A 105,428-nucleotide genomic window follows, 5' to 3' on the forward strand; every position below is an offset into this window, starting at 1 on the left:
TAAAGAGGGTTCCAACTACTGTGATAACACAGGGGAGTCTTTGCCCAGGTTTGGCACTCATCAGACTCGGTCCATGAAACAACACTTGGAACGCAACAAGCTGGAGCTGAGCTACCAAGAAACCAGTAAAGTCAGGCTGAAGACAACGTACCAACCAGCTATTTCAAGGAAAGAAGTGTTAAAATCAAAAGACACTTCAAAGGAAGTAGCACCAAGACGGTGTAACCCCCTTCCTAAGGAGGGTTCCGACTACTGTGATAACACAGGGGAGTCTTTGCCCAGATTCAGCACTACTCAGACTCGGTCGGTGAAGCAACACTTGGATTGCAACAAACTGGACTTGAGCTACCATGAAGCCAGGGAAGTCAAGCTGAAGACAACCTGCCAACCAGCTATTTCCAAGAAGGAAGTGTTCAAATCAAAAGACACTTCAAAGGAAGTAGCACAAAGACGGCGTAATCCCCTTCCTAAAGAGGGTTCCGACTACTGTGATAACACAGGGGAGTCTTTGCCGAGGTTTGGCACTGATCAGACTCGGTCCATGAAACAACATTTGGAACGCAACAAGTTGGAGCTGAGCTACCAAGAAACCAGTAAAGTCAGGCTGAAGACAACGTACCAACCAGCTATTTCAAGGAAAGAAGTGTTAAAATCAAAAGACACTTCAAAGGAAGTAGCACCAAGACGGCGTAACCCCCTTCCTAAAGAGGGTTCCGACTACTGTGATAACACAGGGGAGTCTTTGCCCAGATTCAGCACTACTCAGACTCGGTCGGTGAAGCAACACTTGGATTGCAACAAACTGGACCTGAGCTACCATGAAGCCAGGGAAGTCAAGCTGAAGACAACCTGCCAACCAGCTATTTCCAAGAAGGAAGTGTTAAAATCAAAAGACACTTCAAAGAAAGTAGTACAAAGACGGCGTAACCCCCTTCCTAAGGAGGGTTCCGACTACTGTGATAACACAGGGGAGTCTTTGCCCAGGTTCAGCACAACTCAGACTCGCTCCATGAAACAACACTTGGATTGCAACAAACTGGAGCTGAGCTACAAGGAAACCAGCAAGGTCAAGCTGGAACCAACCTTCCTCCCAGCTATTACCAAGAAGTGTTAAAATCAAAAGACACTTCAAAGGAAGTAGCACCAAGACGACGTAACCCCAAAAGAGGGTTCCAACTTCTGTGCAACACAGGGGAGTCTATGCCCAGGTTTGGCACTGATCAGATTCGGTCCATGAAACAATACTTGGATCACAACAAGTTTGAGCTAATTCCTTACCGTCTACTTTCCCTACATCTTTTCTATACCTCCTCCTTTCCCCATATCTTCTCCCATCTTCCTCATTTCCCCACATCCTTTCCCGACCTTAGCCCTTCAAAGGAAGTAGCAGCAGGACGGTGTAACCCCCTTCCTAAAGAGGGTTCCAAATACTGTGGTAACACAGGGGAGTCTTTGCCCAGGTTTGGCACTCATCAGACTCGGTCCATGAAACAACACTTGGAACGCAACAAGCTGAAGCTGAGCTACCAAGAAACCAGTAAAGTCAGGCTGAAGACAACGTACCAACCAGCTATTTCAAGGAAAGAAGTGTTAAAATCAAAAGACACTTCAAAGGAAGTAGCACCAAGACCGTGTAACCCCCTTCCTAAAGAGGGTTCCGACTACTGTGATAACACAGGGGAGTCTTTGCCCAGATTCAGCACTACTCAGACTCGGTCGGTGAAGCAACACTTGGATTGCAACAAACTGGACTTGAGCTACCATGAAGCCAGGGAAGTCAAGCTGAAGACAACCTGCCAACCAGCTATTTCCAAGAAGGAAGTGTTCAAATCAAAAGACACTTCAAAGGAAGTAGCACAAAGACGGCGTAATCCCCTTCCTAAAGAGGGTTCCGACTACTGTGATAACACAGGGGAGTCTTTGCCGAGGTTTGGCACTGATCAGACTCGGTCCATGAAAAGATACTTGGATCACAACAAGTTTGAGCTAATTCCTTACCGTCTACTTTCCCTACATCTTTTCTATACCTCCTCCTTTCCCCATATCTTCTCCCATTTTCCTCATTTCCCCACATCCTTTCCCGATCTTAGCCTTTCCCTACATTTTTTCCTTACATCCCATTTCCCCATATATTTTCCTATTTCCTCCTTTCCCCACGGCTTCCCTACATCTTTTTCTTGCACCTCTTCTTCTCTCCCTTTGTTTCAATCTCCTGTTAATCATCTTTTATACCCTTTTTTGACAACACCATGGGGGCATTAGTGGTTAGCACTGGTGCCTCATAGTCAGGTTCTAGTTCAGGCCAGACCTTTCTGTGTGGAGTTTAAATATTCTCCCCATGTCCGTGTGGGTTTACTCCGGGTGCTCCGGTTTCCTCCCACTGTCCAAATATATGTTATAGGCTAAAAAATTAGGAGTGAAAGTAATTCTCACTATATCCCCTTTTCCCACATCTTTTCCTTATCATCTACTTTCCCCAACCAATTCTCATTCCCAACTCGTTTGTCTCTTTTTCTTTGGCATCCCATACAGCCGCTAATGAGTACCATATGCGGCTGTATGGGATGCACTGGGCTTTCTATTGACTCTAATGTAAACACATCCGTGGCACTTATAGACACTTACAGAAACTTCCATCATACCCATCAGCGGGCTTTCTATTGACTTTAAAGTAAACCTATCTGCGTTATAAATGATGAATTCAGTATTTATTCATGCTTAACTAATGCTTAATAGTGTGTACTCATTATAAAGTGTTACCAATTCCTGCATTAATAACTGTTCATAGGACATCCATTGGAAATTAATTTGTGAGTTTTTTATGGAACATCTGCTAACAGTCACTAATCATTAATAGCTACATGTCTGAATAGTGGATGTGCAAGTGCATGCAGAAATATACACCTAAATAGATTTAGAAATGCTGAATCCATTATCTATATAAAATATGAAAATGCAATCATTAGCACGTTATAGATGAGCTTATTAATGAAGAGTAAACCATTTATAACTGTAATTATAAACCACATAGTAATGAGTATTTATGGCAGAAACATGCTTTATAAATGATCAATTCAGTATTTACTAATCCATAACTAATGTGCTTATCAATGATGAATAAATTTTTTTTAACTGTGTTCATATATACTGATGTGTATTCATGTCAGAAAAATGTGTTTAAAATGATGAATTCAGTATTTATTAATGCCTAACTAATGCTTAATAATGTGTACTCATTATAAAGTGTTACCAAATATGGCACAACAATAATAATTGTGATAATGATAATGATAATTTCATTTAATTTGGGGGGGTAACTCCAGGTTGTGCTGTTTTGTTTTGGCTGAAATTAGATATATTACAGATAATTTACCCCCCCCATGCTTGCAGATTCATGATCTCACACACACACATACACACACTTGTTTATGTTCATGCTGTTAGTTTGTGGATTTCAGGTCAGTACATTTTATCTCCATCACACTTAATTCCATGTTTTCTCTCATATTTTGCTCTTTCTCTATCTTTCTCTCTCTATTTCTCTCTCACTGTCTCTGTCTTTCTGTGTCTGTTTCCGTTTTCCAACTTTTGCTTTGATGGCCTACACAGCAAAGTGCAAACCCACTACTTCCACAAGCCCCAGGGTGTTGTTAAAACAACATGTTTTTGTACAAGTGCAAGAACAATGTTTTTAATGAAGTAATATTGTAAAACACATACTGATAAATGTGTAAATCATTGAAAAGAATTTATATTGTAGAGGTAAATGTAGTAGCAGTACTGTGAATGCTAAAAGTATTGTAAATGAAGATACAATATTATGGACAGGTACTGTAAATTCATATACAGTAGTAAATAAATACTGTAAATGGTTATACAGTAATAGGATAACTACTGTAAATTAATATACAGTAATGGTACTGTAAGTACTTTTACAGTAACTTACTGGCATCGTGCTGCCAGTAAGTTACTGTAAACTCTACAATAGTCTTTTTACAGTGTTCGGTCTAGACCTGCTCTATTTGAAAAGTGTCCTCAGAAAACTTCTGTTATGAATTGCCGCTATACAAATCAAATTGAATTGAACTAGTATTATTAAGTCCGATGTCGAACTTTATGTTGTAATATGGAGGGAGAATAACTGTCCCTTTTTACTGATTTGCTAACGTGAGCTCATGAAACATTAGCTTTGTTGTTATACTGAAGGCCCCCTAGTGTATGTGTGTTGTTGCTGTTCACATGGCAGACGTGAACCGGAGGCAACGATAGAGCTAGTTATAGTTATATATAGTTAATAATAATAATGATGATGATGATGATAGTGTTATAATTATAATATTAACAATAATAATATAATATTAATATAATAATAGCAATAGCAATAATAATAATAATAATAATAATATAATGATAATAGCAATAATAATGTAGAAATAATAATAATAATAGCAACAATAATAATAATCTTGGAACAGGGCCACTCGCTCCTACAGTGCATCCGTCTATGATTACATCTATGGAGGAATGGTGTTTCTACACAATAAAAGTGATAATAAATTGCTCAGTTGTCAAGCTATTTTCACAAGGTTTGTTTGTTAAACGTCAGACATGACAGACAGACAGACAGACAGACAGAGACAGAACGAAAAGAACCCAGAAAACATTCAGGTGTGTTCAGGTCTTTATTTAAAGTATTGCTTGAAGGGTATATACATTGCATTTGAGTATAATAATAACATATATATAATAATTATAACATAATAATAATTATTATTATTATATTGGTACTGTTATTACTATTCTTATCATTATATTATAATTATAATTATTCTTATCATTATATTATATATAATAACATTATATTATTAATGTTATTATTATACTTATATCACTATCATCATCATTATTATTATTATTATTGTTGTAGACATAGGATCCGCTGTCTCCCACGAGATCTGGTTTGTATGCTCCGCTCAATAGAGCATCCATACGCGGCACAGAAGTCCGACATCTTTTCATTCACAAATCTTCTGTCAGAACCTCAGCTGCTGATAACATTAAGTAGAATTTGTATTTGGGTAGTAAAACCAGCATTTTTTAAAATATCCAAGCACCCTGTATCATAGCTACATGTGTGACGTTTTTAACAAATCAATATGTTTGGAAATCGGTCCAAAATTCAGCGAATAATTCTACTTTGAGATTGAGGAGTTCCTCTTTCCTTCGTAGGTTGATGCACCGCTGCCTCTGCTAGCCCTGTTCCAAGATGGCACGCCGCTCCACAGTCGATGCCCAGGTGGTGATAATGTTGATCGGTGTATATCCAACAATAAAAACATTTATCTTCAACTGGCCCTTTATGCAACCCCCATCATTTCATACTACAATTTCTCCTGTACAATAGTGCGTCTATCAAATAGACATGTAATTATAAAGAGTGTATAGCAATATAAAATGTGAGGAGGAATTTACTTTTTTTAATTGCAAAGATTTGAAATTTTTTTTCCTGAACTGCCGAACATTTTTCTACAGTTGAGTCGCCGGCGTTTCAAAAACTTGTCAGCAAAATCCCTGTTCAATCAAGTGACAAGGTAAAAACAAATCTCTAATGATATAGTCCTATTGTTAAGGTATAAACACAGATAGTTCATTTAAGATGAGACACTACAGGTGGTGTGAGAGGTGATTCAATGATACATTTTTTTATTTTATTTGTTAAGTCAGTTGTGTTTTCAGAGGGATTTCATGGTTGTTATTGTCACATCATCTCAGAATACTTGAACAGTTAAGTAAATACAATACTCATAAATGAGACTGCGGGTGGTAATGAACAAAGCCCTCACTAAGAAAAAATATGGATAGAAATATATAAAGTTATGAGTCACTAGAGTTTTGTGTGTCAGAGTCTGAGGAAAAATCATTCACGGAAGACAACCTTTAAAACTATGCAATGTAAATTGAAATTCATATAGGTTAAAAGAATACAAATGAAAATATTGTGCGCCTTCATTTTGTAATGCCTTGTCCTAAATGTTTATTTTGGTGAAAATAACTAAAAAGTAATGAGTAACTTATTACTCTACACAGATGGTAATATTGTAAAGAAATGTATCACTTTCAAATGCAAGTAACTAGTAATATGAAATATATTACATTTTGGAAGTAACTTGCCTATCACTGGTTATTGCAGTGTGATATAAGTGCACGTCTGGTGTAACATCTCCTAGTCATATCATCTCCTATTGTATATGTATATGTGTATGAAGAACACAGAGGCTCACTGCTAAATGTCTGTTTTTGTACTATTTCTTCCTTTCCCTACAATGTTTTCCTGCACCTCTTCTTCTCATCCTTTGTTTCAATTTCTTGTTCATCTTCTATACCCCATAACCCTAACCCATTTTGATGGCACATTCTTATTGATCATACCTGCTACAGTTATGTTTAATATGTTGCTGGATTCAGCACAATCAGACCTTTTTAACAAACCCTGGTTGGTGTGTCTGGGAGTCTCCCAGCAAAAGCTACTTTGAAGTAATTGAATATCTTCATACATAAAAACATTGTTGTGCTTTGTTCTACAACAATCAGCCATGACATTATGACCAGCTGGGCACCCTGGGAGCACTTTTGATAGGTACTGATCAAGGCAGACTGGGAACACCCCACAAGAGCAGCAGTTTTGGAGATGCTCTGACCAAGTCGTCTAGCAATCACAATTTGGCCCTAGTCAAAGACACTCAAATCCTCACCCTGCCCATTTTCTGCTTCTAACACATCAACTTTGTGGACAAAACGTTCATTTGCTGCCTAATGATATCCCAGTCATTGACAGGAGCCATGATAACCAGATAATCAGTGTCATTTCCTTCACCAATCAGTGGTCATAATGTTATCGCTGATTGGTGTATATCCGTGCATTTCTCACATATACAAAATTCACATTCTGTGCAGTTGAAATCATCAACATATTCATTTAGACAGCATATTTAGTAATTAGTATTAATAATAGGTAATATGGAATTTGAAAAACACCCTCATTTTGGAATCATAACAAGCATCATGAACATAGCAACAGTAACCAAGGGGGCGGGGCCTACAAAAGAGATTCATTCTTTACAATGTTCATAGAATCAAAGACATCAAAGGAATGTCATGATGTCATCACCAACACAAGACTCTACAACAAGGACAAAGAGGAGCAAGAGAGTGAGAGACAGCAACAGAACGCTGAGGAGGAAAGAAGAAAACGTGAAGTACTATTGTAACAGTACTGGGGAACCATTGCCTAGTTTTGCCACTGACCAGACACGTTTTATAAAAAATAATATGGAAAGCAAGATGCTTCAACTCAGCATGACTGAAGTGAACAGTGCCCCTCTACCACCACTTTCTAGTGCAGCCAAGCTATCCAAAGATGCTTTAGCTGCAAAGGCCGTATTTTCAACAAAGTGTAGTTCCACTGCTAGGGCAAAGGGGTCCAACTACCGTTCACAAGATACAGGTGAATCATTGCCCAGATTTGGAACTACTCAGACTCGGTCGATGAAGCAACACATGGATCGCAACAAACTGGAGCTGAGCTACCATGAAGCCAGTGAAGACAAGCTGAAGACAACCTGCCAACCAGCCGTTTCTAAGAAAGAAGTGTTGAAATCGAAAGACCCTTCAAAGGAAGTAGCAGCAGGACGGCGTAAACTCCTTCCTAAAGAGGGTTCCAACTACTGTGGTAACACAGGGGAGTCTTTGCCCAGATTCGGCACTACTCAGACTCGGTCGATGAAGCAACACATGGATCGCAACAAACTGGAGCTGAGCTACCATGAAGCCAGTGAAGACAAGCTGAAAACAACCTGCCAACCAGCCGTTTCTAAGAAAGAAGTGTTGAAATCGAAAGACCCTTCAAAGGAAGTAGCAGCAGGACGGCGTAAACTCCTTCCTAAAGAGGGTTCCAACTACTGTGGTAACACAGGGGAGTCTTTGCCCAGATTCGGCACTACTCAGACTCGGTCGATGAAGCAACACATGGATCGCAACAAACTGGAGCTGAGCTACCATGAAGCCAGTGAAGACAAGCTGAAGACAACCTGCCAACCAGCCGTTTCTAAGAAAGAAGTGTTGAAATCTAAAGACCCTTCAAAGGAAGTAGCAGCAGGACGGCGTAAACTCCTTCCTAAAGAGGGTTCCAACTACTGTGGTAACACAGGGGAGTCTTTGCCCAGGTTTGGCACTCATCAGACTCGGTCCATGAAACATCACTTGGATCGCAACAAGCTGGAGCTGAGCTACGAGGAAACCAGTAAGGTCAAGCTGGAGCCAACCTGCCTCCCAGCTATTTCCAAGAAAGAAATGTTAAAATCGACGATCCTTTCAAAGGATGTAGCAGCAGGACGGCGTAACCCCCTTCCTAAAGAGGGTTCCAACTACTGTGGTAACACAGGGGAGTCTTTGCCAAGATTCGGCACTACTCAGACTCGGTCAGTGAAGCAACACTTGGATCGCAACAAACTGGACCTGAGCTACCGTGAAGCCAGGGAAGTCAAGCTGAAGACAACCTGCCAACCAGCTGTTTCCAAGAAAGAAGTGTTGAAATCGAAAGACCCTTCAAAGGAAGTAGCAGCAGGACGGCGTAGCCTCCTTCCTAAAGAGGGTTCCAACTACTGTGGTAACACAGGGGAGTCTTTGCCCAGATTCGGCACTACTCAGACGCGGTCAGTGAAGCAACACTTGGATCGCAACAAACTGGACCTGAGCTACCGTGAAGCCAGGGAAGTCAAGCTGAAGACAACCTGCCAACCAGCTGTTTCCAAGAAAGAAGTGTTGAAATCCAAAGACCCTTCAAAGGAAGTAGCAGCAGGACGGCGTAAACTCCTTCCTAAAGAGGGTTCCAACTACTGTGGTAACACAGGGGAGTCTTTGCCCAGATTCGGCACTACTCAGACTCGGTCAGTGAAGCAACACTTGGATCGCAACAAACTGGACCTGAGCTACCATGAAGCCAGGGAAGTCAAGCTGAAGACAACCTACCAACCAGCTATTTCCAAGAAGGAAGTGTTGAAATCGAAAGACCCTTCAAAGGAAGTAGCAGCAGGACGGCGTAACCTCCTTCCTAAAGAGAGTTCCAACTACTGTGGTAACACAGGGGAGTCTTTGCCCAGATTCGGCACTACTCAGACTCGGTCAGTGAAGCAACACTTGAATCGCAACAAACTGGACCTGAGCTACCATGAAGCCAGTGAAGTCAAGCGGAAGACAACCTGCCAACCAGCTATTTTCAAGAAAGGAGAGTAATTCCTTACCGTCTACTTTCCCTACATCTTTTCTATTCCTCCTCCTTTCCCCATATGTTCTCCCATCTTCCTCATTTCCCCACATCCTTTCCCGACCTTAGCCTTTCCCTACATTTTTTCCTTACATCCCATTTCCCCGTATATTTTCCTTGTTCCTCCTTTCCCCACGGCTTCCCTACATCTTTTTCTTGCACCTCTTCTTCTCTCCCTTTGTTTCAATCTCCTGTTAATCATCTTTTATACCCTCTTTTGACGACACCATGGGGGCATTAGTGGTTAGCACTGGTGGCTCACAGTCAGGTTCTAGTTCAAGCCAGACCTTTCTGTGTGGAGTTTAAATATTCTCCCCATGTCCGTCTGGGTTTACTCCGGGTGCTCCGGTTTCCTCCCACTGCATATGTTATAGGCAAAAAACTTAGAGTAAAAGTAATTCTCACTAAATCCCCTTTTCCCACATCTTTTCCTTACCATCTACTTTCCCCAACCCGTTCTCATTCCCTCCTTTTTTGTTTTATTTTTCTTTGGCATCCCATACAGCCGCTGATGGGTACCATATGCGGCTGTATGGGACGCACCAGGCTTTCTTTTGACTCTAATGTAAACACATCCGTGGCACTTATAGACGCTTACAGAAACTTCCATCATACCCATCAGCAGCTGTATGGGACGCACCAGGCTTTCTATTGACTCTAATATAAACCCATCTGCGGCACTTATAGACACTTACAGAAACGTCCATCACTACAATATTAACCTGGTCGCGGAATCATGTTGCAACATTAATTAGGATGAAAAAGTATAAAGTGAAGTTAGTTATGTTAGCTGCACAATTAGACATCGGCACTGTCAAATTAGCAACAACACATAAAGCTCCTCCAGTGACAGGCATGAGGCAAGAGGTCTTGATTAAAATACAGGGCTTTATTGCTGGTCAACCCGTGAGAACAGGTTAAAGAAAGAAAAGAAACAAAAATAATGCTGTATGCATGTCTCATACATCTTGTGCTATAAACAAGCATACAGTATATACAGCTAGACACTACAGTTTGATTGAATAAACCGAAAATGACACGTGAACACAATAATCAATTACACCTTCACAGCAGATGAACAGCCAACAAACCTCATTATATATCACGAAGAGTATATAAGTTAACTTATGTAATTATGACAACAACTGTGGAATCGGCATTCTCTTTCGCGTGCAAGTTTTTAAAGTTTCATCTGAGCGCTAAAAGGTGCTCGGACAAAACACTCGGGCGGAACAAATAATACATTTCCATCTAGCTGTATGTTTACAGCTAGACAAATAATTAGTTCCGTATAGCTGTACAGCTAGCTGTAGACAGATCTGCTAGACGGAATGAATTAGATGGAAATGTATTATTTGTTCTGCCTGAGTGTTTCGCCGAGCGCCTTTTAGTGGGTGAAACTTTGAAAACTCGCCCACGAAAGAGAATGCCGATTCCACAGTTGTTGTCATAATTACATAAGTTAACTTATGTACTCTTCGTGATATATAATGAGGTTTGTTGGCCGTTTATCTGCTGTGAAGGTGAAATTGATTATTGTGTTTACATGTGTCATTTTCGGTTTATCAATCAAATTGTAAAGTGTCTAGCTGTATATATGCTTTGTTATAACACGATGTATGAGACATGCATACAGCATTATTTTTGGTAATTAATTTTTTCTTTCTTTAACCCGTTCTCACTTGTTGACCAGCAATAAAGCCCTGTATTTTAATCAAGACCTCTTGCCTCATGCCTGTCACTGGAGCTTTATGTGTTGTTGCTAATTTGATAGTGCCGATGTCTAATTGTGCAGCTAACAGAACTAACTAACTTCACTTTATACTTTTTTGTCCTAATAATGTTGCAACATGATTCTGCGATCAGATTAATATTGTAGTGATGGACGTTTATGTAAGCGTTTATAAGCGCCACGGATGGGTTTACATTAGAGTCAATAGAAAGTCCAGTGCGTACCATACAGCCGCTGATGGGTATGATGGAAGTTTTTGTAAGCTTCTATAAGTGCCGCGGATGGGTTTACATTAGAGTCAATAGAAAGTCAGGTGCTCCTTCTTTCCTCATTTCCCCTACATCTTAGCCTTTCCCTACATTTTTTCCTTACATCCCATTTCCCCATATATTTTCCTATTTCCTCCTTTCCCCACGGCTTCCCTACATCTTTTTCCTGCACCTCTTCTTCTCTCCCTTTGTTTCAATCTCCTGTTAATCATCTTTTATACCCTATTTTGACGACACCATGGGGGCATTAGTGGTTAGCACTGGTGCCTCACAGTCAGGTTCTAGTTCAGGCCAGACCTTTCTGTGTGGAGTTTAAATATTCTCCCCAAGTCCGTCTGGGTTTACTCCGGGTGCTCCGGTTTCCTCCCACTGTCCAAATATATGTTATAGGCAAAAAACTTAGAGTAAAAGTAATTCTTACTATGTCCCCTTTTCCCACATCTTTTCCTTACAATCTACTTTCCCCAGCCCGTTCTCATTCCCAACTCGTTTGTCTCTTTTTCTTTGGCATCCCATACAGCTGCTGATGGGTACCATCTGCAGCTGTATGGGACGCACTGCGCTTTCTATTGACTCTAATGTAAACACATCCGTGGCACTTATAGACGCTTACAGAAACTTCCATCATACCCATCAGCAGCTGTATGGGACGCACCAGGCTTTCTATTGACTCTAATATAAACCCATCTGCGGCACTTATAGACACTTACAGAAACGTCCATCACTACAATATTGACCTGGTCGCGGAATCATGTTGCAGCATTAATTAGGATAAAAAAGTATAAAGTGAAGTTAGTTATGTTAGCTGCACAATTAGACATCGGCACTGTCATATTAGCAACAACACATAAAGCTCCTCCGGTGACAGGCATGAGGCAAGAGGTCTTGATTAAAATACAGGGCTTTATTGCTGGTCAACCCATGAGAACAGGTTAAAGAAAGAAAAGAAACAAAAATAATGCTGTATGCATGTCTCATACATCTTGTGCTATAAACAAGCATACAGTATATACAGCTAGACACTACAGTTTGATTGAATAAACCGAAAATGACACGTGAACACAATAATCAATTACACCTTCACAGCAGATGAACAGCCAACAAACCTCATTATATATCACGAAGAGTATATAAGTTAACTTATGTAATTATGACAACAACTGTGGAATCGGCATTCTCTTTCGCGTGCAAGTTTTTAAAGTTTCATCTGAGCGCTAAAAGGTGCTCGGACAAAACACTCGGGCGGAACAAATAATACATTTCCATCTAGCTGTATGTTTACAGCTAGACAAATAATTAGTTCCGTATAGTTTTACAGCTAGCTGTAGACAGATCTGCTAGACGGAATGAATTAGATGGAAATGTATTATTTGTTCTGCCTGAGTGTTTCGCCGAGCGCCTTTTAGTGGGTGAAACTTTGAAAACTCACCCACGAAAGAGAATGCCGATTCCACTGTTGTTGTCATAATTACATAAGTTAACTTATGTACTCTTCGTGATATATAATGAGGTTTGTTGGCCGTTTATCTGCTGTGAAGGTGTAATTGATTATTGTGTTTACATGTGTCATTTTCGGTTTATCAATCAAATTGTAAAGTGTCTAGCTGTATATATGCTTTGTTATAACACGATGTATGAGACATGCATACAGCATTGTTTTTGTTAATTTATTTTTTCTTTCTTTAACCCGTTATCACTTGTTGACCAGCAATAAAGCCCTGTATTTTAATCAAGACCTCTTTCCTTATGCCTGTCACTGAAGGAGTGTTGTTTCTAATGTGACAGTGCCGATGTCTAATTGTGCAGCTAACATAACTAACTAACTTCACTTTATACTTTTTTGTCCCAATAATGTTGCAACATGATTCTGCGATCAGATTAATATTGTAGTGATGGACGTTTATGTAAGCGTCTATAAGCGCCACAGATGGGTTTACATTAGAGTCAATAGAAAGCCCAATGCGTCCCATACAGCCGCTGATGGGTATGATGGAAGTTTCTGTAAGCTTCTATAAGTGCCACGGATGGGTTTACATTAGAGTCAATAGAAAGCCTGGTGCTCCTTCTTTCCTCATTTCCCCACATCTTTTCCCGACCTTAGCCTTTACCTACATTTTTTCCTTACATCCCATTTCCCCATATATTTTCCTATTTCCTCCTTTCCCCACGGCTTCCCTACATCTTTTTCCTGCACCTCTTCTTCTCTCCCTTTGTTTCAATCTCCTGTTAATCATCTTTTATACCCTCTTTTGACGACACCATGGGGGCATTAGTGGTTAGCACTGGTGCCTCACAGTCAGGTTCTAGTTCAGGCCAGACCTTTCTGTGTGGAGTTTAAATATTCTCCCCATGTCCGTCTGGGTTTACTCCGGGTGCTCCGGTTTCCTCCCACTGTCCAAATATATGTTATAGGCAAAAAAATTAGAGTAAAAGTAATTCTTACTATATCCCCTTTTCCCACATCTTTTCCTTACAATCTACTTTCCCCAAGCCGTTCTCATTCCCAACTCGTTTGTCTCTTTTTCTTTGGCATCCCATACAGCCGCTGATGGGTACCATTTGCGGCTGTATGGGACGCACTGGGCTTTCTATTGACTCTAATGTAAACCCATCTGCGGCACTTAGAGGCGCTTACAGAAACGTCCATCACTACAATATTAACCTGATCGTGGAATCATGTTGCTGGTCAACCTGTAAGAACAGGTTAAAGAAAGAAAAAATAAATTAACAAAAATAATGCTGTGTGCATGTCTCATACATCTTGTGCTATAAACAAGCATACAGTATATACAGCTACACACTACAGTTTGATTGAATAAACCAAAAATGACACATGTAAACACAATAATCAATTACACCTTCACAGCAGATAAACAGCCAACAAACCTCATTATAAATCACGAAGATTATATAAGTTAACTTATGTACTCATAGACATATATACATAGATGCCGCATCGACTGCTGCCGCCCACTAGAGCAGCGTGCCTACAGGGCGGCCATCTTGGAACAGGGCTAGCAGAGGCAGCGGTGCATCAACCTACGAAGGAAAGAGGAACTCCTCAATCTCAAAGTAGAATTATTCGCTGAATTTTGGACCGATTTCCAAACGTATTGATTTGTTAAAAACGTCACACATGTAGCTATGATACAGGGTGCTTGGATATTTTAAAAATGCTGGTTTTACTACCCAAATACAAATTCTACTTAATGTTATCAGCAGATGAGCTTCTGACAGAAGATTTGTGAATGAAAAGATGCCGGACTTCTGTGCCGTGTATGGATGCTCTATTGAGCGGAGCATACAAACCAGATCTCGTGGGAGACAGCAGATTCTGACATGGGCATTGATTTGAACTGATTTGTCAGTAGAACACTTTCTGCCCTGTAGTTCAGAGAAAAGATCTTTCTCCCTAAGGTACCTTTTCATTATTTGGACAGGGACATGAGTTGTGCCATTGAAATATGTCAACAGGGTGCCATTAAAAGATTCAAAGGAAAATGTGGATGTGGCCCCCAGTGGTCCCCAGTTCCTCACACTCGCAGCCAAGTGTGTCATGAGGTGCACATTAAATGACACATTAGCTGTGCCATATAACCCCTGAAACTCCCTGACAAATTTTTTCAATGCCTACTCGGCTATCACCACCTCGGCCTCTCTGATCCTTTTTTGCAGGAGATGATAGACTGCAAAAACCAAAAGGAAAAGATGATTCCAGTATTTTCTGGGGAGGATGCCATTTAAAACAGGCAAAGCATTAAACAAAAGAAACGACCTCCACTCAGACGCCTTCCAGAACTTTCTCTCTCGCATAGATTGTGGTACTCTTCATCGATCTGCTCAGTTTGGGTGCCTATGTACCAACCATGCTGATGGTTTGTGGAATCTAACCACAGAGAAGTCAGCTGTCTTGTAACTCCAAGGCATACACTATGCTGATATTCTGGAACAAAGCCTCGCACCATTTGAAATTTGTCAAATTTCATTAGTTGACTTGGGCCTTTCACTCCCATGATAGGCTGCAGTGTTGCATTCATAGCATTGTCAAAATGCTCAACATCTGTATGCAGACGGGGTTCAGGACTTACATAGGGATATGAGCCTCCACCTCTATGGTAACAGAAGTCACATCCATAAATACCATTGAACTGCTTCTTATTTTGCAGAAGTGGCCTTGCAACTGAATCTGCACTACAAACAAGTGCATGCACCTTTGAAGTGCAACCATCTCCCCAGGTGATCCCATGACTTTCAAGTTCCTGCAGCTGTTTTACAAATGGAATTAAGAGAGAGAGTATTAGGCTTGCTCTCTCCAAACCAAAGACAAGGAACACATATGTTGTTCTTCCTGTCTGTAGGATGTAGTTCTATGATTTGGCACTGAATAGGCCATATTTGGCATCTAGAGCTTTAAAAAACAGGGATCCCTCAGTGTTCCAGATCAGACTGATATCATCATCACCTATTTCTCCACTGTCTTTTAGCCTCCTATACTCCCCTCCACATTGCACATCACAAATTAAACCTGGAGTTGATGTATGTGTTTGGATTTTGATGTTGGGATTTTCCAGAATCTCTTTAATTTGCAAAGATAAACTGATCACCAAAAAATATGAACCCTTTTCTAGACTCGCATCCACATCAAATTCTGCCTCACACAGAACTCACACACTGTGTCAAACCACAATCTTTTGTTCCAATATAATTTGAACACTGATGGCAGTAGAAATGGGGCACATACTCACCATATTGGCCATAGGATTTATGGAAGAGAAAAGAGGTTGCTGGTATCAGTGCAGGGAAAAGTTCATGGAAAATCCGTAAAAGATGGTCCAGAGCGATCCCGGTCAGGTTATGCCTCAGGACGAAGGCCATTAGAAGGAGCAAACTGTACCATCCTACAAAATTACACATTGAAATTAATAAAACATTCAGTACAAGGGACAAAACATTCTCAACAGTACATATTCAAGTTTGTCATATCTTGTCAAGTTTCGAATCATTTAAAAATGCCCTATATGAATGACACAGTACACATTAACTTTACTCTACTACCTGAGCAAAATCTAAGACATGATTAAATATTATAATTATTTGTAATATGTTATTTGCTAAATATGATAAAACATGAAATGTCCTTGTATGCATTAGTTTGGGAACCCTTGGAATCGAGCACCATCTTTCCTGGGTTGAGTATTAGTCTCTGTGCTCTGATGGGTTTTGATAAGTTGTCATCACTGAATCACTTAACTTCAATTTACAGATATTTTAGGGATTCCTTGCGTGTACAGTTAGTTTTGGGGCGTCCAACACAGTATTTCAATGTTTTTTTAGGTTCAAACATCAGACCATATAGTAAAATGCTACGTCTAGTTATCACTATGATCAAGATGCTTGCTAGAATCTTGTGCCTTGATGCACTCTTTGGGCATGGTTTTATGTCACCCAGAGATCTCAATTCAGCTTTCTTAAAAGCGACATATTATGCAAAACCAACTTTTTAATCATTTGATTATGTACATTTGGGACTCTGGAGGGCCTATCAGCAGGCAAAGTGTGAAAAAAAATGACTCAGTCATGTTTTTGTGGGCTGCCTCAGTCAGAATATAGGAGATAAATCACGCAGGTTCAGAGGTCCAGAGTTTTTGACGTCATTTGCTCAGCCTGTTGCCACCCACCTCACTTTACTTCCTGTTGACTATCGGAGCTCCGCCTTGTTACTATAAAAAGCAAGCTAGGAGAACCAGCAAGCCCAGCCTGCAGCCTGCAGCCTGCAGCCTGATGTCTGGGCAAAGGCCTCAGCAGACAAACTGTTCAGTCATTGGCTGCACAGCCCAACACACATTTACATATGTACATTTATGTAAATTATTTTTTACAATGTCCGGCTAGAGTCAGAAAAACCGGAAGGTGTGTGACCCACTTTGTGTCGGACTGCTTTCACAACCTCGGTCAGTACAACAGTGGACTGGCTGAAAGACTGTTCCTGAAAGAGGGATTGTACCAACTGTCTGTGGAGAGACGGCAGAGGAAGTAACTGGAAGTATTTTTAAGAATTGATGCTGTTTTTCATTGTTCGTGTAATGCTAGCACATGCTAACAGTTGTTAGCTACAGGAGCCTCAGTGAGCTAACAGAATAAGTAAGTTATGGTGATTATTTTTATGCGACTTTGTACTGACGTGCTAACGTTATGTCAGCTAGCGTTAGCTTTGTTGCTTCGTTCAGGTGTGTGTGTGTGTGTGTGTGTGTGTGTGTGTGTGTGTGTGTGTGTGTTACGGTGTGTAAATTAACTTGATCAACGTGCACCAGAGTTAACAATAGAGCTACAGTGAGAGAGAAATAGTCAAACTGCAGGGATTCATTAGTTTAGTATTACTGTGTAACTTTGATTAGCACCCAGCAGCTGGGGTTGCTCTCTAGGTTGTTTAGTGGAGTCAAACCGCGATGAATAAAGTTTTCTGATCCATTTATTTAGCATTACTGAAGTACTGCTATTACTGACGATATAAGTGTAGGTCCAGTGTAACATCCTATACTCATATCATCTCCTATTGTATTATAAACACTGAGGCTCACTGCTAAATGTCTGTTATTGCACCGGGAACTTGTTCCAACAACATCAGTTACAGTCAGTAAATGTCCTTTTTTGTGTGTGTATCTGCTGCCATTAGATAGACATTGTGTTGGTAACCTCAGACTGTTTCAACAACACATCACTACAGTTAGCTGCAACAAGGAACCCACCAGAGACACTGCTTTATTATTTTATTTTATAACTTAGGACTACTGTGAGCCACAATGAGCTGTTATACGTGTATTATATTATACTGTATTATATTATACTGTATTATATTACACTGTATATTATATTATACTGTATTATATTATACTGTATTATATTACACTGTATATTATATTACACTGTATATTATATTATACTGTATATTATGTGCTGCCTTACAAGTAACACTGAATCTGCCTTGTTTTACAGGTGACCTGATGAAGCTCAGGTGTTCCTGGACCGATCAGAGGACAGAGACAGCTGCAGCATCAGGACAGTCTGGGTATCCAAAGGAAGACTCAACAAGATGAACACTGACTGCAGAGCTCCATTACCAGCTCACACTTCAATATACTAGAAACCATAAACCTTGATGTAGGACATAGTCTGCACAGTTTACATAAAAGTTATAGCTTTGTTACTTACAACATGTGTAACTGGAATATGAATATAAATAAAGTGTTTTACTTTTAAGAAGAGTTTTGGTCATTTTTAAATTCAGTAATAAGTGTGGTTTTATATAAATAACATGTTATTTCACAAAGGTTTTATGAAGATTTTGAAAGAGTTGAAAATCTGGTCATCTATCAATATGAAAATGTGAAATTTAAACCTGTATTAATGACTGTAAGCAACACAATACATTACTGTCTCACATTCAAACTTTATATCATTGGAAGATAAATTACATCATAATACAGTATATAATATAAATGATAGAATATTCAGTATACAGTATTTTTAATGGGGTTCAAACATAATTGCAGCTTTTACACATATCTGAAGGTTAACTTTGGTAATAATACTTTTAAGTTAAAATATCAGACTATTAAATATGGATACCGTACTGTTTACAGTTGGTTACTTGGCAGTTTTTAAACCACATAAACAATTTACTTTATTAAATGAGTGATTCCTTCAGTTATGTTGACATGTTGTACAGGATAAAGTATTCCAGGTTTCTGTTTCCATGGTCTCAGTAAACTAATGTGTATAAAGAATATAACAGATGGGAGGTTACAGTAATCATTATACTATTACTCTGATTACTTTGGTACATTTACTGGGTGTTTCTTCACTAGAAACAACTGCTTGACTAATGTTGTTAATATTATGTAATATATAATATGTTTAACTTCACTGGGCTGTGTAGACTGTAGGTCACTGCTCACTGCTGTACCTGGAAAGACAAGCATAAAACACTGTTGGTTCTCATAGTTAAGGTCTAAACACTAACATTATGTGATAGATAGAGGTTAATATATATATATATTATTAATATAGCAGTATTTACCTGAGGAAAACGTCACTGTTCATTTCTCTGTGATTTCAGGTCAGACTCCCGCTCTAACATGTCCGCTGGTGAAGTTTTTGGTTTAGAAGCAGTTATTGAATTAATATTGACGGTAGAAATGAAGCTAAAGCCAGTAGCAGTAAGGAGCTAACTGCCGGCAACGAAGGGGAGGGGCCGGAGGCGAGTTTACGAATCCTACTATGGCCACGCCAAGTCCCGCCCTATGCACCTTCAGCACCGCCGACGTTCACCGCGCAGTTTGAAGCAGAAAAAGAAAGAGGAAGACGAAGAAAAAGGAAGAGGAGAAAAAAATACGTTAGCCTCTAATAGCAAATTTGCTAGCTAACATTAGTTCAAAACGTCTAACTACTTATGGGTCGGTTAGATAGCTTACTATTCAAGCTAACGTTGTTGTGTTTGTGTCATACTTTGAATAAGTTGATTCTCAGTGTATATATATTATTCTGGGTCGCTTTTGGGCATCAAAACGTTTTTGATAACAACGTTTGATAGCAAATGTTTAATGACTAACGTTAATAACAAACGCAGTGACGTTTGCTAGCAATATGGTTTTGCATTAATGAATTCATTTAGTTAACTTATAGTTTGAGGTATGTTGTTTGCAATTGTTTGCTGCAGAGCACAGTAATTTATGTGAGTAAATAAACATATTCCTTTTACATCAACTCCCTATTATGCTCATACGTTATATGAAACTTCCCCAGGAGCACTGTTAAAGTATTTAGGAGGAGGCACTGACTCAGCCCAGGGGCAATCCACCTCCTCAGGAGCAGCCAAGGCTGATGAATCAGGTGATCAAACACTGTCACCATATATATTTCATTTCTAGTCAAATTATCTCATTAAGATATACTAATATAAAATATAATCATATGACAAGGGACATGTTTTTCATCTCAGGTCCATCTCTATCCTCTGCTCCATCCACTGTGCCCACTGGCCCACAGGACCTTTTCTCTCTACGCAAGAGAATGCTGCTCTCCCCTCTGAGGAGATAGAATGTTGACATTTCGCGGGCATAGGCTACTACAATTCCCTTAATGGCAAGGCTATGTAGAACAACATGTATCAGCCTTGGCTTACCAATATAATAGTCATATTTGATGCAACAAAGTATGGAGGAAAGTGGGAAATGTCAAAACTTGTTTGATATCAATATAGGCTAGTTTAGGTATCAATATGTAGTTTAGAGTTTAGGTTGTTTCATTAGTGTATGTATATTACAATTTACTCTATACCTTCCTGTCCCATAGAGACTGACAGAGTAGCCTATCTGCAAACTGCACTTGGATAGGTAGCCTAAGATATAAAAAATCTTTGTTCGATGTTGGAGTGTATTTTTTACAGTCACAATATCACAGTATGACTAACCCACAACCTGCTCCACAGTATTTTTTCATTAGAAAGACCAACATCTATCGTCAGTATGACAGGTAAATGGTGCCATATTTGCCAGACACATGGCAATGCGGAGCAGTTGGCAGTGCTTGAGGTTAGGAATAAGTGAATGGTTGAGAGTAATTATTTGCAATACTTTTTAATAACATTGAAGAACAACACTGACTTTGTCCTTGTCCTTACACAGACATTATGAATAACAGAAAGTTTTGCCATTGAGCTACACCCCCTCTATTTGTGTGATGGAGCCGAGCGGGGATGCAAACAGTTACAGAGCAGAGGTCAAAGTTAGGATGGAGACCAGAGAGGAGGTGGACAAATGGCTGGCGCATTTCCAGACTTCCTCCACCCTAACGTGGAGGAAAGCAAGAACCTATCCTGAGTCAGGGAGGTATAACGCTTACAGAGTAAGTGCAGCATGGAAGGGTAGCATACAGGGACATACAGGGAGACAATGTGAGGTTCTACATTATGTTTGATTGCAGTACAGGGGGAATACACATGAGTCATGAACAACAGAACCACAAGCAGACTTATTGATTGCTGCATGTATCATACAGGCTGACTTCCGTTGCCAGCACAAGACTTATGGAACTGGGAAACCACCAGGCGCTTTCTTTGGTCACGAGGGTGACGGCCCCTAGACAATCATGACCGATGACTGTGCTGCCCTTCGCCAGGCTCTACATGACGTTTACCCCGGCGTAAGTCTTTTGCTCTGCACATTCCATCTTCTGCAGGCAATGTGGCAGTGGCTATGGAGTAGTCACAGCAGAATCACCAAGGAGATCAGACCACAGCTGCTCAATGGCTTCAGGCAGCTTGTCTATGCAACAACAGAACCCGAGCTACACACAGCCTATGCCCAGCTGTCCGGCAGTGCTTTAACCAGAAAATACCCAAACTTCGCAAAACATCTGGCAGAGGTGTTTGGGAGACGGAATGAGCGGGCGCTGTGCTTGCAGTCACACCTGCTAACACATGGCCACAATACAAACAACTATGTTGAAAGCGCCATGAGAATCGTCAAGGACAAAGTACTGCACAGGCTGAAGGCCTGTAACCTCACCCAGCTGGTGGACTTCATGGTGACACGGTTAGAGGCCTACTACATCAGGTGCCTCACCGTTTTCACCAACAACCGCATGGGAAGTCTACAGTCAAGGCCTCCCAAGTGCGGTGACGTGGACTGCCATACGAGTAATGTTATGTGTATGTATGTCTGCGGCCCAGTGAGCAATGCACTTTAACTCATGCAGAGAGGATGCACAAGGCTCATGCACACCTATTTACTATTGTTTATTATTTTAGTTATTTTAACCATCAATATGTATAGTATCTATACCAGTAAGTATGCTGTACTCTACTCTATTTATACCAGTATGTGTGCTGTACCTAAAAATAGGAGGATGAGAGCAACTTCATGGTGCCCAGTGCATCAAGCAACAGCTGGTACCATGTAAACACCTTAGCAAGTTGCTGCACTTGTCCAGTTGGTGTGACCGGTGCTCCATGCAAGCACCAAAGCGCAGTTATGCAGACATTTAACGTCACAGAGGCAGTCCCTGTAACCACCACATCTCTTCTGAGGCGGCTTTTCCATGGAATCGCCTCTGGTAAGTGACAAGCTGTGTATGCCTCATTCTCACACTAATTCCACTTAATTCCCACAAAAAATGTCTCGAGGTAGATTGACACTGGTGGTACAAGTAGTAGCCAGGTCAACTTTATTGGGACGAGTGCATTCTCACACATGGCTATCCCAGTAAATTTGTTGTGTGCAATAATGAGGTAATCACATTTTGGATTGTGTGTCATTAGATGTAGTCTACACTGACACATGCACCAACAACCACAAATGTGTGCTTTCCACTCAGGGGGTAGCACTCCAGAGGACTGGTTTGAGACACTGGCTTATGAAAAGGCTGTGGTGGGTGAGTACAAACATTTAATTCAACACTGCAAAAACTGATATCTAGCCAAGTGTTATAATCTTATATTGACATAAAAAGATCTAGTTGGTATTGTTTTTAGAGTAAATATACCTACTTTGAGCTTTCTCATACAATTATTTGACTTAAAATAAGTATCTTTATACTAAAAACAATACCAACTAGATCTTTTTATGTCAATATAAGATTATAACACTTGGTTAGATATCAGTTTTTGCAGTGAAGCTGTAGTGGCATTTAAGGCTATGGCTGTGATAGTCATTGCAGCTCAAATACTCAACTTCCATTTCTTTTTCTCAAATAAGAAGAAGATGGGTGCTGTGGGTGCGATGATGGAGATTCAGCTGGACCAGCTCCAAAGACCATCTCAGGTAATAACGGTGTTGCAGTAAGATAATGATGTGTGTTAAACTGGAGAAATGCTAGATATGTGCAGCATGTAAGTCAGGTCGAAAGATTTAGAATTATTTATGTATTTACATACAGACGACCCCCAGTCCCATCTAGCTGAGGAAGCAGGAGCAAGTAAGTTCACCCTCCAAAACCTCATAATAAACCACTTGTCTTCACACTGACACAGGCAGCATTTAATTTGATTGTTAATTTAAGTTAAAGTGTACTAGCTTTTAGTACACTTTAATCTCCCCCATGGTTTCATTTCTTAAGTCCATTCTTATTTTCATCTAAATATTCTTTGCTACTTATTTTATTTCATTAGTAACAGTATAATCGCAACCACCTTTTATTTCCCCCTTCACTTTTGAGTTCATTTGACTGTTTATCTTCCAACATGATCTTTATTTTTTTGTTAATATATAATGTGTGTGTGTGTGTGTGTGTGTGTGTTTTTATTATTATCACCACTGCTTTATTATTATTCTACGTACTCTTTATTTTATTTCTTATGCAGGCATTTTGTATTCTGTATTGTCTTATTTGGTATTTTGCTATTTTCATATGTAATCATTTGTAAAGCACTTTGGGTCAACTGTTGCGTAAAATGTGCTATATAAATAAATTGACTTGACTTGATTGCTATTCGATTTGTCTAGGCACATCAGAGGAAGTTGAGGAGACAGCATTCCTGGAGAAGCAGCTTGAAGACATTGTTGGGCTCCTGAAGCGCAAGCTGCGTGAGGATACAACCTTCACTGCTCCAGTGAAATCCTTTGTGGACACATTTGGGAAGCTCCACACTGACAGTGCTGTACAGTCAGCATTGTTTTCCTTCGGGAAAAACGATCGAGGGCAGTCTAGTGTTCGTGCAAGGCCGAGGGGCTTCCTTCAAACGAGTGCCACTATAGGTGTCCAACCGACAGCGGTGTCCCGGAGAAAGGCAGCTTTGGGTGGTAGGAGAACCCTTGGAGCTGGCAGACCCCCAAAGAGCTCCAGAAAGGAACATGGGTACTCCAGACAAGGCAGACCAAAGGGTGTACCACACAACCACTGAGCGCCCCTCACACCACACTCCTTTCCCCAGTATACATAAAAGTTCTCTTAATCAGTTATTGATCAATTCTTTCTCAATCAGTTCGGTTTGTTTCATTTCGATCAGCTCAATCAGTTCATGGTTCTATTGTTCATTTTTACAAATCTATACAAAACCTATTGTATGTAGTTCTCTGCAAACCTATGTAGGGGGTTAAAGGTTAAGGCTGCCAGTCTTCCGGTCGTTGTGTTCCTTAAACGTCTGTATATAAATTCATACAATCACAACAAATACTAAAAACATACTAAGGCTAACCGCTTAGAGTCAGCGGGGCCTAAGCATTTGTAATAATTGTATTATTATTATTATTATTATTTTCTTTTCTATTATTGTGTTAAATGTTCCAAATGTAAAGCACTTTGAGCTGCATTCTGTGTATGAAAGGTGCTATACAAATAAAGCTTATTATTACTAAGAATTCAACTGTAGTCAATCAACACTAATGGCAGGCGTATGTGTCAAAGACGACATTTTCACTCCTGTTTCATTTAATGTATGCATGTATTCAACATAACTTAACCCAATAGCTACAATACAGGCTATGTATAGGACATGTATACTGTAGGAATTCTGTCATCAAGATTATGGTCATTCTGAGAGTGGTTATTAGGCTACTGATAGTCTGTTCACGCAGTATGGCATAGATTATGATATTACATTTAGTGCTAAAAGCATGATTGTCAGAAGTGAAAAGAATAAGAAACGTATATTCCTTGGTTTTATTTATGCAAGTTCTCACTCAAAGTAAAATGTAGCCTATTTGTAAAATTTCTAATGATGAAATGAGTGATGACCGATAAGCCTGCCTTTGATTTGTGTGTTTCCTAACCCTAGGAATAAAGATTGAATTGAATCCAAGAGATGTTAGGCCTTACTATCCAAAGAAAGGCGTGCACATGACTGTGATGCTCCCATAAAAGTTTATTGTGGAGTTGTGTCACAATTTCCCTACAAATTCAGTCGCATTTTAACGATAACAACAACGAACAGTCAATATAACAACAACAAACAGTCAATATAACAACAACGATAGCGATGAGCGGAACGGCAGCGTACGAGTACACAAATAATTTGTTTCGCCGTACCAGCACACGCGAGAGCGTAGCGTACATCCTCATTGAGCTCAGCCAATCAGAGGTAGCCAGAGGGGCGGGACTTGGCGTGGCCATAGTAGGATTCGTAAATTCGCGGCCAGAGCATCATCCGCATGAGCCGCGTCATAATGCCGACCAATCGAGCAGACTGGGCTTTTCGGGAGGGGGGTCTTAAGGAGACAGGAGCTACAACCGAGCGATTCAGACAGAGGCTGAAAAGAGGTGCTCAGCTGTAGGCAGTATGAGAAAAATAATGTGTTTTTTGAACATTAAAACATCTAAACCTATTGTAGGAGAGCCACAAAATACAATTATGAACCTGAAAAGGGGCATAATATGACTCCTTTAAAGGGACACTTCACCCATTTGCATTAAGCTGTGTATCATTAGAACCCCAGTCATATTTTTGAATGGTCGTGCATCATTCCCTCCCTTCCCCTGAGAGGGGAGAAATAAGGATTTTAGTGTTGCACTTCCTGCTTCCAATGATGTAAAAATCATCATTTTGCGTCATTGGAAGAAGGAAATTTTCTCTCAGAGGGGGTGAGACTACAAACACTACTTCCTCATTTTTTTTACTCACGCTACAGACCTATTACAGATCAGTGGGTGGGACTTCACCTGCAAAAACAAAAAAAAAACGCCATCTTGTTTGGAAGCTAAGCGGAGGCGCTGACGAGCCAGACGTTACGACTATGGTAATCAATCTAATATGGAAGAAATTTTGAAAGTAGTTGGTTGAATCAGATGTTCATGGCTACCTTTATGAGCCACAATATAGCAAAGAGCAGCTGAGGCTGAACAGGAGGCGGCTGAGGCTTCTGCAGCCGAGGCAGAGGACCTGCCCGTCGCGGACGAAGAGCCCGGACTGGCTCGAGCTGGGGCGGACTGCTGGTGCCTGTGCTCTCGCTGTGCGCCTACGGACACACGGACGTCTGACTGTAAAGTGAGTGTTTCTATTTTCTGTCTTATAACAACGTGGCACGTATGTACACAATTTGTTCAAGTATTATCACGAAGTTATTCCCGGTTAATACGTAACGTCAGCCAACTGAACTAACGTTAGCTTCTTTACTGCACAAACAGCTTGCAGTTGCATTGCTAACTACTGTGGCACGCTAAACACAAAGACCATGCATCGCTAACTGTGTGCTCAATGTCTTGTAGACAATATCGCCTAACAGCCTTTCTGGAATGGGTCCTGCAAGGCGAGAGATTGGGTCGAGGCCATCGTGTCGTTTTCCCCGCTGATGTGGTGCAGGCTATCCGACAGAAATATCCAGCTCCAGATGGCCAGTACTGCGGCACCGAGGAGTTGAGGACGCTCAGGAGGAACTATAACTGTCATTGTTAACATATTTATTTTTGTTGTTGTTGATATATTTCTATACATAAATGGTTTACATTCATGTTGTTGTAGTCCTTGATAGTGTTAGTGGGAGTGGCTTGCGGAGCTGTGCATTGTGGGAGTTGTTGTCTTTAATACAAATGCGCCCTAAAGTCACTTTCTGTCTTTTCTCGGTCAAATAGGCACCAAATTCAAAATGTATGTTAAATTTCGACTACATATATAACCCACTTTCAATAAATATTAATGTTTCCACGGGTGAAATGCTCCTTTAAAGCACTAGAAGTAAAGCAACCTGTAATGCAAATGCTGGCCTGTGAGTAATTGTTATCTTACCTGTGATGGATTTGGGTTGGGTCTCTCAGCCCCTGGTCCTTGCATGGTCTGGTGCTCTCCTATATTAACCACATCGTCCTCAGCAGCTGATCCATTCTGAAGTTGGTAAGTGTGTGGGAAGTTAGTCACTGAATCTAGTGTTATTTTGATATTGAGTGTGATCTTAAAGCACTAGAAGTAAAGCAACCTGCTCCAACTATTACACTCTGAAATTTGAACAATGTGTGTAGCTAGTTTGTTACGTTGTAGGAGTCAGTTCCTCTAAATACGAAATACCAATAAACTAACATAGTGAACAAATGTGTATTACCTGTGTCCTGACCTGCATGTTTTTCAATTCTGCACACTATTGTCACTAACCTATAGGTTACTACTACTAGATATGTTGTTGTACTACACTCCACCCCATATTGTATTACACACACACATACATCCTGAACATTTTGGTGTATGATTTATGTGAATATCATACATTGTTCCAAGACTGAATGTTTTGTTATTACTGGACATAAGTTTCCACAGACATACACAAAGAAGAAATGGGTAGTTACAGTTCATTACATTAGTCTATACACTGGCCCACAGGCCTACTGCTGTCTACACGAAACCATCCAAATTTAAGCATTGCAACAATGGTTGCTCACATTGTTCCAGTCAAAAACTAAAGAGTAGACAATAGGCTATAATGAATGAATTATGCATTGTCAGTGTCCTGACCTTACTGTCAGCACTCTTCCATTTTCCTGCTGTTAACTGCAGTGGTGCATCATGGTGAGCTGGAGGCTGTAAGCAAAACAATTATCACCATCCATGTCAGTGTACTGCAGAAAATAAAATCTAACCAAGTGTTATTAAGATAAAAACATCTATTTGGTATTGATTTTAGTATGAAGAGACTTACCAGGCTCTCTTGAAAGATCATTTTGGCTAACTTTAAGAGGACTTATTTGAAGGAGTCTTATCAAGACCAATTTGCTCAACGCACTACGAGACAAAATTACTGGTTTTTAGGACAAATTTGCTTAACGCACTGGCAGACAAATTCACTTGTTTTCAGGATGAGACGTCTTAAGTCAAACTGTAGATTATGTCAAATGATTTTACGAGAAAGGGTTAGGTAAGTCTCTTTATACTGAAAACAATACCAACTACTTTTTTGATCTTGATATAAGATTAATAAGGCTTTTTTATGTTTATTTGATAAGCAGTTTTTGCAGTGTGTCAAAGCAATTTGGCTGAAATGTTCATCACACCTTGTGATCCATGCAATAGACAATATCATAAGCATAAAAAAAATACTTATCATCATCATAGGCTAGCTTACTTCTCTGTCATGACGTTCTAAAATTCTGTCAGGGACTTCAACGCCAGTGCTGTAAAGGTACTGCTTGTACCGTCTTCTGCCTTTTCCCTGAAACAAAAGACAATTTCAAGACAGTATAGATAGCCTGTAAGATGGTGAAGCTAGCCTATACTTGCCTACTAGTTATCATGAATATCTGGTAGCTTTCTCCATTTCTCAGCCTGCTACTTGTTATTATCCTATATCATGCCTAATATTTATTATTAATAACATTACTACTACTTCTGTTCTTCTTCTTCTTATTATTATTATTATGGTAGATGTAGTAGGACAACTACTAGGCTACCATAATAATAATAATATTAATAGGCCTGATAATAATAATAATAACAAAAACATATCAATAATTCAAAACAATTATACCACTTATAATTACCTTCATGTGTCTGTATTCTGTTGTCCTTGGTATTTTCTTGTTATTAACCAATAAGTAGGACTTGTACTTGGATTGTACAGGTGGCGTATTTGAAAAATTATTGTTGAGCAGTGCAACAGATCAAGATTCAAGACTAAGCAGTAGATGGCTATGAATGGACCCAGGAATTGGACCTACCCACCGGTCGGTTCCCACATCCAATCAGTGTGCGCAGCATCATCGACATCCAATCACTATGTAGAAGTTTGGGCGGCAATTAGTTACACTGCCACACAAGGATGAAATTTTGATTTCAGAGGTGGGGGGGACACAAGTATTTTTAATAAAACATTAACTCTTTGAGTTCACTGTGTTTTCTAGTAGTTCTTCTAGTTTTCTATTGCTACTTTTAAGTTTACTGTTCCCTTTTTTGGTTTGACTGGTTGTAAAGCATGTAGCAAAACATTATCACCCAATTCTGTGTTTCACCTTGTTAGTCAACTTCACTCCAACTCAGTACCACCAATTTTACACTTCTTTTTGGAATATATGGTAAACAGACCTCATTTACATAGCGGATATGCTGCTTTATTGGGAGCCAGTGAAGGTGTTGCAGGATGGGTGTAACGCATTTCTTTGAGTAACTTACACTTTGACTTCTAAGGAAGTCTCTTATGTCCACTTTTCTTTTTTTAGACATCCTGGCTGCGCCTAATTACCAAACACACATACACACATACACACATACACATACACACACACGGACACACACACATAAACACACATACACACACACACACACACACACACACACACACACACACACACACACACACACACACACACACACACACACACACACACACACACACACACACACACACACACACACACACACACACACACACACACACACACACACACACACACACGCACACACACACATACACACACACACACCACACATATACACACACACACACACACACATACACACACACACACACACACACACACACACACACACACACACACACACACACACACACACACACACACACACACACACACACACACACACACACACACACACACACACACACACACACACACACATGGACACCGATTCAAACGTGAATGTAAATGAAACCTCTGATGTTACCTGGGCAACTCCAGCAGACCGGTGTGCAAGCAAGATGGAGTGACAGCGGGGACGGCCAATCACACAACAAACGGCAGAGCCAATCGAGGAGCTTGTGGGCGGGTCTAAACTCAGGGAAACAGGCTTCAGCTGAGCGGCCGTTTTCCGCTTGGTCCTTGTGCTTGACGAGTCTCTGTTTACTATAACGTAACATTGTTTTTGGACGGTACAAACTGCAGGGGACCGAAACCATAGACCTATATATATATGAATATATATACATCCTTGGTATATCCATATATATATATATGGATATATGTCTATGACCAAAACGGCCTTTTGAAAAAGTGCAGGGGACATGTCCCCTGTGTCCCCCCCCAAATTACGTCCGTGCTGCCACAACGTATCCAAATACATTGACAGTTATTATTTGAAATTCATCACTGATACTCGGTACGCGGTAACAGGGTAACTTAACTTTAGCACAATGTACGGGTTGTTTTACTTCGTAGATGGGTCCGTTATTACAGATAGTACATCTATTATACAGGATGCATATAGAAATGTAACGTTAGGTATTAGTCACCTGCAAGGAAGACCTCCAGTCCAAGCATGGCTGGATAGAGGCGATATTACGGAAGCCGGTCGCAGCCAAACTCCTGTTCTTGGTGGGTAAGTTCTAAAACAATGGAAATATTCTGAAATACTCTTTGTAACTTAACAGAAATGCAACACGGCTTTCCAAATGTAAACACTGTCTGTGCAAAATAAGAGAACAACTTCAACTTTCATTGTATTAATACTGAAAAGAGCGCGAACGCTAATCGCTAGCTAAGCCTAGCTTTGGTTAATGTGTTTAATTGTATTATGCACCTGAAGGAGTGCTAATGTACATTGTGAGCCAAATGTTAGTTTGGTTAAGGAACAAGACTGATGAAAGTAATAAAATACAAATAAATGAAATGACAGTGACATTCCTGTCTTGAAATGAATAAAAGGTCACATGGAATTTGTATTTTATTTGTTTCCTGTTAAGTTAATTGTGAACAGTAATGTTTGAAAAAAGTAATTGAAAGTTGTTGCATTTAGAATGAACTCTGTCTATGAAGTCATTCAAAGCAAATATTGGGTCTTCACAGAAAACTACAAAGAAGTGGTCGAGAAGCGTGTTGCTTTCCTCCAGGGGGAGGATGTATGGTCTTCCTTTGGAGAAGGGGATGATGAAGGAAGGAATGAGCGTAAGCTTGATTTATGACTTAAGAGTAATGGAGCATTGTGATTCCACTTTACAAATAATAATGCTGTGGCATCGTAGAATGTGTTTGCCATGGGAGTTACATTTTTGCAGACTTTTCCAAGCTGGGTGCACAAGCATTTAGCAGCTTTAGTCAGCAAATCTAAATTTCAAATGATAAATATTACTTAAAAGACTGTGAAACAAATCAAGTTAGCTTTTTTGTAATGCCATGCATGTTAAGTCAAGATTAAGTCTCCTGTTACAAATACTATCAGAGTGATGGATGGAGGTGGATTCTTGGAAAGTGTGGTGTAGTTGCTATATGAAGAAATGCACTATTAAAGCTATTAAAAAAGGAGTCTCTACAGTTACTTAAAGGAGAAATCCGGCGAGTTTTCACATACATCTCTGCCTGGCTGCGTTAGCTGCTGGTTGTAGCAACTCGAGCTAGGTAAAACTGATTGTTTTCATTTTGTTTTGTACCGACAGAACTCGGTGACCTCGAGAAACGGAGATCTTTGTGAAAACTCGCTGGATTTCCCCTTTAAAGTCTGCTGGTTTGTGTGGGAATGTTCAAAATCATTCTCTTAAACAAGATGTACATTGTCAGTCTGGTACACAGATGGCCAAGATGGATGAGGTGCTGAAGAGGGACCTCAAACGGCAACGTACAGCACAAGTCGAGTCTGATTCCGACGATACGTGTTGCGACATGTTTGATCAACCCAAAAAACGTAAACCGGTAACCACCTTCATCAAATAATGAGTAGTGTTCCCCAGAGAATTGTCAGAGTTTACACTGGTGGATGATAGCCTATTGGTGCTGACATGCATATAATAGTGCTCCTTGCGCTTGCATTGAATTATGTCCCAATATCAAAGTCCAAACCCAACCTACAAACCTATGCCCTTTGTGCTCAGGGTAAAGCTTTAGGTGATATAGCAAAACTGCATTTTTGTGAAAATGAGTTACTATTCAAGACTGTATGAACTCTGTTGATTTATACGCATACACTCACACCATGGAAATTGTGTTTTGGCGTGTGTATGATTAGGAGTCTATAGCTGCCCTTTTTGTTTAAGGTAATTAGGTTGATGTTTTCTGCATAGGTGGTTGTGACCAGTGACGAGGAGGACGCCATCCCTCAGGTGGAGTCTCAGCGGCCTGCTGTTTTTGTTGAGATGGACGAGGACACATTAAGGGCTCTGAAAGGTGGGTGGGTGCATAGGTATGCTAGTGATGCCAGGGTTATCTCTGCCACCACCTGAACCCTCCCATACACCTGCAGCCATTGTCAATGAGGTCATGAAGTGAATTCAAGACATGCACCCCTCTGTTAATTTGAAGAACATACATGTTACGTGTTATGTCTTAGAATACAGACCCGACTTCCCACATATTACATATTGGAAAATAATCCACAGCCATTTTTGCCATCATTGTCTACCGTTAATGCTCCTTGTTTGAGTTTCACTGATTGAACAATATGGCACAAGTGACAGTGGGGTTGGTACAGATATAACCACGAGGCCTCTGGCAGACTGGCGCAGGTAACCACAGCCGTGGGTATCTGTACCAATACCATGACCACAAGTGCCATATTGCTTTTTACATCAGTTCCACTTCCATCACGTTTAAGATATCAAATTGTGTTTTCATATTTATGTAGATTTATTTATTTTTTATTTCATCCACTCCAAAATAGTTGCTAATCTTCCATCTCTGTTGCCAAGCACGCAATATATCAATCAAGAGAAGGGTCCAGTGAGACAGGCTATATGGTCTTATTCACACAAGAATGTGTAGCAGTTGCTTGTAGGGTTCCCACAGGTCATGGAATATTTGGAATATCATGGATTTTCAGGAAAGGTCAGGGAATGATCATTTTTGGGGCAAAGTCATGGAATGCTGGGGAATTTTGTTTTAGCAGTTTAAAATGTATTATTAATACAAATATACTGTATTTCCACACAAAATCAATGTATATCTGGCTATTAGCTTTACTGCTTGCTTGAGTAGTTGTGGTTAACCCAACTTCAATTCAAATTCAATGCCCATTTATTCATCTCCCACTCTAAAAAGTAAAAGATGCTTGAACGCTATGAGGCTACTCTGAAATCATTGGTCAGTTTATTGTACCATTCATAGTAGGTCATGGAAGTTCATTTTTTTGTCTGGGGAACTCAAGTCATGGAATTTTACATTTGACTTAACATGGGAACCCTGTGCTTCTCTATACTTCACATGCTATACTAAACATTTGCCCTACTCCATCTTCTCACTCAATAATGGCTTTGAGTGAGTGGAACATTCATGTCAGACATGCATGCTAGCGGTGAAAAGTATGAGTAATGATCCTCATCCAATCAGATAAAATGACAGTTAAATCAGATCTAGCGCTTGTGAAATGACATTCATATATGTGCTATTTTCTGTCACAATGTGATACTTATTCTTTGTGTCATAATGTGATACTGTGTCCTTGTTTTAGGGCTGCCAGGACTGGTGTCTTCACTCAAAACCGTCCTAAACAAATGGCAGATTCACCTTCTTCCATGAATTCCAGCCAAAGCGACTCACCATGCACTGGCAGTGACACTGGCAGTGAAGACATGGTATGACTGAAGGATCTTGCATGTTCACCAATTCATGCAAATTCAGGGATTTTGCTGCATTTGCGGGTTGTAATATTCAATAAATGCGAAATCATACACTGCAGAAACTACTGCTATATTTGCAAAATCTTTGTTATGATTGAGTGCAATAAGCATAAACAAAAAAATCTTACAAGATCCTGGAATTACTAACTAAAACACTTGAAGCCAAGACACGTGCCATCCTGCCCTTTAGGGAAGTGTTTGTAATGTACCTTTTGTCTTAATCTGCTTGTGTGTTTTCACAGATGTCATTGAGCAACTCATCAGTGCAAGTCCCAAAACGTCTCTATCAGAGGCTGAGTGGGAGGAGGATGTCCCTCTTTACACAGGAACTGGCCACATTGGTGTTTGGAAGGGAAACTTTGGCCAAGGCAATCCTCACAGGGAAAGGGAAAAAAGGCGAGCTGAAGGAGCAGCTTGAGCCAGAAAAAACCAACGCAATTATAGGTACAGTAGTGTCATAATTATGAATACACAATCATTGTGATGATTAATTGACAAATCCATTATCATCAATGATTGTATTTCAATGTTATACATTGTCTATCTTGTATTAATTCATGCCCATGTTTCTTTCCTGTTTTCACAGATGCAGTGAGGGAGCGATTCCCCAACACAGAGGTGACCGAGATCCGGGCCCTTCTACGGAGGAAGTGCAACAATGAGAGCTACAAGGCCTTATCTCATAATCAGAGTTAGATGTTGTTCGTTGAAGTTAAAGGCTGTTTGCTGGTGCTGTGCAATATCTGCTTTTGCATTAGTGTATCATCTTTCTTGTGAGTGTGTTTGTGTTGTTTTCTCCTCTGTGTCAGTTCTAGTTCTTCTTCAGATCGATGGCACAGAATGGTGATGTGTAATTATGTTCCTGTTATTGTGTTATTACCATTATATGTCCTTTGCTTGAATTATGTATTTTAGTTTGAAGTGTAATAAAGTTCCTTTTCTGAAATGCAATCTGTAATCTGTTGATGTAATGCACTTGAAATGTATTGAAATATAATACACTTGTAGTATAATAGCAACATTTATTCTTAAGTTTAACAAATACAATTGTTTTCAAGAAAACACTATAATAACGTCACACTTAAAGTATGTGTCTATGATGTTTAGGTTGTTATTGAACTTCACTTTAAACACATTATCATTGTCATAGTGGGACACTTTAAAAGCACTAAATATAGTAAGGAAGTGTATTTGTAGATCACTTGAAATATTAAAGAGGCATACTAAATTAACATAGTTTATAGTAATAATAATTATGATAACAGTATGTACAAAATGTACTTAAACACAACTGTAAGTTGAGCTGCAATGCCTTTTTAAAGTCGCCAAGTTGGCAACACTGCACGGTGGAACAGTAAAGTTGCAATGATGCAGTCAGTCAGCAAACAGTACCGTGAAATCCAACAAGCCATGGAAGAGAAAGATCAGCTTGACAGACTGGATGGCATTCAGCTGGACGTGTTGAACACGATCACTGAGTTCTTGTTGCTTTTTAAAATTGAAGAGCTGGAAGGTGACAAGTATCCAGCTATTCAACTAGTGGTGCTTTGGTTTTATAAACTGAAGAAACACTGCAACCTGGCCAATGCAGTTCTTAAACGAGAAATTGTCCATCGGCGTCACCCACAAGCTTGGGGCGCTTTGTCCACGTTTCAAGTCCCTCAAGATGTTTCCAGCTGAGGAGAGAAACGCTGTTCACGACCAGGCCAGACGACTTGTCAGGGAATAATAGGCCTAATAATAATAATAGGCCTGATAATAAATACTCTATAGGCCCAATCTTATAACAGCGTATTAATACAATGGTTTATTTATCAACAATTTCCTACAGTGTAAATGTAAATCAAAATAGTAAAACTATATTATTCCATTTTATTTTTTAGTTGAGAAACCTGAGAGAGCCAAAAGAAAAAGGGATGAGTTCAGCGAGTGGGAGGATTATGGTGAAGAAGATGGCGAGAAAGACGAGGTTCAGGGCTACATTGACAGCCAGTTCTTGTGGGATGGGAATGATCTTCTACGTTTCTGGGAGTCGCAGTCAAAGGCCTTCCCTCTGCTTGCCAAGGTGGCAAGGATGATTCTCTGCATCCCAGAACAAGGCAGGTTCAGTCAGCCGGCCGGGTGCTCGAGTCCAGGCGAAACAGACTCAACCCCGGCACAGTTGATACCATTCTTTTTTTGCAAAGTGCCGCATGTTAAATGCCAATGCCTTCATGAAAATAGCCATATGTGGTACAGTTTATAATTCTATTATGTGCTATAAGAAACCTTTAGAAAACAGGTGTAGCCTGTAGGTAGACACTCTGTTTTAGCCTATGTAGTGTTCATTTATTATTTTTATTGCAAATAATACCTACACAAATGCAAGCCTAAATTTAGTTTAATTTATGATTTATTTATTGTTTATTTTGATACGTTAATATATTTATTATTATTAAGATTTGAATTTGTTGTTGCCAGTTCCCAGTGCCCCTCGAAGGGCTGTTTTCAAGCACATTTGTCAGACCAAATGAAAGTCTTATTCAATGACATATTTAACGTGTCTTTAACCCTCTGTCGCATAGCGGTCACTACAGTGGACAGCTGTTTAAAAGTCATCTTCTCCAAAATGCAATAGTTTCTATGGTGGAATTGCATATCAGCCGTTAGAATGCTCTCTGCTGCCCCCCTCCATTGCGGTTTATTCAGTGGTTAGTTGTTGTAACTACAAGTGAACCTCCTCTGAATCCAAGATGGCCGACAGACAGCCACACCTGTTGACCACTGCTGGAATATCCTGTCAATCCTTTTATACCAGGAGAACCCTAGAGGTAAAAAAAAATACAATGGTATGCAGGAATATCTAAGGAACAATATTATTCTTTTAGTTTTGAACATTTTATTTCAAATAAGTAGTAAATTGTGATTAACCATGTGTCCAATGAAGTGGACATCATGCACAAAAGTATATTTCCAACACAAGTCATGTGGTTGATTCATCTTTTATTATGACTATCTTGGTTGTAATTCAGTGCATTTTGGGTATATTTATGTTAGTTTTTAAAAAATTATACATTTTTGTGCAGATTAGTTGTAGTTTGTGTTTGTAAAAATGATCATTTTGTCATATTTTTAGACCACAAGTGCAGCAAAGAATAGGGAAGACTATAGAATAGTCCAGGAAATCAACACATGGGTGGGGTGGATCTTGTTGACCAGTGTGTGGCAATGTATCCCCACAGACGTAGAAACAAGCGGTGGTATATCCAAGTGTTTTTTCATTTTTTGGATGTGACCGTTGTTAATGCCTGGTGCCTCTACCTGATGTCTGGATTGGAAAAGATGAATCTCCTCATCTTCAAAGCTTCTGTAGCCCATGCACTGATAAATGCTGGCTCCCTCCAGCAAAGCAGAAGAGGAAGACCCAGTGGGACCCCACCTCCAGCAAAGCACAGAACAGTGACCAAAGTACCCAGTGAGGTTCAGCACAGGAAATCACTGGCCCAAGCTCACCCAGGTCAAAAATGCAAACAGATGCCACGTTGCTGCATGTACACGGGAGACCAAATACATCTGCATGCAGTGCTGTGTGGCACTGTGCCCTGGACGCTTTGCCAACTTTCATATAGCCTAGGATTGATGAACTGAGCATATACTGAGGTTTATTTGAAAAAAAAAAAAATTCAGCCCACTATATAAGTGTTAATGTGCAATAACGTTGCGTTGAGTGAACGTGTTTAAAAAATAAGTTGAAAAACAAAAATATGTTTAAATGCATTCAAAATATGTTTAAAAACACACAAAGGTGTAAAATGTGTTTTAAAAATGTTTAATAGCGGCGGGGCGGGTTTTGAAAATAGATGCAGTTGTGCGGGCGGGATGGAGCGGGTCAAATTAGTTCCAACTAGTGTGCGGACACAGGGGAGTCTTTGTCCCGATTTGCGGGACCCGCAGGTTGGAAAAGACCCCAAACCGCGCATCACAAGTTCCAACTAGTGTGCGAACACAGGGGAGTATTTGCCTCGATTGGGGACTACACAGACTCGTGCCATTAAAAAACACTTGGAACGCAACAAGCTCGAGCTGAGCTATAAGGAAACCACTAAGGTTGAGCAGAAGCTAACCTGCCTAATAGCTAGGGTTAAAGAATTCCTTACCGTCTACCTTCCCTACATCTTTTCTATACCTCCTCCTTTCCCCATATCTTCTCTCATTTTCCTCCTTTCCCAACATCTTTTCCCGACCTTCTCCTTTCCTCCTTTTCCTGCACCTCTTCTTTTCTCCCTTTTTTTCAATCTCGTTAATCGTCTTCTATAACCTTTTTTGAGGACACCAAAAAAGGGTAGGTTTGCACTGGTGCCTCACAGTCAGGTTCTGATTCAGGCCAGACCTTTCTGTTTGGAGTTCAAATATTCTCCCCATGTTTGTGTGGGTTTACTCCGGGTGCTCCGGTTTCCTCCCACTGTCAAAATATATGTAAAATTTGGAGTAAAAGTAATTCTCGCTATATCCCCTTTCCGGTTCCGGTTTATCTTTTCCTTACCCCACATCTTGTCCCTACATCATCTTTCCCCAAATCTTTTCCCTACCTTCTCCTTTCCCCAAATCTTTGCCTAACCTTCTCCTTTCCCCACGTTTTTTCTTTACATCCTATTTCCCCACATCTTGTCCCAACATACTCTTTTACCTACATCTTTTTCCTGCACCTTTTCGTCTGATGTTAAACTCAGAAAACTTGTACTTGGCCCCAAAAACCTTGGAGACTCACTGTCTAAAGATGTAGTTAGTCTTGATCAGCGGGGGGCGCCAGAGGACTTCAGGGGAGGCGTGTGGCGTGAGAAAAAAATACACCGGGGAAAAAAGGGTATCATAATGGATTAGTACCTCAGGTGAAAATGAGAGTGGACACGGAGGCGAGCAGAAAATGGAGGAAGTATGACCCTGATTATTTAAAGTTTGGTTTTTCATTCATTGGTCCTGATGATGCTCCGCTGCCACAGGGTGTCATTTGCAACGAGGTGCTAGCTAACGACAGTATGTGACCATGTAAACTCCGACGCCGGATTTGCAATCGGTTTATTATTATATTAAGGATTTACGCACGAGGGGAGATCAGCAGTGTTTCAGCCCACTATGTAAGTGTTAATGTGGAATAATGTCGGATGAGTGCACGTGTTTAAAAAATCAGTTGAAAAGTTAAATTGTGTGGTTTTTTTTTAACGAAAATATGTTTAAATGCATTCAACTGAACCATCTGCAGCTCAATGTGACAAAGACAAAGGAGCTCATAGTGGATCTGAGGAGGGCGAAATCACCTGTGACCCCTGTTTCCATCCAGGGGGTCCCTGTGGACACTGTGGAGGAATATAAGTACCTGGGGGTGTACTTAAATAATAAGTTGGACTGGACCACACAGCAAATTCAGAAGTGTTCAATTTTCGGTGTTAGTGAAATTTGAGCAAAAGTAGAGTTAATTCTACTCTGATAGAGTTCAATCCACTATATTTGACTTCAGTTGATAAGTAGTTGGTGTCAAAACCAAGTGTAAAAACAAAGTGTCACTAAATTAAACCTGTAAGTGTAATTTTATAAAATATTGACTCTGAACTTCTCACTCTAAACTCCGATCCTGGGTTTTACACTTGAAGTGTTCATGTGACCCTGCCCCCACTGCATACACACACGCCATTGGCTGAAGCCAGAAGATCTGTGAGCGCTCCACCGACTGCTGCACGAGGGATTTTGCGAATGACCTGCGTTTGGTAAGTAAATTAAGTATTATCGGTTAATGTTATATTTTATATTTATTTGCCTTCTGGTACCCGTTTTGCAATGGTAAACCAGTGTAATTTTAATTCATGTCGACCCACTCTTACTAGAGACCCTATCACTCGTGGTTAGCTAATCTCGCTTTCAATTTTTTACAGTATTTACTGTCAAAAAACAGTCTCGTAGTTTTTTTCTGAGAAAAATTGATACCAGTAAATACTAACTTAGTAGTCAAAAGGTGGTCAAAATAACTTTTAATGATGCACTTAGCTCTAGCTGTTAGGAGTTGTTAGCTAGCGTGCTACAGAGGAGCTACAGTTTGATTGCTGCTGGCCAGCTGGATGTTAGCTAAAAGTCAGTGTTTAAAAATTGCTGACAATTAAGTTACTGGCTTATTGTTAACAATATCTGAGCTAAACCTTTCTTTAATGAATTGATTTCGTGGGACCTGATTTTGGGAGAGTTCAAGTCAGTAAATGCATGAATTAATACAGAACTAAGTTGGTCATCAAATCGTAAGTACATAAATAAACGTCTTGAATGGACTCTAATCCCACAGACAAACAGAACATGGTGTAACAACGTCTTTAAAAGGTCCATTTGCAGGTGAAGCTCTCGCTTACGGCCATACCACCCTGAACGCGCCCGATCTCATCCGAATTCTCGGAAGCTAAGCAAAGGTGGAATATGGAGGAGTCACAAAGTATATCAAAGTTCCACAAACAGATGAAAACTATGATTTCAGCCAGTTTCTTCAAGAAGGCTTGTCTCCACATATTATATTATTATTATTATATTAATTTTTGCTGTGTGTACACTATGTCTCTTGTGTTTTTCAGGTGTTATGCTGCACCAGATTTGGGGGGTTTGACAAAATGACATGGTTGATTATATAGCTTAATCTAATTTCTTTATTTCTCCCAGTAAGTGAAAAATTTAGTCTGCAGGATCAACTTGTGACTGTCCTTAGCTTGACTGACACATCAGATACTGAGGTTGATGCAGACATATTTGATGAGCTTATCAAATCAGGGGTGCGAAACTTCAAAGTTGGATACCGCAAGCACCCAGTAACAGGTAAGGTTATATTGTAATGATATTTTTCCACTAATCAATAATATATATTTTTTTAATTTATTCCTCTGTGGCCCAATTTTAGATATTGCTGTTCTTTTGGTTGAATCCGAGTCAGAATCATCTGTACAGCCAGACCCATCGGCATCTCCAGCATCAATTCCTGTCCCCCCAGTATCGCCAGCTTCACTGCAAGACTTTTCAACAGCATCACCATCTTCTTCCTGTTCATCAGAGTCTACTATTATCCTCTCAACCACTAAGAACAGGAAGAGGGCCATGACAGAGCTGGATCGCAATGAAGCAAAACAGGTAAACCTTGAAACCATCTTCTATTAGATAAGCAGCACTTGAACTATTATAATGGAACTCATACCAGTTTGATGTAATGAGTCAAACTAAACTAAATTTAACAAAAATGGCTGTCAATACAACATTAATTTTAAAGCATGAAGCTGATAGTTTTAAAAATAAATGTTGTCTTTGCCGAAGGTTCAAAGTGTTCTGAGCACAAATCCAAAGGGTGAAGAAATCTTCAGAGAGTATGACAAAACTAAAACGCTGTCAGATGCAACACGCAAACAAATGGTCAACATTCTGGTCGCAGAAATGATAGAATCATATGGGTAAGAAATCATTTAATGAAATGACAAAAGAAAATCCAACTGGACACAAATGTAATAAATATGTTGTTTCAAAAGGAGGATTCCACCAAGAAGTGTGTGGTCCAGCTTTGCATTGGGAATTGTGACCCTTTTTCCATATCTCCAAGATCCTTACTCAAAACATGGATATGTAAGTTTTAATGTGTCTTTGTAGCCCGAAAATATGTTGTAGTGTTTGTATTAGACTATATTTCTGCTTTATATTAGGAATGCACAATATTATTAGCACAACCTTAATATCAGCTAATAATAGCGTTAAAATTGAATTTTTTGTCGATGTGACAAGCTGATTAAATGATGCTTCAATTATGCCCTAATACTCAACTAAGTGCTCGATGCAATGGTGATGCTATGTCCGTAACCTAAGTTGAAGTATTGTGCATCCCTACTTTATGCTAATTATGTGTGTGCATGTGTTACCAGGAACACTTCTATGATCCTGAGGCCAATTCTGGCTATCTTGCCTGGAGACTCAAGACAGTCCAACGCAACACCTATGATGGCGTCCGTGGGCATTCAAGGCCTAATTTCCAGGACAGCCCAACAATCGGGTGAGAATCTCTGGTAATTGGTGAACAGCTCTTTGGTGAGGAATGCAAGGGGGGTCTCTCAATAATGAGACACTCAACAGATACAGCCCTGGTTGAAGAGAAGATGAGAGCCACCTTTGCATACAGACAGAAGCTAGTTCGTGACCAGGATGCAACAGCTTCAGTGTTGGATGTCTTTCCTCGCTTTCTTGACATACCTGGACTGGTAAGGATATGTAGAGATTATTACTAGTATTAGAAACTATTTGAAAACGGAGTCCTTCAAAATTCTAAATGTACTTAAATAACCTTTATATGGTGTTGTGCCTCTGTTTAAAGATTGAACAGGATTTTTCCATGATGTTTGGGAACCATGTATCTGCAAAGTTTCTGGAAAAATGGCCTTCATTCAAGCAGAAAATCATTGCAGAATGCCAGAGTCTTCCCTCAAGTCCTCATGTTGAGGAGCTGCGCGCAGCTTTTGACCTTGAAGCGGAGAACGACTATGGTAAATATGAAGTTTTTCTGTATCCAAAATACAATCCATTGTCATTGTCAAGTCCAACAGGCAACAGTAGACCAATGATAATAGATAGTAGATAAATGAAATAAATTAATTAAGCTCTTTAGTCATTTTAATAATAAAATACTAAGTAGAATTTTGTTAGTAAACATTAACATCATCTTTGCTTTCTTGAAGGGAGTAGTCATCACAGGGCTGTTTTAGCTAAATGGCAGCTGCAATAGCGATGAGGAATATTTTTTTCTAATGATTTTGTTGATGTTCCTGGTCAAATAGTTGTCTCCTAGGCTGGGATAGTGATATGTCTGCTATCCTGTTGCTGCTGCATCTCCTGCCCCCTACATCAAGAGGCCAGAAAAAAACACCCAAGATAAGCTCAGCACAGGCAGCCAACCATTTTCTTAGATTTCTTAAGGTAAGTACCATTAGCTTTTTGTCCTACCACCAGGGTTCCCACAGTCAAGAAATTCCCGTAAGAGTTTGAAATTAGAAAAATAGTTTTCCAGGCATGGTAATGGTTTGGAATTAACAGAATGTTTTGGAAAAACTTTGAATGTGTGCCAAAGAAACAAACAAAAATAGGAATTTGAGAGAACATCTAACTAATTTCAAAAATAAAACTTTTAACTTGCAATCAAATAATTTGTCAAATAGTGTAAAATATTGACATTATTGTGTTTATGGTTCCCTCTGCTTCTCTCTCTAAGCTCAGACTTTTGCGCTGACTCTCGGCTTTGCGGTCTCTCTGCTGCGCCTCTCGTTTGCGCTCTCTGATTTTTTGTTTGCAGTTTTGGCACAAACCTCTCGGGTGGGCGAGGCTTTATCAGCAGAGCTTCCCCATTGGCTAATCAGTTTTTGACTGACAGCTCAGTAGGGTCAGTGCCCCGGAAGTTACGTGTTGGTAGCAAACGGCGCGAAAACGGAGAGAAGAAGAAGAAGAAGAAGAATCCACAACAAGAAAAACTAATTACATGTAAGTATTTATTACATACATTACATATATTGTCTGTGAGTAACATTTTGTTGATTTGTTGTGTTATAAGTTATAAGTAAAGTAAAGCAAGGTTTTGGAGAGGAAAGAGGAAAGAGGGATTTAATTTAGCTTTCCTGTCAGAAAGGCTGTATAACAGCAAGGTAAAGCACTGAGTGAGTGACATTAGTTGAGATACTGTATATAAACGTTATAGTGCTTTTTATTTTTATTTTATTTATGATGTATGTCATATTGTTAAAAATCACATCATTTGCCCTGTGAATCAGGGGAGACTGGTGGAGCTGCCTTGTTAATACCTTAACTGTCACCTTCTCTCTGTTGAACAGTGTTACACTGTGGGACCTGAGCAGGACCTAAACAGGAATACATGCAGTCCCAGGTAATTAACGTTACCTACCTATCTATTACAACATGTTATGATCCAGCTAATATCACAGTAATATGTAACGTTATGTAGTATAATTTTTTAGCTATCTTCTGAATCAACAACATTCTAAAATATTAAGTTAATGGGACAATTTATGTTTTTATTTTTAACCTAAATCCTAATACATGAACCATTATATTATTAATCATATAGGATGTAGGCTCGTGGCCCATTTCAATTATAGTGCAGTCTGTGAGAAAGTGCTTTTGTATAATGTAATGACATTTGTGGACATCTTGGACATTATGTACTTCTGACATCTGGCAATGTCTGTGCTTGCAGGAGCAAGTACGAAATGAACTGTTGCAGAGGATTCAAACAAGATTCAGCTTGATCCTCAGAAATGAGACGTTAGATATGGAGTACCTCCTGGATGTGGCTCAACAAGAGCTTTCCTTGGCAACAATGGCAACAGATCACTTAAACATCCCACCAGAACTCATTCACTGTCTACAGGAGTTGATCAACATCCTTAGTTTGCCCATTCAATCTGTTTCAGAAACATCAGTTAATGTGTCAGATGTTGTAACTGCCACTGTGGGAGAGGTGGGACGGCCACGCCTGGAAATTCATGCAGATGATCTTAAAAGTTTCCTTTCCACTTCACTTCCTTTAGAACAGTTAGCCAGGTTGTATGGTGTTTCAAGAACAAAACTCAATAGGCGGATGAAAGAACATGGTCTTTCTGTTCGTGGATGCTATTCCAAAATATCTGATGATGAACTTGCTCATGCTGTGAGGTCCATAAAATCAAGAATGCCCTATGCTGGGTATAGACTGGTGAAAGGTGAGCTGTTAGCGAGAGGCTACCGTGTGCCGTGGCATAAGGTGAAGGCTACTATGCAACGGGTGGATGGAGCTGGAATTTTGGCCAGGATGATACAGGTTGGATTTGTCGCTCGCAGAACCTACTGTGTCCCTGCACCACTGTCTTTGGTTCATATAGACACCAACCATAAATTAATTCGGTGAGTGTTTCTCTCTTGTGCCCTCTCACTCCGTCTCTCACTGTAAATCTTTTTGCTTTCACTAAACACACATATGCATGTACCCACAATAAAAACAATATAATGTAATGTACTTTTTTTCTCAGATTTAATGTTGTGATATTTGGTGGGATTGATGGCTTCTCAAGAAGGGTATGTCAATGTTCTGCCTGACAAAAGAAACTAATAACTAATATATCACAGTGATGAGACCTTATGATAAAGAATTCTGTCCCCCCAATCCTCTATGCATAGATCCTGTATCTTGATGCTGCTGCCAACAACAAAGCCTCAACTGCATTCTCCTTCTTCTTGGATGGTGTCTGGAAACATGGATGGCCCTCAAGGTAGGTAGTACATCTAATTCAAAGTACTGCTAAAAACTCATTGGCTGCAAATAGTAAAAATAATCTTCCTTCCTAATTACTTTTCCCTGATCTGATAGACAATGCCATAAGGTCAAAGTTGTAAATGAGAATACATGACATGGATGATAAATACAGAGACAAACTACAAAGTGCAGACGTATAATTCAAGAATGGAGTGAAAGGTTTACATTGTTTAATAATATAGAATAATTAGATGTTTTAAGGAAGGGACAGTGTATTCTCTGCTGAAAGAGAGTTAGGAAGCTCCTTTCATCAGCTTTTAGAGAATTTGAACATGGCTGACAATGAGTTATTTCCACATCATTTCACTGAATTTGGGAAACTTCCTAACCAAAAAGCCATTGTTCTTTTCTGTAAATTGTGGGGGTTGCACCCTCTAATGGGCTTCACTATTGGCTAATCCCTGGGCCCCACCCCAGCATGTTGAATGATGACTGCTTACATTCTTTTAGAGTACGTGGTGACCAGGGGGTGGAAAATGTGGACATTGCCCGATGCATGTTCTCTGTGCGAGAACAGGACGTGGTAGCTTCATTGCTGGAAAAAGTGTCCACAATCAAAGGTAAAAGCCACTACTATCAGAGCAGAGCCCAACATGTGTACTGTCCTTGAATTGTTGTAGGCATGCTTGTGCAGCAAGTGTTAATTATATACATTTTAAATTCTCCTCAGAATAGAGAGGCTGTGGCGTGACGTGTGCTCAGCGGTCACCTGCAAATACAATGATATACTTCATACAATGGAAGAAGAGCAACTGATTGACCTGTCAGATGAGATGCACCTCTTTTGTGTGCTTTCTGGGTAGCTGGAACAATCATCCTATCAGAACTGAAGGAAACCTCTCCCCAGAGCAGCTTTGGCACATTGGGATGCTCCAAACACCTGTGACTGAGCCAGATGTTGAGGTACACTTGAATTAATTTGCAAAGCACTGTGCTCTCTTTAAAGTTCTGTCTCAAGGAAGTTTAATCTAAAATCGTCACCAGGAATTTGGCAGGAATTATTTCAAAGGGAAATGTAGGAAATAGGATTCTGGAGCTTGCAGCCATGTCTTTAAAATATTATCCCCAAGATCCTGTAAGAAATTATTTCTAGCACTTTATGATGGGGAATAGTTACTCATTTCAATTTCCCAAGGCTTTAATTTGAGCCAAAGTTGACTGTTGCAGCAGGTTAAAATTTGAATTTCCATTATTTCATCAGCAATGGGTGTCTGCTCCCCCAAGAGCAAACATTCCCTAAGGTGGGGTTACTGGCCTAGGTTTGTCTCTCTGAGCAGTATTGGTCTAACTTGCTATAACTTACTGTCTTTAAGCCAATGGAGGATCTTTTCAGGGATCAATGTGTTGATGCTGACCCAGATGATGGAGTGGTAGTGTCAGAGATCGCTTGCCCCCTGTCAGACCTGAACCTTGCTGTCCTTCAGGGATTAATAAATCCCATGACATCAACATTGAGTCATCGGGAGCTTTATATTCAGACACTTGATCTTGTGCAAAGACTATGTTCCTGCAGTTGAACTCCCCAAAACATGTATTTTTTGTATTTTGATTTTATTTTTTGCCTTTTGTACAATGTAAGTTTGTGGCTATGCAAAGTTGTTGCAAAAGTTAATAACTAGATATATCAAAAACAAATCTTAGAAGTTTGGAAAAACACATTAAAATCAAACAGAGTAAACATACCCTTCAGTTTTAACACTGAACAAAAAAGGTAACATACTTTAGATTCTATGAAAGCCTGCACCACATTTGATAGCAGTTTCCATATTTGCCTTGAAATCACAGTAATCAAGACAATGTGCAGTGGGAAATGTGATTGTCTGTGTGCATGCGCTAACAACTGGGTAACAAATTGTGTGGTTTGGCATCCGTTCCACACATGTGTGGTCAAAGTGGACAGTGACAGTAAGTGTCTCTCTCTCTGAGAGAAGTAGATGTCTGTGTGACTGTCCTGTCAACCACTGCATCACGTCCGGGACAGTGAGTGCATCCTCATCCTCTGCAGTTCCAACTGAGGACATTCAAAATGAGACAATGTCAAAATAGCTGAAGACAATCGAACAAAACCAGACAGACATGATATTACTTTGCAGCATCTATTTTGGGTCTCCAAAATTAGGAGATCCTGTTTACAAACTGGGAAAAGATACATTTTCTCAGCAGCGATCCAGTGGGTGTCAAGAGTTTTATTAAATAAGTTATGTGCACGCTACAGTATTAAAGATTCATTTATTTAACTGGCTTTATCATTTGAAGCTTCAACAATTTTGAAGTGGTTGACAATAGTAATGGCAGTAATGGTCAATAATAGTAGTATTACTGGCAGCAGCAGACCAAATACTGTAATGGCACAGTGGCTGTAAAAAATATGTTGGATGTAGTTAGGCAAATTGAGAAGCACTGGTTAAACCAAAGTGGGGTCTAGGAACCCCCAGGTGCAGCTATACAAAATTTAAGTGGAAGGTGGCACAACAATAAAAAAGTAAATTACAGTGTAAAAGTGCTTTGCTAAGCGCACTCACACCCCCTCCTCAATTCTAAGAATTGCCTGTCCTATGCTGTATATTCTACAAATGACTGTATAAGTCTCAAACATTTATTTCCCAGTTTTTCCTTATGGTGTAAACACTTGCCTTCGAGCTCCTGCAGGAAATCCTGGAAGTTATTTAGGATCTGTGCCTCTCTTGCATTCTTCAGGGTACTACTTTCACTCATTGTTGGGGCAAAGTGCGACACAATGTAGTACGAGTCCACCTGAAAAACACATTCAGGAAGAAGAAAAATATTGAGGAATAATGAAAAATTTTGTGTATTAGCTTCATTTTATTGATCTAAAATATAAGATCATTTCAATCAAGCCTGCTATACTTAGAACCACAGGGGCACCAGCATGCCTTTTATTCAAGAGATTATAATAACTTACCTTTTCATCATCACCAGCTACAAAAGAGATTCTAAAACTTATGTAATTATTACAATGACGCAATATAATTTTTAAGTATAGAGGGACAGGAAAGGATGCAGGACATCATAAATAAGACATTAATAAGATTCGGATTATATACATACATATATATGTATGTGTATATTTATAAATATACAGTGGGTATGGAAAGTATTCAGACCCCTTTAAAATTTTCACTCTTTGTTTCATTGCAGCCATTTGCTGTGATATTTCAGTTTTTCTTTTTTAATAAATTTGCAAAAATTTCTACATTTCTGTTTTTTTCTGTCAAGATGGGGTGCTGAGTGTACATTAATGAGAAATAAAATGAACTTTTTTGATTTTAGCAAATGGCTGCAATGAAACAAAGAGTGAAAAATTTAAAGGGGTCTGAATACTTTCCGTACCCACTGTATATATATTTATATATTTTTTTTTTGTAACCCAAAGTAAATATCAAATAGAATTTTTATATAAAGTAAAACAGTATATGAAAATAAAATATAAACCTTATTATTTTGTCTTTGTTCTCCTCGTTAATAGGTCCCATATAGCCGCAGTTGAGAATTTGTTCAGTACAAGATGGCAAGTCTGAGGTTTCTTCAACCTGTGGAAATTAAGACGAACATTTGAGACCAAGTTCCACCACATTAAAATTACATCTTAAAGAGAGTATCTGAACTTTATGCTGTCAATGAATATCAGTATCCTCCAGCCTTTTCCTCTACAGTTTTCCCATTATTATTCTTTTAGTTGTTGTTTTAATATTTTATTTTATCATCATTATCTCATTATGGACCTGGTAGTGCAATGAAGTGTCTCTGAGTTCCTTGAAGAGTATAATACAAATAAAAGACATTCCTTAAGACATTCCTCTTTGATAAAGCTTATAGTTAGGGCTGGATCAGGTGAGTCCTGAACCATCCCTTAGTTATGCTGCTATAGGCCTAGACTATTGGGGGATTTCCCATGGTGCACTGAGCTCCTCTCTTCCTCTCTCTTTCTGCACTCATTCATGTCCCATTAATGCATGTTACTAACTTCACTTCTTCCTAGGAGTTCTTGTGCTTTCTCGTCTTGCAGGTTCTTATCGATCCTGGTGGAGCCTCCTGCCATGGTCCTGCTAGATTGCCATTGCCAATACTGTTGTTGCTGTGCACCTGTCTGTCTTTCTGTCTGTCTCTCGCTTTCTCTCTCTCTGTCTCTCTCTCTCTCACCCCAACCGGTTGAGACAGACGACCACCCACCTAGAGCCGGAGGATCTGTCCTACGTTTCTGCCTTTCAACAGACAGTTTTTCCTTGCCCTTGTCGCCAAGTGCTTGCTCATGGTGGTACTGTTGGGTCTCTGTAATTAATGTTAAAGAGTTCGGTCTAGACCTGCTCTATTTGAAAAGTGTCCTGAGATAACTTCTGTTATGAATTGGCGCTATACAAATAAAATTGAATTGAATTGAATTGAACTGAATTGAAAAGATTGAGCCCTCTCCATTTCCCCACTATACACCTCTGGATCTAAAATTGGATTATTAACAGTCCCTAAAATAAAGAGTTTAATGAGTTCCACAAAGTCAATAGGATTTTTCCTCTGTATCATTAATGTGTACAATAACATTTGAGGATATAATAATTTGTCATGCAACATACCATCTTGATCAATGAAGAAAACTCCAGATCATGTACATCATCTCTGGTAATGTTTTCTAGGTTTCCAGTCAAAAGGAAATTATAGCACCATTCTTGTAAAAACTTTGGTGCTGGGCCACCTTGCGCAAGGCTTACAGCAAATATTTCACCAGCAATTCTGAAATGATAGCAAATAAAGAAAATGCAAAAACAGTAAAGACTTATGACTACAGTATAATTATATGTGGATGCAACTGAAAGATACTGTTGATGGGATAAAAACGTTTATAAATCTATATCGTCCTCAATGGAAATTCATTTTTCTCAGGTCAGAGTCACACATTCACATAGCCTACAAATAAACAAGACAATAGATGGCTAGATAAAATAAACATTGAGACACACAATTCTAAAAAGAAGAGATGAAGCAGCTACCTTTTTTTCCATCGCGGTTTGCCTGCAGAGCAGCGCACCTGCATTAAATATATATGTGAATTGTCAATTACTCAGAATCAAAGGTGAAAATAGAAACGGGTGGCCAAAAGCTGTCATATTGTTAGTTTTTTTGTTTTTGTGTTAAAAAATGTTGAAACAAATGAGAAAAATAAACAATAAATTATCTGTACAGAGCCCCTTAAGGGACATTAGGGAGAACACTCCTGGACAGAACATTAGTTTGAAAGTCGTGCTTAGTGACACGAAAAATACTTCCAATTGAAATACATGAGTTTGAATATCATGCTTGGTGACACGAAAAAAGTGGAGATTTCGTGTCCCAGATCACGAATGAATAGATTAAATGACGTGACAGCGTCACGTATTTCCGTGAGACTGGGTTGCACCGTTTGGTGTTACAGTCTAATAATAAAAGAAATGATTCCAAGAATAAAATTAAATAATAAAATGGAAAAACCTAAGAGATGCATTACTTTCACTGTACTGTACATGAATGATATACAGTGCAATTTTGTCTGATATGCAAATGAGATTAGATTTAATCTTATTGTCAATACAGTGAAATGCTGATTAGCAGAGTGCAAAGAAGCAGTAAACTGCAGTATAATATAACAGATGGGAATGTATTAACATTATTGATGTGCACTTTAACATGGATGTAAAGTTTAACACTATGAACAGACTTTAGACCATACTGAACTGTAACACAACAAACAACAAGGCTTACAACTCTAATATATAAGAGAAAAGAGATATTAAAGAGTATCTTAAAGGCAGCGCTGGATGGTGATTTTGGGCTGGGCCTTTTTTTTTTTTTTTTTTACCAATGGTACTAGTATCAGTAATGGTATTAGTCATGATACCTATTGGTACACAAAACTGGGAGATCGGCCCATTAGTCATGATTGATTCTGGGCTGGACCAATTACCCTCCCTCTTGGGCCTCGGCTGTCAATCAATCAATCATACAGAGAGAGAGGAGATCACGAAAAATTAGAGCTAAAAAGAGAGAAGCCCTTCAGGCAGATGTTGCCAACCGTGTTAAAATAACACAGATGTTTGCTGGTGGCTATGGCGGAGCTTCATCTTCAGCAGCAGCAGCATCCGAAGCAGCTGCAGGTAATGATGGCAGAGGTGGCTGTCAGGTGGATGAGGGGAAGGGGAGGCAGGAGGAGGAGAGACCTGCGGCCGCCGCCGGTGCGAGTGGAGGGGACAGTTATAAATGTTTTACTCTTCATTAATAAGCTCATCTATACTTTCCGCCTGACTCGTCGATTTAGGCCAAACTTCTCCATGCTTCTCTTGGCTGCACTCTCAGAAACTCATGAATTCCTGCATTAATTCATAGGACATCCATTGGAAATTAATTTGTGAGTTTTTTATGGAACATCTGCTAACACAGTCACTAATCATTAATAGCTACATGTCTGAATAGTGGATGTGCAAGTGCATGCAGAAATATACATCTAAATAGATTTAGAAATGCTGAATCCATTATCTATATAAAATATGAAAATGCAATCATGAGCACGTTATAGATGAGCTTATTAATGAAGAGTAAACCATTTATAACTGTGATTATAAACCACATAGTAATGAGTATTTATGGCAGAAACATGCTTTATAAATGATGAATTCAGTATTTACTAATCCATAACTAATGTGCTTATCAATGATGAATAAAATTTTTTTAACTGTTTATATATACTCATGTGTATTCATGTCAGGAAAATGTGTTATAAATGATGAATTCAGTATTTATTAATGCCTAACTAATGCTTAATAATGTGTACTCATTATAAAGTGTTACCAAATATGGCACAACAATAATAATTGTGATAATAATAATGATAATTTCATTTAATTTGGGGGGGGGTAACTCCAGGTTGAGCTGTTTTGTTTTGGCTGAAATTAGATATATTACAGATAATTTACCCCCCCATGCTTGCAGATTCATTCTCAGGATCAATCCCAAAGGCTCGAAATGCCAATCAAGAACACAGATTAGCAGACGAACAGGAAAGAGGGTGCAGAGAAAGAATGCCAACCTCAACCCTGTTGTGGTTGCACTTATAAGAGAGCTGGTGGATTTTGAGTTGCAAAATTACTAATAAGTGATGCTAAGATTCTCTCTCTCACACACACACATACACACACTTGTTTATGTTCATGCTGTTAGTTTGTGGATTTCAGGTCAGTACATTTTATCTCCATCACACTTAATTCCATGTTTTCTCTCATATTTTGCTCTTTCTCTATCTTTCTCTCTCTATTTCTCTATCACTGTCTCTGTCTTTCTGTGTCTGTTTCTGTTTTCCAACTTTTGATTTTGATGGCCTACACAGCAAAGTGCAAACCCACTACTTCCACAAGCCCCAGGGTGTTGTTAAAACGACATGTTTTTGTACAAGTGCAAGTACAATGTTTTATTGTAAAACACATACTGATAAATGTGTAAATCATTGAAAAGAATTTATATTGTAGAGGTAAATGTAGTAGCAGTACTGTGAATGCTAAAATAATATAAGTATTGTAAATGAAGATACAATATTATGGACAGGTACTGTAAATACATATACAGTAATAGGATAACTACTGTAAATTCATATACAGTAGTAAATAAATACTGTAAATGGTTATACAGTAATAGGATAACTACTGTAAATTAATATACAGTAATGGTACTGTAAGTACTTTTACAGTAACTTACTGGCATCGTGCTGCCAGTAAGTTACTGTAAACTCTACAATAGTCTTTTTACAGTGTTCGGTCTAGACCTGCTCTATTTGAAAAGTGTCCTCAGAAAACTTCTGTTATGAATTGCCGCTATACAAATCAAATTGAATTGAACTAGTATTATTAAGTCCGATGTCGAACTTTATGTTGTAATATGGAGGGAGAATAACTGTCCCTTTTTACTGACTTGCTAACGTGAGCTCATGAAACATTAGCTTTGTTGTTATACTGAAGCCCCCCTAGTGTATGTGTGTTGTTGCTGTTCACATGTTAGACGTGAACCGGAGGTAACGATAGAGCTAGTTATATTAAAGCAGGGAACGAGAGAACACACTAAGCTTTGTGTAAGAAAGCAGTGGTCAAACTGGAGAAATTAATTTGTATAGTAAGGCTGTGTACCTTTGATTAGCACCGTACAGCTGTACTGGCTGTGTTTGTGAAACCACAACTGATTAAACTTTGATCCATACCGTTAGCATAAATGCAGTAATAGCACTGACAAGGAGTTCGGTCTAGACCTGCTCTATTTGAAAAGTGTCCTGAGTAAACGTCTGTTATGAATAACCGCTATACAAATAAAATGGAATTGAACTAGTATTATTAAGTCTGATGTCGAACTTTATGTTGTAATATGGAGGGAGAATAACTGTCCCTTTTTACTGAAGAGCTAACGTGAGCTCACGAAACGTTAGCTTTGTTGTTATACTGAAGCCCCCCTAGTGTATGTGTGTTGTTGCTGTTCACATGGTAGACGTGAACAGGAGGCAACGATAGAACACTAGTTAATAATAATAATAATAATAATAATAATAATGATGATGATATAATATTAATATAATAATAGCAATAGTAATAACAACAACAATAATAATAATAATAATAATATAATGACAATAGCAATAATAATAATAATCTTGGAACAGGGCCACTCGCTCCTACAGTGCATCCGTCTATGATTACATCTATGGAGGAATGGTGTTTCTACACAATAAAAGTGATAATAAATCGCTCAGTTGTCAAGCTATTTTCACAAGGTTTGTTTGTTAAATGTCAGAATTGACAGACAGAGATAGAACGAAAAGAACCCAGAAAACGTTCAAGTGTGTTTAGGTCTTTATTTAAAGTATTGCTTGAAGGGTATATACATTGCATTTGAGTATAATAATAATAATATATATATATATATATATAATAATTATAATATAATAATAATAATTATTATATTATAATTATTGTTATCATTATATTATATTAATATTATATTATTTTTGTTATTATTATAATAATTATATCACTATCATCATCATCATTATTATTGTTATTATTATTATTATTATTGTAGACATAGGATCCGCTGTCTCCCACGAGATCTGGTTTGTATGCTACGCTCAATAGAGCATCCATACACGGCACAGAAGTCCGACATCTTTTCATTCACAAATCTTCTGTCAGAACCTCAGCTGCTGATAACATTAAGTAGAATTTGTATTTGGGTAGTAAAACCAGCATTTTTAAAATATCCAAGCACCCTGTATCATAGCTACATGTGTGACGTTTTTAACAAATCAGTATGTTTGGAAATCGGTCCAAAATTCAGCGAATAATTCTACTTTGAGATTGAGGAGTACCTCTTTCCTTCGTAGGTTGCCTCTGCTAGCCCTGTTCCAAGATGGCACGCCGCTCCACAGTCGATGCGGCGTCTATGTATATATGTCTATGACACTGCCAACTACTTTGATAAAAATACAGGGGAGTCTTTGCCTAGATTTGGCACACCACGGACAAACCAGGTCCATTAAACCCCTGAAAACAAAAAAGCATCTTTTCCCTACATCCTCCTTTCGCCACACCTTTTCCTGATCTCTTTGTTTACTCACTTTCCTTATACCCCCTCCCTTTGTTTCAGTATCTTATTAATCTTCTATATCCCTTTTTGTGGACACCATGGGGACATTAGTGGTCAAATGATTCAGACCAGACCCCACACAGACAGTGTGTGGTGATATAAGCAAAAAAATAAAACAACCAAAAGATAAACAAACTAATTTAAGAGAAATTGGAAATTTCATAAATCAGCCATAACATTATGTCCACCAGAATGCCCAGGTGGTGATAATGTTGATCGGTGTATATCTAACAATAAAAACATTTATCTTCAACTGGCCCTTTATGCAACCCCCATCATTTCATACTACAATTTCTCCTGTACAATAGTGCGTCTTTCAAATAGACATGTAATTATAAAGAGTCTATAGCAGTATAAAATGTGAGGAGGAATTTACTTTTTTTTATTGCAAAGATTTGAAATTTTTTTTCCTGAACTGCCGAACATTTTTCTACAATTGAGTCGCCGGCGTTTCAAAAACTTGTCAGCAAAATCCCTGTTCAATCAAGTGACAAGGTAAAAACAAATCTCTAATGATATAGTCCTATTGTTAAGGTATAAACACAGATAGTTCATTTAAGATGAGACACTACAGGTGGTGTGAGAGGTGATTCAATGATACATTTTTTTTTTTTAATTTGTTAACTCAGTTGTGTTTTCAGAGGGATTTTCATGGTTGTTACTGTCACATCATCTCAGAATACTTGAACAGTTAAGTAAATACAATACTCATAAATGAGACTGCGGGTGGTAATGAACAAAGCCCTCACTAAGAAAAAATATGGATAGAAATATATAAAGTTATGAGTCACTAGAGTTTTGTGTGTCAGAGTCTGAGGAAAAATCATTCACGGAAGACAACCTTTAAAACTATGCAATGTAAATTGAAATTCATATAGGTTAAAAGAATACAAATGAAAATATTGTGCGCCTTCATTTTGTAATGCCTTGTCCTAAATGTTTATTTTGGTGAAAATAACTAAATTGATGAGTAACTTATTACTCTACACAGATGGTAATACTGTAAAGAAATGTATCACTTTCAAATGCAAGTAACTAGTAATATGAAATATATTACATTTTGGAAGTAACTTGCCTATCACTGGTTATTGCAGTGTGATATAAGTGCACGTCTGGTGTAACATCTCCTAGTCATATAATCTCCTATTGTATATGTATATGTGTATGAAGAACACAGAGGCTCACTGCTAAATGTCTGTTTTTGTACTATTTCTTCCTTTCCCTACAATGTTTTCCTGCACCTCTTCTTCTCATCCTTTGTTTCAATTTCTTGTTCATCTTCTATACCCCATAACCCTAACCCATTTTGATGGCACATTCTTATTGATCATACCTGCTACAGTTATGTTTAATATGTTGCTGGATTCAGCACAATCAGACCTTTTTAACAAACCCTGGTTGGTGTGTCTGGGAGTCTCCCAGCAAAAGCTACTTTAAAGTAATTGAATATCTTCATACATAAAAACATTTTTGTGCTTTGTTCTACAACGATCAGCCATAACATTATGACCAGCTGGGCACCCTGGGAGCACTTTTGATAGGTACTGATCAAGGCAGACTGGGAACACCCCACAAGAGCAGCAGTTTTGGAGATGCTCTGACCAAGTCGTCTAGCAATCACAATTTGGCCCTAGTCAAAGACACTCAAATCCTCACCCTGCCCATTTTCTGCTTCTAACACATCAACTTTGTGGACAAAAAGTTCATTTGCAACCCCCTTCCTAAAGAGGGTTCCGACTACTGTGATAACACAGGGGAGTCTTTGCCCAGATTCGGCACTACTCAGACTCGGTCAGTGAAGCAACACTTGGATCGCAACAAACTGGAGCTGAGCTACCGTGAAGCCAGTGAAGACAAGCTGAAGACAACCTACCAACCAGCTGTTTCTAAGAAAGAAGTGTTGAAATCGAAAGACCCTTCAAAGGAAGTAGCAGCAGGACGGCGTAACCCCCTTCCTAAAGAGGGTTCCAAATACTGTGGTAACACAGGGGAGTCTTTGCCCAGATTCGGCACTACTCAGACTCAGTCGATGAAACAACACTTGGATCACAACAAATTGGAGCTGAGCTACCATGAAGCCAGTGAAGACAAGCTGAAGACTGTAGAGGAAAAAATATGTATTATTATCATTCAGTATATAACCTTTGTAATGACTGTGATTCTTTGTGTTACACCACTCTGTAGAAGGCTGTTTCCGCTGCACTGCAAATTAACTTGCTGTCTTAATACGAGGACAAACCACATTTGCTTCATGTAATACATGACAGGCTTAAAGATAGCCCAACCTACACATGTCTGATAAACCACATAATAACCACCTGTATACAAGGACAGACACATTTATAGCCTGGCTTGAACATCTAAACTTTTTTCCTTTTCTTTGGTCTGAGAAGGGAGTGGGCCCTCACTTGGGAATGCCTCCCTTATTTGTCCCTGACATCTATCTCTTTATGAACATCAAAACTCTTTGTTCTTATGCATATAAAAACCCTGGTATTAATGCACTCTTCATCGACTCATCGGTAGACACTGAGTGTTACTTGTTGATGTCGATCCTTTTGCGCAGAAGCTTGAATAAATATACAAAGACAAATTTCTCTTTGTTTGATTTTTCCTTTATTCGGTCAAACTTCCACCACAAAGACAATCTACCAACCAGCTGTTTCTAAGAAAGAAGTGTTAAAATCTAAAGACCCTTCAAAGAAAGTAGCAGCAGGACGGCGTAACCCCCTTCCTAAAGAGGGTTCCAACTACTGTCATAACACAGGGGAGTCTTTGCCCAGGTTTGGCACTCATCAGACTCGGTCCATGAAACAACATTTGGAACGCAACAAGTTGGAGCTGAGCTACCAAGAAACCAGTAAAGTCAGGCTGAAGACAACGTACCAACCAGCTATTTCTAGGAAAGAAGTGTTAAAATCAAAAGACACTTCAAAGGAAGAAGCACCAAGACGGCGTAACCCCCTTCCTAAAGAGGGTTCCGACTACTGTGATAACACAGGGGAGTCTTTGCCCAGATTCAGCACTACTCAGACTCGGTCGGTGAAGCAACACTTGGATTGCAACAAACTGGACCTGAGCTACCATGAAGCCAGGGAAGTCAAGCTGAAGACAACCTGCCAACCAGCTATTTCCAAGAAGGAAGTGTTAAAATCAAAAGACACTTCAAAGAAAGTAGTACAAAGACGGCGTAACCCCCTTCCTAAGGAGGGTTCCGACTACTGTGATAACACAGGGGAGTCTTTGCCCAGGTTCAGCACAACTCAGACTCGCTCCATGAAACAACACTTGGATTGCAACAAACTGGAGCTGAGCTACAAGGAAACCAGCAAGGTCAAGCTGGAACCAACCTTCCTCCCAGCTATTACCAAGAAGTGTTAAAATCAAAAGACACTTCAAAGGAAGTAGCACCAAGACGACGTAACCCCAAAAGAGGGTTCCAACTTCTGTGCAACACAGGGGAGTCTATGCCCAGGTTTGGCACTGATCAGATTCGGTCCATGAAACAATACTTGGATCACAACAAGTTTGAGCTAATTCCTTACCGTCTACTTTCCCTACATCTTTCTATACCTCCTCCTTTCCCCATATCTTCTCCCATCTTCCTCATTTCCCACATCCTTTCCCGACCTTAGCCCTTCAAAGGAAGTAGCAGCAGGACGGTGTAACCCCCTTCCTAAAGAGGGTTCCAAATACTGTGGTAACACAGGGGAGTCTTTGCCCAGGTTTGGCACTCATCAGACTCGGTCCATGAAACAACACTTGGAACGCAACAAGTTGGAGCTGAGCTACCAGGAAACCAGTAAAGTCAAGCTGGAGACAACCTACCAACCAGCTATTTCAGAAAGAAGTGTTAAAATCAAAAGACACTTCAAAGGAAGTAGCACCAAGACCGTTAACCCCCCAAGGGTTCAACTGTGTAACAAGGGAGTTTTGCCGATCGCACACCGACTCGTGTGAGCACACTTGGATTGCACAACTGGATTGAGCTAGAAGCCAGGGTCAGCTGAGCAACCTCCCGTATCGAGTGTTAATCAAAGACACTTCAAAGGAAGTAGCACAAAGGCGTAACCCTTCAAAAGAGGGTTCCAACTTCTGTGCAACACAGGGGAGTCTATGCCCAGGTTTGGCACTGATCAGATTCGGTCCATGAAACAATACTTGGATCACAACAAGTTTGAGCTAATTCCTTACCGTCTACTTTCCCTACATCTTTTCTATACCTCCTCCTTTCCCCATATCTTCTCCCATCTTCCTCATTTCCCCACATCCTTTCCCGACCTTAGCCCTTCAAAGGAAGTAGCAGCAGGACGGTGTAACCCCCTTCCTAAAGAGGGTTCCAAATACTGTGGTAACACAGGGGAGTCTTTACCCAGGTTTGGCACTCATCAGACTCGGTCCATGAAACAACACTTGGAACGCAACAAGCTGAAGCTGAGCTACCAAGAAACCAGTAAAGTCAGGCTGAAGACAACGTACCAACCAGCTATTTCAAGGAAAGAAGTGTTAAAATCAAAAGACACTTCAAAGGAAGTAGCACCAAGACCGTGTAACCCCCTTCCTAAAGAGGGTTCCGACTACTGTGATAACACAGGGGAGTCTTTGCCCAGATTCAGCACTACTCAGACTCGGTCGGTGAAGCAACACTTGGATTGCAACAAACTGGACTTGAGCTACCATGAAGCCAGGGAAGTCAAGCTGAAGACAACCTACCAAACAGCTATTTCCAAGAAGGAAGTGTTCAAATCAAAAGACACTTCAAAGGAAGTAGCACAAAGACGGCGTAATCCCCTTTCTAAAGAGGGTTCCGACTACTGTGATAACACAGGGGAGTCTTTGCCGAGGTTTGGCACTGATCAGACTCGGTCCATGAAAAGATACTTGGATCACAACAAGTTTGAGCTAATTCCTCACCGTCTACTTTCCCTACATCTTTTCTATACCTCCTCCTTTCCCCATATCTTCTCCCATTTTCCTCATTTCCCCACATCCTTTCCCGACCTTAGCCTTTCCCTACATTTTTTCCTTACATCCCATTTCCCCATATATTTTCCTATATCCTCCTTTCCCCACGGCTTCCCTACATCTTTTTCTTGCACCTCTTCTTCTCTCCCTTTGTTTCAATCTCCTGTTAATCATCTTTTATACCCTTTTTTGACAACACCATGGGGGCATTAGTGGTTAGCACTGGTGCCTCATAGTCAGGTTCTAGTTCAGGCCAGACCTTTCTGTGTGGAGTTTAAATATTCTCCCCATGTCCGTGTGGGTTTACTCCGGGTGCTCCGGTTTCCTCCCACTGTCCAAATATATGTTATAGGCTAAAAAATTAGGAGTGAAAGTAATTCTCACCTTATCCCCTTTTCCCACATCTTTTCCTTATCATCTACTTTCCCCAACCAATTCTCATTCCCAACTCGTTTGTCTCTTTTTCTTTGGCATCCCATACAGCCGCTAATGAGTACCATATGCGGCTGTATGGGATGCACTGGGCTTTCTATTGACTCTAATGTAAACACATCCATGGCACTTATAGACACTTACAGAAACTTCCATCATACCCATCAGCGGGCTTTCTATTGACTTTAAAGTAAACCTATCTGCGTTATAAATGATGAATTCAGTATTTATTCATGCTTAACTAATGCTTAATAGTGTGTACTCATTATAAAGTGTTACCAATTCCTGCATTAATAACTGTTCATAGGACATCCATTGGAAATTAATTTGTGAGTTTTTTATGGAACATCTGCTAACAGTCACTAATCATTAATAGCTACATGTCTGAATAGTGGATGTGCAAGTGCATGCAGAAATATACACCTAAATAGATTTAGAAATGCTGAATCCATTATCTATATAAAATATGAAAATGCAATCATTAGCACGTTATAGATGAGCTTATTAATGAAGAGTAAACCATTTATAACTGTGATTATAAACCACATAGTAATGAGTATTTATGGCAGAAACATGCTTTATAAATGATGAATTCAGTATTTACTAATCCATAACTAATGTGCTTATCAATGATGAATAAATTTTTTTAACTGTGTTCATATATACTGATGTGTATTCATGTCAGAAAAATGTGTTTAAAATGCTGAATTCAGTATTTATTAATGCCTAACTAATGCTTAATAATGTGTACTCATTATAAAGTGTTACCAAATATGGCACAACAATAATAATTGTGATAATGATAATGATAATTTCATTTAATTTGGGGGGGTAACTCCAGGTTGTGCTGTTTTGTTTTGGCTGAAATTAGATATATTACAGATAATTTACCCCCCCCCATGCTTGCAGATTCATTCTCTCACACACACACATACACACACTTGTTTATGTTCATGCTGTTAGTTTGTGGATTTCAGGTCAGTACATTTTATCTCCATCACACTTAATTCCATGTTTTCTCTCATATTTTGCTCTTTCTCTATCTTTCTCTCTCTATTTCTCTCTCACTGTCTCTGTCTTTCTGTGTCTGTTTCCGTTTTCCAACTTTTGATTTTGATGGCCTACACAGCAAAGTGCAAACCCACTACTTCCACAAGCCCCAGGGTGTTGTTAAAACGACATGTTTTTGTACAAGTGCAAGTACAATGTTTTATTGTAAAACACATACTGATAAATGTGTAAATCATTGAAAAGAATTTATATTGTAGAGGTAAATGTAGTAGCAGTACTGTGAATGCTTAAAGTATTGTAAATGAAGATACAATATTATGGACAGGTACTGTAAATTCATATACAGTAATAGGATAACTACTGTAAATTCATATACAGTAGTAAATAAATACTGTAAATGGTTATACAGTAATAGGATAACTACTGTAAATTAATATACAGTAATGGTACTGTAAGTACTTTTACAGTAACTTACTGGCATCGTGCTGCCAGTAAGTTACTGTAAACTCTACAATAGTCTTTTTACAGTGTTCGGTCTAGACCTGCTCTATTTGAAAAGTGTCCTCAGAAAACTTCTGTTATGAATTGCCGCTATACAAATCAAATTGAATTGAACTAGTATTATTAAGTCCGATGTCGAACTTTATGTTGTAATATGGAGGGAGAATAACTGTCCCTTTTTACTGACTTGCTAACGTGAGCTCATGAAACATTAGCTTTGTTGTTATACTGAAGCCCCCCTAGTGTATGTGTGTTGTTGCTGTTCACATGTTAGACGTGAACCGGAGGTAACGATAGAGCTAGTTATATTAAAGCAGGGAACGAGAGAACACACTAAGCTTTGTGTAAGAAAGTGGTCAAACTGGAGAAAGGCTGTGTACCTTTGATTAGCACCGTACAGCTGTACTGGCTGTGTTTGTGAAACCACAACTGATTAAACTTTGATCCATACCGTTAGCATAAATGCAGTAATAGCACTGACAAGGAGTTCGGTCTAGACCTGCTCTATTTGAAAAGTGTCCTGAGTAAACTTCTGTTATGAATTGGCCCTATACAAATAAAATTGAATTGAACTAGTATTATTAAGTCTGATGTCGAACTTTATGTTGTAATATGGAGGGAGAATAACTGTCCCTTTTTACTGAAGAGCTAACGTGAGCTCACGAAACGTTAGCTTTGTTGTTATACTGAAGCCCCCCTAGTGTATGTGTGTTGTTGCTGTTCACATGGTAGACGTGAACCGGAAGCAACGATAGAGCTAGTTATAGTTATATATAGTTAATAATAATAATGATCATGATAGTGATATAATAATAATAATAATAACAATAATAATATAATATTAATATAATAATAGCAATAGCAACAATAATATAATAATAGCAATAATAATAATATAGCAATAATAACAATAATATAATGACAATAATAGCAATAATAGTAATAATATAATGATAATAATAGCAATAATAATAATAGCAACAATAATAATAATCTTGGAACAGGGCCACTCGCTCCTACAGTGCATCCGTCTATGATTACATCTATGGAGGAATGGTGTTTCTACACCATAAAAGTGATAATAAATCGCTCAGTTGTCAAGTTATTTTCACAAGGTTTGTTTGTCAAACATCAGACATGACAGACAGACAGACAGACAGACAGAGACAGAACGAAAAGAACCCAGAAAACGTTCAGGTGTGTTCAGGTCTTTATTTAAAGTATTGCTTGAAGGGTATATACATTGCATTTGAGTATAATAATAACATATATATAATAATTATAACATAATAATAATAATAATAATAATAATATTGGTACTGTTATTACTATTCTTATCATTATATTAATATTATATTATAATTATTATAATTATTCTTATCATTATATTATATATAATATCATTATATTATTATTGTTATTATTATACTTATATCACTATCATCATCATTATTATTATTATTATTGTTGTAGACATAGGATCTGCTGTCTCCCACGAGATCTGGTTTGTATGCTCCGCTCAATAGAGCATCCATACACGGCACAGAAGTCCGACATCTTTTCATTCACAAATCTTCTGTCAGAAGCTCGTCTGCTGATAACATTAAGTAGAATTTGTATTTGGGTAGTAAAACCAGCATTTTTAAAATATCCAAGCACCCTGTATCATAGCTACATGTGTGACGTTTTTAACAAATCAATACATTTGGAAATCGGTCCAAAATTCAGCGAATAATTCTACTTTGAGATTGAGGAGTTCCTCTTTCCTTCGTAGGTTGATGCATCACTGCCTCTGCTAGCCCTGTTCCAAGATGGCCACCCTGTAGGCACGCCGCTCCACAGTCGATGCCCAGGTGGTGATAATGTTGATCGGTGTATATCTAACAATAAAAACATTTATCTTCAACTGGCCCTTTATGCAACCCCCATCATTTCATACTACAATTTCTCCTGTACAATAGTGCGTCTTTCAAATAGACATGTAATTATAAAGAGTGTATAGCAATATAAAATGTGAGGAGGAATTTACTTTTTTTAATTGCAAAGATTTGAAATTTTTTTTCCTGAACTGCCGAACATTTTTCTACAGTTGAGTCGCCGGCGTTTCAAAAACTTGTCAGTAAAATCCCTGTTCAATCAAGTGACAAGGTAAAAACAAATCTCTAATGATATAGTCCTATTGTTAAGGTATAAACACAGATAGTTCATTTAAGATGAGACACTACAGCTGGTGTGAGAGGTGATTCAATGATACTTTTTTTTTTTTAATTTGTTAAGTCAGTTGTGTTTTCAGAGGGATTTTCATGGTTGTTATTGTCACATCATCTCAGAATACTTGAACAGTTAAGTAAATACAATACTCATAAATGAGACTGCGGGTGGTAATGAACAAAGCCCTCACTAAGAAAAAATATGGATAGAAATATATAAAGTTATGAGTCACTAGAGTTTTGTGTGTCAGAGTCTGAGGAAAAATCATTCACGGAAGACAACCTTTAAAACTATGCATTACTATGTAAATTGAAATTCATATAGGTTAAAAGAATACAAATGAAAATATTGTGCGCCTTCATTTTGTAATGCCTTGTCCTAAATGTTTATTTTGGTGAAAATAACTAAATTGATGAGTAACTTATTACTTTACTTTACTTATCAACTTTGTGGACAAAACATTCATTTGCAACCCCCTTCCTAAAGAGGGTTCCGACTACTGTGATAACACAGGGGAGTCTTTGCCCAGATTCGGCACTACTCAGACTCGGTCAGTGAAGCAACACTTGGATCGCAACAAACTGGAGCTGAGCTACCGTGAAGCCAGTGAAGACAAGCTGAAGACAACCTACCAACCAGCTGTTTCTAAGAAAGAAGTGTTGAAATCGAAAGACCTTTCAAAGAAAGTAGCAGCAGGACGGCGTAACCCCCTTCCTAAAGAGGGTTCCAACTACTGTGATAACACAGGGGAGTCTTTGCCCAGGTTTGGCACTCATCAGACTCGGTCCATGAAACAACACTTGGAACGCAACAAATTGGAGCTGAGCTACAAGGAAACCAGCAAGGTCAAGCTGGAACCAACCTTCCTCCCAGCTATTACCAAGAAGTGTTAAAATCAAAAGACACTTCAAAGGAAGTAGCACCAAGACAACGTAACCCCAAAAGAGGGTTCCAACTTCTGTGCAACACAGGGGAGTCTATGCCCAGGTTTGGCACTGATCAGATTCGGTCCATGAAACAATACTTGGATCACAACAAGTTTGAGCTAATTCCTTACCGTCTACTTTCCCTACATCTTTTCTATACCTCCTCCTTTCCCCATATCTTCTCCCATCTTCCTCATTTCCCCACATCCTTTCCCGACCTTAGCCTTTCCCTACATTTTTTCCTTACATCCCATTTCCCCATATATTTTCCTATATCCTCCTTTCCCCACGGCTTCCCTACATCTTTTTCTTGCACCTCTTCTTCTCTCCCTTTGTTTCAATCTCCTGTTAATCATCTTTTATACCCTTTTATGACAACACCATGGGGGCATTAGTGGTTAGCACTGGTGCCTCATAGTCAGGTTCTAGTTCAGGCCAGACCTTTCTGTGTGGAGTTTAAATATTCTCCCCATGTCCGTGTGTGTTTACTCCGTGTGCTCCGGTTTCCTCCCACTGTCCAAATATATGTTATAGGCAAAAAAATTAGGAGTGAAAGTAATTCTCACTATATCCCCTTTTCCCACATCTTTTCCTTATCATCTACTTTCCCCAACCAATTCTCATTCCCAACTCGTTTGTCTCTTTTTCTTTGGCATCCCATACAGCCGCTAATGGGTACCATATGCGGCTGTATGGGACGCACCGGGCTTTCTATTGACTCTAATGTAAACACATCCGTGGCACTTATAGACTCTTACAGAAACGTCCATCACTACAATATTAACCTGATCGCAGAATCATGTTGCTGGTCAACCTGTAAGAACTGTAAATAAATTAACAAAAATAATGTTGTATGCATGTCTCATACATCTTGTGCTATAACCAAGCATACAGTATACACAGCTACACACTACAGTTTGATTGAATAAACCGAAAATGACACATGTAAACACAATAATCAATTACACCTTCACAGCAGATAAACAGCCAACAAACCTCATTATATATCACGAAGAGTATATAAGTTAACTTATGAAATCATAGACATATATACATAGATGCCGCATCGACTGCTGCCGCCCACTAGAGCAGCGTGCCTACAGGGCGGCCATCTTGGAACAGGGCTAGCAGAGGCAGTGATGCATCAACCTACGAAGGAAAGAGGAACTCCTCAATCTCAAAGTAGAATTATTCGCTGAATTTTGGACCGATTTCCAAACGTATTGATTTGTTAAAAACGTCACACATGTAGCTATGATACAGGGTGCTTGGATATTTTAAAAATGCTGGTTTTACTACCCAAATACAAATTCTACTTAATGTTATCAGCAGACGAGCTTCTGACAGAAGATTTGTGAATGAAAAGATGCCGGACTTCTGTGCCGTGTATGGATGCTCTATTGAGCGTAGCATACAAACCAGATCTCGTGGGAGACAGCGGATCCTATGTCTACAACAATAATAATAATAATAATAATGATGATGATAGTGATATAAGTATAATAATAACAATAATAATATAATATTAATATAATAATTGCAATAGCAACAATAATAATAATAATAATATAATGATAATAATAGCAATAATAATAATAATCTTGGAACAGGGCCACTCGCTCCTACAGTGCATCCATCTATAATTACATCTATGGAGGAATGGTGTTTCTACACAATAAAAGTGATAATAAATCGCTCAGTTGTCAAGTTATTTTCACAAGGTTTGTTTGCCAAACGTCAGACATGACAGACAGAAAAGAACGAAAAGAACCCAGAAAACATTCAGGTGTGTTCAGGTCTTTATTTAAAGTATTGCTTGAAGTGTATACATTGCATTTGAGTATAATAATAATATATATATAATATATAATAATTATAATAAAATAACCATTATTATTATATTGTTACTGTTATTACTATTCTTATCATTATATTATATTAATATTATATTATTATTATTATTATTGTAGACATGGGATCTGCTTTATCCCACGAGATCTGGTTTGTATGCTCCGCTCAATAGAGCATCCATACGCGGCACAGAAGTCCGGCATCTTTTCATTCACAAATCTTCTGTCAGAAGCTCATCTGCTGATAACATGAAGTAGAATTTGTATTTGGGTAGTAAAACCAGCGGCGACTATGTTGCGCTGTCAAGATCTTTGACATTGTTTCTGGCGATGGAGTCTGTGCTGTGGCCCAGTCACTTATTGACGGAAGTGCACGTTACGGACATGTGGATGCCAGCAGTGTACTCCCTCACAGGCAAACCGTCTGCGACAGAGCCAAAGCGACGGCCACAGAAAAAAAACAAATCCTTGCTAAAGAGATTCTCAGGTAAAAAAGTAGTATACTTTAGTGTATTAGTAATATGAATAAAGTACATGAAGTATAAAACAAGTATGCTTCTCGGTTTTTGCGCTTTATTTAAAGTGTATTTAATATGTACTTCAAGAAGTATACTTCAAAATAGATGTAGAGTGGTAACTCAGTGTACTTATGGGAAGTATCATTTTTGGAAATCAATTGTTAGTATACTTTTTGATAGTGTACTATGATCTCACTTTATTAGAAGTGTTACTTCTGTACACTTTATACAGTACACTCTAAAATAAGTGTATTTGTAGTGGCATATCAGAATACTTTCAGAAAATATGTTAAAATAGAAAAATGTATAGTGGTAATTCAGTGTACTTGTAGTAAGTACACTTATTTGTAATACAGAGTTAGTATAATTTTTGAAAGTGTACACTGATTCCACTTAATCAGTAGTGTGATCTTGGTACACTGTAAACAAAGTGCACTACAATATGAGTGTACTTTTATTAGCATGTCAAAGTACTTTCAGAAAATATGCTAAAATGCAAATGCTCTTAGTGGAAATGTATTAATTTACTGTAGCCTACTAATGGAATGTGTATTTACATTGTTGATTTCTGAAAGGGTAATATGATAAAATGCTGCAGCGTGGACTAAGTAAGCATATATTGTTCAAATAATATTTTTTCATTAGGCTCCACGTTTTGTTGAGGTAGTACATAGAAGTCTACACTGTTACCATCATGTATTAATGCACAAACACTTGATTGACAGAAGGGTCACTTTATGTAACAGGTAAAGAACAGTAATTCTTTGTACAGATATTGTATTTACATGTCAATTCAATAGGTATCAGAATTTCAGGACTTATTGGCAGTACTCAGCTTACAGCAATTTCCTTGATGCCCAGCCACATTAGTCTCGTTCAATGTTGTTTGGTAGAGGAATAACATATACCTTCTCCCTGGATTCAACCATGACACATTTGCGTGCCAATGACTCTGGATGGATGGCATAGACTATATATTGCACTCAGACACTTCATACACAAAGCTTGATGCAATATTAAGTGTTCTGTCTCTGCACAGCTTCCTTCCAGACTTAACAAGCTCCTTGACCAAAACACAGTGTGTTGCACCAGAAACGACCAAACTCACAATTGTGACTAATGCCCCATTCTGCAACTCTATAACAGAGCTGAATCTTTTCTGAAGGCGGCAGTTTGTGACACAGTGATACAGTATTCCATTCACAATGAAAGGGTTGTAGTAGGAGGCTTGTTTCACTCTAACACCTAGTAGGTCATCTATTGCAAGCATGTGTAAAACCGAAACATCTGTGTGTACGGATTTACCGAAAATTCTGACATGGGCACTGATTTGAACTGATTTGTCAGTAGAACACTTTCTGCCCTGTAGTTCAGAGAAAAGATCTTTCTCCCTAAGGTACCTTTTCATTATTTGGACAGGGACATGAGTTGTGCCATTGAAATATGTCAACAGGGTGCCATTAAAAGATTCAAAGGAAAATGTGGATGTGGCCCACAGTGGTCCCCAGTTCCTCACACTCGCAGCCAAGTGTGTCATGAGGTGCACATTAAATGACACATTAGCTGTGCCATATAACCCCTGAAACTCCCTGACAAATTTTTTCAATGCCTGCTCGGCTATCACCACCTCGGCCTCTCTGATCCTTTTTTGCAGGAGATGATAGACTGCAAAAACCAAAAGGAAAAGATGATTCCAGTATTTTCTGGGGAGGATGCCATTTAAAACAGGCAAAGCATTAAACAAAAGACACGACCTCCACTCAGACGCCTTCCAGAACTTTCTCTCTCGCATAGATCGTGGTACTCTTCGTCGATCTGCTCAGTTTGGGTGCCTATGTACCAACCATGCTGATGGTTTGTGGAATCTAACCACAGAGAAGTCAGCTGTCTTGTAACTCCAAGGCATACACTATGCTGATATTCTGGAACAAAGCCTCGCACCATGTGAAATTTGTCAAATTTCATTAGTTGACTTGGGCCTTTCACTCCCATGATAGGCTGCTGTGTTGCATTCATAGCATTGTCAAAATGCTCAACTTCTGTATGCAGACGGGGTTCAGGACTTACATAGGGATATGAGCCTCCACCTCTATGGTAACAGAAGTCACATCCATAAATACCATTGAACTGCTTCTTATTTTGCAGAAGTGGCCTTGCAACTGAATCTGCACTACAAACAAGTGCATGCACCTTTGAAGTGCAACCATCTCCCCAGGTGATCCCATGACTTTCAAGTTCCTGCAGCTGTTTTACAAATGGAATTAAGAGAGAGAGTATTAGGCTTGCTCTCTCCAAACCAAAGACAAGGAACACATATGTTGTTCTTCCTGTCTGTAGGATGTAGTTCTATGATTTGACACTGAATAGGCCATATTTGGCATCTAGAGCTTTTAAAAACAGGGATCCCTCAGTGTTCCAGATCAGACTGATATCATCATCACCTATTTCTCCACTGTCTTTTAGCCTCCTATACTCCCCTCCACATTGCACATCACAAATTAAACCTGGAGTTGATCTATGTGTTTGGATTTTGATGTTGGGATTTTCCAGAATCTCTTTAATTTGCAAAGATAAACTGATCACCAAAAAATATGAACCCTTTTCTAGACTCGCATCCACATCAAATTCTGCCTCACACAGAACACACTGTGTCAAACCACAATCTTTTGTTCCAATATAATTTGAACACTGATGGCAGTAGAAATGGGGCACATACTCACCATATTGGCCATAGGATTTATGGAAGAGAAAAGAGGTTGCTGGTATCAGTGCAGGGAAAAGTTCATGGAAAATCCGTTATGCCTCAGGACCGAAGGCCATTAGAAGGAGCAAACTGTACCATCCTACAAAATTACACATTGAAATTAATAAAACATTCAGTACAATGGACAAAACATTCTCAACAGTACATATTCAAGTTTGTCATATCTTGTCAAGTTTCGAATCATTTAAAAATGCCCTATATGAATGACACAGTACACATTAACTTTGCTCTACTACCTGAGCAAAATCTAAGACATGATTAAATATTATAATTATTTGTAATATGTTATTTGCTAAATATGATAAAACATGAAATGTCCTTGTATGCATTAGTTTGGGAACCCTTGGAATCGAGCACCATCTTTCCTGGGTTGAGTATTAGTCTCTGTGCTCTGATGGGTTTTGATAAGTTGTCATCACTGAATCACTTAACTTCAATTTACAGATATTTTAGGGATTCCTTGCGTGTACAGTTAGTTTTGGGGCGTCCAACACAGTATTTCAATGTTTTTTTAGGTTCAAACATCAGACCATATAGTATAATGCTACGTCTAGTTATCACTATGATCAAGATGCTTGCTAGAATCTTGTGCCTTGATGCACTCTTTGGGCATGGTTTTATGTCACCCAGAGATCTCAATTCAGCTTTCTTAAAAGCGACATATTATGCAAAACCAACTTTTTAATCATTTGATTATGTACATTTGGGACTCTGGAGGGCCTATCAGCAGGCAAAGTGTGAAAAAAAATGACTCAGTCATGTTTTTGTGGGCTGCCTCAGTCAGAATATAGGAGATAAATCACGCAGGTTCAGAGGTCCAGAGTTTTTGACGTCATTTGCTCAGCCTGTTGCCACCCACCTCACTTTACTTCCTGTTGACTATCGGAGCTCCGCCTTGTTACTATAAAAGGCAAGCTAGGAGAACCAGCAAGCCCAGCCTGCAGCCTGCAGCCTGCAGCCTGATGTCTGGGCAAAGGCCTCAGCAGACAAACTGTTCAGTCATTGGCTGCACAGCCCAACACACATTTACATATGTACATTTATGTAAATTATTTTTTACAATGTCCGGCTAGAGTCAGAAAAACCGGAAGGTGTGTGACCCACTTTGTGTCGGACTGCTTTCACAACCTCGGTCAGTACAACAGTGGACTGGCTGAAAGACTGTTCCTGAAAGAGGGATTGTACCAACTGTCTGTGGAGAGACGGCAGAGGAAGTAACTGGAAGTATTTTTAAGAATTGATGCTGTTTTTCATTGTTCGTGTAATGCTAGCACATGCTAACAGTTGTTAGCTACAGGAGCCTCAGTGAAGCTAACAGAATAAGTAAGTTATGGTGATTATTTTTTATGCGACTTTGTACTGACGTGCTAACGTTATGTCAGCTAGCGTTAGCTTTGTTGCTTCGTTCAGGTGTGTGTGTGTGTGTGTGTGTGTGTGTGTTACGGTGTGTAAATTAACTTGATCAACGTGCACCAGAGTTAACAATAGAGCTACAGTGAGAGAGAAATAGTCAAACTGCAGGGATTCATTAGTTTAGTATTACTGTGTAACTTTGATTAGCACCCAGCAGCTGGGGTTGCTCTCTAGGTTGTTTAGTGGAGTCAAACCGCGATGAATAAAAGTTTTCTGATCCATTTATTTAGCATTACTGAAGTACTGCTATTACTGACGATATAAGTGTAGGTCCAGTGTAACATCCTATACTCATATCATCTCCTATTGTATTATAAACACTGAGGCTCACTGCTAAATGTCTGTTATTGCACCGGGAACTTGTTCCAACATCAGTTACAGTCAGTAAATGTCCTGTGTGTGTATCTGCTGCCATTAGATAGACATTGTGTTGGTAACCTCAGACTGTTTCAACAACACATCACTACAGTTAGCTGGAACAAGGAACCCACCAGAGACACTGCTTTATTATTTTAGATTATAACTTAGGACTACTTTGAGCCACAATGAGCTGTTATACTGTATTATATTATACTGTATTATATTACACTGTATATTATATTATACTGTATTATATTACACTGTATATTATATTATACTGTATATTATATTATACTGTATTATATTACTATTATATTATACTGTATATTATATGCTGCCTTACAAGTAACACTGAATCTGCCTTGTTTTACAGGTGACCTGATGAAGCTCAGGTGTTCCTGGACCGATCAGAGGACAGAGACAGCTGCAGCATCAGGACAGTCTGGGTATCCAAAGGAAGACTCAACAAGATGAACACTGACTGCAGAGCTCCATTACCAGCTCACACTTCAATATACTAGAAACCATAAACCTTGATGTAGGACATAGTCTGCACAGTTTACATAAAAGTTATAGCTTTGTTACTTACAACATGTGTAACTGGAATATGAAAGATAAATAAAGTGTTTTACTTTTAAGAAGAGTTTTGGTCATTTTTAAATTCAGTAATAAGTGTGGTTTTATATAAATAACATGTTATTTCACAAAGGTTTTATGAAGATTTTGAAAGAGTTGAAAATCTGGTCATCTATCAATATGAAAATGTGAAATTTAAACCTGTATTAATGAATGTAAGCAACACAATACATTACTGTCTCACATTCAAACTTTATTACATTGGAAGAGAAATTACATCATAATACAGTATATAATATAAATGATAGAATATTCAGTATACAGTATTTTTAATGGGGTTCAACATAATTGCAGCTTTTACACATATCTGAAGGTTAACTTTGGTAATAATACTTTTAAGTTAAAATATCAGACTATTAAATATGGATACCGTACTGTTTACAGTTGGTTACTTGGCAGTTTTTAAACCACATAAACAATTTACTTTATTAAATGAGTGATTCCTTCAGTTATGTTGACATGTTGTACAGGATAAAGTATTCCAGGTTTCTGTTTCCATGGTCTCAGTAAACTAATGTGTATAAAGAATATAACAGATGGGAGGTTACAGTAATCATCATACTATTACTCTGATTACTTTGGTACATTTACTGGGTGTTTCTTCACTAGAAACAACTGCTTGACTAATGTTGTTAATATTATGTAATATATAATATGTTTAACTTCACTGGGCTGTGTAGACTGTAGGTCACTGCTCACTGCTGTACCTGGAAAGACAAGCATAAAACACACTGTTGGTTCTCATAGTTAAGGTATAAACACTAACATTATGTGATAGATAGAGGTTAATATATATATATATTATTAATATAGCAGTATTTACCTGAGGAAAACGTCACTGTTCATTTCTCTGTGATTTCAGGTCAGACTCCTGCTCTAACATGTCCGCTGGTGAAGTTTTTGGTTTAGAAGCAGTTATTGAATTAATATTGACGGTAGAAATGAAGCTAAAGCCAGTAGCAGTAAGGAGCTAACTGCCGGCAACGAAGGGGAGGGGCCGGAGGCGAGTTTACGAATCCTGCTATGGCCACGCCAAGTCCCGCCCTATGCACCTTCAGCACCGCCGACGTTCACCGCGCAGTTTGAAGCAGAAAAAGAAAGAGGAAGACGAAGAAAAAGGAAGAGGAGAAAAAAATACGTTAGCCTCTAATAGCAAATTTTCTTGCTAACATTAGTTCAAAACGTCTAACTACTTATGGGTCGGTTAGATAGCTTACTATTCAAGCTAACGTTGTTGTGTTTGTGTCATACTTTGAATAAGTTGATTCTCAGTGTATATATATTATTCTGGGTCGCTTTTGGGCATCAAAACAACGTTTTTGATAACAACGTTTGATAGCAAATGTTTAATAACTAACGTTAATTACAAACGCAGTGACGTTTGCTAGCAATATGGTTTTGCATAAATGAATTCATTTAGTTAACTTATAGTTTGAGGTATGTTGTTTGCAATTGTTTGCTGCACAGTAATTTATGTGAGTAAATAAACATATTCCTTTTACATCAACTCCCTATTATGCTCATACGTTATATGAAACTTCCCCAGGAGCACTGTTAAAGTATTTAGGAGGAGGCACTGACTCAGCCCAGGGGCAATCCACCTCCTCAGGAGCAGCCAAGGCTGATGAATCAGGTGATCAAACACTGTCACCATATATATTTCATTTCTAGTCAAATGATCTCATTAAGATATACTAATATAAAATATAATCATATGACAAGGGACATGTTTTTCATCTCAGGTCCATCTCTATCCTCTGCTCCATCCACTGTGCCCACTGTCCCCTCTGTGTCTTCTGCAACCTCAGCTGTACGTGGTAAGTTAACAACAAAACAGCCTTTATAATTGCTCAGTGTACTGCAGAAGTTTGCAAATCTGGTGTCTGCTTCCATGGCATTAATCACTGTGGATTACAATCTAACTACAACAAAAAGTTCTCACATTTAGTTTTACAAGTGTATTCATAATGACAGTACAAGTAGAATAAGTAGAATACGTTTATAGTAGGTGTGTGAAGGATCAATAATTATTATTATTGGCGGTAATAGAGGGCCCCAAAATCAAATTTTTCTTAGGGCCTCATGGAGGCTTGGGCCGGCCCTGCTCGGGAGACATCGCTGGGTTGAAGTTACGCAGCCCACAGGACCTTTTCTCTCTACGCAAGAGAATGCTGCTCTCCCCTCTGAGGAGATAGAATGTTGACAATTCGCGGGCATAGGCTTCTACAATTCCCTTAATGGCAAGGCTATGTAGAACAACATGTATCAGCCTTGGCTTACCAATATAATGGTCATATTTGATGCAACAAAGTATGGAGGAAAGTGGGAAATGTCAAAACTTGTTTGATATCAATATAGGCTAGTTTAGGTATCAATATGTAGTTTAGAGTTTAGGTTGTTTCATTAGTGTATGTATATTACAATTTACTCTATACCTTCCTGTCCCATAGAGACTGACAGAGTAGCCTATCTGCAAACTGCACTTGGATAGGTAGCCTAAGGCATGAAAAATCTTTGTTCGATGTTGGAGTGTATTTTTTACAGTCACAATATCACAGTATGACTAACCCACAACCTGCTCCACAGTATTTTTTCATTAGAAAGACCAACATCTATCGTCAGTATGACAGGTAAATGGTGCCATATTTGCCATACACATGGTAATGCAGAGCAGTTGGCAGTGCTTGAGGTTAGGAATAAGTGAATGGTTGAGAGTAATTATTTGCAATACTTTTTAATAACATTGAAGAACAACACTGACTTTGTCCTTGTCCTTACACAGACATTATGAATAACAGAAAGTTTTGCCATTGAGCTACACACACCTTATTTGTGTGATGGAGCCAAGCGGGGATGCAAACAGTTACAGAGCAGAGGTCAAAGTGAGGATGGAGACCAGAGAGGAGGTGGACAAATGGCTGGCGCATTTCCAGACTTCCTCCACCCTAACGTGGAGGAAAGCAAGAACCTATCCTGAGTCAGGGAGGTATAACGCTTACAGAGTAAGTGCAGCATGGAAGGGTCGCATACAGGGACATACAGGGAGACAAAGTGAGGTTCTACATTATGTTTGATTGCAGTACAGAGGGAATACACATGAGTCATGAACAACGGAACCACAAGCAGACTTATTGATTGCTGCATGTATTATACAGGCTGACTTCCGTTGCCAGCACAAGACTTATGGAGCTGGGAAAAACTCCAGGAATACCAACTGCCCTGCCACCCTGTTCCTTGTGCTAAAAAGGAGCACAGATGACAGGAGGTCAAGGTAAATTTAAAAATGAAGCTAACAATTGTAGATATTGTTAGATGTACAGTACTAATTCTGTCTACCATAGATCAACAGATGTGCATATGCAGGAGGGATAGCTCCTTTATGTCAAGCTGCGGCATGAGCACAATCATCGCCTCTCCTGTGCTGATGCCCTCAGCAAGAGGGATGTGTCAGCCATCACCGCAGAGCGGCTGACGGAGTTGTTTAGGCAGGGTCATTCCCCTTCATCTGCCCTGGACACTCTGAAGTATGACCTGCAAGAGGAAGAGGGGGACAACTACTTCCTTTTAGCAGCAGACCGAACTGCCGTTCCAGACGATCGATAAAGGTATGTGCGTACATGTGTGCTGATCATCTTTGTGTCGCAACAGGCTGTTAGTAGTCACAGCAGAATCACCAAGGAGATCAGACCACAGAACCCGAGCTACACACAGCCTATGCCCAGCTGTCCGGCAGTGCTTTAACCAGAAAATACCCAAACTTCGCAAAACATCTGGCAGAGGTGTTTGGGAGACGGAATGAGAGGGCGCTGTGCTTGCGGTCACACCTGCTAACACATGGCCACAATACAAACAACTATGTTGAAAGCGCCATGAGAATCGTCAAGGACAAAGTACTGCACAGGCTGAAGGCCTGTAACCTCACCCAGCTGGTGGACTTCATGGTGACACGGTTAGAGGCCTACTACATCAGGTGCCTCACCGTTTTCACCAACAACCGCATGGGAAGTCTACAGTCAAGGCCTCCCAAGTGCGGTGATGTGGACTGCCATACGAGTAATGTTATGTGTATGTATGTCTGCGGCCCAGTGAGCAATGCACTTTAACTCATGCAGAGAGGATGCACAAATTAATAGGCTCATGCACACCTATTTACTATTGTTTATTATTTTAGTTATTTTAACCATCAATATGTATAGTATCTATACCAGTAAGTATGCTGTACTCTACTCTATTTATACCAGTATGTGTGCTGTACCTAAAAATAGGAGGATGAGAGCAACTTCATGGTGCCCAGTGCATCAAGCAACAGCTGGTACCATGTAAACACCTTAGCAAGTTGCTGCACTTGTCCAGTTGGTGTGACCGGTGCTCCATGCAAGCACCAAAGCGCAGTTATGCAGACATTTAACGTCACAGAGGCAGTCCCTGTAACCACCACATCTCTTCTGAGGCGGCTTTTCCATGGAATCGCCTCTGGTAAGTGACAAGCTGTGTATGCCTCATTCTCACACTAATTCCACTTAATTCCCACAAAAAATGTCTCGAGGTAGATTGACACTGGTGGTACAAGTAGTAGCCAGGTCAACTTTATTGGGACGAGTGCATTCTCACACATGGCTATCCCAGTAAATTCGCTGTGTGCAATAATGAGGTAATCACATTTTGGATTGTGTGTCATTAGATGTAGTCTACACTGACACATGCACCAACAACAACAAATGTGTGCTTTCCACTCAGGGGGTAGCACTCCAGAGGACTGGTTTGAGACACTGGCTTATGAAAAGGCTGTGGTGGGTGAGTACAAACATTTAATTCAACACTGCAAAAACTGATATCTAGCCAAGTGTTATAATCTTATATTGACATAAAAAGATCTAGTTGGTATTGTTTTTAGTATAAAGATACTTATTTTAAGTCAAATAATTGTATGAGAAAGCTCAAAGTAGGTATATTTACTCTAAAAACAATACCAACTAGATCTTTTTATCTTAATATAAGATTATAACACTTGGTTAGATATCAGTTTTTGCAGTGAAGCTGTAGTGGCATTTAAGGCTATGGCTGTGATAGTCATTGCAGCTCAAATACTCAACTTCCATTTCTTTTTCTCAAATAAGAAGAAGATGGGTGCTGTGGGTGCGATGATGGAGATTCAGCTGGACCAGCTCCAAAGACCATCTCAGTAATAACGGTGTTGCAGTAAGATAATGATGTGTGTTACACTGGAGAAATGCTAGATATGTGCAGCATGTAAGTCAGGTCGAAAGATTTAGAATTATTTATGTATTTACATACAGACGACCCCCAGTCCCATCTAGCTGAGGAAGCAGGAGCAAGTAAGTTCACCCTCCAAAACCTCATAATAAACCACTTGTCTTCACACTGACACAGGCAGCATTTAATTTGATTGTTAATTTAAGTTAAAGTGTACTAGCTTTTAGTACACTTTAATCTCCCCCATGGTTTCATTTCTTAAGTCCATTCTTATTTTCATCTAAATATTCTTTGCTACTTATTTTATTTCATTAGTAACAGTATAATCACAACCACCTTTTATTTCCCCCTTCACTTTTGAGTTCTTTCTTTGATCTTTATTTTTTTGTTAATATATATGTGTGTGTGTGTGTGTGTGTGTGTGTGTTTTTATTATTATCACCACTGCTTTATTATTATTCTATGTACTCTTTATTTTATTTCTTATGCAGGCATTTTGTATTCTGTATTGTCTTATTTGGTATTTTGCTATTTTCATATGTAATCATTTGTAAAGCACTTTGGGTCAACTGTTGCGTAAAATGTGCTATATAAATAAATTGACTTGATTGCTATTCGATTTGTCTAGGCACATCAGAGGAAGTTGAGGAGACAGCATTCCTGGAGAAGCAGCTTGAAGACATTGTTGGGCTCCTGAAGCGCAAGCTGCGTGAGGATACAACCTTCACTGCTCCAGTGAAATCCTTTGTGGACACATTTGGGAAGCTCCACACTGACAGTGCTGTACAGTCAGCATTGTTTTCCTTCGGGAAAAACGATCGAGGGCAGTCTAGTGTTCGTGCAAGGCCGAGGGGCTTCCTTCAAACGAGTGCCACTATAGGTGTCCAACCGACAGCGGTGTCCCGGAGAAAGGCAGCTTTGGGTGGTAGGAGAACCCTTGGAGCTGGCAGACCCCCAAAGAGCTCCAGAAAGGAACATGGGTACTCCAGACAAGGCAGACCAAAGGGTGTACCACACAACCTCTGAGCGCCCCTCACACCACACTCCTTTCCCCAGTATACATAAAAGTTCTCTTAATCAGTTATTGATCAATTCTTTCTCAATCAGTTCATTTTGTTTCATTTCGATCAGCTCAATCAGTTCATGGTTCTATTGTTCATTTTTACAAATCTATACAAAACCTATTGTATGTAGTTTTCTGCAAACCTATATAGGGGGTTAAAGGTTAAGGCTGCCAGTCTTCCGGTCGTTGTGTTCCTTAAACGTCTGTATATAAATTCATACAATCACAACAAATACTAAAAACATACTAAGGCGAACCGCTTAGAGTCAACGGGGCCTAAGCATTTGTAATAATTGTATTATTATTATTATTATTATTATTATTTTCTTTTCTATTATTGTGTTAAATGTTCCAAATGTAAAGCACTTTGAGCTGCATTCTGTGTATGAAAGGTGCTATACAAATAAAGCTTATTATTACTAAGAATTCAACTGTAGTCAATCAACACTAATGGCAGGGGAATGTGTCAAAGACGACATTTTCACTCCTGTTTCGTTTAATGTATGCATGTATTCAACATAACTTAACCCAATAGCTACAATACAGGCTATGTATAGGACATGTATACTGTAGGAATTCTGTCATCAAGATTATGGTCATTCTGAGAGTGGTTATTAGGCTACTGATAGTCTGTTCACGCAGTATGGCATGGATTATGATATTACATTTAGTGCTAAAAGCATGATTGTCAGAAGTGAAAAGAATAAGAAACGTATATTCCTTGGTTTTATTTATGCAAGTTCTCACTCAAAGTAAAATGTAGCCTATTTGTAAAATTTCTAATGATGAAATGAGTGATGACCGATAAGCCTGCCTTTGATTTGTGTGTTTCCTAACCCTAGGAATAAAGATTGAATTGAATCCAAGAGATGTTAGGCCTTACTATCCAAAGAAAGGTGTGCACATGACTGTGATGCTCCCATAAAAGTTTATTGTGGAGTTGTGTCACAATGTCCCCACAAATTCAGTCGCATTTTAACGATAACAACAACGAACAGTCAATATAACAACAACAAACAGTCAATATAACAACAACGATAGCGATACGCGGAACGGCAGCGTACGAGTACACAAATAATTTGTTTCGCCGTACCAGCACACGCGAGAGCGTAGCGTACATCCTCATTGAGCTCAGCCAATCAGAGGTAGCCAGAGGGGCGGGACTTGGCGTGGCCATAGTAGGATTCGTAAATTCGCGGCCAGAGCATCATCCGCATGAGCCGCGTCATAATGCCGACCAATCGAGCAGACTGGGCTTTTCGGGAGGGGGGTCTTAAGGAGACAGGAGCTAAAACCGAGCGATTCAGACAGAGGCTGAAAAGAGCTCAGCTGTAGGCAGTATGAGAAAAATAATGTGTTTTTTGAACATTAAAACATCTAAACCTATTGTAGGAGAGCCACAAAATACAATTATGAACCTGAAAAGGGGCATAATATGACTCCTTTAAAGGGACACTTCACCCATTTGCATTAAGCTTTGTATCATTAGAACCCCAGTCATATTTTTGAATGGTCGTGCATCATTCCCTCACTTCCCCTGAGAGGGGAGAAATATAACCGCCATCTTGTTTGGAAGCTAAGCGGAGGCGCTGACGAGCCAGACGTTACGACTATGGTAATCAATCTAATATGGAAGAAATTTCGAAAGTAGTTGGTTGAATCAGATGTTCGTGGCTACCTTTATGAGCCACAATATAGCGAAGAGCAGCTGAGGCTGAACAGGAGGCGGCTGAGGCTTCTGCAGCCGAGGCAGAGGACCTGCCCGTCGCGGACGAAGAGCCCGGACTGGCTCGAGCTGGGGCGGACTGCTGGTGCCTGTGCTCTCGCTGTGCGCCTACGGACACACGGACGTCTGACTGTAAAGTGAGTGTTTCTATTTTCTGTCTTATAACAACGTGGCACGTATGTACACAATTTGTTCAAGTATTATCACAAAGTTATTAATACGTAACGTCAGCCAACTGAACTAACGTTAGCTTCTTTACTGCACAAACAGCTTGCAGTTGCATTGCTAACTACTGTGGCACGCTAAACACAAAGACCATGCATCGCTAACTGTGTGCTCAATGTCTTGTAGACAATATCGCTAACAGCCTTTCTGGAATGGGTCCTGCAAGGCGAGAGATTGGGTCGAGGCCATCGTGTCGTTTTACCCGCTGATGTGGTGCAGGCTATCCGACAGAAATATCCAGCTCCAGATGGCCAGTACTGCGGCACCGAGGAGTTGAGGACGCTCAGGAGGAACTATAACTGTCATTGTTAACATATTTATTTTTGTTGTTGTTGATATATTTCTATACATAAATGGTTTACATTCATGTTGTTGTAGTCCTTGATAGTGTTAGTGGGAGTGGCTTGTGGAGCTGTGCATTGTGGGAGTTGTTGTCTTTAATACAAATGCGCCCTAAAGTCACTTTCTGTCTTTTCTCGGTCAAATTGGCACCAAATTCAAAATGTATGTTAAATTTCAACTACATATATAACCCACTTTCAATAAATATTAATGTTTCCACGGGTGAAATGCTCCTTTAAAGCACTAGAACTAAAGCAACCTGTAATGCAAATGCTGGCCTGTGAGTAATTGTTATCTTACCTGTGATGGATTTGGGTTGGGTCTCTCAGCCCCTGGTCCTTGCATGGTCTGGTGCTCTCCTATATTAACCACATCGTCCTCAGCAGCTGATCCATTCTGAAGTTGGTACAAGTGTGTGGGAAGTTAGTCACTGAATCTAGTGTTATTTTGATATTGAGTGTGATCTTAAAGCACTAGAAGTAAAGCAACCTGCTCCAACTATTACACTCTGAAATTTGAACAATGTGTGTAGCTAGTTTGTTACGTTGTAGGAGTCAGTTCCTCTAAATACGAAATACCAATAAACTAACATAGTGAACAAATGTGTATTACCTGTGTCCTGACCTGCATGTTTTTCAATTCTGCACACTATTGTCACTAACCTATAGGTTACTACTACTAGATATGTTGTTGTACTACACTCCACCCCATATTGTATTACACACACACATACATCCTGAACATTTTGGTGTATGATTTATGTGAATATCATACATTGTTCCAAGACTGAATGTTTTGTTATTACTGGACATAAGTTTCCACAGACATACACAAAGAAGAAATGGGTAGTTACAGTTCATTACATTAGTCTATACACTGGCCCACAGGCCTACTGCTGTCTACACGAAACCATCCAAATTTAAGCATTGCAACAATGGTTGCTCACATTGTTCCAGTCAAAAACTAAAGAGTAGACAATAGGCTATAATGAATGAATTATGCATTGTCAGTGTCCTGACCTTACTGTCAGCACTCTTCCGTTTTCCTGCTGTTGACTGCAGTGGTGCATCATGGTGAGCTGGAGGCTGTAAGCAACAACAATTATCACCATCCATGTCAGTGTACTGCAGAAAATAAAATCTAACCAAGTGTTATTAAGATAAAAACATCTATTTGGTATTGATTTTAGTATGAAGAGACTTACCTGGCTCTCTTGAAAGATCATTTTGGCTAACTTTAAGAGGACTTATTTGAAGGAGTCTTATCAAGACCAATTTGCTCAACGCACTACGAGACAAAATTACTTGTTTTTAGGACAAATTTGCTTAACGCACTGGCAGACAAATTCACTTGTTTTCAGGATGAGACGTCTTAAGTCAAACTGTAGATTACGTCAAATGATTTTACGAGAAAGGGTTAGGTAAGTCTCTTTATACTGAAAACAATACCAACTACTTTTTTGATCTTGATATAAGATTAATAAGGCTTTTTTATGTTTATTTGATAAGCAGTTTTTGCAGTGTGTCAAAGCAATTTGGCTGAAATGTTCATCACACCTTGTGATCCATGCAATAGACAATATCATAAGCATAAAAAAATACTTATCATCATCATAGGCTAGCTTACTTCTCTGTCATGACGTTCTAAAATTCTGTCAGGGACTTCAACGCCAGTGCTGTAAAGGTACTGCTTGTACCGTCTTCTGCCTTTTCCCTGAAACAAAAGACAATTTCAAGACAGTATAGATAGCCTGTAAGATGGTGAAGCTAGCCTATACTTGCCTACTAGTTATCATGAATATCTGGTAGCTTTCTCCATTTCTCAGCCTGCTACTTGTTATTATCCTATATCATGCCTAATATTTATTATTAATAACATTACTACTACTTCTGTTCTTCTTCTTCTTCTTCTTCTTATTATTATTATTATGGTAGATGTAGTAGGACAACTACTAGGCTACCATAATAATAATAATATTAATAGGCCTGATAATAATAATAACAAAAACATATCAATAATTCAAAACAATTATACCACTTATAATTACCTTCATGTGTCTGTATTCTGTTGTCCTTGGTATTTTCTTGTTATTAACCAATAAGTAGGACTTGTACTTGGATTGTACAGGTGGCGTATTTGAAAAATTATTGTTGAGCAGTGCAACAGATCAAGATTCAAGACTAAGCAGTAGATGGCTATGAATGGACCCAGGAATTGGACCTACCCACCGGTCGGTTCCCACATCCAATCAGTGTGCGCAGCATCATCGACATCCAATCACTATGTAGAAGTTTGGGCGGCAATTAGTTACACTGCCACACAAGGATGACATTTTGATTTCAGAGGTAGGGGGACACAAGTATTTTTAATAAAACACTAACTCTTTGAGTTCACTGTGTTTTCTAGTAGTTCTTCTAGTTTTCTATTGCTACTTTTAAGTTTACTGTTCCCTTTTTTGGTTTGACTGGTTGTAAAGCATGTAGCAAAACATTATCACCCAATTCTGTGTTTCACCTTGTTAGTCAACTTCACTCCAACTCAGTACCACCAATTTTACACTTCTTTTTGGAATATATGGTAAACAGACCTCATTTACATAGCGGATATGCTGCTTTATTGGGAGCCAGTGAAGGTGTTGCAGGATGGGTGTAACGCATTTCTTTGAGTAACTTACACTTTGACTTCTAAGGAAGTCTCTTATGTCCACTTTTCCTTTTTTAGACATCCTGGCTGCGCCTAATTACCAAACACACATACACACATATACATACACACACACACACACATGGACACACACACATAAACACACACACACACACACACACACACACACACACACACACACACACACACACACACACACACACACACACACACACACACACACACACACACACACACACATACACACACACAACACCACACACACACACACACACACCACAACACAACAACAACCACACACACACTCACCACACACCCCCCCACACCACACCACACACACACACACACACACACACACACACACACACACACACACACACACACACACACACACACACACGCACATACACACATGGACACCGATTCAAACGTGAATGTAAATGAAACCTCTGATGTTACCTGGGCAACTCCAGCAGACCGGTGTGCAAGCAAGATGGAGTGACAGCGGGGACGGCCAATCACACAACAAACGGCAGAGCCAATCGAGGAGCTTGTGGGCGGGTCTAAACTCAGGGAAACAGGCTTCAGCTGAGCGCCCGTTTTCCGCTTGGTCCTAGTGCGTGACGAGTCTCTGTTTACTATAACGTAACATTGTTTTTGGACGGTACAAACTGCAGGGGACCGAAACCATAGACCTATATATATGAATATATATACATCCTTGGTATATCCATATATATATATATGGATATATGTCTATGACCAAAACGGCCTTTTGAAAAAGTGCAGGGGACATGTCCCCTGTGTCCCCCCCCAAATTACGTCCGTGCTGCCACAACGTATCCAAATACATTGACAGTTATTATTTGAAATTCATCACTGATACTCGGTAACAGGGTAACTTAACTTTAGCACAATGTACGGGTTGTTTTACTTCGTAGATGGGTCCGTTATTACAGATAGTACATCTATTATACAGGATGCATATAGAAATGTAACGTTAGGTATTAGTCACCTGCAAGGAAGACCTCCAGTCCAAGCATGGCTGGATAGAGGCGATATTACGGAAGCCGGTCGCAGCCAAACTCCTGTTCTTGGTGGGTAAGTTCTAAAACAATGGAAATATTCTGAAATACTCTTTGTAACTTAACAGAAATGCAACACGGCTTTCCAAATGTAAACACTGTCTGTGCAAAATAAGAGAACAACTTCAACTTTCATTGTATTAATACTGAAAAGAGCGCGAACGCTAATCGCTAGCTAAGCCTAGCTTTGGTTAATGTGTTTAATTGTATTATGCACCTGAAGGAGTGCTAATGTAAATTGTGAGCCAAATGTTAGTTTGGTTAAGGAACAAGACTGATGAAAGTAATAAAATACAAATAAATGAAATGACAGTGACATTCCTGTCTTGAAATTAATAAAAGGTCACATGGAATTTGTATTTTATTTGTTTCCTGTTAAGTTAATTGTGAACAGTAATGTTTGAAACAAGTCATTGAAAGTTGTTGCATTTAGAATGAACTCTGTCTATGAAGTCATTCAAAGCAAATATTGGGTCTTCACAGAAAACTACAAAGAAGTGGTCGAGAAGCGTGTTGCTTTCCTCCAGGGGGAGGATGTATGGTCTTCCTTTGGAGAAGGGGATGATGAAGGAAGGAATGAGCGTAAGCTTGATTTATGACTTAAGAGTAATGGAGCATTGTGATTCCACTTTACAAATAATAATGCTGTGGCATCGTAGAATGTGTTTGCCATGGGAGTTACATTTTTGCAGACTTTTCCAAGCTGGGTGCACAAGCATTTAGCAGCTTTAGTCAGCAAATCTAAATTTCAAATGATAAATATTACTTAAAAGACTGTGAAACAAATCAAGTTAGCTTTTTTGTAATGCCATGCATGTTAAGTCAAGATTAAGTCTCCTGTTACAAATACTATCAGAGTGATGGATGGTTGGATTGGAGGTGGATTCTTGGAAAGTGTGGTGTAGTTGCTATATGAAGAAATGCACTATTAAAGCTATTAAAAAAGGAGTCTCTACAGTTACTTAAAGGAGAAATCCGGCGAGTTTTCACATACATCTCTGCCTGGCTGCGTTAGCTGCTGGTTGTAGCAACTCGAGCTAGGTAAAACTGATTGTTTTCATTTTGTTTTGTACCGACAGAACTCGGTGACCTCGAGAAACGGAGATCTTTGTGAAAACTCGCTGGATTTCCCCTTTAAAGTCTGCTGGTTTGTGTGGGAATGTTCAAAATCATTCTCTTAAACAAGATGTACGTTGTCAGTCTGGTTCACAGATGGCCAAGATGGATGAGGTGCTGAAGAGGGACCTCAAACGGCAACGTACAGCACAAGTCGAGTCTGATTCCGACGACACGTGTTGCGACATGTTTGATCAACCCAAAAAACGTAAACCGGTAACCACCTTCATCAAATAATGTGTAGTGTTCCCCAGAGAATTGTCAGAGTTTACACTGGTGGATGATAGCCTATTGGTGCTGACATGCATATAATAGTGCACTTTGCGCTTGCATTGAATTATGTCCCAATATCAAAGTCCAAACCCAACCTACAAACCTATGCCCTTTGTGCTCAGGGTAAAGCTTTATGTGATATAGCAAAACTGCATTTTTGTGAAAATGAGTTACTATTCAAGACTGTATGAACTCTGTTGATTTATACGCATACACTCACACCATGGAAATTGTGTTTTGGCGTGTGTATGATTAGGAGTCTATAGCTGCCCTTTTTGTTTAAGGTAATTAGGTTGATGTTTTCTGCATAGGTGGTTGTGACCAGTGACGAGGAGGACGCCATCCCTCAGGTGGAGTCTCAGCGGCCAGGGGAAGTGCCAGGGGAAGTGCCTGCTGTTTTTTCTGAGATGGACGAGGACACATTAAGGGCTCTGAAAGGTGGGTGGGTGCATAGGTATGCTAGTGATGCCAGGGTTATCTCTGCCACCACCTGAACCCTCCCATACACCTGCAGCCATTGTCAATGAGGTCATGAAGTGAATTCAAGACATGCACCCCATTGTTAATTTGAAGAACATACATGTTACGTGTAATGTCTTAGAATACAGACCCGACTTCCCACATATTACATATTGGAAAATAATCCACGGCCATTTTTGCCATCATTGTCTACCGTTAATACTCCTTGTTTGAGTTTCACTGATTGAACAATATGGCACAAGTGACAGTGGGGTTGGTACAGATATAACCACGAGGCCTCTGGCAGACTGGCGCAGGTAACCACAGCTGTGGGTATCTGTACCAATACCATGACCACAAGTGCCATATTGCTTTTATACATCAGTTCCACTTCCATCACGTTTAAGATATCAAATTGTGTTTTCAATCATTTATGTAGATTTATTTATTTATTTATTTCATCCACTCCAAGAAATAGTTCTAATCTTCCATCTCTGTTGCCAAGCATCGCAATATATCAATCAAGAGAAGGGTCCAGTGAGACAGGCTATATGGTCTTATTCACACAAGAATGTGTAGCAGTTGCTTGTAGGGTTCCCACAGGTCATGGAATTTTTGGAATATCATGGATTTTCAGGAAAGGTCAGGGAATGATCATTTTTGGGGCAAAGTCATGGAATGCTGGGGAATTTTGTTTTAGCAGTTTAAAATGTATTATTAATACAAATATACTGTATTTCCACACAAAATCAATGTATATCTGGCTATTAGCTTTACTGCTTGCTTGAGTAGTTGTGGTTAACCCAACTTCAATTCAAATTCAATGCCCATTTATTCATCTCCCACTCTAAAAAGTAAAATATGCTTGAACGCTATGAGGCTACTCTGAAATCACTGGTCAGTTTATTGTACCATTCATAGTAGGTCATGGAAGTTCATTTTTTTGTCTGGGGAACTCAAGTCATGGAATTTTACATTTGACTTAACATGGGAACCCTGTGCTTCTCTATACTTCACATGCTATACTAAACATTTGCCCTACTCCATCTTCTCACTCAATAATGGCTTTGAGTGAGTGGAACATTCATGTCAGACATGCATGCTAGCGGTGAAAAGTATGAGTAATGATCCTCATCCAATCAGAAAAAAATGACAGTTAAATCAGATCTAGCGCTTGTGAAATGACATTCATATATGTGCTATTTTCTGTCACAATGTGATACTTATTCTTTGTGTCATAATGTGATACTGTGTCCTTGTTTTAGGGCTGCCAGGACTGGTGTCTTCACTCAAAACCGTCCTAAACAAATGGCAGATTCACCTTCTTCCATGAATTCCAGCCAAAGCGACTCACCATGCACTGGCAGTGACACTGGCAGTGAAGACATGGTATGACTGAAGGATCTTGCATGTTCACCAATTCATGCAAATTCAGGGATTTTGCTGCATTTGCGGGTTGTAATATTCAATAAATGCGAAATCATACACTGCAGAAACTACTGCTATTTTTGCAAAATCTTTGTTATGATTGAGTGCAATAAGCATAAAAAAAAAATCTTACAAGATCCTGGAATTACTAACTAAAACACTTGAAGCCAAGACACGTGCCATCCTGCCCTTTAGGGAAGTGTTTGTAATGTACCTTTTGTCTTAATCTGCTTGTGTGTTTTCACAGATGTCATTGAGCAACTCATCAGTGCAAGTCCCAAAACGTCTCTATCAGAGGCTGAGTGGGAGGAGGATGTCCCTCTTTACACAGGAACTGGCCACATTGGTGTTTGGAAGGGAAACTTTGGCCAAGGCAATCCTCACAGGGAAAGGGAAAAAAGGCGAGCTGAAGGAGCAGCTTGAGCCAGAAAAAACCAACGCAATTATAGGTACAGTAGTGTCATAATTATGAATACACAATCATTGTGATGATTAATTGACAAATCCATTATCATCAATGATTGTATTTCAATGTTATACATTGTCTATCTTGTATTAATTCATGCCCATGTTTCTTTCCTGTTTTCACAGATGCAGTGAGGGAGCGATTCCCCAACACAGAGGTGACCGAGATCCGGGCCCTTCTACGGAGGAAGTGCAACAATGAGAGCTACAAGGCCTTATCTCATAATCAGAGTAAGATGTTGTTCGTTGAAGTTAAAGGCTGTTTGCTGGTGCTGTGCAATATCTGCTTTTGCATTAGTGTATCATCTTTCTTGTGAGTGTGTTTGTGTTGTTTTCTCCTCTGTGTCAGTTCTAGTTCTTCTTCAGATCGATGGCACAGAATGGTGATGTGTAATTATGTTCCTGTTATTGTGTTATTACCATTATATGTCCTTTACTTGAATTATGTATTTTAGTTTGAAGTGTAATAAAGTTCCTTTTCTGAAATGCAATTTGTAATCTGTTGATGTAATGCACTTGAAATGTATTGAAATATAATACACTTGTAGTATAATAGCAACATTTATTCTTAAGTTTAACAAACACAATTGTTTTCAAGAAAACACTATAATAACGTCACACTTAAAGTATGTGTCTATGATGTTTAGGTTGTTATTGAACTTCACTTTAAATACATTATCATTGTCATAGTGGGACACTTTAAAAGCACTAAATATAGTAAGGAAGTGTATTTGTAGATCACTTGAAATATTAAAGAGGCATACTAAATTAACATAGTTTATAGTAATAATAATTATGATAACAGTGTACAAAATATACTGAAACACAACTGTAAGTTGAGCTGCAATGCCTTTTTAAAGTCGCCAACATAACATAACATAACAGCGTATTAATACAATGGTTTATTTATCAACAATTTCCTACAGTGTAAATGTAAATCAAAATAGTAAAACTATATTATTCCATTTTATTTTTTAGTTGAGGAACCTGAGGGAGCCAAAAGAAAAAGGGATGAGTTCAGCGAGTGGGAGGATTATGGTGAAGAAGATGGCGAGAAAGACGAGGTTCGGGGCTACATTGACAGCCAGTTCTTGTGGGATGGGGATGATCTTCTACGTTTCTGGGAGTCGCAGTCAAAGGCCTTCCCTCTGCTTGCCAAGGTGGCAAGGATGATTCTCTGCATCCCAGCAACAAGTGCATTGAGCGGACGTTCAGCTCAGCCGGCCGGGTGCTCGAGTCCAGGCGAAACAGACTCAACCCCGGCACAGTTGATACCATTCTTTTTTTGCACAGTGCCGCATGTTAAATGCCAATGCCTTCATGAAAATAGCCATATGTGGTACAGTTTATAATTCTATTATGTGCTATAAGAAACCTTTAGAAAACAGGTGTAGCCTGTAGGTAGACGCTCTGTTTTAGCCTATGTAGTTAATATGTTCATTTATTCTTTTTATTGCAAATAATACCTACAAAAATGCAAGCCTAAATTTAGTTTAATTTATGATTTATTTATTGTTTATTTTGATACATTAATATATTTATTATTATAAAGATTTGAATTTGTTGTTGCCAGTTCCCAGTGCCCCTCGAAGGGCTGTTTTCAAGCACATTTGTCAGACCAAATGAAAGTCTTATTCAATGACATATTTAACGTGTCTTTAACCCTCTGTCGCATAGCGGTCACTACAGTGGACAGCTGTTTAAAAGTCATCTTCTCCAAAATGCAATAGTTTCTATGGTGGAATTGCATATCAGCCGTTAGAATGCTCTCTGCTGCCCCCCTCCATTGAGGTTTATTCAGTGGTTAGTTGTTGTAACTACAAGTGAACCTCCTCTGAATCCAAGATGGCCGACAGACAGCCACACCTGTTGACCACTGCTGGAATATCCTGTCAATCCTTTTATACCAGGAGAACCCTAGAGGTAAAACAAAATACAATGGTATGCAGGAATATCTAAGGAACAATATTATTCTTTTAGTTTTGAACATTTTATTTCAAATAAGTAGTAAATTGTGATTAACCATGTGTCCAATGAAGTGGACATCATGCACAAAAGTATATTTCCAACACAAGTCATGTGGTTGATTCATCTTTTATTATGACTATCTTGGTTGTAATTCAGTGCATTTTGGGTATATTTATGTTAGTTTTTAAAAAATTATACATTTTTGTGCAGATTAGTTGTAGTTTGTGTTTGTAAAAATGATCATTTTGTCATATTTTTAGACCACAAGTGCAGCAAAGAATAGGGAAGACTATAGAATAGTCCAGGAAATCAACACATGGGTGGGGTGGATCTTGTTGACCAGTGTGTGGCAATGTATCCCCACAGACGTAGAAACAAGCGGTGGTATATCCAAGTGTTTTTTCATTTTTTGGATGTGACCGTTGTTAATGCCTGGTTCCTCTACCTGATGTCTGGATTGGAAAAGATGAATCTCCTCATCTTCAAAGCTTCTGTAGCCCATGCACTGATAAATGCTGGCTCCCTCCAGCAAAGCAGAAGAGGAAGACCCAGTGGGACCCCACCTCCAGCAAAGCGCAGAACAGTGACCAAAGTACCCAGTGAGGTTCAGCACAGGAAATCACTGGCCCAAGCTCACCCAGGTCAAAAATGCAAACAGATGCCACGTTGCTGCATGTACACGGGAGACCAAATACATCTGCATGCAGTGCTGTGTGGCACTGTGCCCTGGACGCTTTGCCAACTTTCATATAGCCTAGGATTGATGAACTGAGCATATACTGAGGTTTATTTGAAAAAAAAAGAAATTTCAGCCCACTATGTAAGTGTTAATGTGCAATAACGTTGCATGAGTGAACGTGTTTAAAAAATAAGTTGAAAAACAAAAATATGTTTAAATGCATTCTAAATATGTTTAAAAACACACAAAGGTGTAAAATGTGTTTTAAAAATGTTTAATAGCGGTGGGGCGGGTTTTGAAAATAGATGCAGTTGTGCGGGCGGGATGGAGCGGGTCAAATTAGTTCCAACTAGTGTGCGGACACAGGGGAGTCTTTGTCCCGATTTGCGGGACCCGCGGGTTGGAAAAGACCCCGACCCGCGCATCACGAGTTCCAACTAGTGTGCGAACACAGGGGAGTCTTTGCCCCGATTGGGGACTACACAGACTCGTGCCATTAAAAAACACTTGGAACGCAACAAGCTCGAGCTGAGCTATAAGGAAACCACTAAGGTTGAGCAGAAGCTAACCTGCCTAATAGCTAGGGTTAAAGAATTCCTTACCTTCTACCTTCCCTACATCTTTTCTATACCTCCTCCTTTCCCCATATCTTCTCCCTTTTTCCTCCTTTCCCCACATCTTTTCCCGACCTCCTTTCCTCCTTTTCCTGCACCTCTTCTTTTCTCCCTTTTTTTCAATCTCGTTAATCGTCTTCTATAACCTTTTTTGAGGACACCAAAAAAGGGTAGGTTTGCACTGGTGCCTCACAGTCAGGTTCTGATTCAGGCCAGACCTTTCTGTTTGGAGTTCAAATATTCTCCCCATGTTTGTGTGGGTTTACTCCGGATGCTCCGGTTTCCTCCGGAAATTTGGAGTAAAAGTAATTCTCGCTATATCCCCTTTCCGGTTCCGGTTTATCTTTTCCTTACCCCACATCTTGTCCCTACATCATCTTTCCCCAAATCTTTTCCCTACCTTCTCCTTTCCCCAAATCTTTGCCTAACCTTCTCCTTTCCCCACGTTTTTTCTTTACATCCTATTTCCCCACATCTTGTCCCAACATACTCTTTTACCAACATCTTTTTCCTGCACCTTTTCGTCTGATGTTAAACTCAGAAAACTTGTACTTGGCCCCAAAAACCTTGGAGACTCACTGTCTAAAGATGTAGTTAGTCTTGATCAGCGGGGGGCGCCAGAGGACTTCAGGGGAGGCGTGTGGCGTGAGAAAAAAATACACCGGGAAAAAAAGGGTATCATAATGGATTAGTACCTCAGGTGAAAATGAGAGTGGACACGGAGGCGAGCAGAAAACGGAGGAAGTATGACCCTGATTATTTAAGGTTTGGTTTTTCATTCATTGGTCCTGATGATGCTCCGCTGCCACAGTGTGTCATTTGCAACGAGGTGCTAGCTAACGACAGTATGCGACCATGTAAACTCCGACGCCGGATTTGCAATCGGTTTATTATTATATTAAGGATTTACGCACAAGGGGAGATCAGCAGTGTTTCAGCCCACTATGTAAGTGTTAATGTGGAATAATGTTGGATGAGTGCACGTGTTTAAAAAATCAGTTGAAAAGTTAAATTGTGTGGGGTTTTTTTAAGTGAAGATGTTTTTTTAACGAAAATATGTTTAAATGCATTCAACTGAACCCTCTGCAGCTCAATGTGACAAAGACAAAGGAGCTCATAGTAGATCTGAGGAGGGCGAAATCACCTGTGACCCCTGTTTCCATCCAGGGGGTCCCTGTGGACACTGTGGAGGAATATTAGGAAAAGTACCTGGGGGTGTACTTAAATAATAAGTTGGACTGGACCACACAGCAAATTCAGAAGTGTTAAATTTTCAGTGTTAGTGAAATTTGAGCAAAAGTAGAGTTAATTCTACTCTGATAGAGTTCAATCCACTATATTTGACTTCAGTTGATAAGTAGTTGGTGTCAAAACCAAGTGTAAAAACAAAGTGTCACTAAATTAAACCTGTAAGTGTAATTTTATAAAATATTGACTCTGAACTTCTCACTCTAAACTCCGATCCTGGGTTTTACACTTGAAGTGTTCATGTGACCCTGCCCCCACTGCATACACACACGTGATTGGCTGAAGCCAGAAGATCTGTGAGCGCTCCACCGACTGCTGCACGAGGGATTTTGCGAATGACCTGCGTTTGGTAAGTAAATTAAGTATTATCGGTTAATGTTATATTTTATATTTATTTGCCTTCTGGTACCCGTTTTGCAATGGTAAACCAGTGTAATTTTAATTCATGTCGACCCACTCTTACTAGAGACCCTATCACTCGTGGTTAGCTAATCTCGCTTTCAATTTTTTACAGTATTTACTGTCAAAAAACAGTCTCGTAGTTTTTTTCTGAGAAAAATTAATACCAGTAAATACTAACTTAGTAGTCAAAAGGTGGTCAAAATAACTTTTAATGATGCACTTAGCTCTAGCTGTTAGGAGTTGTTAGCTAGCGTGCTACAGAGGAGCTACAGTTTGATTGCTGCTGGCCAGCTGGATGTTAGCTAAAAGTCAGTGTTTAAAAATTGCTGACAATTAAGTTACTGGCTCATTGTTAACAATATCTGAGCTAAACCTTTCTTTAAAGTCGATATTGTTTGTGTTTTAAGTAATATTGATATATTACCTGCTTTGTTTGTGTTTTTTGTGTTGTTCACATACATTTTTGTTAAGAGTTAAGTATTATTTTTTGTGGCATCTTAAACCTTTAGATTCTCTCAATGACATAAATGACTAACATGAAATATTTTTCTGTGTCTAAAGACTTTAAAAAATACAGTTCGATTGATGGCCTCTGGCATTTCTTGTGGTGAGATACTTTATAGATTATTAAAGAAGTTGACTCACATTGACTATTTATTTTAATTACAGTGGATATAAATTGTACAGTAAGCTACCCTCTCTTTTTCATTTACTAAATTCATACAGAAAATGCTGGCAAAGGTGGAATATGGAGGAGTCACAAAGTATATCAAAGTTCCATAAACTATGATTTTAACCAGTTTCTTCAAGAAGGTTTGTCTCCACATAGTTGTTGTTTAAAGATTGAACAGATGTTGAGGAGCTGTTGAGTCATTGTCAAGTCCAACAGGCAACAGTAGACCAATGATAATAGATAGTAGATAAATGAAATAAATTAATTAAGCTCTTTAGTCATTTTAATAATAAAATACTAAGTAGAATTTTGTTAATAAACATTAACATCATCTTTGCTTTCTTGAAGGGAGTAGTAATCACAGGGCTGTTTTAGCTAAATGGCAGCTGCAATAGCAATGAGGAATATTTTTTTCTAATGCTTTTGTTGATGTTCTTTGTCAAATATTTGTCTCCTAGGCTGGGATAGTGATATGTCTGCTATCCTGTTGCTGCTGCATCTCCTGCCCCCTACATCAAGAGGCCAGAAAAAAACACCCAAGATAAGCTCAGCACAGGCAGCCAACCATTTTCTTAGATTTCTTAAGGTAAGTACCATTAGCTTTTTGTCCTACCACCAGGGTTCCCACAGTCAAGAAATTCCCGTAAGAGTTTGAAATTAGAAAAATAGTTTTCCAGGCATGGTAATGGTTTGGAATTAACAGAATGTTTTGGAAAAACTTTGAATGTACATGCTATTTATTTCCTCCTCCTTTCCTCATTCTCTTCCTATCTTCTTCTCATCTTATTGCTCCCCTCTTGCTGCTAATCTAGTATGTTATGCTAAGTATATGCATGAATGTGTCATCCAAACTTCAGGAAGGAGCCAGCCTCACTACATTCCTGGATAAAGTTGATGCAAGACAGCCTTTTCTCCTCTGCACCGGAGAGCAAAAGAAGAAGATCCAAAGGTTCTGCATTGTTGTGGACCAGAAAGCCATCTGCTATTTAAAGCTCACTACGTCTTCAGTCTCTCCTATGATGAAGCGCTTTCCGCGTTCTACACTTTCATTCAAACGACAGTGTACAACATCGTTGTTGGAAATGCAAAGGAAACCCCACGAATCAAGGAACTGAGAGCACGACTACTGCAAGACCATTAAAAGGGAAACCAGTTCAGAAAGGTTGGAGCACAGTTAGAAAAACTGTCTGAGTATGTTCACATGTTTTGTTTGTAAAATGCACCACAAAAATTGTTCAGTCCTTTGTCAACATTTAGAATTTCAGCATGCATTATATCCAGCTAAAAACCTTTGTTTCAAATGTGGAGAGCAAGGATGTCCTTCATCATTTTGTACGTACAATGGCTTCAGAAAGCACTTGAACACTGTTCATAATGATGAACCAGTCAATACTAATCAGGAAGTGGCCACACAAAGACATTTTGAGTTTGGATTTTCTAGTGATCAGCCAACAACCTCTGCTGCATCCATGTTACAGGTTCCCCCTGTTATCACACAGAATGCAATTGAAAGAATGTGTAGTTCAATTGTTGCACACTTGCAAACCTCTGGTATCTCTCAAAGCACTGTCCAAACAATAGTTTGTTCAATGGAGGAAGTTATTAGTGATGTTCAACAGTTTCTTCTGAAACCAAAGAGTCAGAAATTCATAAGAAAATAGAGCACAGTTTAAATCAATTAGGTAATCCCTTTTCAACATTTAACACAGAGAGGAAGAGGCAAAGATATTATGAAGAAAAATGGGAAATAGTTGAGCCTAAAGAGTTTGTCCTTGGTGTGAGAATGGATATGCGTAGAGATAGAACTACAGGTGCATATAGTCAAATCCTGTCACAGACAAGTACATGTATGTCCCCATTTTAGGTACATTGAAATCCATTTTCAAAAACAGTGAGATCAGAGAGTGCTTCTTACAAGAGAAACACTGCAAAAATGGGGTATACAAAGATATTAATGATGGGTTATATTATCAAAACCATCCTCTTTTCTCAAAACAGAGGCATGCTCTACAGATTTTGCTTTATTATGATGATTTTGAAACAGCTAACCCTTTAGGTTCTAAGAAGGGGATCCACAAACTTGGTTGTGTTTATTTTGCACTAAAAAATCTCCCACCTAAGGTGAACTCTGTACTCATGAATGTGCATCTGGCAACTCTGTTCTATACACAAGATTTAAAAACGTATGGTTTCGAAGAAATACTAAAGCCTCTAATTGACGATTTGAAAATTTTAGAAACAAAAAGGAATCCAACTTCCATTTATTGATGAACCATTGTTTGGCTCTGTAATTCAAGTCACAGGAGATAATCTTGCTTTAAATGGCTTGTTTGGTTTTGTTGAATCTTTCAGTGCAGCACAATGTTGTAGGTTCTGTCTGACAAATAAGGAAGAAATTCAGTCTGTATTTACTGAGGATAACCCTGGACTAATTCTACGCTCCAAAGAGCTTCATATTGAACATTGCAATGCACTAAGTGAAGATCCTTCTCTACCTGCTGTTTATGGTGTTAAAAAACCTTGTGTATTCAATACATTACAATATTTTCACAGCACTGACAATTTCGCTGTGGATATCATGCATGATTTGTTAGAGGGTATAGTGCAGTATGAGTTAAAGCTATTTTTTCAGTACCTGATCAAAATTGATACATATCTTTGAACACATTGTCAGACAGGATATACAGTTTTAATTATGGTCATCTGGAACGTAAAAACAAACCAAGTGGCTTAAAAATGGATGATAACAGCAAGCACTTTAAACGGTTTAAAAAACATTCAGTCATGGTGTATTCTGCGAAATACCCCTCTTATCTATGGAATTAGATTTGTGCCAAAAGAAACAAAAAAAAATAGGAATTTGAGAGAACATCTAACTAATTTCAAAAATAAAACTTTTAACTTGCAATCAAATAATTTGTCAAATAGTGTAAAATATTGACATTATTGTGTTTACGGTTCCCTCTGCTTCTCTCTCTAAGCTCAGACTTTTGCGCTGACTCTCGGCTTTGCGGTCTCTCTGCTGCGCTCTCTCGTTTGCGCTCCCTGATTTTTTGTTTGCAGTTTTGGCACAAACCTCTCGGGTGGGCAGGCTTTATCAGCAGAGCTTCCCCATTGGCTAATCAGTTTTTGACTGACAGCTCAGTAGGGTCAGTGCCCCGGAAGTTACGTGTTGGTAGCAAACGGCGCGAAAACGGAGAGAAGAAGAATAAGAAGAAGAATCCACAACAAGAAAAACTAATTACATGTAAGTATTTATTACATACATTACATATATTGTCTGTGAGTAACATTTTGTTGATTTGTTGTGTTATAAGTTATAAGTAAAGTAAAGCAAGGTTTTGGAGAGGAAAGAGGAAAGAGGGATTTAATTTAGCTTTCCTGTCAGAAAGGCTGTATAACAGCAAGGTAAAGCACTGAGTGAGTGACATTAGTTGAGATACTGTATATAAACGTTATAGTGCTTTTTATTTTTATTTTATTTATGATGATGTCATTTGTTAAAAATCACATAATTTGCCCTGTGAATCAGGGGAGACTGGTGGAGCTGCCTTGTTAATACCTTAACTGTCACCTTCTCTCTGTTGAACAGTGTTACACTGTGGGACCTGAGCAGGACCTAAACAGGAATACATGCAGTCCCAGGTAATTAACGTTACCTACCTATCTATTACAACATGTAATGATCCAGCTAATATCACAGTAATATGTAACGTTATGTAGTATAATTTTTTAGCTATCTTCTGAATCAACAACATTCTAAAATATTAAGTTAATGGGACAATTTATGTTTTTATTTTTAACCTAAATCCTAATACATGGACCATTATATTATTAATCATATAGGATGTAGGCTCGTGGCCCATTTCAATTATAGTGCAGTCTGTGAGAAAGTGCTTTTGTATAATGTAATGACATTTGTTCAGTTCTTGGACATTATGTACTTCTGACATCTGGCAATGTCTGTGCTTGCAGGAGCAAGTACGAAATGAACTGTTGCAGAGGATTCAAACAAGATTCAGCTTGATCCTCAGAAATGAGACGTTAGATATGGAGTACCTCCTGGATGTGGCTCAACAAGAGCTTTCCTTGGCAACAATGGCAACAGATCACTTAAACATCCCACCAGAACTCATTCACTGTCTACAGGAGTTGATCAACATCCTTAGTTTGCCCATTCAATCTGTTTCAGAAACATCAGTTAATGTGTCAGATGTTGTAACTGCCACTGTGGGAGAGGTGGGACGGCCACGCCTGGAAATTCATCAGATGATCTTAAAAGTTTCCTTTCCACTTCACTTCCTTTAGAACAGTTAGCCAGGTTGTATGGTGTTTCAAGAAGAACACTTAATAGGCGGATGAAAGAACATGGTCTTTCTGTTCGTGGATGCTATTCCAAAATATCTGATGATGAACTTGCTCATGCTGTGAGGTCCATAAAATCAAGAATGCCCTATGCTGGGTATAGACTGGTGAAAGGTGAGCTGTTAGCGAGAGGCTACCGTGTGCCGTGGCATAAGGTGAAGGCTACTATGCAACGGGTGGATGGAGCTGGAATTTTGGCCAGGATGATACAGGTTGGATTTGTCGCTCGCAGAACCTACTGTGTCCCTGCACCACTGTCTTTGGTTCATATAGACACCAACCATAAATTAATTCGGTGAGTGTTTCTCTCTTGTGCCCTCTCACTCCGTCTCTCACTGTAAATCTTTTTGCTTTCACTAAACACACATATGCATGTACCCACAATAAAAACAATATAATGTAATGTACTTTTTTTTCTCAGATTTAATGTTGTGATATTTGGTGGGATTGATGGCTTCTCAAGAAGGGTATGTCAATGTTCTGCCTGACAAAAGAAACTAATAACTAATATATCACAGTGATGAGACCTTATGATAAAGAATTCTGTCCCCCCAATCCTCTATGCATAGATCCTGTATCTTGATGCTGCTGCCAACAACAAAGCCTCAACTGCATTCTCCTTCTTCTTGGATGGTGTCTGGAAACATGGATGGCCCTCAAGGTAGGTAGTACATCTAATTCAAAGTACTGCTAAAAACTCATTGGCTGCAAATAGTAAAAATAATCTTCCTTCCTAATTACTTTTCCCTGATCTGATAGACAATGCCATAAGGTCAAAGTTGTAAATGAGAATACATGACATGGATGATAAATACAGAGACAAACTACAAAGTGCAGACGTATAATTCAAGAATGGAGTGAAAGGTTTACATTGTTTAATAATATAGAATAATTAGATGTTTTAAGGAAGGGACAGGGGTATTCTCTGCTGAAAGAGAGGAAGAAACCTCTTTTCAAAATTTTAAAAATTTAAGAACGAGGGCTGACATGAGTTATTTCCACATATTTCACTGAATTTGGGAAACTTCCTAACAATTGTTGTTTATTTGGGTTGCACCCAATGGGCTGGTAACCTGCCCCCCAGGCATGTTGAATGATGACTGCTTACATTCTTTTAGAGTACGTGGTGACCAGGGGGTGGAAAATGTGGACATTGCCCGATGCATGTTCTCTGTGCGAGAACAGGACGTGGTAGCTTCATTGCTGGAAAAAGTGTCCACAATCAAAGGTAAAAGCCACTACTATCAGAGCAGAGCCCAACATGTGTACTGTCCTTGAATTGCTGTAGGCATGCTTGTGCAGCAAGTGTTAATTATATACATTTTAAATTCTCCTCAGAATAGAGAGGCTGTGGCGTGACGTGTGCTCAGCGGTCACCTGCAAATACAATGATATACTTCATACAATGGAAGAAGAGCAACTGATTGACCTGTCAGATGAGATGCACCTCTTTTGTGTGCTTTCTGGGTAGCTGGAACAATCATCCTATCAGAACTGAAGGAAACCTCTCCCCAGAGCAGCTTTGGCACATTGGGATGCTCCAAACACCTGTGACTGAGCCAGATGTTGAGGTACACTTGAATTAATTTGCAAAGCACTGTACTCTCTTTAAAGTTCTGTCTCAAGGAAGTTTAATCTAAAATCGTCACCAGGAATTTGGCAGGAATTATTTCAAAGGGAAATGTAGGAAATTGGATTCTGGAGCTTGCAGCCATGTCTTTAAAATATTATCCCCAAGATCCTGTAAGAAATTATTTCTAGCACTTTATGATGGGGAATAGTTACTCATTTCAATTTCCCAAGGCTTTAATTTGAGCCAAAGTTGACTGTTGCAGCAGGTTAAAATTTGAATTTCCATTATTTCATCAGCAATGGGTGTCTGCTCCCCCAAGAGCAAACATTCCCTAAGGTGGGGTTACTGGCCTAGGTTTGTCTCTCTGAGCAGTATTGGTCTAACTTGCTATAACTTACTGTCTTTAAGCCAATGGAGGATCTTTTCAGGGATCAATGTGTTGATGCTGACCCAGATGATGGAGTGGTAGTGTCAGAGATCGCTTGCCCCCTGTCAGACCTGAACCTTGCTGTCCTTCAGGGATTAATAAATCCCATGACATCAACATTGAGTCATCGGGAGCTTTATATTCAGACACTTGATCTTGTGCAAAGACTATGTTCCTGCAGTTGAACTCCCCAAAACATGTATTTTTTGTATTTTGATTTTATTTTTTGCCTTTTGTACAATGTAAGTTTGTGGCTATGCAAAGTTGTTGCAAAAGTTAATAACTAGATATATCAAAAACAAATCTTAGAAGTTTGGAAAAACACATTAAAATCAAACAGAGTAAACATACCCTTCAGTTTTAACACTGAACAAAAAAGGTAACATACTTTAGATTCTATGAAAGCCTGCACCACATTTGATAGCAGTTTCCATATTTGCCTTGAAATCACAGTAATCAAGACAATGTGCAGTGGGAAATGTGATTGTCTGTGTGCATGCGCTAACAACTGGGTAACAAATTGTGTGGTTTGGCATCCGTTCCACACATGTGTGGTCAAAGTGGACAGTGACAGTAAATGTCTCTCTCTCTGAGAGAAGTAGATGTCTGTGTGACTGTCCTGTCAACCACTGCATCACGTCCGGGACAGTGAGTGCATCCTCATCCTCTGCAGTTCCAACTGAGGACATTCAAAATGAGACAATGTCAAAATAGCTGAATACAATCGAACAAAACCAGACAGACATGATATTACTTTGCAGCATCTATTTTGGGTTTCCAAAATTACGAGATCCTGTTTACAAACTGGGAAAAGATACATTTTCTCAGCAGCGATCCAGTGGGTGTCAAGAGTTTTATTAAATAAGTTATGTGCACGCTACAGTATTAAAGATTCATTTATTTAACTGGCTTTATCATTTGAAGCTTCAACAATTTTGAAGTGGTTGACAATAGTAATGGCAGTAATGGTCAATAATAGTAGTATTACTGGCAGCAGCAGACCAAATACTGTAATGGCACAGTGGCTGTAAAAAATATGCTGGATGTAGTAAGGCAAATTGAGAAGCACTGGTTAAACCAAAGTGGGGTCTAGGAACCCCCAGGTGCAGCTATACAAAATTTAAGTGGAAGGTGGCACAATAATAAAAAAGTAAATTACAGTGTAAAAGTGCTTTGCTAAGCGCTCTCACACCCCCTCCTCAATTCTAAGAATTGCCTGTCCTATGCTGTATATTCTACAAATGACTGTATAAGTCTCAAACACTTATTTCCCAGTTTTTCCTTATGGTGTAAACACTTGCCTTCGAGCTCCTGCAGGAAATCCTGGAAGTTATTTAGGATCTGTGCCTCTCTTGCATTCTTCAGGCTACCACTTTCACTCATTGTTGGGGCAAAGTGCGACACAATGTAGTACGAGTCCACCTGAAAAACACATTCAGGAAGAAGAAAAATATTGAGGACTAATGAAGAATTTTGTGTATTAGCTTCATTTTATTGATCTAAAATATAAGATCATTTCAATCAAGCCTGCTATACTTAGAACCACAGGGGCACCAGCATGCCTTTTATTCAAGAGATTATAATAACTTACCTTTTCATCATCACCAGCTACAAAAGAGATTCTAAAACTTATGTAATTATTACAATGACGCAATATCATTTTTAAGTATAGAGGGACAGGAAAGGATGCAGGACATCATAAATAAGACATTAATAAGATTCGGATTATATACATACATATATATGTATGTGTATATTTATAAATATACAGTGGGTATGGAAAGTATTCAGACCCCTTTAAAATTTTCACTCTTTGTTTCATTGCAGCCATTTGCTGTGATATTTCAGTTTTTCTTTTTTAATAAATTTGCAAAAATTTCTACATTTCTGTTTTTTTCTGTCAAGATGGGGTGCTGAGTGTACATTAATGAGAAATAAAATGAACTTTTTTGATTTTAGCAAATGGCTGCAATGAAACAAAGAGTGAAAAATTTAAAGGGGTCTGAATACTTTCCGTACCCACTGTATATATATTTATATTTTTTTTTTTGCAACCCAAAGTAAATATCAAATAGAATTTTTATATAAAGTAAAACAGTATATGAAAATAAAATATAAACCTTATTATTTTGTCTTTGTTCTCCTCGTTAATAGGTCCCATATAGCCGCAGTTGAGAATTTGTTCAGTACAAGATGGCAAGTCTGAGGTTTCTTCAACCTGTGGAAATTAAGACGAACATTTGAGACCAAGTTCCACCACATTAAAATTACATCTTAAAGAGAGTATCTGAACTTTATGCTGTCAATGAATATCAGTATCCTCCAGCCTTTTCCTCTACAGTTTTCCCATTATTATTCTTTTAGTTGTTGTTTTAATATTTTATTTTATCATCATTATCTCATTATGGACCTGGTAGTGCAATGAAGTGTCTCTGAGTTCCTTGAAGAGTATAATACAAATAAAAGACATTCCTTAAGACATTCCTCTTTGATAAAGCTTATAGTTAGGGCTGGATCAGGTGAGTCCTGAACCATCCCTTAGTTATGCTGCTATAGGCCTAGACTATTGGGGGATTTCCCATGGTGCACTGAGCTCCTCTCTTCCTCTCTCTTTCTGCACTCATTCATGTCCCATTAATGCATGTTACTAACTTCACTTCTTCCTAGGAGTTCTTGTGCTTTCTCGTCTTGCAGGTTCTTATCGATCCTGGTGGAGCCTCCTGCCATGGTCCTGCTAGATTGCCATTGCCAATACTGTTGTTGCTGTGCACCTGTCTGTCTGTCTCTCGCTTTCTCTCTCTCTGTCTCGCTCTCTCTCACCCCAACCGGTCGAGACAGACGACCACCCACCTAGAGCCGGAGGATCTGTCCTACGTTTCTGCCTTTCAACAGGCAGTTTTTCCTTGCCCTTGTCGCCAAGTGCTTGCTCATGGTGGTACTGTTGGGTCTCTGTAATTAATGTTAAAGAGTTCGGTCTAGACCTGCTCTATTTGAAAAGTGTCCTGAGATAACTTCTGTTATGAATTGGCACTATACAAATAAAATTGAATTGAATTGAATTGAACTGAATTGAAAAGATTGAGCCCTCTCCATTTCCCCACTATACACCTCTGGATCTCAGAGCTTCCATTGAGGTCTTTAAAATTGGATTATTAACAGTCCCTAAAATAAAGAGTTTAATGAGTTCCACAAAGTCAATAGGATTTTTCCTCTGTATCATTAATGTGTACAATAACATTTGAGGATATAATAATTTGTCATGCAACATACCATCTTGATCAATGAAGAAAACTCCAGATCATGTACATCATCTCTGGTAATGTTTTCTAGGTTTCCAGTCAAAAGGAAATTATAGCACCATTCTTGTAAAAACTTTGGGTGGGTTGAAGGCTTGCAGCAAATATTTCACCAGCAATTCTGAAATGATAGCAAATAAAGAAAATGCAAAAACAGTAAAGACTTATGACTACAGTATAATTATATGTGGATGCAACTGAAAGATACTGTTGATGGGATAAAAACGTTTATAAATCTATATCGTCCTCAATGGAAATTCATTTTTCTCAGTCACACATTCACATAGCCTACAAATAAACAAGACAATAGATGGCTAGATAAAATAAACATTGAGACACACAATTCTAAAAAGAAGAGATGAAGCAGCTACCTTTTTTTCCATCGCGGTTTGCCTGCAGAGCAGCGCACCTGCATTAAATATATATGTGAATTGTCAATTACTCAGAATCAAAGGTGAAAGTAGAAACGGGTGGCCAAAAGCTGTCATATTGTTAGTTTTTTTTGTTTTTGTGTTAAAAAAATGTTGAAACAAATGAGAAAAATAAACAATAAATTATCTGTACAGAGCCCCTTAAGGGACATTAGGGAGAACGCTCCTGGACAGAACATTAGTTTGAAAGTCATGCTTAGTGACACGAAGAATACTTCCAATTGAAATACATGAGTTTGAATATCGTGCTTGGTGACACGAAAAAGTGGGAGATTTCGTGTCCCAGATCACGAATGAATAGATTAAATGACGTGACAGCGTCACGTATTTCCGTGAGACTGGGTTGCACCGTTTGGTGTTACAGTCTAATAATAAAAGAAATGATTCCAAGAATAAAATTAAATAATAAAATGGAAAAACCTAAGAGATGCATTGCTTTCACTGTACTGTACATGAATGATATACAGTGCAATTTTGTCTGATATGCAAATGAGATTAGATTTAATCTTATTGTCAATACAGTGAAATGCTGATTAGCAGAGTGCAAAGAAGCAGTAAACTGCAGTATAATATAACAGATGGGAATGTATTAACATTATTGATGTGCACTTTAACATGGATGTAAAGTTTAACACTATGAACAGACTTTAGACCATACTGAACTGTAACACAACAAACAACAAGGCTTACAACTCTAATATATAAGAGAAAAGAGATATTAAAGAGTATCTTAAAGGCAGCGCTGGATGGTGATTTTGGGCTGGGCCTTTTTTTTTTTTTTTTTTTTTACCAATGGTACTAGTATCAGTAATGGTATTAGTCATGATACGTATTGGTACACAAAACTGGGAGATCGGCCCATTAGTCATGATTGATTCTGGGCTGGACCAATTACCCTCCCTCTTGGGCCTCGGCTGTCAATCAATCAATCATACAGAGAGAGAGGAGATCACGAAAAAATTAGAGCTAAAGAGAGAAGCCCTTCAGGCAGATGTTGCCAACCGTGTTAAAATAACACAGATGTTTGCTGGTGGCTATGGCGGAGCTTCATCTTCAGCAGCAGCAGCATCCGAAGCAGCCGCAGGTAATGATGGCAGAGGTGGCTGTCAGGTGGATGAGGGGAAGGGGAGGCAGGAGGAGGAGAGACCTGTGGCCGCCGCCGGTGCGAGTGGAGGGACAGTTATAAATGTTTTACTCTTCATTAATAAGCTCATCTATACTTTCCGCCTGACTCGTCGATTTAGGCCAAACTTCTCCATGCTTCTCTTGGCTGCACTCTCAGAAACTCATGAATTCCTGCATTAAT

General features: G+C 39.1%; 2 protein-coding genes and 7 long non-coding RNA genes across 10 annotated transcripts; 7 read left to right on the forward strand and 2 right to left on the reverse strand.

The window, feature by feature from the left end:
* Positions 1-22,193: 22,193 nt before the first annotated feature.
* LOC127361020 (uncharacterized) lies at positions 22,194-78,626 on the forward strand. Its single transcript, XM_051395584.1, has 5 exons — positions 22,194-22,435; positions 22,697-22,753; positions 23,077-23,142; positions 77,684-77,722; positions 78,229-78,626. The coding sequence occupies exons 1-5, from the start codon at positions 22,243-22,245 to the stop codon at positions 78,624-78,626; spliced, it is 753 nt and encodes a 250-aa protein (XP_051251544.1). The 5' UTR covers positions 22,194-22,242.
* LOC127361025 (uncharacterized) lies at positions 26,008-27,342 on the forward strand. The gene is made up of 2 exons (XR_007884013.1): positions 26,008-26,300; positions 26,522-27,342. It is a non-coding gene; the product is annotated as an uncharacterized LOC127361025 (long non-coding RNA).
* LOC127361031 (uncharacterized) lies at positions 28,190-30,018 on the reverse strand. Of its 2 annotated transcripts, none has more exons than XR_007884020.1 (3): positions 29,919-30,018; positions 28,959-29,010; positions 28,190-28,449 (listed from the first exon to the last, which is right to left on the reverse strand). It is a non-coding gene; the product is annotated as an uncharacterized LOC127361031 (long non-coding RNA). The 2 variants fall into 2 exon arrangements; XR_007884019.1 differs by having other exon boundaries at positions 28,955-29,010.
* Positions 30,365-34,732, forward strand: LOC127361027 (uncharacterized). The gene is made up of 7 exons (XR_007884015.1): positions 30,365-30,569; positions 31,037-31,135; positions 31,624-31,876; positions 32,245-32,347; positions 33,627-33,750; positions 34,038-34,239; positions 34,382-34,732. It is a non-coding gene; the product is annotated as an uncharacterized LOC127361027 (long non-coding RNA).
* On the forward strand, positions 70,907-72,393 carry LOC127361026 (uncharacterized). The gene is made up of 2 exons (XR_007884014.1): positions 70,907-71,300; positions 72,124-72,393. It is a non-coding gene; the product is annotated as an uncharacterized LOC127361026 (long non-coding RNA).
* A 1,417-nt stretch (positions 78,627-80,043) lies between the features above and the next one.
* LOC127361028 (uncharacterized) lies at positions 80,044-81,562 on the forward strand. The gene is made up of 2 exons (XR_007884016.1): positions 80,044-80,526; positions 80,741-81,562. It is a non-coding gene; the product is annotated as an uncharacterized LOC127361028 (long non-coding RNA).
* A 1,427-nt stretch (positions 81,563-82,989) lies between these two features.
* Positions 82,990-84,671, reverse strand: LOC127361030 (uncharacterized). The gene is made up of 3 exons (XR_007884018.1): positions 84,636-84,671; positions 84,080-84,183; positions 82,990-83,236 (listed from the first exon to the last, which is right to left on the reverse strand). It is a non-coding gene; the product is annotated as an uncharacterized LOC127361030 (long non-coding RNA).
* LOC127361029 (uncharacterized) lies at positions 84,501-86,461 on the forward strand. Its single transcript, XR_007884017.1, has 4 exons — positions 84,501-84,721; positions 85,189-85,287; positions 85,906-86,037; positions 86,406-86,461. It is a non-coding gene; the product is annotated as an uncharacterized LOC127361029 (long non-coding RNA).
* Positions 86,462-86,510: 49 nt separating this feature from the next.
* Positions 86,511-90,787, forward strand: LOC127361024 (uncharacterized). The gene is made up of 5 exons (XM_051395591.1): positions 86,511-86,532; positions 87,819-87,942; positions 88,229-88,430; positions 88,573-88,677; positions 89,425-90,787. Exons 2-5 carry the CDS (start codon positions 87,862-87,864, stop codon positions 89,796-89,798), a joined length of 762 nt encoding a protein of 253 aa, XP_051251551.1. The 5' UTR covers positions 86,511-86,532; positions 87,819-87,861; the 3' UTR covers positions 89,799-90,787.
* The last annotated feature ends 14,641 nt before the right edge of the window (positions 90,788-105,428 follow it).

Source organism: Dicentrarchus labrax, unplaced genomic scaffold, assembly GCF_905237075.1.
Source record: "Dicentrarchus labrax unplaced genomic scaffold, dlabrax2021, whole genome shotgun sequence".
Lineage (NCBI taxonomy): Eukaryota > Metazoa > Chordata > Actinopteri > Moronidae > Dicentrarchus > Dicentrarchus labrax.

Coding starts and splice junctions, on each gene's coding strand:
- LOC127361020 (XM_051395584.1), top strand. CDS start 22,243: ATGGTGCCCAGTGCATCAAGCAACAGCTGGTACCATGTAAACACCTTA. Junction 23,143..77,683: donor AGCTCCAAAGACCATCTCAG/GTAATAACGGTG, acceptor ATTTACATACAG/ACGACCCCCAGTCCCATCTA. Junction 77,723..78,228: donor AGCTGAGGAAGCAGGAGCAA/GTAAGTTCACCC, acceptor CGATTTGTCTAG/GCACATCAGAGGAAGTTGAG.
- LOC127361024 (XM_051395591.1), top strand. CDS start 87,862: ATGGCAGATTCACCTTCTTCCATGAATTCCAGCCAAAGCGACTCACCA. Junction 87,943..88,228: donor ACACTGGCAGTGAAGACATG/GTATGACTGAAG, acceptor GTGTTTTCACAG/ATGTCATTGAGCAACTCATC. Junction 88,431..88,572: donor AAAAACCAACGCAATTATAG/GTACAGTAGTGT, acceptor CTGTTTTCACAG/ATGCAGTGAGGGAGCGATTC.